The 125,806-nt window shown below is 45.1% G+C and overlaps 1 protein-coding gene and 1 long non-coding RNA gene across 7 annotated transcripts; one reads left to right on the top strand and one right to left on the bottom strand.

The window, feature by feature from the left end:
* Positions 1–16,228: 16,228 nt before the first annotated feature.
* LOC140899746 (uncharacterized) lies at positions 16,229–51,319 on the bottom strand. Its single transcript, XR_012155437.1, has 4 exons — positions 49,390–51,319; positions 23,430–23,534; positions 21,136–21,217; positions 16,229–18,491 (listed from the first exon to the last, which is right to left on the bottom strand). It is a non-coding gene; the product is annotated as an uncharacterized lncRNA (long non-coding RNA).
* On the top strand, positions 50,869–122,641 carry HNF1B (HNF1 homeobox B). 6 transcript variants are annotated; one of them, XM_073315736.1, is made up of 9 exons: positions 50,869–51,719; positions 65,387–65,586; positions 70,877–71,063; positions 72,611–72,849; positions 94,515–94,678; positions 99,245–99,377; positions 100,012–100,203; positions 102,928–103,046; positions 118,916–122,641. In XM_073315736.1, the coding sequence occupies exons 1-9, from the start codon at positions 51,376–51,378 to the stop codon at positions 118,982–118,984; spliced, it is 1,647 nt and encodes a 548-aa protein (XP_073171837.1). In that variant the 5' UTR covers positions 50,869–51,375; the 3' UTR covers positions 118,985–122,641. The 6 variants fall into 6 exon arrangements, with proteins under 6 accessions (XP_073171837.1, XP_073171833.1, XP_073171836.1 ...); XM_073315732.1 differs by having other exon boundaries at positions 50,888–51,719; positions 70,799–71,063; positions 118,916–122,639; XM_073315735.1 differs by having other exon boundaries at positions 50,891–51,719; positions 70,799–71,063; positions 100,012–100,219; positions 118,916–118,976.
* Positions 122,642–125,806: the final 3,165 nt, after the last annotated feature.

Genomic DNA, 125,806 nt, shown 5'->3' with positions numbered 1-125,806 from the left:
AAGCAGCAGATACTCTGCTGCTAGCCACATGCCAGTTTCTGCTGGTCATTTTACATGGACTTACAGGCTATTCCCAAAACATCAGAGCTTGGCCTGAGCCAAAGAGCTTGCTTGCGTAGCTGAACAGTGGGAGTGCTTGAAGCTGTGGGCTTGTCCCATCTTTAAAACAAATAATGTAGATTTGAAAATATCTTGTATTTTGATGTACTGCCTAAAAAAGTTTAATTGGGGTGGGCCAATTGTTCTAAAGAGGAGATGTCAGCATAGTGCCTGAATCGGAGCAGCAGCAAACCACATGAGAGTGTCTTTGATCCTAAATGAGCTCAAAGCGATTTACCAGCGAGGATGCTGATGCAGCACAGGGTTACCTCCACCCAGAGCTCCTTGCTTATATGCATACAGCACTACTCACCTAGGCCCATCTAGAGCGTAGATGTGCTGGGCCTCATGCCAAACTTAAGACAGAAAATACTTGGTTCAAGGCATTTTCACTTTGTGCAGAGAGGCCCAAACATGTCAGAAGAGGCAGACAAGTTGAGTCAATTATTGGTGTTCCAAGTTGCATAGAGGGCTCCTGGAAGCTGTTTGCATCAGCTTTCTTCTTACTGAGTTATTGTGAAGCCACCCAAGGTTCAGCTCCACCACTAACAAAGTCCTGTTGAGACATTCAAGCCATGTTAGCCCCTGGGGAAACCCACAAGGATGCTTTTATAGCCAGCTTTTAATCTGGGGGCCAATCTAAAGGCAGCTCAGAGGAGGCGCCAGACCTGTAACCGCCCCCTAGTTGGGGTTAATAATTTCCATCAGTGACTGTGTCTGTAAGGCAATCTAGAGGGCAGAATAACCCTCCCAGAGCCTTCACAATCATGCACTTCCCTTCTGCAAAGAGAGAACCTGTAACATCAACCACCTGTCCCCAGGCTACCAGGTAAAGGAGAGGCTAATGTGTTATCCTCATCATTAGCAATTTGTCTTGTATCTCTTATCAGCGGGGTCTAGGGCAAACCTCTCCTCTTGTAAAAAGAGCTATAGCATCTTTAATGGCCATATGGGTGCTCTGTTTTTAAGATTGGCTGTGAAGAAATCCACCACCCCTGTAAATGATATGCCCCACAATGTATCTATCTGGAAAAGAAAGTGAGTGCTATGTTGGCAAGGGCTGGGGAGGAACCAGGGCTGGCCTTACCATGAGGTGAACTGAGGCAGCCATCTCAGGTGCCAGACTGTGGGGGGGACCACTAGTACACAGTTTCAAAGGGTGCCAAAATATTGTGGGCCGGCTCTGGGAGGAACTCATGGTGTTGCTTCATAAAACACTCTAGCAATTCCCCTCTGGATGATCTAACCATGGCTACCAGCACTGACTGGCTCTGGAAAGAGCTACAGCTGATTTCCATCAGCCAGAAGGTCAGGGAAGGGGAACAAGGAAAACCAAGAAGCTCCTCTGAGCCCGGAGGCATTGGCCTGCAAAGGGCAGGCAGATTACAGTGGTGTAACTGGGTGGCAAATGTACGCTTTATTGACAAGACTGGTGAATTTTGATGGGCTGACCATGCCCATTGGCCCTCCCTGGCCTGAGAGCAAGCCCCATGCTGGGCGGCTGGCTGGGCTGTCCTGGCTGCAGACACTCCATTGTTGACGCTAGAGAAGATGTCGTGGTGTTATCCTCCGCCGTCTCTTTGTTTTATAGCGGGTACATTGTCCCTGTGCAAGGAATGTAGGAGCTCCCAGGGAGTTGATGGCAAAGGCCTCTGTAAAGCATCTCCAGGTTCCAGGGCGCGCGCACATATCCCTTGCCCCATGGTCTGGAAAAACAAGAGGCATTTAATGGCCAGCAGAAATGTAGTACCCTCCCTACCCTGAATGAGGTTTTATTGTGCTGCCTCTTTATTGTTCTGTTTACAAGCCAGGCTTTTTATAGCTTTTTCTATGAATTGTTTCAAGGAGAGGGTAATTACCTTATCACATGCAGCATGATTTATAGCCAAAGAAGTGGCAAGGGACATTCAAGCTACACATCGGCTCTTTGAAAGGCAATCTACATGTTTTAGCACAGAGCTTGTTTTCTTCTAAGTTCACTAAGTAGATGGAATATAAAAGGCCCTCCGTGTCAATACCTTCTTCCATCCAGCTCTGTGATTAGTTACAGGGCAGGGACTCTTCTATCAAACCTACTGTACCTGTCGGTAATTGGACCAGATACAAGGTGGAAATTAGGGCATGTCTATACTGGGAAATTGACCTGAATATTTATTGCAAAATAGCACCATGTGTGGACGCTCTCATAGCTTATTGCCCAGGAACTATTGTGGTCAGTTTCCCTTTTGTAGACAAGCCCGTATTGACTTTAATATCCAAACCTTGTAACTGATAATGAATGGAGCATGTGGCTAGATAATTGGATTTTTCTACTTGAAGAATCATTTGAGGGTAGTTCACCCCAAAATACAATATCTAGATGGATACTGCCCATGGGCAAAAGTCACTCCAGTGCAACGGGCTATGCACAAGTCCTTGTGTATCACTTAAGGACCAAATGCTGCCCTCATGTATATCCACGCAACCCTCATTGTCATGAGTGGGCAGAACTTGCAAGTGTTCTTTAAGAGCAAGCTCTTGAGACATACTCACCCCTTGTTAATTGGCGGTGGACGTCTTTATATGCACTTACCTGTGTTGTACTGAATGAGGGATTCACTGTGGCTGTACTGGAGATGCCAGCATAGCCAATTTTCTCCCAGTTCTGTACAGATACATTTCCACTGTAAATTAATCTCCTTCTACTTAATGGTGCCATTGTGTCTGCTGAATCCCTTGGCAATTTTATTATATTTAAAAAATCATGATGTGCCAATGATTTGTGACATAGGCACTGAGGTTCATAAAGCAATAAAACTGCCCCATACAACTCCACTCCCGGTGCTGGAACCAAGAACTGACCAAGTAAGAGCAAGATGCAGAAACCACCTTCAGTGGATGATGATCCTGAGCTCTTAGATCAGGAGTTACTCTCTTTTCCTTCCTGGCCTTCAAAATGGCTCTGCCTGCATTGTTACTTGTGTGTTCCTAGTGGCACTAGTATGCAGAGGTGGGGCATGTACAGCATGAATCTGAGGGTTATTTTTAGAGCTGTGCGAAACTCATTGGGTGAAATGTGTTCTCATAAAAACTCACCTGGTTTCAAGTTTTGTTCCAGTCTTGAAACTCAGCCTAGATTTGTTGAACGTTAATGATCCCTCCAGGAGAACCTGGGCCCAGTTTTGAGCCAATCTGGGGAGATCCAGCTATGGTTTTGCAATGGAAACCATGCAAAATTTGGAAAGGGGTGAACAGAAAGCCCGCTGAAACTAGGTTCTGCCACCTGGGTTTAGCTTTAAGTTTTAGAGAGTGTTTGAACCCAAATTCATGCAGGCTGACTCTCTTCTTGGCGCCTAGTCCATAGACAATTGTTTATTAAAATCAATGGGAGTCTTTCCATTAGCTTCAGTGAGTTTTAGATCAGGCCCTAGTACAGCACCATCGATTTCACTGGAGTTGCTCCCAATGCACACAGGCATGAGAGGGACTCAGACCCAGAAAGTGTAGATCTGCAGGGATTGACACCAAAGAAAAGGTCTGCGACAGCCTCTCTGAAGTAAATCAATGGGTAAATATCGCCCCCATTTGAGAGCTGGAAAGGCCACATGTCTTGATTGGACTAAGATGAACTTGAGCCAAAATCCCAGATCTGAACATTCCCAAACTCCAGGGCCAGGCTTTGCAGTGAATGGGACACCAAAGGACTGACTGGGCCTTTTGAAGATGTCTCCTAATCCAGTGGATTAGTTACCCAGCTGACCTTGTGTGGCCTGCATTCACATGTAGTTGTGACTCAGGAAATCTCTCCTTTATAGGACATGCACTCACCTGGCTGAGAAGGAATCCCAAGAGGTTCCAATCCTGACTTGCTACAATCTGCAGCCCTGGATTCGAAGCATTTTTCCTTGGGAGGGAGGCACTTTTTTTCCTTTTTTTTTGTTCCAAGTCAAGCAGTGGAGTGAGTTCAAAGATCAGGTTGCAGCTCAAGTTATAAAGCCGCCTTTATTGCATTACCTAGATAAGTAAATATGCGGTTTCCTGTCTGAAAGGCCGCAGGAGTGCTCTCAAGGCATCTATGCGCTTTCCTAGGAGATTGGGCCAGAACACACTGCACGCATCCATAAGCCAAGCAATGGCAAAAGTAGCTTGTGAAACAATTTAGAAATGGCCCCAAGCCATGTTAATAACACATAAAATGACTGTGATAAACTTCAGTTCACTTTGCACAGAAATCCTCTTTGCAAGACAGTAACAAACTTTATTTCTGCACTAAGCACTCTAGAGAATGAATAATGAGGATGGGAGGAAAGGGAACAAGGAGAGACGGAGAGAGAGAAAGGTCTTGCATTTATACAGCGTCTGTCATCACAAAGGTTCCCATACCATAGTATAGAGATCATTTTGCCTACCAGTGAAATGCAGCTGCCTCTGGGATGTAAGATGACAGTTGTTTAACACGACAAAGTAACACTGGAGAGTGAGGGGGAAAACCTGCATGCATTTGAAATTGCAGGGGCAATTTAGGTAGGTACAGTGCAGCCACTCAAAGTAGAATTGGATTAGGATGTTGGGACTTGACTCACAATCATAACTATTGCAACTACGAAAAACCTGACTGGCTCTGAGACTGTGAAATCACTGCATGGCAAAAATAACAATAAAACGAGAGGGGAATTCTTTGTTCTACTCCCTTCTCCCCCTGCTTCCTAATCCTGGCCAAAGAGAAAAAAATGAAAAATCCAAGAAATTCCATGGGGGCTCCTTTCCCAGATAAGTGCCAAATGAAAGAAGCTTCAGCTTTGCATAGCTAGAGCTCTAATTGCCAAACAAACACAGGGTTAATCTTAGGACAACCAAACCCAATTACACAGATGAATTCATTGTGTGAAATGATCACTGAGCATAGGGAATTTTAGTACCAGTGCAGAGTCCAAGCTCTGTAGGGGTCATAGCAAAATCTGCTGAGCTGAACACATGCAAACCTCTCTGTGCTTTCATCCTTGACTATATTTAAACCATGCTCACCGTGGGCAGCTTCCTGGAGTTACTCTTCGTTTCCAAGAAGGCTCAAGGGGCCAGAAATCGTTTGTGGCTATTGGGTTAGAAAGACCACGCGTTTACCCATCATACCCTTTCTTAGTTAGTTAGTATAGCAGGTCTAATATCCGAAAGCAAATCAATAACAACTAATAGACTGTCAGCACTATTGCAGAGGGTGGTAAATTAAATGTAACTGAACAAATGCACAAGTGACTTCTGCAGTCTCTATAGATATAGGAGCTGCTATTAGCATCCTGCACTGGAATTGCAAGATTGCAATTGCGAGATTGCAATAGCCTGGAAAGCAGCCTCTAGAAATGGAGACGGGGTGAAATGACAGAGATGGGACAGGGGACGAAACTGGGGGTCATAGAGCCATGAATCTAATGGAAGGAAGGAGCTAAATTGGAGGTGGAGAGAGCTGAACAATGAAATGGATCCTCGGAGCTCAGTATGTGGGCCCTGATTGAGAAAAGGTCTAAAGCATGTGCTCAAGAAGTCCCATTGACTTCAGTGGAAGTTAAGCAAGTGCTTCAGGACCAGGTCAGGGCGGTGCGAGGGAGCGGGTATGTATTGTAAATAATGCCTCCATTGTGACAGTGACCATTACAAATAATCCATATTTAGAGTGGATTTGGGCAGCTAGTACCGGCCCCTTTCAGGATCGGATCTCAGACTAGGGAAGGTATGGGGTGGCAAGTCCTATGCCTTGTACAAATACAAATCCAGCAAACTAACTGGATTTGTACACAGCTCAATTCAGCATACGATTGTCCCATTATATCCTGATTTACCTTGGCTTTCTTGCCTAATATTATCAGCTGGGACTTTGGACGCACTTGGCTATACATAGAGTTCTTGCGGAATAGCTCTTCTGTTGTAAATACGCTCTACCTTACTTCAGAATAACTTTCATGTGTAGACGAGCCAAGGCAGTTAGATGCCAGCTCCCATTGAATTTCAGTGGGGTGTGGGCACCAAACTTCCTTTGGCTCTTTTGAGAATGCCAGCCCCAATGTATAATTCAATTGTTACAAGAGTGCTCTGTCTTGCTGCGTAAGTATAAAATTAGTTGATAGAAAAGGCACCAGTACATGGTATCCACGAATATGTAGCCCACCTCTTGGGTTGTGTTGAACCGACAAAACTTGTTGTGCACTACAAATGGCTTCCTTTGTGCATTTCTCCATATCCACTTTTAGGCATAACTTAATAACCACAGAAATGTCAAAAAGACCAACCTGCCTGTAACTTGATTTCCCAGGTTTGGAGATTTTAATTTCCACTCTAAGTGAGCAGGGAATGAAGATGATGACTTATTTTATGAAAGGTAGTTTGTTTCCCTAGTAATGATGGTTGTATGCTCTTGAGATCTTTCATGTCACCGGCTCCAAAACTCATGTAGCTGGTATTCTGCCAGCAGATTTCTAAACCAAACAGCCCTTTTAGAGTGGAGAAGATTTGTGTAGGGCTATAATTCAGGATTTCCGGCTATCGAAGGGAACATCCACACAGCAGGTAGGTCACAGCATGGATAGATGTACGTCCGCTAGCTCTGGTTTGAGCTGTACAGCACGGGCAGCAGGACTGTACATGGGCAGCTAGCCCAAGTGCCATTGCAGTCCCCGTGCCATTGCAGTCCCATTGCTGTTTGTCACAGGTTAGCCCAATCAGAGCTAGAGTGTGTACATCTGCCCACTCTGCGAGTCACACGTCCCGCTGCTCTGTAGACACACCAGCAATATAAGGCCTTTATATTGCTGCCCATCACCGTAGTATCTGAGCAAAAATCAGTAGCAACAGTGAAGTCCCTAGTGGACTTTGTGGAGTCTCTGGCCCTTCAGGGTAAAAAGTCTGCTTGGACGTGGGGGTTTTTGCTTCTGGGTTTTCAGGTTTTATTGACTTCCACGTTTTGGGGAGTGTGATGGGGTGTCCACCTGGGCTCAGAAGGGGCTGCTTGACAGGATAGGCTGCACCTGGGGAAGGTGTGGGCTAGATGGACAGCCCTAACTGAACCTGAAGCCCAGCAGGAAGAGAGGGGACTTGCATACAGCCACCAAGAGGAAGCGCTGCAGCTTGTGGAGTGTGAGCAGGGCTGCGGAATGAGAGGCTGGGACCAGGGATCGGAGAAATTGCAAGCGGAGGCGTCAAACCGGTGCTGAACTAATCCCCAGATGACCCACAAGGAGATGCCATAGCAGTGAGTCGAGCAAACCCATAATAGGGAGGGTTGGTTGGAGAGGAGTTATGGAGGTGTTAGTGTTGTGAGTTTCATGCTTACAATGGAAAGGCTTTTGGAAGAGGAAGGTTTTGCAACATTTCCTTAAGAGGCTCAGACTCTGGGTAAACCTGATCTCCTCCGGGACTTTGTCCCATGGCTGGATCCCCTGGACTGAGAGTGCTTTGTCCCTAGCTCTCACACCTTTCATCCTGGGCTCTGTGACCTGCATGGTCCCAGAGCTGCCCAGCTGTCGTGGGGATTCATAGATGGAAATTCAGTCTTTAATGTACCCGGGGCTTGATCCATTAACTGCTTTGGAAAATCAAGACCAAAGCCTTAAACTGGCATTCTAATTGCTGTAATGTCCAGTGTGCTCCAAGTAAAGAGAAAAGAGTGGGAAAACTTCTGAAGTGTTGGTCAGTGGAACTGCTTGGAGGCAGGCGAGGCGGATGTACTGTGCCAACAAGGCATGGCAAAGCATCAAAACAGGTAGGAGAGAACCTCCCGTCTCTCCGTCTGGCTCTTTGCTTTGATCTTTTATTTCATTCTTCCAGCCTTTCTCATGCAATGAAATTGATTCCTGTAGGCCACTCGCTCTGGTGCTGCTTGTGAGTGCTAAAATTGCACACACACACACACAATCTAGTGGTAACAGCAGCTATTGGAATCAGTGGTTATTGAAACTCGGCCATGTGACAGAGGTCTTAACCTTTTGTAACCCTGACCTGTGACAGGGGCCAGGAAATAAAGTGCAGGCTCGTCACAGCATTCCTCTGGGTCAAACTTTTATTGCACCTGTAGCAGCTGAAATGACACTGGAAATGCCTCTGCGAGTCCCCCATTTTGATTAGTCATGACAGCCGCTGCTACACAGAGATTTAATCTTCTTTCAGCCTGATCTGAATGCCAGCAATGGAGGCTGGAGTCCCCAATGAAAGGTCTGTTCTCTGGAGCCACATCTTACTCTCAGCACCTAGATGGGCTTAGGGTCACAATAACTCTTAAAAGCACTGGAGCATGGCACTCCAGGTTTCAAGGATGTCAAACTTTGCATCTCTTTCGTGTCTGTTTTCTCAGAGTAGAGAGTGGGGCTCCAGGTCTGGGGTTCGGACTGTCAGCATCAGGGCTGGTCAGCCACACACTTGGAGGGCAGCTGTAACAAGGTGTGGCCCTCCCAAGGCTAACTCGAAAAACCTACACAGCCAAAGGTTGCCTTTGCTTCTAACCTGTACAACCCACCTTAATTCCACGAAATTGCAAGGCATGTGAGTGAGAGCACAACCTGGGCCCAGATCGCTTTTGTGCAGCGACTCCTGGGCAGTTGCCACCTTAGCCAATGACAAGTGCGCTAGAATTGTTCCCGAGATATTGCCTGATACATGTCTTCCTCCAGTGTCAACCCAGCCACATCAATGGAATCCCTCCTGAGCTTAAGTGAGCAGAGAACCAGACCTGGTGCTGCTGGGGGAAGAAGGCATCCTGGGAAATTCCCAGCATCCTCAACTCCTACCTCTCAGAAGGGCTTAGCACCTCACAGGTTCAGACCCTCAGTTTGTCAGGAAATGAGTCAAGCCGATGGGGCTGATTATTTTTCTGGAGCCAGTTTCTGCAGCATTTGCTCCTGCTGAAGCCAATGGCATTCTATCTGAGTGGGGTCTCCATAAGGATTTGGTCCAAGATAAGAGGCCCTGCGATTGCAACGCCTCACCCAATGCAATCCCGTCTTGAGAGCAGATGGAGATTCAACTGGACCCCAGTGAGTCAGTAGGTGCGACGGTTTCAGCTTCTGAAGTTGTGCCCGCTTCTCCACAGCTTATCGGGTAGCTAGCAGCCTGGGTTAGCTGTGGCTTACGGTACCACGTGCAAGCTCCCTTCGCTCATTAAGGAGGGATCTGAAAAATATGATCGGATCCAGCATTCCAATTTAGACAAGATAAAGATCCATCCCGCCTGTCTAACCAATCACTGTGCTGTGATAGGCTCCTCAAGTGAAGTAGATACATTTCTCCCCCCGCTCATCCAAGTCATTCTGTCTTTTGATGGGTTTTCTCCCATAACTTGACATTCAGAAGGGATCGCTAGGTATGGAAGGGTAGAAGACGGAGCTGAACTAACAGCATTGGATGGGAATAGTCCTTCTTCGCAGGTGCTGCCCTAACTTGAGCACACCGGGGACCATCCCTTTTACGGCCGCAATTAAGCAAAATTCTTGAGGGCGTTGTTGAATAGGGATGGGCTTTAGCATGCGGGCCCAGTGTTTGAACTGAATTTAAGACTGCGTTTTGGGGCTCAGACTGGCATTTAGGTACTTGAAGTAGACCGCTGGGCAGTAAAATCCCTATAGGAGTGCCCACATGCACACCTCAGTGCTCTTGGTTAAGTGCCCAAGTCTGAAAACTGGACTTTGTCACCTAGGGCACTGCACCGATTTATGAGACTTTTAAGCCCATCTTTACTTTCCATATTCTACATTTGCTAGGACAGGGTAAGAATTTGATTCACCGCTCAGCACTTTTTTGTGCTGAAAGAACAGAATTATGATGCTATGCGCCACCACTAAGCTCTCTTGTCTGTTGGCTAGTAGTATGTTAATCATCTGACAGTTAGTGATTAACTTATTCAGGCTGCAAAAGCTGCTGACCCAAAGTAGCACTGGGGTCAAACAGTGTGTGCGTGGGGGGCGGGGAGAGAAGGTTCTGAACTTTCAAGGTGTCACCTGGATCTCAGCGGGAGCAGATACCATTTGGGGATCTATAGACCCCACTGCCAACCGGTGACATCACCCTGAGAGCATTAATGGGAATGACGTGGTTTCATAATGCTTAGCATAGGAGAATCCAGGCTCCAAAGTGTTGGGATTGAGATAGGCTGACATCTTTCATTCCATTCCTTTGGTACCTCTTTAAAAGACACAGTCAAGTCACTTGAACCCTTAGGGCTTTGTTTGTTTGTTTGTTTGTTTGTTTGAAGATTTACAGAATTTGTTAACAAAGTTTTCTCAAACATTTACAACATTTGAATTAAAACTTTTTCCCCCCGAGGGGGTGGGGAAGGGAGAAATGGACAGAGCTCATTTCCAGACATGCCAGTGCTGAGATAGTTCGGAAGAACCTGTAAATAAAGTGACACTGACTAGAGACAGAAAGCAAAACTGACTAATTTAGTTTCATTGTCCCAGCTGACTGAAGTGCAAAATGTAAATAAACTGCATAGCCAGAATAAGGGACATCAGCACAACTCCAGCATATACAGGGAAAGACTCATTCCACTGGCCAACCTGGTCCTTGTAATTGTCAGACTCCTTTTCTGGGTTAGGGGTTGTGAAATGTACTCACTCTGTTCTGGTCTCCTGCCATAGGAAGTTAGTAGTTACTTGTATCCCATAAGGGAAGACTAAGGCCCATCTATGAGAAAGGTAATCTTACAAGACCCCTTCTAACTCCCTAAAGTGTCTTTAGCCATCCATTCTTAGTCTCTGTGCCATAAATGGCCATTTCACCCAACTGTTGCATAGTTCCAGCAGACCTCAAAGCACTTTACAAAGGCAGCAAGTATGATTATCCCCATTTTACAGAGGGAGAAACTGAGGCACACAGGGGGAATGTTGCCCAGCAGCTCAGTGGTGGAGCTAGGAAGAGAATGCAAGTCTCCTGAGCTCCAGCCCAGCCCCTTTATGCTGGCCCATACAATCTAATAGGCACTAAAACCTAGGGTGTAGTAAAATGTGTTTTGCCACTGTCTTCAATGGGGCCAGGATTTCACCTTTCAGAAAGTCTCCTTTCTCTCTCAGAGTAAGTGCTACCATGGCCCAGGGGGTGAGCCCAAGCTCCACCTCCCGTGTGTGCATGAGACCCAGTAGGTAAAACTGTGCCTCTGAAAATTTGTCTTGATCATCCCTAAATGCTTTATCCTGTTTGCTGCACCATACGGGAGCCGCCTGGGGAGAGAGCTTTCTTATTGTGAACTATCGCTGTATTCTTATAGACGCAAACACTCAGCTTTACAGGCCCCCCCATTGCTGGTTGGCTCTGCAAGGGGAATTTAGTAGGTGAATATTCTGGGCCTGAGTCTCCAATTGCTTAACCCAGTTTTACCCTAGTGTAACTCATTAACTTCACTGGATTGATTCCTGATTCTCACCAGCTCAAGAGGAGCATCAGGCCTTCTCTCTTTCTGGCCCCTCAAACATTCTTGTGTTCCCTACTGGGACAGGTCGTTCCCTCCCACCATTCAAAACCAGAAAGCCATCTAATCCCACCAGGGAAGGAGCGGGATGGAAACCCCAAAGACCTATGATCATAAGTACATATAATCCCATACAGCCTCGGTAAATTACCCTAAAGAATTTCAATGGCCCCAACATAAAACCTTTAAACTAACTTAGCTGGCCTAAATGTGATCCCAGAGAAGAAAAGCACATTTGGTTTGATAAGTAAAGTATGCAACCAATTAAATATCATCGAAAGCCAAGTTCCCTGCAAAGCTACAGCCACCACTGCTTCCGTCTTCCCGTGATTTACAGCAGCACCTTGCTATTACAGAAAAACAAAAAGATGCTTATAAACCACAGTCCCCAATGGACACAGCAGAGAACTGTCCAACTTCTAAATCAAATTATATGGCTGGCGGTGGAAGACTTCGTGAGCGGGGAGTTGAGGAGCTGTGGAATGTGGCATGTGCACAAAGACTTGTCTTGGGGGGTTGTCTTGACTAGGAACAATAGCTGAGTTTAGGTCAGGTTTAGCTAGTGCCTATTCACTAAGCCCAACCTAAACTCAGCATTTTCCCTAGTCAAGACAAGGACTTAAACTTTTGCCCGTCTGGAAGAAAGAAAATGCCATGACCAAACTGGAATGCCTCCTTGTAATCTCTGATTTAGACTGTGAGCTCTCTGAGCCAGGGGCTCCCCGGTGCCATTGCAGCACAAATAATAAATAAACTGGTGGAATTTTCATCCTAATCCCCTACGAAACCAGCGCATAGTCTGACATAATTGAATAAACCTGATCCCTTGGGAGAGCCCTAAGCCTGGAAGAATAGCTGGTACAGCGGATTAAGACTGAGGTACGTTAGCAGAGTAGTGTAGGAGTCTAGCTGCAGACTACCTGGGGTGTGTGGCAGGGTCAGGATGGAGGTGCGCGAGTAGAGCTCTGTGAAGGGACCAGGGTTTGGCACAGCAGGGAGTTGTGCACTTCAGGCCTGAAATGCATTTGTGAAGATGAGTCGGAGAAGTTTGTGGCTCCCCTTTGCACTTCACTAGCCTTGCTGCTGTTTTATTGCATTCACAACAGCTGTCTAGGAGAGTGTGAGTCTTTGTGCCCCCTCTAGTGGCCAATCCACATAGGAGGATAAAAGTCTATTATACCTGCTAGCTAATGGAGTTTCTCCCATAACTCAAATAGTAGAAGCTGTGCCTTTAGCTCAGAATATAATGTCCCAGGTGGAGTTGGTTTTGCCTGTGTTGGTTTTCTCCCATTTGCATGAATGCTAAATTCATCCACAAAGTGAAGACATGCACACACAAATCTCAGGTAACTCAACGTTCCCAGACATTTTTAAGCCTAACTGTAACAAATAATAATTAATAAACATACCTAATGACATAGTTGATAAAAAATTGCCCTGGGTAAAAAGGGAGATGGGCACAGTTAATTACTTCAAAGAACTTTCTGTAACAGTCCAAATATCATCACCCCGAGTAACTCAGTCAAGGGAGGGAGGGGAATTTGTGTAGGTGCAGCAGGAAGTGGCCAGATGGAAGACAATGGTTACCCCAGTTGCATTTCTGGATCCATTTCTTTACAGAACAGTCTCTTCCATTGTTTTGACTGTTACAGGTAGCTCACTGCACCTTGCTGATACTGACTTCACTTGCTATTCTGATCACGTACCCCTGCAGACTGTGCAACAAGCTCTGAACGGAGCATCCACAGTGCAGGTCAGAGAGGAGCCTTTTTTTTTTTTGCCCATGGTCTTTACAGATAATCTTGCGAAACAAAAGTGGAAAAGTGAACAAGCCATTGAAAAATGTACTGAATTCAGTTCTCCCCTCTGCCCCCTCCACATAGATCTACAGTACAAGTATCAGCTAGATTCAGTTCAGTGCATGAATACATACAAACTAACCTTCAAACAATATATCTTTATAGCATCTGGTAAATCCACTGGCAACATCCAGGTTCATAGCTGACACCCAGAATCTGGGACATCAGAAAACTCTGCAGCTGAACAGAACCACACCATGCAGCCCTCACAATGGCATGTTATTACGTTCTGTAATTCATAAACCTTTGCACCAGAATAACAAAGGAGATTTCAGAGTAGCAGCCGCGTCAGTCTGTATCCGCAAAAAGAAAAGGAGGATTTGTGGCACCTTAGAGACTAACAAATTTATTTGAGCATAAGCTTTTGTGAGCTACAGCTCAATTGAGTTCTCACTTAGCCACTAGGTGGCACAACTGCCAAATCATCTGCCTCAAAATGTGGGTTTCTTTATTCCACATGATTGTTCCACTAGTGGAAATGGAATATTTAGCAGCAAATGTAAGAGTGGCAGACAAGACGAGTCTAAATCACTGTGTCTTGTCCAATCGTGTAGCAAAACAGGCCTGGAACTAGGGTAAAAATGTAACCTGCCCACCCAGGGTGTATGTTGTCAAGAACTTGATATTATTACCTACAAACACCATGGGCTCTGAATGGTGCTTGCAGGTTAGAATGCCATAAATTAAAACAGTCTCCAACAGTCATGGTCCAAACCAGCTTTAAGGACGCTGTAGCGTTCGGGAAGCCTTTCTTGTGCAATAGTACAGTTGTTTAAATAAGGATCTGTATGCCAAGGCATGAACATGATGGGCATTTTGGTCAATATAATAAACTCAATTTCTCTTTTCCCGTCGTACTGGTGGGAAGTTATAGTCACGGATTATATCATCTAATCAGCCTCCCATGGGTCTTGAGAACCTGCTATGATCAAAATGGTAGAAACTCCAGGCCAGATTCTCAGCTGCGGTGAATCAACGCAGATCCATTGACTTCAGTGGACCTCTGCCTTCTGAGAATCCAATCCTTTGTTTCAAACCATTATTGTTTGGGGGAAGCTTCCCCTGCTTTTTTTTCATGGTCCTGCACAAAACTCCTGACAGTGAGTTGTCCCTAGGAAGTGCAGATACACCCTTTCTTCTCTAGGCCATGAGTCTGACTCCTGCCCACCCCGGTAGTAACTGCCCATGGAACCTAATTCAAAGCCACTGAAGTCAATAGAAAGACTTAATCAGCTTTGGATCATGCTCTTAGGTACCAAGGTAATGCCATCAGATACCATGAGGGAGCGGATATGGAAATGGAGGCAGTTACCATCTGATGGCTGTCAGGCGGCCCCAGGTGAAAGGAGTTGGCGGCCTCTGTCCAGCTCCCAGCGGACACGTATTTGTAGCACAAAACAAATCAAACACAAATCGCCCCCTTGGCCATCTATCTGGAAAGGCAGAGGATTAATGGGCTGTGAAGAATGAACTCCCCTTTCGTGCTAGAGGGGATCCCTGCAAGTGAGGCCCACTGGCAGGGCAGTGTGTGCACAGGGGTGCACAGCTTGGCACAGCTTCCTCCCTTCCTGTTCCTGCTCTGCTGCTAAAGAGGCCTCCACGGCTTTCAGTCCCGCACACTCTGTGAGAACTATCTTGACTGAATACTGCCTGAGCCAACAGCTGTTAGCTTTGTTCAGCGCAAACTCTCTGGCGTAGGGCCCTTCTCTTTGCACTGTCTGTAAAGAAAGCACCTGACACGATGATAATGGAACGTGGGCTGTGTCCAGGGAGATCAGTAAAAGGAGCAGCAGGTTCAGCATCCCCCTGCGTAGGCACAGTGTCTGGAATGTGACATACTCCTGGTGCTAGCTAGCGCATATTGGGAGAGCCAAATCTCTTGAACTTGACATCTAACGAGCATGACCAAGAGGGAAAAGCACCTTCATATCTCCCCTCCTCGCTCTTTGCCCTCATCCCACCAGCGTGGAATTGTGCCAGGCTTGATCGACAAGGAACCCCGGCTTCTCTTCAGGGAAGGTGGGAATGAATAGGAACGAGACCCCACCCATGAACAGACAGCCGAATTCTAACCCCTACACCGCAACAGAATGACATGAAGCAAACAATAATGACTGGTCTATCTGGGGCCTAGAGAAGGATCAAGATTGCATTGTATTGTAAAGACCTGAGAGAGACCAGTGCTGAGAGCTGCAATAGATTTGCTGATGCTTTCCCTGTCTGCTCCCCCACCACTTTGGTCTAGTGACAGTGTTGAGTTTCTTTTACGAAGTTTGATTAGAAAGAAATCAAAGGAAAAACAATACACTGTGGCATTGAATTCAATTTAACACAGGGGGTTCTCGCAACAATTGTTTTGGTGGCCTCAGAGTGCAGCCATCAACTCTTGCTGGTGACCGCGCTGACATTTTTCCCTAAAATACTTAATTAACTTTAGAAAAAACAAATAAATATGCACATAGACATGTCCAAATCATTGTAATTTATGTAGGGTTTTTTTCAGACTCCGTAATAAAAATAATGTACAGTGGTTTCTATTCTTTACTGGACCTAATCAGAATAGAAACACAAATAAGGTGCTTTGCATGTTCTTGTCTTTGTTGTTTCTTTTGCTTTTTTGGTTGCTTTTTAAAAAAAACTTGCTAGATAGTAAGTCTGCTGCTGTGAAAAGTAATATTTGTATGTTTCTTAATATCACTTATTACAGCAGACCTACACAGCCCCGGCAAGCCCTGGGAGAAATTAAGCCCTGCATGGGGGGTGGGGATGGGCAGGGAGGCCATGGGACCCAGGGACGATGGTGTGGATGGTGAGTCTGGGACCAGAGCCTGTTACCATGTGGATGGAGCCCCAAGCCCCGCAGCTGAAGCATGCCCCTCCCCCCGCCACCCTCGGGAAAGTGGGGAATTTACTAACTGCCTGCACCGCCAGCGTTTGTCTCCCTGGAGGGGGGCAGGGCCCAACTCCTGCTGGTAGCCCTGGCAGAGAGGCCACTGCTCCCCGCCCCCATCACAGCCCAGGAGGCTGTGGCCGCAAGAAAAGCCCCTGGTGGCCACATGTGGTCACAGTGGTAGCATTTGAGAAACGCAGATTTAACAGCACTGGTAACTATGTAGGCAAGTAGGAGCCCAGTATCTGAGCACCTCAATGTTTGATATGTAATTATCGTTACGACTCTCCTGTGAAGTAGGGCAATGCTATTGGCACCCTTTTATACATGGGGAATTGAGGCACAGAGAGATGAAGGGCAATTTTTTTAAAGGCATGTATTGCCCAAGGTCATACAGGATGTTAATGGTAAAGAAGGGAATTAAATCTGGGACTTCTATGTCTAAGAGCACTCTAACCATGAGGCCATCCTTTTCTAACAATGGGTAGATTACACCTCGACGAGATAAATCATTTTCATAGTCATGGACACTTGATTGAGATTTTTAAAAAAATTGGGGTGTAGGTTTAAAAGAGAGAACCAAAGGGAATAAGTCTGAGATTTTTCCCATAAATTATTTGTCCTGGTGTTTCACAGTCAACTCTGCTTATTGATATTCTGAGGATTAGTCTTTCAGCACTAAATAAAAATATGCAAACCCTTCCCAAAAACATGGGATAGATGTTTGTTTAAAAGGTGACCAGCAAAACATGAAAAAATAGCCCCGTTCTCCTGATTTGTAACGTACCAAGAGGACCACCAATGATTTTTTTTAAAGGGATTCTCCCATTTCACCCCTTTGCTTATTTTTCCTGTTAGTTTTCCCTATTTTGCTGGAGGACTCCTTGAAGAAATTGGTAGCCTTCTGACATCACAAGAAGACAACGCATGAGCCATTGAGAGAAGGAAGAATTTTTAGGCAGGCTGTTTAAATCTCTTTAATTTCCCCTTCTCCTCTCCAAACACCTATTTAACTCAAACTGTGGAGAAGCACCTGGGAGAGAAGCTTTTTTTTTTTCCACAAGAGATTCAAACAGCTTTGTCCCCATGTCTGAGCAATTCTCTCATCCTTCAGAGAGCAAACGGAATACAAACCTTGATCTCCCTGATACCCTCTTAAGTCAAACAGGGAGGGGGAAAAATTCTTCATGGTACCTCATAAAGAAGCAAAAAAGGTGCAAACTCAATTCTTACCTACTCTTTGCACCTTAAAGAGGTAATGTACAAGCGACAGTGGCTTTAGTCTGGACACCAGCATATGGTTAGTGAGATCTCAGCTTCTGAATTAGCATGAAACTTGATTTTGAATTTCTCACAAGAAGTTCTTAATAATAAAGAAATAGGGTTGGGGGTGGAAATCACCTTGTTTCTGTCTTAGTACAGGAGCTCCAGTCATGGACCAGGACCCCAGTGTGCTAGGCACTGTACAAACACAGAACAAAAAAGATGGTCCTGGCAAAGCGCTCACAATCTAAGAATAAGACCAGAGACAACAGTTAGATACAGACAGATGTGGGAGTGCCCGTAAACAATGAGCCAACGTTGGCCAGCATGGTAAGCTGTGGTCTTGACATACCAGCAGCCCTGTAAATACAGTCTTGTAAAATGGCCATGAAAATTAACCACACAGTGGATGATGGAGGCAGGTGGAATTACCGGTATTACATTTACCTATCAAAACAAATGAATTGCTGTGGGTGAGTAGAATTTTGTAGTGTCGAATTAGCAGAGGCAGAGGGAAATACCGGTTAGTCATAACACTTCCTTTCTCAGTCTTGTCTGTTGAGATTGTAAGCTCTTTGGGGGCAAGGACTGTCTCTTATCAAGTGTCTCTGGCCAGTATACTGGGGCCTGTGCGTGGCTGGATCTCTAAGTGTTAATGTAATAGTAATAATAGTCAGAGGCGCAGATGTCCTAAAACATGATCCTCTAACTCTAAGCGGAGAACTAACTTGATCAAGTGCAGTTGATGGGGAAACTCAAGCACGAGCCATTTCTATACAGCTGCCAGAGAAAGTGAAGATCCAAACCAAGCTGATGATGATTTGTGTATTGATCTCGGGTCTCAGACTGATGTGGATGTCTATGCAAATTGTGTTCAGCCCTCGGGCACCTTGCATTCTGCCAGCCTCGCCAATCGCCATCACAAAGTTTGTGTCCATTTGTGGTTCCTGAAAGTCTGTTGAGTGATGCCAGAGTTAAAGATCAACTGAGCCTCTCTCAGGGAAACAGCCAAGTGTCAAGTATACCCATAGCTTCTAAGGCTACAAGGGACCATTGTGATCATCTAGCCTGACCTCCTGTATGACACAGACCACAGAACTTCCCCAGAATAATTCGTAGAGCAGATCTTCTAGAAAAAATATCCAATCTTGATTTAAAATTAGCCAGTGATAGTGAATCCATCCCTTGATTAATTGTTCCCATGGTTAATTACTCTCACCATTTAAAAATGTACACCTTATTTCCAGTCTGACTTTGTCTAGCTTCAACTTCCAACCACTGGATGGTGTTAGACCTTTCTCTGCTAGATTGAAGAGCCCATTATTAAATATTTGTTCCCCATATAGATATTTATAGCTTGTAATCAAGTCACCCCTTAACCTTCTCTTTTGTAAGCTAAATAGCTTGAGCTCCTGGAGTCTATCACTCTAAGGCATGTTGTCTAATCCTGTAATCATTCTTGTGGCTCTTCTCTGAACCCTCTCCAATTTATTAACATTCTTCTTGAATTGTGGGCACTAGAACTGGATACTGTAGTCCAGCGGTGGTCACATCAGTGCTAAATAGAGAGGTAAAATAACCTCTCTACTGTTACTCAGGATTCCCCTGTTTCTGCATCCCAGGATCTCAATAGCTCTTTTGGCCACAGCATCACAATGGGAGCTCATGTTCAGCTGATTATCTACTATGACCCCCAAATCTTTTTCAGGATAGAGTTCCCCATCCTGTACATATGGCCTACATTCTTTGTTCCTAGTTGTATATATTTATATTTAGTCCTCTTAAAACACATATCATTTGCTTTTTCCCATTTTACAAACTGAGCCAGATTATTCTATATCAGTGATCTGTCCTCTTCATTATTTACCACTCCACCAGTTTTTGTGTTGTCTGCAAACTTTGAGTTGTGATTTTATGTTTTCCTCCAGGTCACTGATAAAAATGTTAAAGAGGTAGGGTTAAGAACCAATCCCTGTGGCATCCCACTAGAAACACACCTGCTCAATGACGATTTCCCATTTATAATTACATGCTGAGACCTATCATGTAGCCAGTTTTTAATCCATTTAATGTGTACCATGTTAATTTTAATGTCAGTCTAATTTTTAATCAAAGTGTTGTGCAGTATCAAGTCAAACGTCTCACAGAAGGCTATTGTCATAAATATAAAGGGAAGGGTAAACACGTTTAAATCCCTCCTGGCCAGAGGAAAAACCCTTTCACCTGTAAAGGGTTAAGAAGCTAAGACAACCTCGCTGGCACCTGACCAAAATGACCAATGAGGAGACAAGATACTTTCAAAGCTGGAGGGGGGCGAGGGAACAAACGATTCTCTGTCTGTGTTGTCTTTTGCCGGGACCAGAGCAGGAATGCAGGTCAGAACTCCTGTAAAGGGTTAATAAGCAATCTAGTTAGATATGCGTTAGATTCTGTTTTGTTTAAATGGCTGATAAAATAAGTTGTGCTGAATGGAATGTATATTCCTGTTTTTATGTCTTTTTGTAACTTAAGGTTTTGCCTAGAGGGATTTTCTATGTTTTGAATCTGATTACCCTGTAAGGTATTTAACATCCTGATTTTACAGAGGTGATTCTTTTTCTTTAATTAGAATTCTTCTTTTAAGAACCTGATTGCTTTTTCATTGTTCTTAAGATCCAAGGGTTTGGGTCTGTGTTCACCTATGCAAATTGGTGAGGATTTTTATCAAGCCTTCCCCAGGAAAGGGGGTGTAGGACTTGGGGGGGATGTGGGGGGAAAAGACATTTCCAAGTGGGCTCTTTCCCTGTTATATTTGTTAGACGCTTGGTGGTGGCAGCAATAAGGTCCAGGGACAAAAGGTAAAATAGTTTGTACCTTGGGGAAGTTTTAACCTAAGCTGGTAAAAATAAGCTTAGGGGGGTTTCCATGCAGGTCCCCACATCTGTACCCTAGAGTTCAGAGTGGGGAAGGAACCTTGACAGCTATTATGTCAACACTTTTACCTTTATTAACCAAACTTGTAATCTCATCAAAAAAAGAGATGATTAATTTGACAAGATCTCTTTTTAAGTGTATTAATCAAGTCCCATATCAGCTGCTCCATTATCTTGCCCAGGATTGACAGGCACATAATTACCTGGATCATCCCAGTTACAATTTTTAAATTGGCACAACATTAGCTTTCTTCCATTCTTCTGGAACAGTCTTCCAAGCCTTTTATTGAAAATCAACATTAACAGGCCAGCCAGAACCTCAGCCAGCTCTTTTAAAATTCTTGGATACAAGATATCTGGACCCACTGATTTAAAAATGTCTAACTTTAGTAGCTTCTGTTAAAGCTCCAGAAATACTAGAAGAATACAGGAACAAGTAATATGGATCAAATCCAAAGCCCACTGTAGTCTCTCCACTGACTTCAATGGAATTTAAACTAGGCCATAAGCAAGGAAAATGAAAGCAAATCAGTATCAAGTGCTCCAATGGCTGGTAACAGATAAAGTACTACCACACAACCATGTCCACGCACACACAAAAAAGACAGTTCTTCACCTTTAGTTTCCTTCAACTGTTTGGCTGACATAGATGAGTAAAAGAAGCAAAGAATAATCCCTAAAGGATACATTTTACACGGCAGCAGTCACTTGTGATGCTTCCTTCTGCAGTAGACTGATTAGGCCTGGTCCCTATGAGAGAGTTTTCATCCTGTATGCAATGAGAGAGAGTCATCGTGGTTAATATGCTATTGAGCAGCCAACTCACTGCAACTTGGATTCCACCTGAGATGACTCATTAAGCTGTTTTTCTTGCCAATGCCAGTAAGGAGGAGAGATGAGGGCCTTTAAACAGCTACCAGTGGGGCTGTGTTACAGTAATATCATGGTGAGATGCATGGTAATGAGACAGCTTATTCTCCATTATTAGAAAGCGTATGGCCGTATTGTACAGTAAAAGCCTGAAGTACTGTAGTATCACTAGTGTAAACAGCAGGGCTTGGACCTATTACTTCAGATTACTGTAGAACTTCTTTCAGGAGCGCAATGTTGCTCAGTGTACTAGACTAGAGCTCAGGAGACCCAGGTTTTGTTCCTGGGCCTGCAGTTAGTCTGTTGGGTGACTTGGGCAAGTCACTTAACCTTTCTGTGCCTCACATCTCTAAAATCACTATGATAATAGGTGTATTCAGATCAATAGCTCCCATCCCCTGCATTAGAGTTAGCCCTTGTTATAAGGGCTCAGAAGTCATCCTGATCCTCAGGACTTGGCCCGGAAAGCACAGCTGTCTGGAATGAAGGCTGAGGGCCATATTCTTCCTTCAACACTATCACCGCCATTGGCTCCACTGAGAGGAGAAATGAGACTCTCAAAAATAAACTTTCAATGGAAGCTTTCATGGAAAATGGTTCTGGTCTGGAATCTGCCAAATGAGAAGTACGTGGAAAATCTCAAAACATCTCATGAAAACATGTTTTGACCTGCTCAGCTCCAGGGCTCCAATATCAAGCCCCTGCTGCCTTCCACCTTATGTCACCACTTACACTCTGCTAGGGCTAGCCAAAGGCCATGCTACTGTCTTCTCCTTCACATCCCTCCAGCATAGAACCACTCCTGCTTGGACATCTGCAAGAAACCAGCCAGCCAGTGATGGTTCATTTGAACAAAGGGCCCGATTAGTTGGGTTTACGGATTATGCTTAGTTACAACCCTCAAAACTTTCAGGTGATGATTTCAAACCATCCAGCCGTGCAATAGCTACCAATGTAGCTGCAGCTTCTTACAGTCTCACATACACACATTCCCTTCTATTGTTTGTTCTATGCCTTTTATTGAGCCTGGTCTTAAATTAGATTGTCCCTGAAGTGGAGAGATTACCATGTCTGCCTATGAATTAGTTCAGCACCTTAACTGGGGCTTGTGGGTGCTATGGCACCACAAGTACTAATAAATAATTATGTACTTAGCACTGGTGCATATGATATACAAGGTGAAAATCCTGGTACAGAGCTATATAAACACTATGCCAAACTCTGGACTCAGTGGTCAGTTTTTGGTCTCCCTGAAAGAAGTGGCAACATTCCCATTGTAAATGGTGGGGCTGGAATTTGGCCCAGGTTCACCAGTGCAATCCTTCAGCCTTCACAGGTGTTCCACTAGGGTAAAAGAGAGTGACATTTGGGCCACAGTTGCTATTTTACAATGGCCTAATATGTGGTGTAGAGCCTGTGTACCAGAGGATATCTTGTCTTATACTTAGATTGTAAACTCTTGGAGGCAGAGACTGTCTGTATTTGCACAGTGCATAGCGCAATGGGGTCCAGGTCCATGACTGGGACTCCTAGGAGACAAATAATAACAATCCTGTGAAGTCAGGTGATTTTCAATGGCTAGATTGGGCGGAAAGGGCTGAGGTTGGTACACAACTAGATTTTTAAGGAGAATCAGTCAGTGAGTCTGTAGAATTGTCCCTCCTGTGGACTCACTAATCCAGTGATTCCTCCTGTCTGTTCCGCCCCAAGCCCCCACAACCTCCTGTCATTCTTGCTTTCAACAGCATTCTGAGCCAGCCCATTGATTTATTGGATACCAACAGAACCCCAGCTCGCCTGCATGGAGGAGGCAATTACAAGTGAATGTACTTCTGGGATGAGACAGACTCCCTCATCCTGGCAGCAGTTCAAAGCTTTCTTGAGCTCTTCCAAGTATAACAGCCAAGGCAGGGCCCTGCCAGCCCATAAACGGCTGGTGAGCTTAGGGTCCAGTGGTGCCATCTTGCTCATGAAAAGGACAGGCACGAGCTTTGCTGCAAAAGTTTGGTGAACTGAGATAATTCTGAATTTCGCTGGCTCTGCCTCTGACTTGCTCTGTGGCTGTGTGCCGCAGTTTCCCCCATTGATAAACTAGAGGTAATAGTACTCACTGTGTTATGTCCAGCTCAGGGGTGGCTTCACGTATTCTTCTCTGACCACTCGAGGCATCATGCTCAGCTCTCATGGACGGAAATGTCTGGTCCATAAAGACTTGCCTGGGCAATAAAAGAGCAGCGCTGGTGGGGGGGTTCTGAAAGAAGTAGTCCTCATTGGTCATAAGGATGGTGGCTGTGATGTGAGGCCTTGTATGGGGTGGGAAGGACAAGGCTGAGTTCCTGAGGCTCTGACAGGGCTGCAGAGGGCCCCTCCTTCCCCCAAAAGCCATTCTTATAATTAATAATCCAGAATGCTATTCAGGGTCAAAGTGCTGTAAAAACTATTCCCTAGCTAATCCCCACAGCACCCCCAATGAGGTAGGGCACTATTCTCTCTGTTTTACAGACAGGGAAACTGAGGCAGGGAGGAAGTGATTGGGTGAGACCACACCAGTCAGTGGCAGAGCTGGGATTAGGATTTGGGGTTTCTTGACTCCTCACCCAGGAGCATTCTTCTGGGCCAACCCATCTCTATTTAAAGGGGGGAGTGATGAAGATCTAGTAAAGGAGGTTCAGTTTAGCAACATGCAGTTATGAAGCCCCCTTCCCCCCCCGCCAAGGGTTGCCAGGGACAAGGGTCAGTGAGTGGGTCCGTATGGCTGACCACAGCCTAAGCACTAAGATGCTATGAGGAATTCAAATAGGGACCTAGAAAATGAATGCTGAAGTCCTGCAGGCTAGATGTCTAACAGGCATTTCTAAGCACCACCTCTTTTCTCTCCTAAGAATGGCCAGACTGGGTCAGACCGAAGCAAGACAGATCCAATTCAGGATGGTCTGTGGTCAAGGCACTGGATTGAGAGTTAGGAGATCTGGTTCAGTTCCTGGCTCTGCCCCAGACTGCCCCTGTGACTTTGAACCTCTCAGTTCCCTAGGTGTGAAATGGGATAAGACTATTTCCCTACTTCCCAAGCGTCTGGAGAGGATAAATGTATTCGTGCTTGTGAGCTGCTTGACGCCAAAGCTGAAGAGGGCCGTAAAGGTACCAAGGTACTTTCATGGCTGGCTCACGTCTGTTGACTTCTGTGCCTGCTTGCACCCCTTCTGAATTTGGCCAGTAGCCTTTTACCTAACACTGCTTGCCATCAGAAGGTGAAGAAAGCAATAGTCAGATGATCAGGACAACAGACTGGGGTCAGTTCCTTTTTTTTCTGTGTTAAAGCACAGTAAGAAAGTCCAGTCATTTAAAAGAAAAGTGGGAAATCCCATTTTGGGGCACATTTTCTGACAATGACTGAGCCCCTCTTACAAAGGCTTCTAATAAGTGAAGTCTTGTTAAATGATACCATGACTCCAGTGACATTCTACAGTAGGTTATGTTAACCTCACCGTTGTATGAACCCTCCAGTCTGGGGTTTAGAAGTGAGCCATAAAAGTCTGCCTGGGGCTAAAAGCTGATGTAGAAAGTCTCAGGCAAGGAGCAGGTAAACGTTTTATTTTTATGTTTGAGAAAGCCATTCCAGGCTGCCGTAACCCCGCTGGAATCAAGTTACGCCAGGGATGGCTTGAGCCCAACGTGAGTAATAAAAGCGTCAAGTCAAAAATTAGGGCAGGGTGCTCCAATGGGATGTTAGAGACTGCAACATTGTAGCTCTAAGGTCTATTTGCAGCTCTGCCAGTGGCCAGCTGTGTGACTTTGGGCCACCATTTCCTCTCCTACCCTTTATTGGGTTAGACCATGAGATCTTCTGGGCAGGAACTGTCTCTCACACGTGTTTGTACAGCACCTCGCACCCTGGGGCTCTAAGTTGCCACTGTAATAAAGCTGGATATTTTTAAAAGTGGGTTTTTAAAATTATAAGTAAGGCTGCGATTTGGTCACGGATTCCTTGGCTTCCAAAGACCTCCATGACTTCATCCAGCACCGGCTAGGAGCTGCAGGGTCTTCTGCTGCCTGTGGAGGCAGGGAGCTTCAGGGTACCCCTGCTGCCCCAGGTGGCAGGGGGGCCCCAGCAGTTGCCCGCTGCCATGGGCAGCATGGGAGACCCCCGGAGCACCCAGCTACCGCGGGCAGCATGGGGACCCCCACAGATCTCTGCCTCCATGGGCAGTGGGGGAACGCCCTGAGCTCCCAGCAGCTGTGGGAGGCCAGGAGGACACCCGCAGCTCAGAGCCACCAGCACAGGAGGACCCTGGACCTCTGAGCTCCCACAGGTGGTGGGGGGCCCTGGAGTTCTCAGCCCATCTGCAGTTGCACAGGCTCCTTAATTTGTCATGGATATTTTTAGTAAAGGTCAAGGAGAGGTCACAGGCTTCAGTGAATTTTTCATTATTGCCCATGACCTGTCCGTGACTTTTACTAAAAATATCTGTGACAAAATCTTAGCTTTAATTATAAGGGGCTGACTCAGGGGTCCACCTGCATGGAGCTCATTGCAGGATCACGGCCTCGGTCACTGTTGGAGACTCATTTTCCCCTCCTCCTTCACCTGTGAAGCTTGCTTCCCGCCTGGGTGCCTTTCTCCATCCCATTGCAGTGGGGCTGGATAGATATAATTTGCTAAATTCTTTGGGACGCATCTATCTAAGCTATTGACCAGTTGCTTTACCTGCTTGTACTTGGTATTTTTTTTAAATAATAAAACCAAAGTGGGGGCTTTGGATTTAAAAAAATAAAGCTGTCCCAGCAATAGGCAGGATTCAGGGCCTGATCATAGCCCCTTGCCTATAGTCGCTCAGTGCGGCAAGAAAAGAACACCGAGGCCCTGACCCTGCAAAGATAACAAAGTCCCTCAGACTACTGGTGGGCCATCAAGTTATGCACGTGCATAAATCTTTGCAGAACTGGGACCTAAATGTTTAGAGGCTGCATCCAGCACAGCAGTGGTGAGAGTTTCTCTCTGGAGGGGGCTGAGGCCAACTCCCAATGGGAAGGAACGTTCCTATGTGACATGGCTTCTTTAAATGGGGCTTGCTTAAAAAGAGGAAAGGAAGTCATGGCAGGTGACCCCTGAGCTTCCTAGGAGAGCTCTGAGAAACTCCTGGGGAAGAAAAAGGGGCTGGATGGGGTTCAGTAGGAAGTGGCACAACAGGAAGGCTGCAGCAGGCCTTGCTGAAGTGTTATGGTGAAATGAGTTTCATCTGGATCTCATTCTCACCTGCTGCTCTCGCTTTCTTTTCAGAGCATAGCAATGGGAGCTGAGCTCCTCCAGACCTGCCACCAACTCCTCCAGTGCGAGAGGCAGGCAGGAGGCTCCATAGGCAATTGGACAAAATTCTTCAGCACAGGTAACTGGGAGCCACTGGGAAAGATAATGGTCAGTGACCCCAACTTGTTCCCCTTTGCTCCTGTGTGGTGTGGTGGCCTAGTGGTCAGACACCTGGCGTATTCTAACCAGCAATGCTGTCTGCTGGGGAATGCTGTGCTGCCTTGTTTCTTTAGGTGCAAGGTATCTTCATAGAAACAAACACCCTTAAAAAGGGACAAGATAGATCAGTTTTATGTCTGAGTCTCCCAAAAAGGAACCAAGTAGTATTTCATGAGAGCCAGTGGGGAGCCAATGAGCTACAAATGCAGCTGAAAAAAAAAAAGTGATTCTGATGGATAGAGGGTTCTCTGAGTTCACAGTGCATTTGCACCTGAGGGCTGCTTGTGCATTTATTGTTTGGGGAAGGATTTTAATTTTTGTCACTAGCTATTTCTTTCCCCCTTCAGTGGCTGTGATGAAATAACATCATTTGGAGGTTTGAAGAGGTGAAGGGTAGGCCAGACTTTTGAAAGAGTTCGGGGGCAAATTTTCAAGTGTTCAGCGCCCATGTTTGGGGCCAGCTTTTCCATAGTGCTCTGCACACAGCAGATCCCAGATGGCCAGATTTTCAGAAGTGTTCAGTATGCTGGTTATTGATCACCCTTGAATCTAGCTGCTTATTTTGGTGCCTAAATGGGAGCTGAGTTCTTTAGAACATTTGGCCCTGTGAGGAAAAGGAGATGTGCAGCCTACAAATGGATTGAGATTTACACTAATGGCCGGTTAGGTTTCTCTCTAGGAGTGGTGCCAGGTGGCAGTTTCTTATGTGTTTGGGGATCTACAGTCTCTGAACAGTCATGTGCCAGACCCTCAGTGATATGGGTTATCTGATTTGCTGGGGGTATTTTGATGGCATGCGGCGTGTCAGATGGGTCTGGTATTCAGTCTAGACATGGGTTTTGGGTTTTTTTTTTTTTTTTTTTTCTGTGTTTTTGTTTTTTAAGTAAAGGAAATTTCCTTGATGGCACAAAGTTGAAACAAAGATGAGTTCTGCCCATTGGCAGAAGTAAATAGCCAATGAATGACTGCCTCTGTGTTTTATGAGCAGAGAATGAGCTCAGAGGCTACATGTAAATGCTAGTCTGTTTCCCAAATCCCCCCTGCAGTTTCAAGTCGATGTGGTAATTTTCACTTCCTCCCCTATCTATAACTTGTGTCATGCACTGTTGAACACCTAGAGTGTTCCACTCCAGAAGAAGCTGCATTTCTGGGGTGAATGAAGTGCTCCCTGTATGTAGTTTGTATGTCAACTTTACTCTGTAAAACACTTCGGGACCCTTTGGGCTGAAACATGCTATTTATACACCAGTAAACTCATCCACCTTATGGTTCATCTTCGTTTAAAATGACAGACAGGCTTGGGAGACCCTGGTTCAACTCCCTGAGCTGCCATAGATTTGTATTGCCTTGGATGTGTGTTTGTGTCTCCATTCTCCTGTTGTGAAGATAAATCCATTCAAGGATGTGAGGTGGTCAGATCTGACAATGAAGTAGGACATGGCGGTACCGTACGTGGGATCAGACACTATTGTGTTTAGTGCTGTGATTTCTCCTAAGGTTCAGCAGTGCTGCATGTTCCATTATAAAAGGCATAAAGCAGTGGTTCTGAACCTTACCACATAGGATGGTTTATAGTATTGGAATAAGAAGCCATTATTGTGGCATTGATTCCAATAACCAAGGTGGTACACCAAGTACTGAGTTTCTATTATGGTATGCCAGGGCTTAAGGCCTGAGTCGTGAGCTTAATTCCTCAGAGTGAAACACTGATCGAACCTAACCTGCCAGGTTTGGGAATGAGTGGGGATTTTTCAAAACACACTCAATCTTCTCCCACTCTGACCAGCTGCTCTCTTCTCAGAGCCTCAGTATGGACTGTCCAAAGCCCAGAGAGGGAAGTTAGGGCTATTTTGTGTGTAGGGAAGGAATTTCTGCTTTCTACTACAAAGCTTGGCAGTCAGGAGCTTTTGTAGCTTTTAACCTTAACTTTGGCTACGGCCACTTGCTCTTGTTCTCCCCTAGGCCAGCCTGGCCTAGTCCCGGCAGGGTGGAGGAGCTGTTGAGTTGCTGTCTGCTATCTCCTTGGCAGCTGCAGTTAGCTGAGGATGTGGCGTATCACCCCCTTGACCACTGGCTAGTGTGCGGACTCATTCTGTAGAGCATGGGCAGGGAAGATGGACTAGGTGATCTGGAAGATTTCTTCTCCCCTGTAACTTCCATAATCTTGCAAGGCTCCCTTCTGCCCTGAGAGAGAGTGGGGGTGGGGGGGACAAAAACTGGACACTGAAGTCATTAGAAGCAGGGGATAAGTCTGTGTTTAATAATGGGGATCTTGCTCTTCCCTTCCAAACCTTCGTAGGACTGTGGAGACAATGTGCTCATTCCAGCTAGTCTCTGAGCAAAGGGCTGGCTTAGGCTTTGTCTACAGTAGCCCTTTGTTGGCAAAACTTTTGGTCGGGTGTGTGAAAACCAACGAAGAAAAAACCCCAAACCCTGGACAGATACAAGTTTCACTGACAAAAACGCCAGTGTGGACAGTGTTATGTCAGTGGGAGACGCTCTTCCCCCTGACATAGCTACCACCGCTCATTGGGGCGATTTAATTATGCCAGCAGGAGAGCTCTCGCCGGCATAGGGCAGCTACACAGGAGACCTTACAGCAACTCCGCTGCAGCTGAGTAGTGTAGACGTGGCCTTGACTTCGAAGAGCTTTTTGTTCATCACTGAGCTTGCACAGGGAGAGTAAAGGCCACGGGAGGATCAAAATCTAAGCTCTTGCCTGAAGTGTAGGTCCAGGATTAAATTGCTCAGCAGTTGCTTCCTGATGTGACTCCTAAATCTGTCAGAGCAATGGAGAACTCTGTTTCGAATCCTCAGACCACCACCACATGCTCCTGCCCCATAGGGGCTGAGTGTGATGGCTCTGAGATACTCCCATCTTCAAGGAACCTAACGAATGGGTAAATGATCACCATAAAAACTGACCCTCTCCAGTAAAGCTTGTGTGCTCCCTGGGGTCCCCCTGCCTTGGCGCTTCTGACTTGGCTGCAAGTTGAGTCGGGGTGAGGAGCAGCTCCTTCTCCCATTGGCGAGCTGCGACTCATGGAAGGAGGCGTCAGAAACAAAGGCAGCTTTCAGCAAGCGCTGCGTGGCCTGGGGTGGCGTCCGGGTAGCCTGTGACTCTCTGCTCAGAAATGTGTGAAACTTACCTTTTGCTGGGCTTCTTCCTCAAGCGGAACTGTTCTCAGAGAAACATTCCATTTCACAAGCCCTAATGGCTTTCCTCTGTGCGGCTGCATTAATGAGCCCCAGGCCTGGCCTAATCAGAGGGAAGCCATGCAGGTAATTGCCTGAATTTTTAATTCAGGATTATGATAGGGGAATCAAACTCACACTGCAGTTGCTGAGGCTGACTGCTGTTCCAGGCCATTGACTTTTGCAATTTTCTTTGGTTTTGCCCCCCCACCCCGCTCGTCCATCCCTCCCTCTCATTCTCTGTGTCTCTATAAATGGCCTGGTGGAAACCCTGTCTGTTTCAAGGCCTCGGGGCCTCAGCCAAAGACTAAGGGACCTTCCTTCCCCCATCCCCCACCTCCTCCACACCCCAGCTGGTGACACAGTGCCTGGTGCAGCTGGCTGGGTTCTGGGAGAGTGCTTCCACCAGCCCTCTCCGCTGATCGAGTTCTCCCTGCAAAACGACTTGACGACAGCAGGAAATTTGTCCAAGAAAGTGGATCCTCCTTCCAATTTCTTTCGGGTTTCAGAGGCGCTCCCTGGGAGGGTGACTGCTGCCTCCCTGGGAAAGGGAAGGGGCCAAATGACAGGGCTTTAGAGACCTCGTCTCTTGGAAGGGTCACTAGCTGGATGAATGCAGTGACCTATAGCTTGTGGGAAAGGCAGTGACAGGCAACCCAGAGCAGGTCCATGTTCAGCAGCCGTAAAATCAGCGGCTGAGGCTTTATGGAGGCGAAGTCCAGCTTGGTTATATCATCTGCTAAACAGAGCTCTGCTGAGCCACCTCAAGGCGTGGGTGGATGGGCACGGGGCCGGCCTTCTGCTGTCTGTCAACTAGAGCTCCAGGATTCTCCTTCTGGTCAGCTTCATCCTGCTGCTCCCTTCCAGCCTGAACAATTCCCCTCCCTCTTCTAGTTGGACCCGCTGCGACCTTTGTTGATGTCAATGGAAGCCTTTCCCTCTGACTGCAAGGGAAGCTGGATCAGGCCCTGGGTGTTCCTGCCCTTTAGCTATAAGTAAACAGATACCCTAAGCAAGCACACAGGACATGTCTCTACTGCAGCCGGGGTGAAGATGGCAACTGGTGCAGACAAACCTACGTTCTACCTAGCTCATTTAAAAATAGAAGAGAGGATGCCACAGCTCAGGCTGCATCGTACATACCTGGCAGAGGGGGCTATCAGGTGGGTTCATGCAGCCCCAGCTAAAGCCTGCACCGCAGTGTCCTCACCTCTGTTTTTAGTTAGCTAGCTGGAGTATGGCTAGAACGGGTGCGTCTACATGACCTGCTGTTCGCACCTTTGGCTGCTGTGAAGATGGGGCAGGGTCTGTCTCTTCATCCTGTGCATCTACAGTGCTTGACATAATGGGGTCCTGATCCCCGGTTACCACAATGCTACTAATAATGTCTCCATCCAGTTGTCATTTGGGCAAGCAACATGTATTTGAAGCCTTTAGTCTTAGGTCACTTCTCCCATCTAGTCCTGGAATAGTTTGGTACCTGTTCCGTGAATTCCCGCCTGCTTGCCAGCATCTTTCTGATATTAAATGTTTGTAAAGTGCTTCTCACTATAGTATGGGATGGAACTGAAAACGGTAATTCCACTGGGGAGGGAAACAGGTTTCTCTGCCCTCAACTCTCTCAGGAGACGTTGAGGCTGCAGCTGGAAGGTGTAATTCCCCGTTCGGGTGGATATACAATTGCTAGCTCTGCTCAGGCTAGTGCCTAAAATTAGCAATGTGGTGTTGGCCACACAGGCAGCAGCTCAGGCTAGCTACCTGAGTACTTTCCCACCTGACCCCCTGGCTATGGATGCGAGTGGCTAGCCCAGGATGTTGCCATGGCCACGTTGCTACCACGAGGCCTTAGCTTGAGCCGACTTAGCACACCTACATCTAGCCAAGGTGGGAGTTACACCTCCCAGCTGCTGTGTGGAGATACCCAAGTACTGAGATGCCTAGGATTGTACATGATCTTCTAGGTACGGCTCCTATGATGGTGGTGTTACAAGTAACTGCAGCTTGTAGCTTACACCCCTGCTAAGAGAGATGTCGGTGGAGGTCGTTTTTAGCCCCCTCAAAAGAAACCCACCCAGGCTCTGCTATAGGACCCAAACCACGTGTGTTTGGAAACCACGTGTCTTTGATCTCCACCTGACATTGTACAGCAGGAACGTGTGTGCGAAAAAGCCGCTCGGAAAGCCCCTTCACCACGCCAGTGGGACAAGGTGTGCTCTGTGTTTTAAAAAGCTCTTCCAGGAATAACCTCATCTGCATTTAATTGCATCTCGCCTACAGTGTTTTTCTTTTGTTGAGGGTGAATGTTGCTAGAACACTGTCGTCTGCCCACGCCCATTAGTCACTTCCTGCACCCAAAATAAAGACTAGCTCAGCAGGGCCAGTCCAGAACAGAGTGAGTGTCTTAGAACGCAGGGGTGGGAGAGAAGGGTACCTGGAAGTAGGAGAGGCATTTCACGGCGCGGTGGTGGGGGTAGGTGTTGTGCCCCAGGATAATGAGATCTCCTTAAGTGAAAGCAATGAGACTCCATCCTGTGGCACATACCCATCCACTTTGTGACTGTCTGCATTGCAGTGGGTTCCTACCAAAAGTCTTGTTTTGGCCAAGCATGCATTAAGCTTAGTATAAGATGTGGCATGGATTACTGGAGGCAGTGTCTTCTCTGGACTAGCCAGAGGTCTAATGGGAAACTGGAAGGGGGAATCTCTCTAGGATTTCATATTTGCTAGTTCAGTCTACATTATTTTATTATTTTTATTGTGGTAGCACCTAGAAACCCCGAACATGGACCAGGGCCACATTGTGGTAGGTGCTGTACAAACCCAGCACAAAGCCCCTGCCCCAGAGAGCCTACAATCTGAAGGCAGCATTCACAAGCTCTCCATTACAATGTCTGGAACCACTTACAGAGGCAGGAGTTCTTGGAGGGCGTGAGAAGTAGGGTACCTTTGTGATATTGAGCACATTGTAAAGCCATCTGCGGTGGCACAATATGATGTTACTTTTTGTATTGTTTGCAAGAAAACAGAAACACCTGAAAATACTTGCACCAAAGCATCTTTCCTTGCATTTCTCCTTAAAAATTAACAGAAAGTCATCAGACAAATGAGTGCTCAATGGAGCAGAATGGCCTGGACAAAATACATGTCCTGTGCAAGTAACTGGACTCTTCAGAAAGAGACTTAGGAAAGTCTACTGAAGATACATCCTAATCTCTCCTTGTGTCCTAGTATCTCAGGGTTTTGGTAGAGTAGCTCTGTTCTGTCAGCAGCAGGGTCTCTTCTGAATGATCCTTTCAACCAAATGGAAACTAAGCCCTAAAAAATACAAAAGTAATTGAAGCACAAACATTCTGGGTTTGGTTCCCTAAAACTTCTCCTGGCAATGTCTTCTGAATAAACATACAGCCATTCCAGAAGCACATGGTGAACGCGAGAGAATGCTATGTGAAGTTTTTGTAAGCAAGCTTCATGCCATGCAGAGGTCTCCTAGTTTCCTTTCAAACTCAAAGTTTGGACTAAGTTTGCCAATAGGATCGTTAAGATTTAAGTCTTGGTCCATTCTCAAGTGATCCTGGGCTTATTTTGTGTTGGACTCATTGAAATTCATGGTTTTGTGAAATTCATGGTTTTGTGAACTCTGTGGGATTTTTAGGTCCTTCAAACCAAAAATTCAACTAGAGTTGGGAGGTACAATTGCACATGGATTGAAACCTTCAGAGTTTTATATGAGTTCTTTGCACACAAATTCCTATCCCATAGGTCACTAAAACTTCCCTCAGTACTAACAGCTTGCTTGCTTAAAGGTGACATGCTCTGGTTCATGATTCCTTGTTTGGGGTTTTGGTGGGCACTGTGTTCTTTTTTTGCTGTGATTCTTTTGGAGATAGCATTGCGGTGACACTTAAACCCAATGACCACCTGCAAGTGCAGGTTAATTTCTCAAATGTTGATTTCATTTGCATTCATTTCAAGTAACTTCCATCACCCTCACTGTTTTGATACTTATTGTGATCTAACTGAACCTGTTTTCACCTTGTAAGTGAAGCAGGAGGATAAGAAAAACCCAGGCTGGAATTTTCAAAGGAACCATGAGTATAATAATTTTGGAATGGGATTTTCAGTCACCTAAGGGATTTAGGTGCCACATCCTGATTCAATGGAAGTTGGGCATCTAACATCCTTGAGCTCTTTTGACAATCCCAGGCTTAATAAAAAAATGACGGTATCCTTTACAGTATATACACCAATGGCCTAACATCTTTACAAATATAATCCGGTAACGAAAACTCCCTCTAACTCCCTGCTATATTGACAGCTATTCTTAAAGTAGAAGCCTCCTATTACAGAGGTCAGAGTAGGTATATAGATTGGAAAGGTCAGCACAGGCCTTAGATTTTTCTCCTCCTGAACTGTTGGTGTTTTCTCTGCACAAAGAATAACCGCATGGCCCAGGTGGTACCCCAGTCTGCGTGAAGAGCTTTTCTCTCTGTGCAGAGGCATTCACCTAGCAAAGTGAGGAACTTTGAGACTGGAGAAATCCAGATTCTAAAGCAACAGAGCCTGATATGACAAATTGTCGAAGAAAGGTTCGTTTGTGCCTATTCCATAGGTGGAATTGTCTGAGAACACTTTGTCTTGTCCCTTGTATTACACCCTATGATGATTTTGAGCTAACTCTAAGTTTTGAAGCAATGCAAGTAACGATCTCATGATATTGTAGATGCTCAGACTGGATCAGTCTGCAGAAAATAATTCTGGTCAGTTTGTATGACAAAAAATCAGTCCTGAGAATACCAACTTTCATAGAAATTAGAAATGGTGGAGATTGAAATCACCTTATCATGGCAATGTAAGGATTTCCAGATTGGATCAGACTCAAGATCCGTCAAATGCAGCATCCTAACTCGGACAATGGCTGTCACCAGAAGCTTCAGAGGATGGTATAAAACCCCTGCAGTAGCAGATGTGAAATAATAGTTCTCATCCTGCTCTCTAATAGAGTTTGGCTTAAGCCTAGAAGCACAAGGTTTAATATCCCTTCCAAATTTTTTGTTGTCATAATTATGAGAACTCAGGATATTCTTGTTAACTAGATAAATATCCAGTCTCCTTTGAATCTAAATTCTTGGCTTCAGCTTCCTGTGGCAATGAGTTCCACAGTTTAATCACACGTGAAAAAGTATTTCCTTCTAAAATGGCCATTCCGCTGGCCACCATAGGCATGTCCTCTAATTTCTAATAACTTGTACTTCCTGAAGTTTTAGTTTAAACCTGCTTATCGCAATGATGACTTTCCTGTTGGGACCAGTTCCAAATGCCTGACTTAGGCAACACTCTGACTTTTATGTGAGACTTTTATGTGAATGTGGAGTTTAATTTGTTGACCCCAATCCTTGTCAACATGAAATGTAGCCAGATTTGTCTATAGAATCCCATGTTGTTCCCAAACAATACATGTATTTTAAAAAAATCTCTTTTCCCAGGTAATAGAAGAAAACAATTTGCAGCATGTCACCAACCAAACTCATGTCATGTTTTAAATTATACCGAGTGTATCCAATCCTCCTCCTCTTTCCCTGATTATATGATGGTGTAACTCCACTAAGTGTATAAGCTATTTGTATTCTAACAGTGCTTAGAGGCCCCAGTCGTGAATCAGTACTCTGTTGTGCTAAGCACCGCACACACATAAAGATGTAAATCGGGCATTATATGATTAAAACATGCTGCATTATGACAAACACCCGGTACAGGAGTATTAAAGTCTTTGCAAAGGACAAGGAGTTGAAGCTGGATTATGAAGGTGTTTCATTGCTTTGCTTTTGAGAAAGGAAAACTTCAAAGGGGCTATTTATCACTCGACACAGAGTCTCTGGCTATTTGCAAAGTGTGGGAGAAAAGCATTAATTATCTGAGTGACAGTCTAATTCTGCTGCTGTGTGTCCCCTTTCCACAAGTCCTTCCCGCCCCCTAAAATGTGTGCAGAAACAAACTTTCACTGGCAACCCTGCTTTCTATAGGATCTTTAGGGCCAAACTGTCAGACAAACCTGAAGTGGCCTCCATATACAATCTCTTTGCTCCTGTAACTAACTTCTCTGGCTAGGTCGATTGAGTGAACTGGGCAGTTAGGTAACCGTGCTCCCAGCTGCTTGTGTGTTTCTCCATTTCACTGGCTTGCAAGTGCAAAGGGCAGTATGGAAATTTGGCCCATAATGTCCCAGCCTTCTATCACTTCTAACGCTATTATTTACTGTCTACGGCAAGACTGTAAAGCTTTGAGTGGGAAGGATCTCTTCCATCAAACAGCCCACTAGCTCTGTCCACCTACCTTCTGAGCATTTGCTCCCTGTAATGCTGCTTTCCTCCACATGCTCACTGAATGTAACTATGGGGCGGTGGGTAACAGATGTATGATACACTTCTGTGTTTGGAAACTGCACTGGATTTTTAGTATTCTGAGGAGGAAATTATGATTTTCAGTGTGTCCTTCATCTTAAAGGAAAGACTCAAAGATCTTGCCAAGACAAGGGCTGGATCAACCTTTAGCTTTGACAGGTTTCAGAATAGCAGCCGTGTTAGTCTGTATTCGCAAAAAGAAAAGGAGTACTTGTGGCACCTTAGAGACTAACCAATTTATTTGAGCATAAGCTTTCGTGAGCTACAGCTCACTTCATCAGATGCATTCAAATATGCTCAGATAAATTGGTTAGTCTCTAAGGTGCCACAAGTACCCCTTTTCTTTAGCTTTGGGTAAATCTTAGTAATCACCACTGCTAGTATCTGCCATCACAAGTAGGATTGCAAATAGGCTCTTTCCAGCTCTGGTCTCTAGTGAGCCCAACTTCCCTGTAGAAGGATGCATGGGAGCTGCAATGGGCCCTCGCTCCTTAAAGTCTATAGCAGAACTCCCATTGGCCTTTATGGGAGTAGGATTGGGGGCCTGATAGGCACTGCTGTAGAACTGGTGCTGTATGTAGCTCTTCCTTCCGATGGAGTACCTACCCCATGATGTTCCTTCAGAGAATTTTTGAACGATCTACAGTCTGACTGAAACGTATTAAACCCAGTGTCCACGTCCACTACAGATTGGCCACTTCTGCCACTATTCAGTATGATAGGCTCTTGGCTCAGGCTTCTAAGAAGTGAATCTCTTGGGAGGGGGTGTGTGGAAATGGGCTTGTTCGCTGTCATGGCAGATCTGAACCAGTCTGTAATGGAGATTGGTGACCACCTTGGTTATGGTAGACTATAGAATCTCAATACTTACTTAAGACCCCCAAGCTAAGGCCCTTATTCAGTGAAGCACTAAATCACATTCTGAAACATCTTGCTGATTTGGGCCTAAATGCTGGGCTATGCTTGTGAAGCAGGGTATAGGAGATGTGAGTACCACTAGCCTACCATTTGAAAATGAAACTACTTTTGATAGTATTCTAAAGCCAGGAGGCACCATTACGATCATCTAGTCTGACCTCCTGCATAACACAGGCCATATAATTCTATCCCTTGTTTCTTGCATCAAGGCCACATCATGTGGTTGAGTGAGAACTTAATTGGGATGGGAGTAGGGGTAAGACTTAGTTATTCTTAGAAATTCTGCTTGAGATTTGGACCTAGCAAACTTTTAACAGTTAGGACAATTTTTTTTTTCTTTGTTTAAAAGTTCTCTTCCACATCTTGCTTTACTTGTGCAGTGTGTGGGAGGCTAAAATAGCATCAGAATCTTTTGATCGCTTGAGGATTTGTATTCTACACCTGTGACTTACAAGGCACACTTTGTAAATGTTACACTGCATATTAGAAGGGCTCAGATGGAAGTCCTCTCACTGCCATCAACATGAAGCCAGTCGGTTGCCTAACATTAACCAACAAAGGAGATCTGATTCTACGGCACAACATTAAAGAAACACTGTCCGGCATATTCATCCCAAAACTCAGATTTAAAAACAAACAAAACAAAACAATTTTTTTTTAAAAAAAAGTCATTAGGTATTTTTTAAACTCTTTTTTTGTTTCTCTCTGCCATCAAAACACGGCAGAATTATGCTGTGCCGTTTGCGACAACTCAAAGCTGAAACTGACCATTTTAGTTTCACAGTCATCAAACTGTTTACTTTTTGCAAGCCAAACTGCATTAATGGTGAAAAGTAAATTTGGGCTTGTCCCTGTAGGTATATTTATACTGATATAGAAATGGCAGTAAATTATATTGCTATAGTTATACTGGTATAATTCCCCATAGGGCCACTCTTATTGGAAAGAACAGTGTCTTTTTTTTTTTTTTTTTTAGCTTGTGTCACTTGCAAAGCAAAGTAAATCGCAAAAGACCACTGGTAGTCCTAGTAAGAGTGTCCACGCAGGGCCTTATATCAATATAACTATCATAAGGTAGTAACGGCAATAAATTTCTCTCTTTGTAGACAGGCCCAGACATACAAAAAAATTCTAACCTGGTATTTGTAACCCTGGTAAGGATTTTTTAAAAAGAACTTAAAGCTGGCAGCTTAATCTCTTTCACTGCAGTAAATTATGTCCAAGCACACAACGGAACTTTTAGCGCACGGCAGCAGAGTCCACAAGATGAGAGTGTACAATGGGCTCGTCATGTACAATGGGCTCGTTGTGCACGGTAGATTCACACCCCAGCTGGCTGTGCACAACGTCACTGTGTGGCCAAGCCCTCAGTAGAACATTTGTCTGAAAGGGCTGTCCTTAAACAGTTTGCTGGAAGGGGAAGAACACAGCATGGGCCATAGCGTTATTTGTGGTGATCCAGTTTTTAACCAAGTCATGCATCATGCAAAGATTTGAATTTAGTGAATCCTATTCAGTTCTCATCTGCATCTATGGAAGTTCATTGATGTTAATGGAATTGCACTGCTGTAACAAAGGAGACTGGGCTACGTTTCTTTTCAAAGGGGGTCTCCAGGAAGACTCCTTTGGTGAGCTGTTAACTTTGTGCGTGAACTGGGTGTGCACATGCTCTTCCATGCTTGTTTGCCCTTGGAAATGATCAATGTGCAAAGCAAAAAAGGCATTGGTGCTGGATCTGTTTGGGCAGATGGGTTTTTGTGTGTAAACTGTGCACAAAAATCCATGCATAAAAATAATGTGTGTGCACCTTGTTGCATCCACACACAGGCCACACTTTGAAACCTACCCCGGTGTGTGTATATGTAGGTATGTATACATTGCCCTCTCCTAGTGAGGATTGTTATTCCTAATGCAGGATTTCCCCTTCCTCTCATCATGTGCCAGAAAGAGCAGGATGCTGAAAGGGGAGAGTGCCCTCGACTTCCATTAACTTCAGGGATGCTTGAGGGAGTCGAGTACCTTTTCAGAATTAAAATTTTCACCCCCAAGCAAGGGCAGTGTGTCCATTTACCCCCCCTCCCCCCAAAAGCAAAATTCCAACAGCTGCTGCTGCTCCTCGATCCATAAAAGTGCTATTTATTTCATAGTCCCCCTCGGTTGTCACCACCTCTAACACCTCTACATTTGCCACACTTGTGACTGTAAATATTAGGGTTAGAACTTCCCTAATGCATATGTACACCACTCCCTTCACTACCTGTTGACTGAGCCTAGAGCAAAATGGTCAGCGATCCCTTTCATGTCTGATCCTTTCTCAAACCACAGCTTCCCTTCGCCCGAGCGCTGGGATCAAACACGGGTCATATTTAATAAAGGTGGAGATGGGAGAGGGCTTCAAAACATGACGGCACTCCATGCAGCTGAGGTGGGGAAAGAGAGAATGCAAAAATCTGCACGGGGTGGGCGGGACGACTCACTGGGTTTTAATGGCCTTGTTTGCGGAGAAATCTCTCGCCCACTGGCCGAATGGTCAGAGTGTGACACATTGGCATGCGCTGAGGTGTTTAATGACATTTCAAAAATAGACCCCTGTAAAAAATTCGCAAGCATCTCCACTCAAAACATCCCCCCCTGGAGCTGGGTGACTGGAACGGGGTTGGTGTGGGCTCCTAAGGGCTCTGTTGTTGAGTCCAAGGTAAGGTTTACCCTGGCAGAAATGGCATCCCCAGCCTCGTGGGGGAGCAGCTTTGAGTCAGCTACTGCCTGACCCTGTGTTTCAAAAGCCAGGAAGTTCATTCCAGCCTCCAAAATGACTCATCATGACCTAACCAGTGCCGCAGGAAAGGAATGAAATCCCAGTGTGCTCTGGGAGGGTAAGTACAGAACCACACCTCAGTGGGTCCCAGCATCCTCTATCTCCACAGTGTCTCCTTCTGTGTGCTCAGTGAGTGTGGTCTTCCTCACCAACCCAAAACAGTGCCAGACTTACTCAAGTGATACTTATCTTAAGTGCAAGGTTCCCCGTGCTACCCCCTTGCCAATCTGCTTTCAGTTGTGATCTGGAGGGACCACATCTAAACTGATTGCAGTAGAATCCCTATCTTATTAACCGGGGATTTTCAGTTATAGAGCGGTTGTGGCTGGGAGGCCCTCACTATTCAACAATAGCACCTTAAGGGAAGGACCAACATTTATAGCAGCTCCTTGTTCTTGTCTAGGGCTGCTCAAGGTGCTGCTGCACGCCCTGGCTTGAAGTGGTTTCCATCAAATACAGAATTTACAGTTTGGCTCAATGACTCTCAGCACCCCCACTATAGTGTTCCAGCACCCTTGGTCTAGGGCCACAGTAACCATGATCCAATAGATTTGTTTCACTGGTCCCAGCTTTGGTTTCCTCCCAAGGGGTAATCACAGTGTATACGACAAGAATGTAGCCTCATTGTACCCAATGTACAACGTACCTAAACACTGTAGTTCAGGGATCGCTCTCTGCTTCTCAGTTGGCGAATATTGTGCCCCTGTGTGGTTAAACTCTGCCCATGCTAGACTAGTAAACGCACCGCTTAATCATACCATGAGAATTATCACAGGCACACTGAAGCCAACAAAACTTCTCTGGATACCAGTCCTAGCTAATATTCCTCCACCTAACATCTGGTGTCTGGATGCAGCCAACAAACTGATCGTTAAGGTATAGTAAATGCCACACTTGGCAGCGTTGAGGGATCTATGGGATGCACCCTGCCAATGACTGCATAGCAGAAATCTTATCTGGAGATGGCTGCACCTTCTCCATCCAGCTGATGATATCTGCAGTTCAGACAGAACAGGAGAGAGCCACAACCAGGAACTCCTACATCATCACCAAGCTGTATGATGGGGTCCCATTCCACCTCTGAAGCCAGCTTAACAGGTCCACCTGTGGCGTTGTTTGCTGTGCCAAGACCGACCGTGCCTGGGGCATCCAGGACAGCCCACTATGCACCTGTAGTGTTGTGGAGGGTGTGCCACGCATGCTGGATGGTTGCGGTATCCACGTTGGGCTCCCCGGAGGTCGTCTCAAGCTGAACGCTGCTGACTCAGAAAGCATTGACTGGCTCAAGACCATTTAGCTGTTTGGGGGGTTGTTTTTTATAACCTTGCTTTGCTTATCTTGCCCACATGGAAATCAATATATGGGATTGAGGGGTTCATAAAACTGAAAGTTCATAAAATTGATCCCCTCCAAGTGGTCCAGAAGTTGCAGTGTGATGTACTGCATCGCTTTTCCCTTGTCCTTCAAACCACCGCAAACTGACTTCTGCTGCATAGAAGGTATTGGAATGGGAAGGGAAGTCTAGTCCTCATTGACATCACTTCTTTTATGTGATTTTTCTTTTTCTCCCCACCCCCATCAGGGAAAAATGGTTTGCATCACTGGTCATTTGTAAGATTGATGTTCATACAGTCAAGGTTCTCCTGTATGGCCCCAAAAACTCAGAAGTTACCAAGAAGAGCATGAGCACTGGGCTGCTTCTACTGGGTGGGAGGGAATTGCTTCTCTGCTTAAGTAAATGCTGTGGTCAGATTCCCTAAGGCTTCTTCCACTGGTAATGGAGATTCAGCATATGACCATCAAAGTTCATGAGCTATGAGATGGGGTGGCCGCTAGCAGTGATAAGCCCAAGTAAGTCAGGAGTGATTAGAACGCACCTCTTAAAAGGAAATGGTATAGGTTCAGGGTGGGGAAGGGGGGCTCCATGAAAGAGGTAACGAGCGTGGATTCCTTGTTTCTCTGATATCAACATTTGCGATGCCCTGGACAGAGGTTCTGAGAGGCCCAAGCCTGAAGGGTGCAGAATGCCCTGTGCACCTATGGAGGGCACTCAACAAAACTCTTCATAAAGGGGTCCCCAGGGCCTTTACGTCACCAGTATCTATGTAGTGGTAGGACTATCATTATTCCACTATAGCTATACGGGGAAATTTCCCCGTGCAGACAAGCCTGCTGTTTGTGCTCAAGCCATTGGAAGTAGCCAAGCACAATGGCATGAACTCTGACAAGCCGACTGCAACGCATGTTTGAAATTTAAATTGGGATTTAGGAGTGCCAGTGAGAGGTGCTGGCCCTGAAGACTGAAATTCTCTACCCACGGGACAGGCATAGCCTGGCAGCAGCAGGGCAAGCTGCCTGCTGTCCTGGCGGGATGGCCTCTAGGAGGTGTCTTCCAGCCATTCGTTCCAGTTTCTGTACTGAGCCTATCTACGAGGGGCCCAACTAGTGCGTATCATGTTGTGTATTGTGGGGGACATGGGCACTTGTGAACTTGAGTTCCTAGTGGTCTTAATATAAGTTGCTAAATAGCCATGGGAAGAGGACAGCTTTCAGTTACTAGAGCTGGATTTGAACCAGTGCCTTAGAAATGAAGACCTCTGTATTCCATTTCCAGTAACAGTATCCTCATTTAAAGTCCCTAGTGCAAAAGATGGCTGGTGTTTCACAAGTACTGTCTCTAACTTCCCTTCCTGCAGCACTGCTAAAATAGCCACGCTCCTCTTGCCTCCTTCGGGAGAGAATTTCTGAGGCTGGCACTTCTGGGAAACTGCATTCCTCAGCCCTCTGAAGAGCCCATCAGCTTTTCCGAAACATAATGACCATGATCTTCTGCTGAAAAGAATTAATGAGGTGTGCAGGACAACGATGGGAAAAGGCCAATTGCAATATCACTCCTGACACCACGGCTAAGCGAGGGGCAGAGAGGGGGGAAAATAGCATTAGGGTATGAGAGATGGACCAGAAAACAATATCCATTTAATTAGTTGGATGGCTCAAAATGTGTGGAAACAGGCCAAGGTCCAGGTTACTGACTGTGACAGAACATTATTGTAATGCAATGCCATGAAACCTGTCCAAAGGCCAAGTTGAAGCTCACCAGTTCTTTCTTTCAAATGGCTGCCTCTTTAAAACAATGCTCCTCTCTAGGCATTTTATAATACTTACTGAGTCCAAGCAGCATCAGACCTGCGTTCTGTTCCCCAGTACAAATGGAACACTTACAAGAAAGCTCTCATTTTTGCTTTGTCCAGGTTTACAGAATCCTTCCAATAAGACACCAATGGGATAAGTCCAGCCATGCAGAAAATGTCCTGGACAACTTACCAACTCATACAGCAGACTTATTTGCCCACCTTTTACCATGATGACTATTATTTCATAGTGCCTAGAAATGTAGTAGGTGCAGCACAGAAGATGTGTAATCAGACACTGTCCCTGCCCCAAGAAAGTTTACAATTTAGACCTTAAGTGTGAGGACACATCAGAGTAGAGAGGATGGGGGGAGGGATAGAGCTGCATGATCGCATCGTTACTTAGGTTAATTGACTGGATATGTGCATATCTTGCTGGATCTATTCAGTGTTTAAACCTAGCTCTTACATTGTCTTTGAACAGGTTTCAGAGTAACAGCCGTGTTAGTCTGTATTCGCAAAAAGAAAAGGAGTACTTGTGGCACCTTAAAGACTAACCAATTTATTTGAGCATGAGCTTTCGTGAGCTACAGCTCACTTCATCGGTGAAGTGAACCTCACGAAAGCTCATGCTCAAATAAATTGGTTAGTCTCTAAGGTGCCACAAGTCCTCCTTTTCTTTTTGTCTTTGAACAGTAGAGCTCAAAGTACTTGACCAAGGAGGCCAGTATTATTATCTCCATTTTACAGGAATGGAAGTTGAGGTACAGAGCGGTAATGTGACTTGCCCCAGGTCACCCAGCAGGCCACTGGCAGAGCTGGGGGTGTGGGGAACAAGTCTCCTCTGTCCCAGGCCAGTGCCTTATCCACTAGACCCACTGCCTCCAAGTAGAAACAATAAAGATCTGAGAGAGAAAATGTTTCTAACTCCACTGTGTTAGATATCCCGGCAGAAATGAGTTTTCAGAAGGCATTTCAAGGCCTGATCCAGCAGGGTGATGAGCACCTCTCAGGATCAGGCTCGAAGGGTCTTATCCAAAACCCAATGAACTCAGTGGGAGTCTTTCCATCAACTGCAATGGCTTTGGTGATGGTGGTTGGTCTGGAGTAGGGATGGTATTCCATGGTACTGAGAAAACTTGAGGCTTGGTTTACTTGCCCACCAAAAACACATCAGTAAACAAGACCCCTCCCTGGGTGAGTCGTATAGTTGGTAAGGTTGGCTTAGTCCAAATGTTTTAATGTGTATATACTGTAACGTGTTTGACGCCTGCAGAGTAATACTCGCCATTGGCACAATCCATAGCCGTGGTCAAAAGCATGTTTGTGGATTCAGGGAGGATTAGTAATGAGCATGGCAAATGGGTTGTTGACTATGTGGATCCACAGGCCAATACTCGCATGTGATCGTAGGAGCCCTACAAGCATAGATAATGCTACAGCCTGGCTTTGCAGAGATCACGATCCTCTCTTGTGTGTCCTCATTTTTATTTGAACTCATGAGTTGTCCTTTCAATAATCAGGAGGCTCACCCGCACTGCCTAACCTCTTGCCTGTTCTGAATGGAAGAGCTCTTCTTTCCACAGCTGTTTTTTCGAGTGGACTGGTTGTGGGAAGATGGCAGCATGATAGTCAAAGCTGTGGGTCCGTCGCTGAAGAAGTGTTAATTCTGGGCTGTTTTGTGGCAAACGTACATCCTTGATACTGCTGTTGCTCTTACCTAAAAGAGTCACGAGCATCAGTGAAGCATCTCACAAAGTGATGAGCAAATCGAAGAGAAATCATCCAGAAGGCAAGCCTCCAAGCTGTGCATCTTTTGCACATTATTAAACATATGCCTCCCTAAAGATCATGTGTATGGCAGGGGATGTACTAAGACAGCTACAGCTCAGTTCACTCTAAAGAACAGCAGTGAAGAGATCTCTTCCATTCAGTAGATGACATGCCACCATGAACGTTCACTGGGGCATGAAAACACGCCTACATTTTCTCATTCGATAGAATAAACATTTATTTCTATTGCAAATTTTGGGGGGCAAGGTCATGTGTTTGTACAGCACCTTGCACAATGGGGACCTGGTCCATGAGGGGGCTTCTAGGCTCTATGGCAATATATATAATGATAATTAAAATCTAACAGGCAAAATTGTCCTCTTGCAGCTTCACTGCAGATCTCTGATCCACGTGATTCCTTCTGCCATTGCCTGCGCACGTGCCCTAAAAACTTGCTTTCTGAGTTCATGCTAGGAATGTTCATGGGAAGTGAACATGAATGTGGCCAAAGCCCATTCTCTCCAAGGTTCAGCGGAATATCAATGGGAAATTTTTCTGCATTTACCCAGGTCTGCGTTAACTGCTTTTTCATGCCCCCTTAAAGGCCACAGTGGAGCATTTAATAGCCATAGCAAATAGCGTAGGCTGCAATGTTGCAGGTGCTATTCCTGTTCTGCACAGGAAACAGTTGAATGCAACCCTCAGCCAAATGAAAAACCCTTTTCATGAGGGTTTGGCACATTCATGTTGCCACTTCTTCTGGCTTTCCAGAGGTGTCATACTTGGTGCAGGCCTAAGATAATTGAGGGTGTTTTTGTTTTTTCTTTTAGATACTCTTATCACTTAGCCTTTCTTTACAGCACAGCAGACACTTCTCAGACAATGCGCTTTCCTCTAACACTCTGATCATACGCTTTTCTACTAATACACATTCTTACATCCCTTGATTTGCTCCTAAATTCTCTCCCCTCCTCTATTGGTCTCTCTGCCTGCAAAGAGCAATGGGGATTTACAAATGAAATGTTCATGAGCAGGTCTGTCAAATGAATAAGGGAGGGAGAGATCTCTATAGAGACTGGGCCCATAAGAAGTAAATTTTAAGTTACATGGTCCTTTCACTCCTGAAGCCCATTTCTGTATGTAGGACATGATCCTGCAGCCCTACTCTCCTGAGCATATGGGTTGGTCTGCACACAGAAATGAAATTGACTTAATTAAATCAATTTCAAAATCAGTGTAGTTAAATAGATTAATAGATAAGGCCACTGTTGCAATGGGAGTTCATGTTCAGCTGATTGTCTGCCTGCCTGCCTGCCATGTCCCCCAGGTCTGAGTTAACTGCTCCCAGGATAGAGTCCCCTGTCCTGTAAGTGTGTCCTATGTTCTTTGTTCATAGATGTGATTTTTTTTTAAAAGAAATTTCTGGTAGCCATATTAACATGTATATTGCTTGTTTGCACCCAGCTTACCAAATGATCCAGATTGCTGTTTCGGTGACCTGGCCTCTTCTTTATTTACTACTCCCCGACTTTGTGTCATCTGGAAACATTATCACTAATGATGTTTTGTTTTCTTTCAGGTCCTTGATTAAAAATGTTAAACAGTATAGGGCCAAGAACCAATCCTGATGAGACCCCATTGAAAAAGCACCCGCCCCGTGATGATTCCCTATTTACAATTACATTTTTGAGACCCATCAGTTAGCTATTTAATGTGTAATTTTTGTATTCTAGTTTTTTAATCAGAATATTGTGTGGTACCAAATCCAATACCTTGCAGAAGGCTGTGTGTTACATCCACACTATTACCTTTGTCAATCAAACTAGTAATCTGTTTTTGTTTTGTTTTTTTAAAGTTGATTTGACAAGTCAAAGAGGAATCTAGATGCTCTTGAAAATCCCCATGAGGTTCCTGTCTGCATCTTTAAGCGCCTAAATACCTTTTAAAAATCTGACCTCTGATCTTGTGTTTATTGGGAGAATTCTGAACCCCCACTCCTCTGAAAATCAGACCTCTCTTTTAAGGTGTCTCAAGGCAGCGGGGGCAGGGAATCAAAATTGAGGAACCTAAAAATCTTTTCACGTTCTGATTGAAAACCTTGGTCAGAGCTTCATGCCGCAAAATTTGCCCTGCTGTGCTGTAGACCATGGCCTCTCTTCAGTCTGATTGGGGTGTGTGCATCCCTCTATTGATTTGTGTGCGTGGGTGTTGTTTAAAATGACCTTGATTTTTCTTTTTTTGTTTGCTTTGATTTTGCGGGGGGGGGCAAGGTGGGGTGGGGGTTGGCTTTTTTGGAGGGGGGTTGTTTTGTTTTTTGTCTTGTTTGTGGGTGAAAGAGTGTGCCGGTACAGAGCACTGGAGCCTCTCTTGAGTAATTGATCTGTTACCAAAGCTGAAGCATTTCCCCTCACCCAAGCGATTTAGGGCCAGAATTTTCAGAAAGGCTTAGTACTCACAGCCGGGGCCAGATTTTCCAAAGTGCTCAACCCCCCAGCGCCTCCTGTTGTGACATTTAACAGCCCAGGTTTTGCCCCCATTGTGCTAAGCACTAGTGAAAATCTACTCTCTCATTCTGGTGTCTGAATGGGAGCTGAGTTCTTATGAAAATCTGGCCTCAGTTGTGACTGAGCCCTTCTGAAAATTCTGGCTTTAAAGGGCCAGTGCTTTAGTGTTCTTTAGCTAGAGGCATTCCTCCCATCTCCATAGTACACAGGGTCCCTGCGTTGGGGTGTCACTTGGTATCCACATCCACTTTCTGTCCTCTGAGAGGTTTTGAAGCATAAAATCTGATGGTGGAGCCGGCTTTGAGACTTGGCTTGTAAAACCTGGGTCTATTTCCAATGTCCTAGTGCTACTTAATTAGGGAATAGCCTGGATTTTGTATTTTCTAACCCTGCTCCTGGTTTCTACACGGAGAGGGAAAAGGAAGGGAAATAGATCTGGCCACTTCACCATGGAGGGAGATGATTTCATTTGAAATTGACATATCTCTACCCCAATCCCCCAAGTACTTCTGTAACAGGGTCCCAGGGTTAGGATCGTGTGGGGTGGAAATTCCTGAGGAGCACAAACTCCAGAGAACAGCTCACCAGGCCTGCAGAAGGGAGGGATGGTATTGTGGATGGATCTTTTACAGTCTAATTACAATCCCACCAAGGAGTTGAGATTTTCTTGGACTTGGACTTCTCTGGCCCTGGTGCAGCAGTGGGAAGAGAACATTAGCATTAAGAAATGGGGGCGGGATTGCCAGTGAAACGAAACCAATCCCCATTTAGAAAAAGCACTGGGAAAGCCAGGCTAAAAGGCACTGGATGCAAAGAGCAGCAGAAGTTGTAGCAGAAATTGGTTTTACGCGGGGGGGGGGGGCAGATGCTCAGATAATGCTCGAGGAGCTGCAGCCCCTGAGTAAGGGATGTAGTTTTAAGGCGAGTGGTTTGGGTTTTTTTTGTTTTTGCTTTGTGTTTTTTGTTTTTTCCAGTGAAGTGGTTTGCCTCTGCAGTGCTGGGATCCCACAGTCCAAAGCACACCCTGCTTCCTGTTTTTGAGTAGCTACCCACTGGAAAACAAGGAAGAATAAAGAGTCAAACAATTGGCGATCCGTTTCAAAACTTGTTTATTGAGATCCTATTTCACCAGGGCAAATAGCGCGGGGTTGTTTATCATTTTAAGACTCCTTTGGTTGGCGTAAGCTCTGAGGCATTCGGCCCATTGGCTCGCTCCGGTATTGTATACGTAGATCATGCCACAAAACTTAAAATAATACAGGGCGACCAACCATTTGAAAACCAGCGCCGAGTCTAATCGATAGCTAAGGGAAAGGGATCGGTGTGTAATTATGCAGCCTAGAATCCGAGCCTTTCAATTCATCAGCAAACTAGGTAGGGAGCAGACCAGGCTTCAGGAGGGCCCAGAGATGGTGAAATAGAGACGGGAACACGTTGCCATGTTAGGTATAAACGGATCTCGGGCAGGTGGGAAAAGGGCAGGCGTGTTTTATTCATGAAATGTCGCCAGGATCGCCTCTGCCCAGCTGCGTATTTCATAACTGTGCAATCCCAGAAGAAATCCAGGGAACGTGCAGCTTGGGCCAGGAGGCCTCGCTAGACCCCACTGGGGGAGACTAGATCTCCTGGAGGGGGGGGTGTTTTAACAAACCTTTTGAACTTGCTTGTTGCTCGGCTAACTACTCCCTTGCTTCAGGAGATCACAGCCCAATGATCTGTGTGAACGCTGCTGTTTCCACTTAGAACACGCGGCGAGGACCAGATGGATTCGTTGGGTTCCTACTAACGTACCTTAAGCCCAGTCTTTTCTCCCAAATCCTCTGCCACTGGAAAGAAAAGATTTACCCCCGCCCCCAGCGCGCCTTTCTCCTACCTGCTGAACGAACGCGACGAGCTGCGCCCAGTGCAGTTGTATTTGGGCTGAAGGAGGACGGGTAAACTGGACTGCAGGCAAAACAAACCAAATTGTCCTTGTGGATTTAAAACTTCAGTGGATTCTCTAGCTTTTTTCCCTCCCCACCCAGGCTCGAACATTTTTTAAGAGCTCCTTTGCTTCCGGGAGTCCAGAATAAACCGAATTCCTAGTTTGAGTTACTTTTCCATTCCCTCTTTCGATTGTTTCCTATTTCGTATGATTTAATCCTTTTCCGAGATCGTTTTAAAAAATAACCCGAACCGAGTACATTTTACAAATCCCTGGAGGGACCGAGGGAAAAAAGGGAAATGAAAATCTCTTTACCTGGGACGGGAAACTAAACTGAGTTTTCCACCCCCGCCACGAACTGTCGTGAAACAAGAAATCTTAATTCGTTTCAAGATCAATACATTTAAAATCATAGCTCGAAGCGTTGATTTTTGTTTTTAAAATAGCAGTTGGTTAATGCCGGGGGGAAAAAAGCATTTTCTTTACCAGCATTTCTGAGTGCAAAATATTTCCTGCGTTGAAATGCAAAATAAAAACAAAACAAAAAAACAAAAAAAACACCCCACGGATTAAAATAAATACAGCGTTTTTTTTAAATGTCTAAATTAATTCGATCTTTTTAAAAAAAACAAACACAATTTAAACACTAGTTTGCGTTCATTGTTTTATTTTCATATCAACCGTGCTTTTAAAATGTCGGTCTGTTTCAAAATTCTTTTGCAGATACAAACCCCCAAAGGAATGCTCCCCAGATATTTTACCAAATGCCCCTTTTTTATATACAAACCGATTTCTTTGTTTTAGACACACGCAACCTCAGACAAACATCCGATGGCTAGACAGACAGACGGCTACCACTGGACTCATCCTGTGTTTTTTTTCCTCCCCTCTCGGCTTCAGCAACGACACTCGTAATAATCCCAGTGACTAAAATCTGCGCAGGTGAAGACCTAATATACACGAATATAAACCACTCCCTTTGGTTTTTTCTCTTCCTCTGGGTTTTTGAAGTTCTTATTTCTAACCCCTACATTTGATTCCTCTTCCAATATCCCCATGAAAGGACGTGAGAAGGGAAAGTCCTGCTCTGCAGAAGGAGACAGTGGGTTTGGTCTGCTTGCGCTTTTTCTTTTTAATGCAAACGCTTCGATGTTGTTTCTGTTAACAAGCTCCGACCCTCCCTCAGACACCAAATCCACATGAAAATACCAATGAAACCGAAAAGCCAAATGCAATCTTCCCCCTTGATTTTAATGGGTATATTTTGCAGACTCCCTTTCATCTGGGTTTCTTTCACAATCTGACCTGCCACCCCGCACCACGCCACCACTCTCCCATCTCACCTTTCCTGGGGCAGGTAAAGAGCTCAGTTGAGAGGCTGGGGCTTTGGGTTGTTTTAAAGAGCTTTGAGTTGTTTTGATCGAATTTACCTAATTCCTCCTCCTGGCCTCCCAAGCCGCAGCGCTGCTGCAGAAGCCTGGAGCTGGTGCACTTGGGGCTGGCTGCCTCCTTGCCCAACAAGTCCAAAGTTCAGCTAAAGTTTGGCTGATAAAAACAGAACCAATCAAAAGGTTTCAGCCACCCCTATAAACACAACGAACTCCGTCAAACCCAGGCCCAGAGCAGCAGCTCTTCTTTTCTCCCCCCCCCCAAACCTTTTACCCACTAGCCCCCTTTCCATTTGCATCCTGCAGGAATGACTCTCCCTTCCCACTGATTTGCATATCTTATATTGCCTAATGGAGGAGATCATGGCAAGGTAGAGGTCTGCAGAGCCCTCTCAAAGGAGATTCACCAGGGCACGGAGGAGGAGCAGGTGTCTGGGGCTCACGGGGGGAATCCAAGACTTTGGGGTGTTTTTTAACTTACCTTCCCTCCCCCCACCCCACCCCTACCCTACCCCCCCCTTCTCTCTCTCTCTCCCCTCCTGGTAAAATGGTGTCCAAGCTCAGCTCTCTGCAGCAGGAACTTCTGAGCGCTCTTCTCAGCTCCGGAGCCACCAAGGAGGCGTTGATCCAAGCCCTGGACGACATGGTGCCCACCACCAGCTTCGGGGTGAAGCTGGAAAACCTGCCCCTGTCCCCAGGCAGCGGGACGGAGGCGGACAGCAAGCCCGTCTTCCACACCCTCACCAACGGCCACAGCAAGGGCAAGCTGTCCGGGGACGAGGGCTCCGAGGACGGGGACGACTTCGACACCCCGCAGATCCTCCGGGAGTTGCAGGCGCTCAACACGGAGGAGGCCGTAGAGCAAAGAGCGGAGGTGGATCGGATGATCAGGTACAAACGGGGCTCCCTCTTCTTCCCCCCCCCCCATATGCCTGCTGCCAGAGGCCCAGGTGGGCTGTAGTCCCCTTGCATTTCTGCCCCCTCCCCGGACTCTTAAACCCAGGTCACTCCAGCCCCTGGGAACCTGCCCTTCATGGTTCCCCCCCACGCAGGTAACTAGAGAATCGATTTCTAACCGCGTGTAAATGCAGCAGGAGACCCCGCGCCTGCCAGGTCATTTTCTGCCCTCCCCGCCCCGCGCTCCTGGCGTGCTGAGCCCAGGGCTCGGGCCCAGAGAGGGCACGTGTAAATCAGTAAATCGGAGTGGGGCTTTTTTTGTTTTTGTTTTTTTTTTAACGCTGAATTCCACGAAATTCTGCTCCTTTGAACTCCACTTTGTCCGAGCGGCTGTCTGCGCCCATCCGCGGTTGCTGGGCGCCTCAAACTAAACTTTAAAAAGGAAGGAAAATCGACCCGAGGAAGTGGCGATGGGCTTGCTTGTGTTTTAAAAATTGGATTTGAAAGAGTCTCTTAAAAACTCGCTCCCGCTCCTATTTCACACCTCGCTTTGAAACCACACACGAGCAGCCCCATACCGTGCAGCTAACCAGTAAGGTGAGGATCCTGGGATTCTTTTCCTTCCCAGTGGATTCGCGGTGGGGTTGGGAAATTTGAGGATGGAGTTAAATAGAAAATAAAAACGGACTCTGAGCAGATCCGCGCACTTCCGAGCGAGCCCGGCTGGGACGTTGGCTAACAAGGAATAAAACTTTGGAGTAACTTTTCGCGTGGAGAGCCGATTCCTTGCCTGGAACCGGGGGATGCTGATCAAACGCTGCGACGCTTCCCCGACCTCTGTTGCCCTGACAAGGTAGTTAGTTAGTTAGTTACTAATTATCCACGTCGTTCATTGTTTCTTTTTCTTTAGCAAAATATCAACTAACCCCAGCCCCGGCCCTTTACTAACCCCAGGGACTTGAACACACCAGGAAAGTCTCTAGCCGAAGGCTGCAGTGTCTTAGCGTAGAAGCGAACAGAGAAAATACTTTTCAGGCCGCTGGTAACTTTTTTACTCTTTTTATTCTGATGCCTAATTAGTTTAGCATAATTTAGCCCTTGCTAAAAACCAGCGGAAACAGCCAGACCGACCCGTGTAACGAACGAATCACTGGGCACGGGTGGCAGGACGCATTGGCGGCTCGGAGTGGGTTTTAGGGGCTGGTGTGGTTCCGAAGCGGCTTGCTAACTGGAGCAGGGGATTTCTGTGCAAAGCGGGGCTGCTCTGGGAGGGAAGCAGCGAGCGAGCCGGGGCCCCCTTCTCTCTCCGCGGGGCGGGGAGAGTTGGACCCAGCGGCGGCTCCCCACTTCTGGGCCGCGCTGGCGCTTCTTGCCCCGAGAGCTGGCGAGGGGATGAAAGCCGCTTTGGGAGGGCCCGTCCCGGGCGTTACCTGCAACCTATCGCCCGGAGCAACCTGAGAGCCGCCCGCGGGCTGCCCCCTTCCCTCCGCGCGCTCCGGGGCAACCCCAACCGGCCGCACCTGGAGCTGGGGGGGGTATTAATTTATGTCTATAAATCATCAACCGAAAGATACACACGGGGCTGCGCCGGGGCTGCGGGGAGAGGCGGGTTATTCATTGGCGAAGCTGTAAACCTGGGGGGGGGGCAGAGGAAAACCCCAGGCGCGGGTGTTTTGGGTTTTTGTTTTTGGTTTTGGGTTTTTTTTTTTTTTTTTGGCCTTCTCTTATATAAATAAACACGCCCCGGAGCTGCCGGGCGGCTCCTCCAGCGCCGGGCTCGCCTCAAAGGGTGCCCAGGAAAGGAGCGAGCCCGGCCGGGGAGGGCCCGGGCCCTGAGCCCAGCTCCGGCCGCTGCCAGGCGAAGGAAGGGGTGAGAGGGGAAGGGCCGGGTCGGGACTCGCGGGGGGGGGGATCGAGCTGATTTAACCCCCTCCCCCCCCAGCCCTGCAGGCGGTGTCGCTGCCCCAGCCTGGCCGCGGTGCGGGCACCCGGTCCCTGGCGAGCCTGGGGCCAGCGGGGCGCCCCGGGGCCGAGAGTGGGGCGCTGCCCTCTGACTATGGGGACGGGGAGGACATCAAGGCCATGGGGGACCTGGGGCGGGGGTCCTGCCTGCGGGTGGGGGCGGAACCCCCCCGCACAGCCGGGTATCCTCAGCAGAAGCCCGCTGGGACTGAGGCCGTCGGGGACCGGGGAGCGCTGCGGTCCCAGAGCGGGACATGCACTCCCGTAAGGCAGCGAAATCCCCTGCCCCTCCGCCTAAGGGGGGAGAGACGGGGGGGGGGGCGGGGGGAAATGCACGGAGGCTCCCTCCTGTTTGTGTCTAAATCGGGTATTTCTAATGCACCCCGCTGTAGTCCCCAAAACCTACAGATTGCACGTCTAGTTACCTTGATTTAAATAATACAGAGCCTCCAGGAGCCCTAACCCTGAATAACCATACAGCATAACTCCAGCAGCATTCAGTCAATCTATCAGACAGGGATTCACCTACAAAGCTCCTTTGCACCCCTCGGGAAACACCCTCAGCTCTCTCCACACCCTCTATCTATAATGGACTATAATGCTCTGTGTAGGTGTATCTGCACCCCCTTGTTGTTTTGTGGTCCTTTGTGGGGCCTCAGTCTTGGGCCCCTATTGTGCTCGGCACAGGGCTTGTATGTCATCTGCAGACACTTTACAATCTGTACATCTGAGACAATGGGGGTGTGGGGGGGGGGAGAGAAGAAGGCCGATTAGTTTAATAGTTCCTTAAAAATGACTCCGCTTAGACACTGGTGAAGATGCATTGATCAGAACAGAACATTTTTCTGTAGTGTTCAGGGTGTTTTCCAGGAGATTCACATTCCCTATCTTCATTTGCCGTGGTGTGCTCTCCTGCCCTTTGGTCCCTGGGATTCTCTCAGCACTCTGGCTGGAGAGGCCAGGTGTGTGACAGTCCACCCCACACTCCTCTCAGCTGTTCATTACACCTGTCTCTTATGGTGTGCCCTCTTCTGAAGTAGGTGAAGGTCTGAATTCTGCCCCCTTTCCCCAGTGACACCTGTGTAACATCCCTAAAGCTGGTAGGTTTGCTTGGACAATAACTCTGGGCAGAGTTTTGCCCTTTCAGTTCAAAGCTTGCCTCCAGTGCAAACAAGATCCATCACTGTGCAGCAGCAGCCAAAAAGCGAACAAAATGTTGGGAATCGTTAAGAGAGGGATCGAGAATAAGACAGAAAATACCATATTGCCTCTATATAAATCCATGATAGGCCCACATCTTGACTACTGCGTACAGAAGTGGTCGCCCCATTTCAAAAAAGAGATATTGGAATTGGAAAAGGTTTCAGAAAAGGGCAACAAAAATGATTAGGGGTATGGAACGGCTGTCATATGAGGAGAGATTAATAAGACTGGGACTTTTCAGCTTGGAAAAGAGATGACTAAGGGAGAAGATATGATTGAGGTCTATAAAATTATGACTGGTGTGCAGAAAGTATATAAGGAAGTGTTATTTATTCCTTCTCAGAACACAAGAACTAGAGGCTACCAAATGAAATTAATAGGCAGCAGGTTTAAAACAAACAAATCGAAGTATTTTTTCACATAATGCATAGTGAACCTGTGGAACTCCTTGCTAGAGGATGTTGTGAAGGCCAAGACTATAACAGGGTTCAAAAAAGAACTACATAAATTCATGGAGGATAGGTCAATCAATGGCTATTAGCCAGGATGGGCAGGGATGGTGTCCCTAGCCTCTGTTTGCCAGAAGCTGGGAATGGATGACAGGTGATGGATCACTAGATTACCTGTTCTGTTCATTCCCTCTGGAGCACTTGGTATTGGTCACTGTCAGAAGACAGGATACTGGGCTAGAGGGACTTTGGTCTGACCCAGTATGGCTGTTCTTAAGATCAGGCACACTTCCCTGAGGAAGTTCTTTTGCAAAGAACTCCCAGTTTGCTTTAAGCGGAGCCTTTGTGGTCTTGGTCATGTAGGTATCAGTGACATAGGGAAAGATAGCAGAGATGTCCTGGAGGCCAAACTTATGATTTGGTAACAGATTAAAATCCAGGACCTCCATGGTGGCATTCTCCGAAATGCTTCCAGTTCCGCATGCAGGGCCAGTTAGACAGGCAGAATTGCAGGGTCTTGATGTGCGGATGAGATTATGGCATTGGGAGGAGGGATTTAAGTTTATTAGGAACTGGGGAACCTGTTGGGAAAGGAGGAGCCTATACAGGACCTAGATTGCTAGCATGTAAAATTCAAAAGGTTGTAGAGGAGTTTCCAAACTAAGGGCTGGGGGAAAGCCAACAGATGTGGAGGAGCACATGGTTAGGACAAACGCATCCCTTAGTTGGGGACTTATTAAAGGGGAGATTTTATAACCCAGTAAAGAGGAGAGGATAGAAGTTGATAAAGTACAGGTGGGAAATGAAAGGAAACAGTCAAACAAAAAAGAGCCCCAATCAATTACATCACATAAAGGCAGATAACTAAATATTGACACAGTTTGTAAGTGTTTGTATATAAATGCAAGAAGTCTAAATGGGGATATTGTTATAATTAGCATCACAGAAACTTGGTAGAATGATGATAACCAATGGGACATGGTAATACCAGGGTACAAATTATATTGGAATGACTGAATAGGTTGCTTTGGGGGCGGGAGTGGCACTATATGTGAAAGAAAGCCTAGAATCAAATATAGTAAAAATCTTCAAATGAATCACATGGTACCACAGAATCTCTCTGGCTAGAAACGCTTGAATAATAAGAGGAGGAAGCAGTAGAAGTACACTGCCAACCACCTCACCCTCATGGTGACTGTGAAATGCTCAGGGAGATTAGAGGGGCTATAAAAACAAAACCTCCAATATTAATGGGGGATTTCAACTCTCCCAATAGTGACTAGGAACATGTCACCTCAGGATGGGATGCAGAGATTAAGTTTCTAGACACCATTAATGACTGCTTCTTGAAGCACATATACCTGGAACCCAAAAGGGGAGAGGCAATTTTTGATTTAGGCCTAAGTGGTTCACCGGTTCTGCTCCAAGAAGTGAATATAGCTGAACCGCTGTGTAACAACGACCATAATGTAATTGAATTTAACATCCATGTAGGGGGGGGAAATACCAAAGCAACCCATTCCAATGGCATTTAACTTCAAAAAGGGGAACTACATGCAAATGAGGAGGCTGGTTAAATGGAACTTAAAAGGAACAGTCACAAGAGTAAAATGCCTGAAAGCAGCATGGAAACTTTTTTAAAACACCATCATGGAGGCTGAAACAACATACATACCTCTAATAATAATTAACAATAAATATTTAAGTACCTCATGAGCAGGAAGCCCGCCAAACAACCAGTGGGACCACGGGATGATTGCAGGGCTACAGAAGCACTCAAAGGAAGAACTGTCTATTGAAGAGAAGCTAAATGAATTCTTTGATTTGTTCTTCACTGCAGAGGATGTGAGGGAGATTCCCACACATGAGCCATTATGACAAATCTGAGGAACAGTCCCAGTTTTGAGGTGTCAATAGAGGAGGTTTTGGAACAAATTTTTAAATTGAACAGTAGTAAGTCACTGGGACCAAGTGGTATTGACCCAAGAGTGCTGAAGGAATTCTGATATGAAATTGCAGACCTACTAACAGTGTTCTGTAACCTGTCAATTAAATCTGTACCAGATGGCTGGTGGATAACTAATGTAATGCCAATTTTTAAGAAAGGTGATCCTGGCAATTACAGGCTGGCAAGCGTAACTTCAGTACTAAGCATATTGATTCAACCGTAGTAAAGAAGAGAATTATCAGACATTTAGATGAACAGGATATGTTAGGGAAGAGTGACATGGCTTTTTGTAAAGGGAAACCATGCCTCCCCAATCTATTAGAATTCTTTGAGGATGTCAACAAATATGTGGACAAGGGTGTTTCAGTGGATACAGCATACTTGGACTTCCAGAAAGCCTTTGGCAAAGTTCCTCAGCAAATGCTTTGAAGCAAAGTAAAGAGGGATGGATCAGTAACTGGTTAAAAGACAGAAAACAAAGGGTAGGAGTAAATGGTTAGTTTTCACAGTGGATAGAGATAAATAGTAGGTATCTGTACTGGGACCAGTGCTGTTCAACATATTCATAAATGATCTGGAGAAAAAATTAAACAGGTGGCAAATTTTTTGAAGATATGAAATTACTGAAGATAAGTCCAAAGCAAACTGCAAAAAGTTATGAAGGGATCTCACAAAACTGGGTGATTGAATTTCATCTGCCAGTTTGTTGCCCAATGTTGATAAATGCAAAGTAATGCACACTGGAAAACCATAATCCTAACTATACATACAAAATGACGGGGTCTAAATTAGCTGTTACCACTCAAGAAAGAGATCTTGGAGTCACTGTGGATAGTTCTCTGAAAACATCTGCTCGATGTGCAGCAGCAATCAAAAAGCGAACAGAACGTTAGGAACCATCAGGAAAGAGATAAATAAGACAGTAAATGTAATGCCACTATATAAATCCATGGTACCCCACACCTTGAATACTGAGTGCACTTCTGGTTCCCCCAACTCAAAAAAGATAGATTAGAAATTGGGAAAGGTACAGAGAAGGGCAACAAAAATGATTCTGGGTGTGGAACAGCTTCCATGTGAGGCGACATTAAAAAGACTGGGCCGTTCAGCTTGAAAAAGAGACAACGGGGGGGACAGACATGAGAGAGGTCTATAAAATCATGAGCAGTGTGGAGAAAACGAATACAGAAGAGTGTTGTTCACCCCTTCACATAGCACAAGAACCAGGAGTCACCCAATGAAATGAATAGGCAGCAGGTTTAAAGCGAACAAAAGGAAGTACTTCACACAGTGCACCACCTGTGAAACTCATTCCCAAGGGATGTTGTGAAGGCCAAAAGTATAACTGGGTTCAAAACTGAACTAGCTGAGTTCATGGAGGACAGGTCTATCAATAACTATTCGCCAAGATGGTCATGGATGCAGCCCCATGCTCTATGTGTCCCTGAGCCTCTGACTGCCAGAAGCTGGGACTGGAAGACAGGAGATGGATCACTCGATAGATTGCCCTGTTCTTTTCATTCCCTTTGAAGCATCTGGCACCAGCCACTGCTGGAAGGACACTGGGCTACATTGGTCTGACCCAGTATGGCTGCTCATACGTACTGGGAGAGGGAGCTGGGGTATAAGAATAAGTAACCATTTCAGTTATGCTGAACTAAATCCATCTCTGCTGTGATTCCATTGACTTCCATTGGGTTTTGCCTAAGGCGTTGTAGTAGTCACCCTGCCACCTCTGGTCAGAAAATAATAGTTTCTGGCACAATCCCCACTGTGCCTTCTTCTGTGTGGCCCCTTCTGGATAGTGCAGCCACATCTACCAGGCTCCTATTCTATCCAAATGTAAATCCTCTTAAAGACCCACTTCTTCCATGCTGCTTACAGTGACTTTGGCTTACCCATATCTAAATTGCCTTTTGCTGTTTGACTTCCCTTGTCTTCGGCCTACTTGTCCACTTGTGATTGTGAGCTCTGTGGAGCAGAGATTGTCCTTGAGAGTTGGGATGGTGCACAGCACATGGCTGGGGCTATCCTCAGTAAATAATCATAATTAATAATGATGACTGTTGAATGACTCTGGCTAAGAGGGACATGTGACTGCTACATGCAAACAATAGGAATTTGCTCTGTGCACGAGGTGCGCAAAAATCCCCCTATAACTGGAAGGTGAGGCGAGAAATGGCTGGCGAAATATCTGCTGGTGTAGAGGTAGCCTTTCGATGTAGTATAAAGAAGTCTGTTTAAAATAAAAGGGTAAGGGTTGACTGAACATCACACACCTTAGGAGCTTTTAAGCCTTTGCGTGTGTACCAAGAGATACAGATTAGATAGACGGTCTATGCAGAGAGCCTGGTTTATAATCCAAGAGTATAAATTCTTGGCATATTTCTCTGAGGATGTTGTCAAGAGATTTATTTACCTCTTTTCAAGGCTGGAGTGGGGGAGCGGGGGTGAGAGAGGGAGGGAATCCTTGGAAAGAAGCTTCATGTGACCTCAACAATGCAACTTAGCTATGAACAGGCAACCTCCGCTCAGAAGACTAGGCATGGTTTTTAGAAAATCCCTGGTTTGGGTCATACATTCACAGACAAATTATTGTTAGTTATTTTTACTTAGGGATGAACTTCCAGTGACGTCAATAGGAGGAGTTGGATGGACAAGGAACGCAGGATCAGGCCCATTATCTGCTTTGAGAAAACCATGGAATGCTACGCATGTGGAGGGAGTTAAGGTCCAGATTCATGGTGGGGGGTCAAGATGTTCCATTCACACCAGCTGAAGATCGGGCTCCGAAAATCTAGCTTAATTTAGTATGAAGTTAACCAGTTTCTCTTAGAAATGCTGAGTTACTCTATTTTAGTAACTTTATTGTTCAGTAATTTTATAAAATCATTCATCTGAGATAAGCCAATGACAGCCAAAGAAAATCCGTATACAGATTGGAAGCAGTGTGGTCTGTCTAGTGGGTAGAGCACTGGATTGGGACTCAGGAGATCTGGGTTCCTATTCCTGGCTCTGGCCTTTTGTGTGACCATGGGCAAATCACTTCCCCGCCCTGTGTTTGTTTCCCCTTTTGTAAGATGGGAATAGTGATACTGCCCTCCTTTTATAAAGCAGCTTGAGATGGAAGGATAAAAAGTGTAATATAAGAGTGTATATATGAGTCACCTCCTGCTCTCTTCGTCATCTTCCCAGGTAACAGGAAAGCAATGAAGCTTTCTTGCCTCTTACAGTAGCCGTGGCTTTTATAGGTAATTCTCTGTATAATCTTGAATGCTCTTCCCCTTTGGTAAATAGAACCCAGCTCTTAAAATGATGAGCTCTTTAAGAATCTTTAAATAAATATGTGCGATAAAATGATTCCTCTAGAGGAACACAGAAGCAAGGAAGGGCAAGTCTTGTGAGCCAGACGTTCAATTTCCAGCAAGGGCCAGCCACATCAAGAATAGAGGCTGTGACCAGAGTAGTTTACAGTTTTTCTGGATCTCTGTGTACCTGTAATCCCCGTGCAGAGTGGGAAAGACCTGGCTAGATTAATGTGGATTTGCAACCAAGACAGACTGCTGCTGGATCACCTTGATCATACAGGGAGAGAGGTGACCCATAACAAAGGAATAAATTGGGGAGAGCCAGCACTATCTGAACTTTGATAATAGGAACCCTTCGGGATTCAGTCTTCCCATAGCTAGGGGTAGTTGCGATGACAGCACAGAGCCAGGTAGAACTGCACAATAATCTGTAGGGAATAATTGACTGAATAGATTTCTTTCTCTTCATAAGAGATTCCCCCCCTCCCCCGATGTATTCACCATTCCAAATTCTTCACTGAACACTTTCCACAAATGATCCTTGGTTGGTAGGGTGTTTTTTGTTTGTTTGCTTGCTCGTTTGTTTGTTTTGCAAGCATTTCATTTAGGGTGTTCAACATTTGAGATATTTTGGCTAGTGCTGACTGGAGGCAGGTCATGTAGCATTGTTTCTGTTCACTGGCTGGATTAGTGTAACCCTTAAAATCCAGTCTGTGGTGGTGGTAAAGTTCCAAACTCACTTTCTGAAAAAAGTCTCTAGTACTGGCTTAAAGCTTACTGCTTAGGTGAATATTTCCGCCAGTCTACTCGCTTGCTACACTATAAATGGAACGTGATGTAGACACAGCTGGGGCAAGCCAGTTATTATCATCTTTAATTCAAGTGTCTATTCCTGTAAGAGATTTGGGGGGAATGTGTCATCTCTGTTGATGAAGTATAAGAAATGTGAGGATGTCACCCAAATTAGGGACGATAAGCGCAGGACAAATACCTCTGTAGGAGGAGGATGGGAGGCATTCCTGGTCCTGATTGTCTTTCCCACTGATTTCATTGGCTCCACTTGCAGATAATACAAATCAGATTTGACTCTACAATTTTTATGTTGGGGGAATGGGGCAGCTCGGTTTTCTCACCATGAATGAAGATTTCCCCAGATGGTCTGGATCTGGAAGTCTGTCACAACCCTAATGTAACGGTGTTTGCTACAGTTAAGTGTTTGCAGGATTGACCCTGTAAGCACATGAATAACTCAACTTATGGGAATAGTTCAATTGAACAGTGCTTCCCTGCTCAGGTTTTTACAGGTTTGAGGACATGGCATGAAATATAGAGCAGCAGTTTCAACCGGGGGTCTGGGGCTCCCTGGGGGGGCCATGAGCAGGTTTCAGGGGGTCTGCCAAGCAGGGGTGGCATTAGACTTAATGGAACCCAGGGCAGAAAGTTCAAGCCCTGCCATGTAAGCCTGGGTCCCTGAGCCCCACTAGCTGGGGCTGAAGCTGAAGCCTGAGCACTTAGCTTTGTGGGGCTCCCTATGGCATGGGGCCCCAGGCAATTGCCCTGCTTGCTACCCCCTGATGCTGGCTCTGGCTTTTAATCTACTGGATATACAGAAAAACAGTTGTTGTGGCATCAGGGGGTCATGAAGTTTTTATAGCATGTTGGCAGGAGGGAGGGGGGGAGGACTCAGAAAGAAAAAGGACCCCCGATGTAGAGCAAAGTCAGTAAGTTCTGAAAACTCACAATTACGGTAATTACAGTTGCTGGTCAATGAGACACCACTCTCAAGCCACCTTATATATGTTCTGGGTCTTTCTGTATTTCTATACATGAGTCTTTCGATATTTCACTGATGTGTGGATTGTCTCCGTCCAGTTCTGTTTAAATAGACTTTGAAAATCATTTACAATCATATAATTTAATTTTGACGCTGTTTGTAACAAACCCTTAGAAACCAATGTTTTCCTCCATCATATGTGCGCACACGTTTGGTATTGAGGAGGGCTGTCCTTAAGCGCTAGGTTATGGCAGCGTATCTCTTGGGGACGGGGCCCACCTTTTTGCTCTCTGTTTGGACAGCGCCTAGACAGGGACTCCTAAGCACTGGTGCAATAATAACAATGTGTAAGTATGTATCATACATACCATGATGTCATATGAATGAATGAATATGTAGGGAAAAAGTCACTGACATACTCCTTTTGAAAAAGTCACCAAAATAATTTGAGGAACTTCATTAATGGCTGGAGCAAAATTAAGGGGTAGGGTGTCAAATTTTGAGTCTGCTATACTGTGTTGGATCCTGCATTCCATAATCAATACACCCCAAACTCCTATTATTATTATTATTTGATTTAATTATTTATTATTTTGTTATTTTTATTACAATAGCATCTAGGAGCCCCAGTTATGAGCCAAGACCCCATTGTGCTAGGTGCTGTACAAACACAGAACAACCACTGGGAATTTTCAGTACTTTGAGAAAGCAGGATTGGGCGTTATTGTTAAATAAAATAGTTATTGTTTTAGAGGGGAAATGAGGGAAAAGTGCACTATTATAACAAAATTTTTCCGAACTCACTTTCACATTGTTTACCAGTAGCTTTGTTTATAAGCTGCTTTCAGGACAAAAGGTAAGAAATCTATGGGATTTTTTTTTCCTTGACAAGTTGAAGGATCCAAAATAACAAATAAATTTAAAAATGCAGTTGGATGGTTATTCCAAGTAAAATATTAGAATATCTCATTATTTTAGTGCACAACTGTGACCAAGTTCATGATCAAAAATGGTTTTTCAGCATAAACCACTTCCTTGTAATTCACCGTCCTTGTCTATAAAAATCCAATCATCTTAAATAATTGAAATGTATTTTTGGGTATTAACCTGTCTTTACAATAACTGCCCTTAGCAGATTTAACAGTATTTACCATGTAATGTATTTATTTAGAATGATATGCACCCCAAAAAAGAATGATTGGCCAGACACTGGAGGTGCCCTGGAAATAATTTAAAAATACATTAAAATCAGGTCCTGATCTTGCAAATACCGATACACATGCAGCCTTGCAAAGCCCAAGCATTAAAATCATGAGACGTGGCTCAAAAATAATCAGATTTTAAAAAATAATAAATTTGTCTTCTGGTTTTTAAATTAACAGTGTATTGGGCTCATGTTTTCGGGCTTTCTGCTGGCTACCATGAGGGCTGAAAATATGACTTTTGTAAATGAAAGCTGAGATTCTCACATAACCACTTACTCCAGGAGCTGAGAATTTAAGGGAAGAAAACAAGAAATGTTTGTGATAAAATCCGTAACAGCTGGCAACACTGCTTACACACTGAGTACCCTGGTTGACTGCAAGGGAACTATTGAGAGTGTATAAGGTTACGCATGTGCCCGAATCCACTGGAGAATTTGGGGTCTTCATATTCAACCATAATTACAGTGCAGCACTACAATCCAATATAACCTTCCACGGATGGAACTCAGAAGCTCAAATCACCTTCTCCCTCCTACAGTTCTCCAGGCTTATAATTTCTCTCATCCTGGTTTTAAAAGCCTGGGGGGAAACGTGAGCTTTGCAACATGCCCTGAAGGTCCTCAGAATTGGGCTTTTCAGACCCAAGTCCAAATGTCTGCTCTGACTTGAAACAAACTTTCACAAGCTCTGCCCTGTCTTGGCCTGCTAGAGCCCAGAGTTGTGAAGCATCTGCTGAGCTATCTCTTTACTCAGGTTTTGGAGAAGGCAGCAGGATCATAGGAGGGCTTAGGAGTAAGGTGTGAGTCTCGCTAGTAATGAAGGGCGAAAATACTTACCATTTTAAAGCTATTGTTGGATGTAATTTGTAACGCACCTTAAAGCTGCAAAGGTCTGGGTCTCAACAAAGGCAGTGTTCTGTGCTGTCACACTCCCAATGATCTTCAGTTCTTTTGGGGATCACTCATTAATGCCGTGTGAAAGGGCATAGAACAGAGGCTAGGTAAAAAGAAAAATGTCCAATTTTCACAAAATTAGAAGTCTTCGCTATCCGCTGTGTTTATGGAGGGAACTCCCATTATGGAACCTGGAGCTCCCCGTTGTTCCTACATATCAAGGAGAGGGATTATTATTACCATTACTACTACTCAGACTTAATGCTTCTGTTGGATCTTTTGTTCAAGGATGATGGATCTCAAAATGCTTCATTAAGCCTTGCAACACCCCTGTGAAGCAAGCAAGTTTTATTTCTATTTTACCTATGAGTAAACTGAGCCACAGACCAAGATTAGGTGGCTAGACAGAGGTGTGAAGCTGGGAATGGAACCTAGAGCTCCGACTCTGTCCCTTGCTTTAACCACTGGACAACATTATCAAATTTACTTTTCATCCAGCTGAGGTTATTCCTGCTGGAAGCGGGATGTGACCGGAAGGCGTAAATTTGTGGATCAAATACTAGAGGGTCAGATTGAGATTAAGGGACTGATCCTGCCCCCTTTGGAGTGAAGGGTCTTCCAGGGCAACAGGGTGGGATCTGTCCTTGTGCAGGGCTCATGGATAGAGTGATTTTTAAGGAGGCCGACCCATCATCAGTGAAACTGCCCAACTTGGGCAATTGCAAGGAAATCCTGTTGTGGGGTTTGGGATGCCCACCTGTAATGGATTCTGGCTTCCCTCGTGCATTCAAAAGGCCTAATGCTGCCATCCTACTGGTAATAGATTCTTAGCCATCAGCCTGAGGTTTTTGTCATTGGAATAAGCTCACCCTGGGCACCCCCCCTCCCAGACCAAACTCACTGTTTGTTTCCCCTGTAGTGAGGACCCCTGGCGGGCGGCGAAAATGATCAAAGGTTACATGCAGCAGCACAACATCCCCCAGAGGGAGGTGGTGGACGTCACAGGCCTGAATCAGTCTCACCTCTCCCAGCACCTCAACAAGGGGACACCTATGAAAACGCAGAAGCGGGCAGCCCTCTACACCTGGTACGTCCGGAAGCAGAGGGAGATTCTCAGACGTAAGTAGTCTGCTTACTTACAGACTAAGTTCCTTCTGGCCTGGGCGCCGCGGCTCGTTACCATGCAGATCTGCTCTGAAAAGTTCCGTATAGTGGGGCTTCGTGTTTCTATTGATACCTCGGTCCAGTCATGCACACGTTTGGCTTTAAACCCCTGATTTAACAGGGCCACATGGTTCAAGTCAAGCACGTGCGTAGTGATTTGCTGCATAGGCATGGATTTACATGCTTAAAATTAACCAAGTGATGAAAATGCTTTGTTGAATCAGGGCTTGAGTCTCTCGGTGGTTTCTGTATCAGATGTTCTCAGTCCATCAATGAAATGAAGCAGGTAGAAAATGAATAATCCCCCCCTTTTTTCATGCTCAAATCATAGCTTATTGTCTTACTGAGACATTTCATGCCTTGAAGCATGCATAACGTCCTGATTTAGCTGTCCATGTGATCACCACAGCTCCTTGGTAGTGCCATTACTCAAAGGATTATACTGCATTTTTGGTGCTTTGTTTGAAATTTTACTGCATAAAATTTAAAAAAAAAGAGATGCATCTTAAGTACATGTTTTTTGAAAAAGCCCATAAGAAATACAGTGAAGCCCAATGAGCAGCAACGTTCAACTTCCATATAGCCCCCATTAAAATCACTTTGAATTGCCCCATGTATGTGTTACAATTAGAACCAGACAAATCATTCATAAGGAACACCTGATTTAGATGACTTTTGCCTCTCTGTCCGCAGCTTCTCACATTTATTCATTTTTCACAAATATGTGGGAAATATTTTCTTCAAAATATTTTCTTCAAATAATCCTTGGTCCTTGGCTTGTTTCTGAACAGTTTGTTGGGAGGATTCTAAACTCAAGCTGATTTGATTGGACACATAAGTCATCTGATATTATTTCTGTTCCCGGATTGCAAGGGTATGACTCTTAGAATCAAATTTCTGGGGGAGAATACTTGTGCTCTTTGGCCCCAGCTGAGCCTAACTCAGATACCGTGAAGGGTCCCAGCCGCTTCAGTGGGGTTAGTCATGTGCTTCGTTAGGCACATGCATAAGTATCTTTCTGAATTAGGGCCTCGGAATATTTTTATAACGCTTGCTTAAAACTTGCTGTTGCCCTGGATGTTCCAATCAGTGAACTTATTTGCGGCAGTATTTGTGGGAAATGAACCCTTAAAAAGGGGGATGTGAACACAGCAGAAAAAAATCTGTTTTTTCAGAGATGTGACTACTTGAGGAAATCTTTTTGGGGCAATATTTTCCAGTACTCTAGCTTATTTTCTCTAGCAATATTTTCCAGTACTCCAGTACTTATCATGTTTGCCAGGCTGTTAGGAATCTTCCCCTGGATTCTTAAAGTGGCAATGACAAATGCCTTGGACAAAAATTGTAGTTTTAATATATTGATAGAAATATAGTTGTCAATTTAAAAAAAATAATTGAAATCAGCTGGGTTTTTTTGCCTGAATATAAACATGCCTCTGCAGTGTTTTACAAACCACTGGTTGGTTACAGCCTTGTGCTAATGCATGAAAATCAGAAAGTTTAATATATTGGATAATGGAACAAAGAGCAATAATGAGTGTAGGTTTATATGGTGAGACTCACGCTCATGCAGAAGTGCAATTGAGCACACCTTAAGCTTAGGGTTTGTGGGACTTTAAATGGTGCTGAAACTGATGAATTTCACCCACAAAGACTAGGCCTTGCCAGAGAAACTGGTTACTTCGTGATAGAATTAGTCAGCAGGTGATGGGAGCTCAGTGAACATGACATATTTGGATCTTAGTAAAGCATTTGCTACAGCATCTGTGAGAGGCCAGGAACAAAAAATAGAAGCAGGATCGACTGATGAAGTCTGATTCTGATCCCATTGGTGGGATTTGTCATTGAATTCAGTGCGAATGGGAACAGATCCTAGAAGTAAATACGCATAACTTTTAAGTGATCAGTAAGTTGGGGCACATGAATTTGCACATGTTTGAAGGAGGGAGATGATTTTGGGGGTAGCTTGGGGTGATGGGCTGAAATTAAGAAAGAGAACTTTCCTGCGTGGACAGGGCAAGGGACTCAGTGACCTCGTTCTTGACTAGTCTGATGTCCCTGTCGAAATGAAATGAAGTACAAACTAAATGAAGCAAGCAGCCAGCCCAAGTGGTGGAAAGTTAATTAGAATTTTAAAATTCTTTGCTTTAATGATCTAAGGCCAAGTTTGTAGCTGTATATGGAAGGACAATAGTGTTTCCTCCATCATTCCTTTTAAAGGAGTATGGCCCCTTTTAAAACAAAAATCCCTAAAATTCCTGGGTGCTGCATTTCCATGTTTCCTGCAGTGATTCTTAGGCAATGAAGAATGCAGAAAGGTTTCAGGTTGTTCCTGTGGCCTTCTTTAACAATCCCAATCTCGCTTGTGCCATCGAGTTGAATGGCCCCACAGACCTCGACTTTACTCATGTAATTAGTCCTTACTTCTGCAATTCATCTCATTGAATCCAACGGGGGCTATCCACGTGAGTCAAGGTTTGCCGGGGTTGAGCCCTAAACTGTGTCTTAACAAGTAGTTCAAAACTTGTCCTCCCAACGGGATGGAGTATCGGTCTATTTCAGGAAGATACGGAGTCCAGAAAGTCTTTCAAACTGAATGTCATTGCTTTGAAAATCCACCTAGAGGGAAAAAATACCAACCTCCTGCTCCAACCTTGGCCTCTGTTTTCTGCTTCTCTTGTTGTTGTCCCAAGGGAAAAGCTATTATAAAAAGAGGGAGAATTTCCCTGCAAAACCGAGAATAATAAAACCGGCCATCAATCTCCCTTTACTGCTGCGCTGACAGGCCCCAGCTCTGTGGCAGGCAGGCATGGAAGGTCACCCGTTCTCCTCATGCCTCTGCTGAGCTGCATTGCCCAAGGTGTTCGGTTTTGGAAATGGCGATCCCGCTGCATACATGGGTTGATTTAAGCTTCCTTACTGCTGTAGGAGTGTGTGTGTGTTTCCCATTAATTTGAAATGGAGCTGTATCAAAGGAGGGGAGTTCTTTAGGAACAAAGAGAGGCAGAATTCGGGGGGGATCTTTGAAGTCTGACTGCCTAACTCATAATGTATTAGTCTAAGTTCACAGAATCCCCCACCCCCGAACAAGTACACGGCAGGCACAGAAAGCCAGGCCATGAATATGTATGGCCTGCATATGACTTCTCATTAAGGGAGCTGCCACACAGCTCAGTGAGGCTCATACATATCCATAATAATTTTAGAACATGCATCTGCGGCTGTGTCTTGGCATAGGCATGGGAAGGCATTTCGCAGATTAGCTGCAGTCGCAAGATGGAGAGGTGAAGCTCAGAGAAAAGCCACATATTCGGGAAAGCTGGACCTTTGCCCTATGGAACCTTCTCTGAACTGCCAAAAATTCTGAACTTCCCACCCGCAGTCGTTGGTCATTGTCTTGGGACTCTGCACTTCCAGGTCCCAGCTTGGTGCAGAGGGGAGAGAACCTGGTCTCATAAGATTTCCAGCCTGGCTTTGCAAACTTAAGAGATTTGCACAGAGAATCTTCCAAATCCTTGGATGCGTTCTCTGAACTTTGAATGGAACAACTGACCCTTTCAGATTAGCCCATGGCTACTTGATTATTACTGCATACTTGTAGCATCTTGAGGCCTTGACGTGGGGCTGGTCTACACAATGTTAGGTCGGCCTAACTACATTGCTCAGAGCAGTGAAAAATGTCACACGCTGTGCGATGTAATTAAACTGAGCTATGCTTCAGTGTAGACACTGCTGGGTAGACTGAAGAATTCTTCCATCCACCTAGCTACTGCTTCTCGGAGGGGTGGATTTACTACAACAATGGAAGAACCCCTACACCTAGTAAGAGACAGTCCCTGCCCTGGAGAGCTCACCCTCAAGACAGACAAATGGTGGGCGCTGGGGGAACTGAGGCACAGAGAAACTGAGTGACTTATCCAAGGTTGCCCTTGGCACCTTTCTCTCGAGTTGATATCTGCTCCATTTTGAGAAGTTGGCTATTTATTTTTTATGCAACTGAGCCCCTCTGAAACATTACTGAACAGATTCACAGCACCCTGCTGAGAGAAGAAACTGAGGCACAGATAAGGGGAGTGACTAGCCCAATTGCCAGCCTTCCTTGAATGTGTCCTAACCACAAGCCATTCCCTATCTCCCCCTTCCCACCAGGGTAATAATCTGTAAAGTGCACTGATGGCTCTATATAAAACATTGAAATTAGGGGTTACGTTTAGTGCTCAGCTACATTCGTGTCAATCCAGAGCAAACCCACTGAAGCCGGTAGCTATTCTGGATTGGCACTGGTGCTGCTGAGTGCGGGATGGGGTGTGGAGACTGGAACTCTGGGGAAGCCCGTTGGAAGGGTAACGTAAACCAGTCTAAAAAGCATCAAAGATGCAAACAGCTCACCCAAGAGAGGGTCCATTAAAAGGTGTCGGGGTTGCCCTAAAGGGCCAGCCTTGGTCTTAGTACATGGTTTTGTGCAAGGGCTGTTCACAAGTCTGTATTTCATGTTTTTCATTGCTAGGGAGTGGGTGGGTTTGGGAAAGGCAGGGAGAAGTGGGTTCCCTCTCTGATCCTGCTGGTATCCAGATTGCTGCCTGCAAGTAAATTGCCTATTGTTTCAAACTGCAGTCCTGCTAAGGCTCTTTAGGAGAAGAGATCAATGGCACAGACTGAAGTGATTAGCCAGCCCCAGTCTCACACATCCAAGGATAACTTTATTGACCTTTCAGTTGATGGCAGTGGTGTTTGGCTGGTGTGTACTGTGCTGGGTCTCAAAATTGTTCATGTGACTTTGCTAACAAACAAAGCAAAGAAATTGGCGTCAATGCAGCAATCACTGGGTGATAGTCTCTGGCCCGTTTTATGCAGGAGGCCGGACGAGATGGTTCCTCCTTATCTTAAAATCTACTGTTATTTTTATTTATTATTTATTTGTATTGTGGTGGTGGCCAAGAGCCCCATCCACTGACCAGGGCCCCCTGGTGGTAGGTGCTGTACAAACAAAAAGATAGTCCCTGCCTGAAAGAGCTTAAAATTTCAGTATAAAACAGACAGCAAGTGGATACAGGGAGGCAGATGGGGGAGCACAAGGAAACAATGTGACGATATGAATATGAATGCAGGTTATTTTCTGAGTGGCAGTGGCTACAGGCCAGATCAAATCTGCTCCTTTCTCTTTCAGAATTCAACCAGACAGTCCAGGGTTCTGGAAATATGACAGACAAAAGCAGTCAGGATCAGCTGCTGTTTCTCTTTCCAGAGTTCAATCAGCAGAACCAGGGCACGGGCCAGCTCGAGGACACCTGCTCTGAAACCCCCAGCAAGAAGATGCGACGGAATCGATTCAAATGGGGGCCTGCCTCGCAGCAAATCTTGTACCAAGCCTACGACCGGCAAAAGAACCCTAGCAAGGAGGAAAGGGAAGCCTTAGTGGAGGAATGTAACAGGTAAAATGGCACTGAGTTGGCTCAAGAGAATATTACTCTCCCCCCAGCTCCATTGTCTCTCAATTAGCTGGAAAGCCTTTGTTTAAAAAAACAATCAAACGAAGGAAGCCCCAAATCCCTATGGTCCTAGGCTTCTAGTTGGTGCTGTTGGAGAGAGGGAATCTGCTATACTTAATAGGAGCCTGGCTCCACGGATAAATGACAATCGAATCCTGGAAAATATGTTCCATCACTTCCCTTCTGCACAATTCTTCAGTGAAGGCGCCTGTCAGCATAGTTAATTCACCTCCACGAGAGGTGGTAGCTGTATGGATGGGAAAAGCCTTCCCAGCAACGTAGCGTTGTCTACACCAGGGGTTTGGTCGGTATAACTGAGTCAGTCGGGGTGGGAGGGGATTTCACCCCCTGTGAGTGACACTGTTATACCGAGGTACATTTCCAGTGCAGACCTGGCCTGAGCATAAATTCTTTCCTTCCCCAAAAGAAGATGCGATGGGCCTGAGTTCAAGGTTTGGCTCAGACATTCCCCAAGGCTTCTGTGCATGTGCGTGTATTTCTGTTGATTGAAGCTCTGATCCAGAAGAGCAGCCAAACATGTACATAACATGAACATGAGCAACACCACTGCAATCAAGGGGACTATTCAAGTGTTTGCCATTGAACTAGGCGCTTACGGCCTCTGCTGGATCAGGGCCCTGTACAGGCCACAGAGTTTGGATCCGAATCCCAGCTCTTTCCAAGTTCAGTGGTATCCACACACAGGGTTAGGGTTTGGGTTTGTGCCCATCCCGAATACCAAGTTTAGCCTTGTTTAGGGAGGGGTGGAAAAATCAGAACCACGCCCCCCACCAGCCCAACCCTTTGCCCATTTTTACACCCAGCACAAAATCAAACCACTCCTTGGGGTTCTCAGATGCTGAGAATTACTTTTATTTTATTAACTTTTTTAAATGCTGCTTTGGACTAATAGATCTTGGCCACGATTGGAACTGCAGCTGCAAGGTGCAAGCAAGGGCAAGGAGAGGAAGGGTCAACCAGTGCCTTAGACTGGGATTTGGGTTACAGGGGTTCAATTCCCTGTTCTTCCCCCACCCAGAATTCCTGGGTGACCTCGGGCAGGTCACGTCGTCTCTCTGTGCCTCAGTTCCCCATCGTAAAATAGGGCAGTGCCATAATCCCATTTCACCGGGGTTTAGTGAGGATAAATACCAAGAGGTGATGGACCAGATAAGTACCCTCCATGGACGGGTGATCTTATAAACACCTACAAAAAATGTCTTGCGAAAGAGTGTGATCTAGCTGATGTGCTGCTGTTTCACCGTGTGGCCTTGGGCAAGTCACCCTTCCCCATTCTGCCTCGGTTTCCCCACCTGTAAAATAGGGGTTTTGCTTCATCACCTACTGTGCAGAGATGTCACGGGGATGCACTCGCTATTGTCCTTATAGTGCTTTGAACCAGTAAAGGGCCATGGAAATGCGATGTATCATTATGGACTTCATAGCAGCAAGTGACCCATTCCAAAGTGTTCTCTTCATTCCCCACCTAGGGCGGAATGTCTCCAGCGAGGAGTGTCCCCCTCCAAAGCGCACGGGCTGGGATCCAACTTGGTGACGGAGGTTCGCGTCTACAACTGGTTCGCAAACCGACGGAAAGAGGAGGCTTTCCGCCAGAAGCTGGCCATGGATGCCTACAGCACGAGCCAGCCACACAGCATGAACCTCCTGCTGTCCCACAACTCACCCCATCACACGCAGCCCAGCTCTTCGCCCCCCAGCAAAATGGCAGGTAAGTGAGAACCTAACTGTGTGCAAAGGGGAGTAGGAATCGTTTCTTCAAACCGCTTCTTAGTGTATGTGGGGAGGGAAGAGTGATCTTGTGGGAAGCAGGAATCTGGAGATCTAGCTCTGTTGTCTCTGTGAGCTGGAGTGATTTTAGTCTGTTTCCCTTGTCTGTAAAATAGGGCTAGATTCCCTAAGTGACAGGGTGGTGGTGATGTGGCTTGATGCAATATTGTCTGTGAAGAAGAAGGATGAGCTTGTTGTGAAGGCACCAGACTGGGTCTCGGGAGGCGTGGCTTCCATTCTTGGTTCTGTGACAGATTCTCTTTGTGACCTTGGGCAAGTCCCTTTGCACCTCTGTGCATCAATTCCCTGTTTGTACAATGCAGGGGTGTGGTACTTTGCTTTTCCAAACCTGGACCTGGGGTAGAGTTTAAGGCTTTAATCTGTCTGGTCTATTTAAACTCCTTGAGACAGGGACTGTCTCTCTTAATATGTGTATGTAAAACACCTGATACAATGGGACTCTGATCTTAGCTGGCCCCTCTGGGTGCTACCGTAATACAAACGTGAAGGTGTTGGAGAAGAGCAGTAGATGATGATTACTGATGTTATGTATTGATTGCAAGTTGGATTTCAACAAGGTGGAGCCTCTTTTGATTTTTGCTGGTTTTATGACATTGATTCGATTCCTTACACTAGCCAGAACCAGAAAAGAAGTGTGTGGCTTTCACTGCTTTGGGCATTCACTGGGTGTGCAAGTGAGTTTACTGGGGGAAGAAAGGGTGCGGCAGGAAAAGCAACTAAGAAGGATTTGATTGTAAGCTCTTTGGGGCAGGGCCCATCTTTTTGTTCTGTGTTTGTACAGCGCCTAGCACCATGATGCTACTAGGGTGCTACCACAATGCAAATAAATAGTAGTAGTAATAAGAAGGGTGAAAGATAAAGCAGCCATGTAGTTCCACTTTCAAAACACAGCCCTGTCCTCCACACTGGGGAGCATAAGCAGATGCAACATTTATGGCGGGGTAGAACGTAGTCCCCATGCAATAGCAAATTGGTGTAAGTCACTCATTTTGCACACCCACTGAACACGAACTGGAGCAAGTTTACATGCTTTCTACCCCTTCGGCCCAATATGTAACTTGCATCCCATTTATTTCATGCCTGAATGTGACCCTAAGAATCATTCCTCTGACCTGTAATGTGAAATCAGTGGGGTTGCATGAGCGTAGTTGGGAGCAAAATTTGTCTCCCTGTTACGTGAAGTATCCCCTGTAATTCTCCTTCAAACTGCTGCTAAGTCACTCTTTCTGAAATGAGCACTGTCCAAACTTCCGCTGCAGAACCCCCATGCCATGCAAAACTCCCCTGCTTTCGGGCTTTACTTACAAATCCAAGTTTTGACTCACTGAAAGTACTGCTAAGATTCACAAACCCGCGTTGAGTGGAGCCTCCAGGTCTCCACTAAGCTGAGGAGCGAGTTACAATAGTGCATTGGAACTAGGTGAAACTTGGCCAATTTGACTTGAACTTTTTGCACTGAGATTTTGCATTTGCTTCAGGCCTATGCAGGAGGGTTGAGCTAATCCATGAGAGTCTAAACCCCCTGTCACCGCACATGTCTACAAACCCCCACGAGAGAACACTCAAGGATGGGATCTGAGTGGGGTTTGAAAGAGTGGATTGATCAGATACTCAGAAAACAGCAGGATAAGCCACTCAATGTCCGTTCAGCCACCTCAGCATAACAGATCATGAGACGGGGTTGCAATGCGCAGAGGCCCTGCTCTTTTCCCCCTGCATCCTGCCCTCCCCCAAACCCAGCAGTCATCTCCCAACCCCATCCAGTGAAGAGCCGTTGACTCCTTTCCCATGGCCAGCAGAGGGGTTGGCTGTGCTTTTTTGACACCCAGGCCACCATGATTGCAGATCGAGGCTCTAGAAGACCTCCTCTGCCTCACTAGCATATCACTCCACCTCGGGGTATCGACGCTTCACCCCCAAAAAGGTGCCTGTCTCTGTCCTTGTCAGGAGGAGACGATGGTCTTGTGGTGAAGATCCCTGGGCTGGGAGTCTGGGAAACCTGGGTTCTTCCCCTTGGTCTCCCTTTGTGACCTTGGGCAAGTCACTTCACTACTCTGTGCCCTGTTTTTCCTCAGCTGGCGTTCACAAACGCTTCTCCTCGCACATGTCCTCGTGAGTTTACGGGCTGGAAGGCACAGGGAGCACATAGGAGAAAATGCAGAATATGGTGATGCAGATACTGTGGGTACAAACCGTGGTGTGTGTGGCTGCTGTGCTGTCAACCAGCCGCACCCCAGACGGAGGCGCATGGGAAGAGATTTTTAAGTCCAGATCTGCTCTCTTGGCAGGCTTGCCAACTTGCTGGCGCAGTTTGGCCCTTTGACAGCGGGGCAGAGCACTGTGCTGGGCTGTGTTGGAATAATGCAGGGGACTGCCTGTGGTGGGAGCTAGTTGGCATAGGCCCACCCCACTGCCTTTCAGAATAGCCCATCCTATGAAAGCTGCGCCTGGAATTTAATGTGTGGTGCGCTTTGTTTCGCTCGAGAGGGCAGGGTGTTACCAGGTGCATGGCTGTTCAGCTCTTCCCTATAGGGTAGCCTCTGCTGAGCTTGCACAATCCGCTGGCATGCTGAAGACTTGGGTGAGGAGCTGTGGCAGGAAGGGATGGTTTGGTCTCCACTCTGGTGTCTGGGTGACAACTTACTTGCAAGGCACAGAATTGTCTTCCTCCTCCCCACACCAGCCAGAAAAAACAACAGTGTTTTATGGTCTTTTGGTCTGAGCCAGGCTGGCTTGAGGAACTGGGAACTGAGAACTGATTCCACCATGAAATATCAGTGTAGATGTCTGCATGTGCCCTATTCCTCTGTCCCACACATCTCAGTTAAACTCACTGAAGAGACAGAACTTCTCTCTGTCCAGGTGATTTGTCTGGGATAAAGGCCTCGCTCCATTCTTTCCCCTTTCACAGTTGGATTCATTTCCATGTTCTTGTTCTTTAATTCATCTGAGATTTGCAACAATGGGGAAGGACCGAAAGCAAATGGACAGAAAATTCTAAATAGATTTAAACCAGAGACAGCATCACTGTGGAGCAGGGAGGGAGGGAGGGGACTCAGAAAAGAACTAGGCTAGAAGAGAGTGGAGGCTAATCAGAGAAGTCCCTAACTTGAGTGAGTGGTGTGGGGCAAGAGGCATTGTTGGGAAAACAATCCCCATTGTCCTTGTACCTGTAATCTACACACCAAAGTCAGCAAGCTCAAGAGGCAAACAAAAGAGGGCAGCTTTCTGACAAGCGCTAGGGTCGCGTGGGGGTCAGTGAGGGGTCAGCGGCTCTCACTGTTGGGTCTTTCTGATGGTTCACTGAACAATACAGCATCCTCCTCTTTTGCTATAAAGAGACAATCAGAGCAATCCCTCCTACCTAAAATCCATGGGGCAGGGGATAAGAGCTGTCAGTGTCTTGGAAATCCCTCCTTAGGTACTGAGTGCTGTGTTATTTATTGTATAGCATCACAGATATACCTGTTGCTTTACAAAGACTAACAAAGACAATCCCTGCCAGAAGAGCTGCCAGTCTAAGGGAAGACAAGAGGAGGATGAGGTCAAAGAAGTGCTTACTTTGTGCCAGAGCTTGCTAGGGCTTGAGCCCTGGCACTTCTAGGCTTGGCAGTGCATAGCCCTGGCACCTCTGGGCTTGCCACATCAGTTATGAATGTAAAAATATCGCTTGAGCCCCAGCATTGAATTGCTTGAGCTCTGGCACCTCTTTTAGTACAAATTAAGCACTGGGGCAAAGAGAAAAGAACAATGCTTTCTGTCCAGGTTACTTGTTATACCCATTCTTGAGACATGGTCCCTGACCTTACGGAGCTTACAGTCTAACTTGGATAACTTCACTTTTGAATAAGAACTGTCTCTCTAGCAAGGGAATGAACAAATGGGGCATATTTTCCCACACACCCACCCCCATCCACTGGAGCCCCATTGCTGACCTGCAGACAAAGCTACTTAACTCCTGGCGACAGGGGGAGGTAAGATTTGGCACATGCTTGTAGTACTGATAAGGGTGGCAGTCTTGGATGGTCTCACCCTTCCATGCTACTCAGAGCAGCATCATGCGGGATTTTCTGCTTTTCCTGAGCCCAGCCACAACCCTCCAGATGAGTGGTTGCTCAGCTGGAGGGACTTCCATGGGCTTGGTGGGGAAAGAGGAGAAGCTGGATTCATGGGCTCCCTCCATCCACTGTATGGGTTTTCTTTATTTTCTTTCCAGAACACGCAGCCTTGTTTTCTATTCCTGTTCTCTGCATCACTCTTTGCAGGGACCCTAGGCCTGTTCTCTGCATCACTGTTTGCAGGGACCCTAGGCCTCGTGCTTGCATGAATTGATGCTGGTTAACTATGTGGAATGTCCACTTTTTGTGCTGAGCCGCCTGTGATGTGTTCCCAGGAGTCCACGGACATGGAAGTGGGTTACCCGTGGAACTTTAACCTATGCTACAAATTAACATGTTGTTATCAGGTCAGTCGCTTCAGTCAGACAGCAGGTGATCACTTTGGGCATCAGTATTAACATGAGTGAGCGACTGGTTTTAATGCCACATTTGCGCATCTCTGCTGGGATGCTGCAATTAATCATCTGGACTTGAGAGAGTCAGCAAGGGAACAAAAAGTCAGAGAGGGCTGGGGGAAGACAGAAGGCAAATCTCACAGAGGGGCTAAGGTGGGATGTTTGAACTAGGAAATCACAGGGCCTGTTTGGGCCCCTCCTGTTAAATGCTCAATAACGCAGCTCCCTGATGTATCTCTTTGGTACCTATCACTTAACGATCTGCCCTCATTCAGAGCAGGCACCTAGGGTAATGAACAAGAGGATATTTTTTTCTGTGCAGTCCATCCAAGATCTCAGCGTGGTTTTCAGACATCGGAGAATTTAGTCCCATGATCCCCCTTGGAAATATGTCTTTTTCTTGCCTGCATTACGGTGAGGGGTAAATAATTATTTTACAGTATATATTTCTCACTTTGCATTTACCATTGCACCCTCACCTGGAGCTCTGGCTGCATTACAAGCATCAAATAGTAACACACACGAATTAGGACATTGAGATCCTCCCAAAGACTCTGCAACCACACAAGCCATACTGCAACCAAGGCCTACTCTTATTTACACCAGTGTAAATCCAGGGTGACTCCACCGAAGCAAAAGGAGTCCATTTGGATTTATGCTGGTTTAGCACAGCGTGGCCTGTGGGATATATTTCAGAACATAAATGTAAGGCACTTCTGAATGGGTGCTGAAGGTATTATGGTAATGTCATTATAAAAGCAGGCTTATGTGGGGGGAGTCTATTTGCCATCAGTAAGGAAAGCTTTAGGATTGCTACTCATCCAGCGGCCATGCATCCATTCCACATACAGCAAGTACATGATGACCAAAATGTGACCCTAACCCTGGAATGTCCCCCACAATAGGGGTGGCAGGGAAGAAGTTTGCCCTTCTGTCATAGGCTGATTGCTTACAAGGTGCCCTACAAGCACATTGTCAGCAAAATCAGCTGTTTTCAGTGTTCTCCTCCTGGCTTTACAATAATACACCAGCATGCAGCCCTGCGTTGTCATGGCATTGTCCCCCTGATGCATGCTTAATTGACAATTAAGCTGGGGCTTTGAACAAGCTTTGTTGCCTTTGATGTGTCCTCATCCTTCCACTGCGTATTGGGTCGCTCCATGACATCCTTTGTCTTCTTCTATTAGGGGGACTGCAATTGCTGTAACCATGTTCATTTATCTTGAGGCTGGAAGGCCGTTAAGCTTAGGCCTTTATTTTCCTAGCACTAGACTCAGCCAGCAGGAGCTGTCCCGGGATATAGGCCCCAGTGACAGCCTATTCTGAGGCTTCTTTTGAGCAGGCCAGGAGTGATGGCTGCCTCCCTGATCTAGTTACTCAATTGGAGAAAGGCCCCTTTGGAAAGGTCAGAAGGGGTTGGCTGTGGGAACTGATTGAATTTGCTGGAGACTGGTGCTCATATTGATTGGATTCCTCAAAGAAGGAGGAAATTGGCACAGGATATGAGTAAGGCTGGCCTTGGATCTCGGGCGCATGTGTGACTGGCAGCTTTCTGGCTATGCTGAAGGGCACTGCTGTCTGCAAAGGGCAAGCCGGTTTCTTCAGAGAGCAGGATTCTTGCCATATTTTCATACCTACTCCCAAGAACAGAGCAGCCTAGAAGAGCAGAGAGATCCAGTATATGATCTCGAGATGGGGATGGTGGGGTGCCTGGCATAGGGAGTAGGATTTTAACACTGCTTTTGGAGAGTGAGGAGGGGGTTGGAGTGGGGAAAGGGCCTTTGGTAATAAGGAGAATATTTTCGTCTATAGAGGGATCTTTGGGGTGTGAGAAGAGGGTCTATTGAAGCATCCAGATCCATGTTTCTGAGGCTTTCCCCTTGACTAGCGCTGGTAACTGATTGGGTGGGGGGCTTTTAAGGAGGGCACAGCACCGTCCAGACATGCTGGTCCTAGAGGCAGACCTGTGTGGATTTAGATTAGGGTTAGGGTTTGAGGCTGAATTGAGGTCAGAGTTCCAGCTTGGATACAACAGTATAAAACCCTCCTGAGTTGCTTTCATGTGATTTTTTTTCATTTATTAATTTTTTAAATTTTTTTTTGGCCCCGAATGGCAGAAATCTCTCAACTCCCTAATTTTAGGAGATTCTGCCATCTTGGAACACTTCAGAATTGGATCCTGATGAGGGGTCCCTTTCCACTGTTGATCCAACATTGTCTGCATAATCCCAGGGTCAGGTTCAGATCCAGGGGCTCCAATCAAACAGTATCTTTCCCCTCCCGCCCCCTCCAGAAATGTGCAGGGTGCTCAGATTCAGGGCTCCAGTTCAGATCTCATTGCTAACTCCTACCCGTAGGTTGTAAGGAGCCCTCAGATTGCTGGTTAGTGACTTCTTCCCCAAGCATTTTTAATCAGGGCGGAGTAATGCCTGCAAGAAAGCAGCAAGATGCAATTGGCTGGCAGCTCCCCCTACCAGCTGTTTCACCGACCTCAACTCTGGTTGTCCATGCTGGGATTTGAACTGTCCTTGCACCATGTGTGCGGCTGTCTGGAGCACTAAATGCCTTAACAGCTTAATGGCATGCCTGACTGCAGCAGCACCCACTTCCTATCCCCCCCTCCTCCAGCCTCCCTCTCCAAATGACTTCTATGGCCTGGAAATAATGGGATTTGAATGTATGGGGCAGTGGCAAAATCGTTCCTATGTTTAACATCTTTGGTTAAAAAGAGAGAATGTGTATTCTTCAATGAAGGGAGTGTGAGTACCATGGTTAGTGCCTAGAGGGCCTTTATTTAAAAACAAATCAAAATAAATACACGTGAAATCCTCTGGGGGTATCCATTCATCTAATCCTTAACCCTAGTTTTTAATTATTCAGAGATGGATATTTTACAGCCTATTTAAGTGGCACAACTACTATCATAAGGGGAACTTGTGGCACCTTAGAGACTAACAAATTTATTTGAGCATGAGCTTTCGTGAGCTACAGCTCACTTCATCGGATGCATGCAGTGGAAGTGAATGCATCCGATGAAGTGAGCTCCAGCTCACGAAAGCTTATGCTCAGATAAATTGGTTAGTCTCTAAGGTGCCACAAGTACTCCTTTTCTTTTTGCGGATACAGACTAACATGGCTGCTACTCTGAAACCTATCATAAGGGGCTTTTTCTAATTCCTGAACTTGTCCCTTCCTATAGCGCATTTATCAGTGTTCTCCATTGTCTGTTTGATTTGAAGGTCAGGCTGTTTTATCTTGTGCCCTTCCCACAGACGCTGGGTTTATACCATTTTTATCTTCAGGAGTCCTGAAAACAATCAGAATATTGACGAGATTAACCAGCATAAAGCTCAAAGCATTCTGCTGTCAATTTCCACATGATAACCTAGTCAGACTCTAGGGTTTGCATACAAAGAAGCCAGGCAAGAGTTGGTTTTGTGGGTGTGTCTACTCACAAATGAGGCAACTGTGTGTCACTGGGTCCCATTCAGGCTGGCACCTGGAAGCAGCCAGAATAGGCACACACAGTATGTCCCAAATACAGCCTGGGGCCTGTGCAGAGCTAGTTCATACAGTCAGGAACAGAGAATAGTCTGCGTGGGTGCAGTGCATGGAAGCCAATGTAGGGTCATGGAGCGAACACTCATAAACATTAGCCCCCCAGCATCTGTGCTACAGCCTGAAATACCACCTGAAACAGGAGCAAATATTGGTTCTTCGGGAGAACAGAGCCTCTGTTATCCAGCTCAATGTTAACTCTACAGTTGATCTCTTATCCCACTTGCAGTGAGAGTCATCAGATCACACAGAGCCAGTGATTAAACCAGAGTGTAAGGAGAGAGAGGCCCTGAAAATAGTCATGCTGTGCCTTGGACACAACTACTATCATAAGGGGAACTTATGGCACCTTAGAGACTATCAAATTTATTTGAGCATAAGCTTTCGTGAGCTACAGCTGACAAGTTCCTGTTAACAGTGGGTCTGCTCCAAAGCTTCCTGACATCCATGGGAGTCTTTTTCATTGGCTGGCTTAGGATCAGGCTCTGTAAGAATGGCACCGCAATCTTACTGAAACCTCCTCTCCTGGACCCAGGGTCAGGACTGAGTGAACAAGTAAAGAGTGAGCAATAACCTATTCCTTGTCAGCTCTTCCTGCTTGAATCTCGTACACATAACTAATGTGGGCATGGTTTGGTGCCTGGTGAGCCAGTCATCTAGGCCAGGGAGGTGTATTTGCAGTTCAACTCAGCCAGCTTAAGCAAGCTACAGAGAAAACCATCCGTCTCCAAACAGCAGGGAGTATTGTCAAGGCCAGATCATTAGGTGGTGTAACTAGACATATGCCATTAAAATCCAGTGCGGCTAGACTAGCTCAGGAGCTAGCCCTGTATCCTCGAATGTGTCAAACTGAGAGGCATCGCGATAAAAATATATTTGTAGCATACCCTTGAATTCCTTTTGATACAAGTGAGGATCACAGTATCTGGACGCAAAACGCGGTTCGTACTTGTTCTCTAAAGGCCTATCGGTACAAAGTTGGTTCTGATCATTTCAGTTTAGATGAGTATCTTACAGGGTTGTTCTTTTTAGCCTAGGGTTACTTCCATTGGTTCCGATTCTAGATTTTAATGCTAGAGGTATACAACTGGCATTGCCCAGCAATTGCAATATTTTACTGTTCTGTTCATTGTCCTGTTAGGTCAGTACAGTGTGCTGTTAGAGCCTTTCTGGTTTTATTGGGGGTAATTAGAACTTTATGACACCAGCAGAATGGGAGGGTCTTGTCCCCATAAACAGGTTTATAATGGATATAAACTATGCACCCTATAACTTAGCGAAATTAACACTTTCAAGACAATTTGAGTGGCAGCCCAAAAAGCAAATAATGTTTCACTCAATTCACTTTTGAGCTGGAAATCTGAAAGGGAGGAAGGCTTTTTCCCCTTTTGCCCTCTAGCCCAAAGTGCAACTGAAAGCAGGGCCACTGGCTAAGATACAACCATTTGAAAAGCAAACCAATCCTTTTCATTTAGCTGGTCCTGTTTCGGTAGCTACTTCACTATTTGAAATGTTTGCAAACTGTTTTGTCCACGATGATCAAGGTAGCTCCACCACAGAAACAGCACAGATCGTATTAGTTTGTCCATTGAGGGCCGATCAAATCGGATGTTAGGTTTGGGGTCCAGACACCGCTTGTAGTTCATGGGGTGTTTTTGTTATGAAGCCAGTGAAGCTTCAGACAAAAGTGCCTTCTAGTGGTGTCAGCATTTGCATTGTCAACCTTTGTTTTCAGGGTGCTATAAGCAGTCCATAAAAAATTCACCCACAACTGAAACTGGCCATATATTAATTCCCCAGCCCAGGAGACTAAAAAGACATCAAGTACGCTAAATTTTCAAGCAAATAATATCCATCTGGTTCCTAAATTGTAAGAGAACCAGCATTCCTGCTCCCCAAAACAATTAGGGGTTGCACTTACTCTTTTTGTGCTCTTTCCTCCAACTCCAAAATCCTATTTTGAGCGGGATACATTTTTCTGATCCCTATTCAGTAATTTTTTTCTCACCCCACATAAGTGGGCTGCATATTAAAAAATCTTTCAAACAGTCTCTGGCTATTACCAGTCACAAGCCCCACAGAAATTCATTCTGCACCACTACCAATAAATCCCCTCCCAGATACACACACACACAGCAGAAACCCGGCTCAAATAAACAAATCTAGCACTGTATCCCAAAAGCCATAAACCTCAGGGTCAGATGGGACCACAAGAGGGAGTGAGTGCTGGGCTTGAGGGAGCCCTTCACAGACTAACCTGCAAGAGGATTCTGGTACCATGCAACTACTGTGATGGGGCATGGGGGGGGGGTGTTGGAGGGAGACCGATCAGACCTTTTAAAGTGAGCTGATAATGATCAAAATTAATCCAGCAGCTGGGTGGGGGCTTTGATCAAGTGGTTCTATATTAGATAAGGGTTCCTATAGTGAAACCAAGGAAGAGCAATGAACCAGTATCTGAAAAACACGGTCTGACTGATTTAAGGAGGTACTCTCATAAAGCCTGTACCTATTCACTCTCTGCACTATTCAGACCAGAAGCCCAGCTCTCACTGATATTTATTCAGGCTTCCTCTCCCCTATTGCTGCACTGTATCTTGCAAGATCAGTACCTTAATGCGTGATCCAACTCCCATGGAAGCGGACGTACGTCAGTGGGACTGAATGAGGCTCTTGGTGCAGATCTAATGTACATGGCAGTGCTTGTGGCTATATCAGTACACATGAGGTCTGGAGCCTCCATTCTATTTAAAATAGCGGCCTGTGTACCTGAGAGGTCACGCAGAAGGCGACTGTGTGGCGTGTACTCTGCGTGGCACACGGGAGGGCTGCCTTCAGGCCTGGTGTACATGAAATGTAACAAAGGGACTCAGGCCAGGAGAGCAGAGGTGGGCTGCCTTTCTCTGCTCCTGGGCTTTCTTTAAAGGGAGTTGAGGTGGGCCACAGAGAGTGGGATTCCTGTGATGCCTGAGGAACTTATCTCTGTGGGTGTTATCCTGTTGCTATTTCAAGGCCCTGGCTCCAGGAAGGAGAGACAGACCGGGGCTTCCTTGCTTCTGAGACACGAGCAGAGTTTTACAGCTTGTAGGGCTAAATCCTGGCCCTGAGCAAGTGAGCCGTATGTGAGGGACCTTACTGCCGCCTTAAGGGTGTTGTAGGGTTCTTATTGCTGCAGGCCTCCCTGTAGGGGACTGGCTTGGCTGGCAAGTCCACACAGGTACTGATCCAGAAGCTCTGCCCTTCAGCCCTTAGCCCCTCTGATTGCCAGGATGGGAAGAAAGTCCACAGTGCACAGCTCCACGTTGCACATAAGATACAGACTCCCTCCTGCTAGCTCCATTGCACATCAGAACCACCCCAGTTCTGCTGCCTCCAAGGTCTCCAATGCCTGCAAGAGGTTGGGAAGGGAAGCAAGATTTACCCCTTGTGCTGGCGGCAGATACTTTTATTTCTTCTTCACCTGGGACAGGAAAGCACAGGATCAACCAGAGAGTAATAATCATCTGATCATCACTGACAGTAATCTGTGTGATTATAGCTCTCTTCCTCTGATCAGTAAGAATAACTGCTCTCCTCTTGGGACCTGAAACGCACTGCTGGAGCCAGGTGGAATATTCACAAGCCAAGTGAAACTCACCATCTCAAGCCAAGTGAATCTCAAGCCAAATGAAACTCACCAACTTCCATTGCAAACCCAGGTTCCACCCCTAAACTCCCCAAGGCCCATGAAGCTCCAGGGTTCTAAGTGACATGAGCGCTGAGTAAAATGAATCACCTAAGCAAAACGGAGACAGGAAAATTCCCCACCTCAGGGTTCAACTCAGTCCTATGACCCTGGGTGTGGACTCCAGCATCCCCCAAATCCTTGCCCCAACCTATGTCTCGTAAACAGCATCTGATGGCCGCCTTTACTTAAATCTTCAGCAGTGGAAAGCTTCTTGCCTATGCTGGGCTCCTCCTCGTAGGTCATTTAATTGGCTGTTTATCCTGAGTCAAACCTAGCGCTGGAGGAATCTGCCTCTTAAGCCCCGGCCTTAGTCTAACAAAACCCTGTGGCTAAAGGCCATCAGGAGCTGAAGTTTTCATGGCTGGGCTGGAGCTGATGCTGGGCTAGTTGCCCTCGAAAACATGGAAAAGCCAATAAAAAATTTCCCAGGCTCTACAAGTTGGTGGCCAAACAATAGCCAGGTCCAATAAACAGACTTTTATATTAGGGTGATAGCACTACAAAAAGCACAAGCCCATTGACAGTGCTTCTTATGCAGGCTCCTATCAGCGCAGGCTGCAGTGGGGTGGTGGGCAGGGAAGACGGGGGAGAAATAAAATCTCTTTACACTGGAGCTACTTCAAGGGGGGGAGAGGGAACAATGGATCCAACTTTACAAAAGATGTCCGACCTTTCCGTAAACCATGAACTCTGACTACATTAGGAAGATCTCTGAGGGCCTTCTCTGTCCCAAGTCTTTGCAAGAGGAAAGCATTATATTCTGGGGCAGAAAACAGCTGCTGTGTTTGCAAGATAGCTTATGATTTTTCTAGCTGATGGCAAAGATCAAGGATTTCCAAAAGATCACTGGCAATCAGCACCATACCAAACACAAGGACAGGTTAGAGAAATATATGCCAGGGATGGTCTAGGCCAGGGTTCTCAAACTGGGTGTTGTGATCCCTCAGGAGGTCACAAGATTATTACATGGGGGGTTGTGAGCTGTCAGCCACCACCCTCAAACCCCACTTCACCTCCATCATTTATAATAGTGTTAAATATAAAAAAAGGTGTTTTTAATTTATAAGGGGGGTCACACTCAGAGGCTTGCTGTGTAAAAGGGTCACCAGTACAAAAGTTTGAGAAGCACTGGTCTAGGCATACTTAATTCTACCAGAGCATGAGGGATAGATTAGATGACCTATTAAGGTCCCTTCCAGCCCTATGTTTCTAGGATTCTAATGGATCATGTGTCCTTTGAACACCTGCAAAGGGCTCAGTATAGGACAGTGGGCAGTCCCTGTTTCAAATCGTTTACTGGCTAGAAGGAGAATTTTTCAAAAAGGGGATTAATGATTGTGGATGTCTCCATTTTTGGGTGCCCAATCCGAGACACTTAAAAGCCTTGATTTTTCAGGAAGTGCTGAGCACCCACGCTCTGAAAATCAGGCCCCTTTAAGGGATCTCAGACTCCATAGCCACTCAGAAAACATTTAATCCGGATGCACTGGGCAACCCTTGGGTGGGGAGGACTGAGCATAGATTTGTGTTTCCTGTTTGTACAAACTATGTTACAAACTCGCTTCTTGTGGGGCATTGTGAAAACCCTTCAATAAGCATGTGAGGAGAAAAGAGTGAGCGGGTGAATGGGTGTGGGAGGCACCTTATGAGCATGGAGGCTGCCTGGGCAAAGCCTAAAATATGACATCTTCTACTAGGCTTCTTATACGAACATAGCTAAGAACGTTCTGCTCTGTGTTGTGTTCTGTTCTGTGTTCTGCTCTAAAACTACTGAGTGCTCTTGGGTGCTAAAAGCCAATCAAGATATTTAGGGGACACTGTTAATAATAATAATTAATCATTAATAAGTTAATAATCATCCCAGCATTTTTCAGTGTTTTACGGACATTACATATTTAATCCACCCACGTAAGTGAAAGTATCTGCCTGGCATTAGTGCTGTATCACTGATAGTAATGACCCCCATTGAGTGGAAGGGGAAATTCAAGGCAGAATAATTGAGTGGCTTAATGTCAGAGCCAAGAGAAGAACTGAGTTAGTCCCATGCTTAGACCACCTGGCTGCACAATACGCTTTATTTCAGTGGTGTAGGACCCACCTAAAAGCTAAGGGTATGATTGTCCTTATCACATGCGCGTACTAGCTCTCAGCAAGCTAGTTTGAGTATAAATAGTGTAGCCATTCTGGGTAGTGGCAGCGGAGGCATGGCTGAGCTGTCCCAAGTACATACCCTCCAGTTTCAGGTGGATTTTTACATGCTCAGGCAGGCTTCTGCTCCCCAGCCAGTGCTCCTGCAGCTATCCTGATGTTTATACTCATGCTCGCTCTCAGCGAGCTACCACAAGTATGTGTATATATACGAGCAAGGGAATCACATCCTAACTCGTCGTGTAGACATGACCCTAGTGCAATGTTAGCAATTATTCGCTTCCTCACCATGTAGATACTTCCCACACAGCTAAAGCTGCTGTTTCTCTGAAATTGACCAAGCTGTACAATCTCTTTCTCCCTTGAACCTATCTAAAAAATTCCACTTAGCACGAATGTCAAGACTGCCATCTTTCTTACCACCCGTGGATGCAGTGTAGCCAGCTCTCATTATTTTATTATGTCTTGCAATATTTGGTGTTTTTTCTTAAAGCCCCAGCACCTGGAGTCATGTGATTATGTGAAAATCTCAGTTTTTTTGTTTTTTACTTAAAACAAAACTTCTTACTCTCACAGGGGCAGAAGAAAGCTTGAAAATATAAATTCTAAAGGCTCAAAAACCAGAAGGCAAATAAAAAGAACCCCAAATGCATCATTTTAAAAGAATATAATGTTTAAGCCAATCACATTATTGGCCGGGGGGAGCAGGAAGGGGCTAACTCATGATTTTTGAGACCCAGGGTTGGAAATATTGTGATTTTTGTGTTTGTAACAGAATCAGTCCTTGTGGAAAAACCCTACTATATTTAATAGAGATTGAAACAACTGTCTAGGATTTAACAGAGTATAACATCCCTAGTGCAGAATTTTATAGTATTGCTTAAACCTCTAGAAAGACACTCCTTCTCTATAAAATACTACCGGTTTTTCGAGTAATTTCTATAGAATCCTATTACATTTCTATAAAACATTATTGGTTTGTTCCGTAATAAGTTAGATAGGGCTTTTCCATCAGGAACCAAATCATATTTTTGCTTCCTACTAAAGAAAACAGGAGCTGTCTATCATTTATAGATTTTTTTTTAAAAAAAAATATCACTTTCCCCCCTTCTTGGTTTTATCTCCCCTCCCATTGTTTAAATAATTTGTCAGATTTTCTGACCCAACAGCAGTTGGAACACACTTTGCATGTGGTTAGGAATACAGGACAAGAATGTGTGTGACAGTGATTTAGTTGAGTAATGTTTACCCTGTTCGTGGCTGGGACAGTCACTCAGACTGGCACATGTCTACCTGCCAAAGAACATTCTTCCATTATCAGGGATGGGAGAGTTGCTGGGGAAAAACCAGGAGCCAAAGTCATCACAGGAGGATTCCTAACTGTTCAACATGTTTAACCAGCTGAAAATCTAAAGAAAAAGATTGAGAGAGGCCTTTTCATGTTCATTCTGGACTCGTTTGTTGGGCAGTGTGTGAAGAATCATACAGATTCTCTCCAGAGGTGGTTGCATTTCGGTGGTGGGTGGGTGCATATGTGTCAGTTCGGTGCTTCCTCAGTGGGTGGTGATGGAACTAGATGACCTCTAGAGTTGACTTCCAACTCTACGTTTCTATGCTAATTTTTAAAGGAGGAAAAATGTCATGTCAGATCATTCTAATCCACCATCATTCATTTTTCTTTCACCACCATTGATTGATAGGGTTTTAAGGCCAGAAGGAACCATTAACGATCATTTAGTTCTTAAACTTTTACCCACTGATTTCTGCATCAAGCCCACCAACTTGTGGTTGAACTAACCCATATTATGACCCTTGGGCCTTTCTCCCCTTGGCTGAAATAATGACCAAAGTGAAACTTCGCCCAAACTTTTTCAAATTTCTTGTGACATTTGTGTAAGTTCCTTTGTCCTCTCCAACCACCCCATTATCTTTCATTTTTGCTACCTCTGTACTGCTCGGTTCTGTCCAGAAGCAGGCGTATCAGAAGGCTCTCAAAGAAATCCACTAAGTTTCCAGGCTAGGTTTGTAGCCCCAGGCAGCTCAACTAGTGCAGAGCTGCACATAAGCCACCTGATGCATCTCCAAGTTGAACGTTTTAGTTGCCTTCCACGTGGACTGTAGGGAATCTTATTTTTCTCGTTTATACGGGGCTGCCACTAAGTTGCCCTAAATGCTTAGGACAGTTGTGATTTCCTTGGGTCCTTCTCACATGAAGAGCCTGATATTTTCACAGCTCCTTGTCACTTCAATATCTGTGAAATTCAGGATTTGCGATGTTGTGTAGCCATCATACAATGCTGGGACATGTCATGTCAAAGCTGCAATCAGCTCTTCTACAATTCGTCCATAGCTCCCAATCACAGCCCTTGTGGTGCAGGTCATTAAGAAAGGAAGGTAGGTAGGTAGGTTAGTGGGGGGACAGGATGGTAATGAGGCTTGCAGTAGAGCTGTACAAATAACTGATGTTTGTTTGTTTGTTTGTTTTTTGGTTGGCTGGCCATTCTGAAAAATTGAGGGCAAAATATTTAGTGTTAACCAAACATGAATTTTTGTTGTTGTTGAAATTTTCAGTGAAACAAAACACTCAAAAAAAAAAAAGTTACAGAGCAAATGATACATTTTGTTCGACCAAAAAACAAAATGTTTTGTTTGTTTTTTTGAGCTTTTTAAAGCATTTTTAAAATGAAATTGAAGTGCATTACCAAACAAAGTCTTTTCAAATTGCAAAATCAAAATGGTTCATCTTGAAAATGTCGAAATAAAATGTTTCAATGTCTTGGGAGTTGGGGGGGGAGGTTATTATCAACGGAGATGATTTTGGTGAATTTGACATGAATTTGCAAAATATTGCAGCTGCCCTGAATCTGGATTTTATTTTATTTTATTTTATTGGTGGGGGGGGAATGTTTGGCTGAAAAATTTCATCTAGCTTTAACTTGGAGCCTTTCAAAGATGTTTGTAAAACCCTGTTGGATTCTCGGCAATGACAGACGCTACGTTGTCAATATTCGTCACATCTCAAAGCTTTGCGGTGGCCTGTGTGAGTGAGTTGGTGGTCTCACTCCAGTTTCTTACTGGACAGGACTCTGCATCTCCGCTGGGGCTAACTAGCATTCTTACTGGGGTCTCAGCATAGAGGTTAAGGATGGAATGGGCCCTGGAGACTGAACCCTTTTCAGACCCTTTTGAGGTGGTGTCCCTCTCCGTCAGGGCTGAGGCACAATGGCGAGGCAATTGCATCTCTGCTGCCCATGCTGTATCTGTTCTGTGAATAGACAGAGGCAATCAAGCTCCAGGGCTGCCAGTCCTGTACCTATCATAACCAGTCAGTTCAATCTCCCCAGAGAGTGTATTAAACCTGCTTGTTGTATGTAGCGCTTGACTGTTTATAATAAATGGCTTTTATGCTGCATTTGCCAAGGTGGCCTCGTAAAAGCAGCTTTTGTTTCCAGTGGGTTTCCTCAGTTAATTATTTGTGATCAGCTGTAGATGCCTTCCAATGGCACACTACAGGTCCTATGGTTATCAATGCAGGGGATTTTTTAGCCAAATTAAATATATTTATACTGAAGCATTGTGCTAATTCCAGACTGGATTGTTGGTGCATGTAGACTTTGATGGGCTGAGATGTCCTCTTCCCTTTGGAGCTGTCATTCTTTTATTTCCCTGACACGATCTGTTACTCATAAGTGTCTCAAGACTGAGTCAGGAGGGGAAACGTGATTCATAAAGGCCTGAAAGGGAAGTCAGAACCAGACTGCACTTGGCTGCTAGGAAAACTTTTTGATAGCTGAGAGAATCAGGAGCTGAAGGCCGGAGGAGGGGGAATAGTCATCTCATGGGACACAGATTCACTCACCTCACTGTCCAAACCAGTACATGACAGGAGTGTGCAGCTGTATCTATAGCTATTACTGTGGGTATGTCTATGCTGCAGTCATGGGACCTGAGCTACTTTTAACGTTGCTAGCTTGGGTACTGGAGCCATGAAGCCATAACCGCACAGGCTTAAGCATGGCCCGTCCAGAACCCTGGGGAATTACTCGCTGGCTAGCCCATGCTGAAGCATGCGTTGCTGTGGCTTTGCTGCTCAGGGGCCCAGGCTAGCTAGCTCAGGGATGTCAACTCAAGTTGCAGTCATGATCGCAGCGTAGACTCTTGGTTTTTACTGGTTTTCACCCAAATTTTAGACCATTTAAGTACATGAAAATACTGATTATGGTAAGAAAATCCAGTACGTAACATTAGGTAATGTGGTCATAATAAGTTAGTCAAAGCGTAAATGCAAGGCCGTCTGCTAAAGTAAAGCAATGTGGTGGGAAATACATACACGTGCGTGCATGGTACATATGTGTACATACTGTTAATATATGTAAACTATACATTCAACTGCTTTGACTTTCAATACTCTTATTTTTCTCTTATTTGATGCTTTTTTCTGTCCTCCTGTTCCCCAGTATTAACCCTGATATTTACCAGGAACACTGAAGTTAATTTTTGGCCCTGATTGTCCCCCATTTTTTAAATGTTGTCATAAACACTTACAAGTTCCTGAGTACGTTACCTTGTTTGCAGTTGTAGCCTAGTTGAGGGGAGGGGTTCCTTTCCTGTTACAGTGGGGAGAGTGTCCATGTCATTAGAAACATCATCACAAGTAATTCTCTTTGGCACGTTGGGTTGTCTCAGCAGAGAGGCCCAGATACCAGGGTGAAGGGTACGCTGCAACTGGCTTCCCAGTGGGTGGACCCTTGCACCCACGCAGACCCCATTGAAGCCAGTGGTGCTCTTGGATGTTGCTGGGGTACATCTGCACAGATCTCACCTCAGGATCAGGGTCCAAGATAGCAAGGCCAAGAACTGAATTGACATGAAATGCCCTCTTGCCCAGAGAGATGGCCCAGCCACAAGGAGAGGGGCGGTCGCAGGTGGAACAAGGTGGTGAATCTTGCTCGGCTAGTCTCCATTGTGCAGTTAAATAGAGGCCTTGAGTCACCACGGCGCCAGTCTGGCATCTTGCACCAGGACTAAAATTAAAAACATTTCTAGTGACATAAGTACTGGGTTCAGGGGAATCTGGGAAGTGAGTGCTGGTGTTCTTCCTGTGTGAGTCCCCATGCCTGCTGTCAAGTCTGCAGTTAAATAACAGCAGCTGGGACTAGATCAGAGGTGACATCGTTTTTCCATGTGCTTTCCTGCAAGTCCTTGACTAGCTTTGGCCTTCTCCGCTTAGGTTGTCTTTACAACCCATTTTGGGACAGAACTTTGACTGACAGTAAAATAAACGCTGGGCCTTTGACTCCTGGATGCATGCCAGCTTGTCAGCACACATTGTGTACTTTCTCTCTTGTTGGCTTTCTAGCTTTTACTGTTTCGGGGGGAGGGGGGGTTGTAAACATCTGTGGAAAGGTGGCTCTTGCACAAAAGCTCTCCATCAAGGGTTTTACAGCCCTGAAACGCCTCTCAGCCCAGCAACAAATACATGTTGCATAAAGTGCAATTAGACAGGCTTAAACAGTGCTGTGCATATTCTGAGCACTCTCGTTCTGCCTGTCACTGGTCCAATGCAATAGATGGCGTGACTGCAGAGTAGTGGGTAACCTGTCTAAAAGAACAAGTGGTGTAAAAGCAAATCCCAATGCAACAAGGGCAACATATTTTAAACCAACGTGGTTTACAGTTGCCTTCTGAGTTTTGGTTGCTGGCTTTTTTGCATGCAAAATGCTGCATTTGCACATAGGAATCGCACTTGCATGCACAAATTGTGGGTGGCAAGACATCCAACTGTCTGATTTACACAAGTAAATAATCATGAAAACCAAATTGCAGGTGCAATTATTGAGACCTGGCTGAGGGCACCTTGGAAACTTTGCCCTAACCTGAATTCTGGAAGAGAGGGGAGAAATATTCCCCAATTCTGGCTAGCAAAGCACCTAGCACTGGATTCCGTGCATCACCGATTTGCTTGGACTCTTTTTAACATGGTCATGAAATAACTCTTTGCTAGAAGGAAGAGCATTATGGATAACTGCATGTGATTGAGCAGCCCGAACACTCCTGCCGTTACTTCAGAATTCCTACATCTGTGCCATCAAAACGAGAGATTTAAAAGCAAATGCAAAGCAAACTAAATTGATTCAAACCAGGTCTGAGAAAGTAAGTGCAAAACAAATCAAAACCACTCTGAGACCCGGATTCTAAGTGATACAGAAGACACAACTGAGCAGAGCTAAGGCGCAAAAGATTTCAAGCCCTTTGCCCAATGTCTTGTTCTCACTGCTTTTGTCGTCAGTGATTAGAGAGATGAAGCAAACCCAAAACTTACCCCCAACTTTCCACCTGCCCAAACATTGTGGGTTCATATACAATTTTTCTCATCTCTTGTGGTGCAGGGATAGGAGTTCTACTGTTCTCAATCAGCGTAGAAGATTAAAAACAGGCCCAAAGCAAATCTCTGGCTCTGAAGAGCTCTATCTCATGAGTTTTTGGAGTGTTAGGAATCGAGGTCCCGGTTGAGCCCATCTCGTGTGTTCCTTGTAAGAAAACAACACCAGTAATGAGGCCTGGTGTTTTTGCAAGCACACATGTAAGACTAGTAACAAAGGCACAGAGCAACAAGATCATGAACTATCGTGGCTGCCTTGGTAACGGATGTACAGATGTCTCTGTCTATGCGGTATCAGAAGAGTTTTATCCCTGGTGTCTTTTATTATTATTGTTATTGTTTATTTTAAATAAAAGCCATGAAAAATGTCCTTTTTTCTCCCCAGAAATGTCACCATCTCATGCTGACTTGTTGTTTGCTGCTGTTTTAACCTGTCGTATATACTGAAAATGCTTTATGACTAGAGTTGCCAACCCTCCCGGATTGGCTGGGAGTCTCCCAGAATCGGAATCAATCTCCCGGTGGCTACTGAAACCAATCTGGGAGATTTTAATAGGTTGCTAAAAGTTTGGTCAGCAGTGCAGAGAGGCTAAGGCAGGCTCCCTACCTGCCCTGGCTCCGCATGGTTCCCAGAAGCGACCAGCATATCCCTCTGGCTCCTAGATGCAGGGATGTCCACGGGGGCTCTGCACGCTGCTCCCGCCCTGAGTGCCGACTCTGCAGCTCCCATTGGCTGGGAACTGCGGCCAATGAGAGCTGCAGGGGCGGTGCCTGCAGGCAGGGGCAGCACGCAGAGCCACCTGGCTGTCCCTGGGCGTAGGTGCTGACATGCTGGTCTTTCCCGGGAGTCACCCGGGGTAAGCACCACCTGCTTGGAGACTGCACTCCCTCCTGCCCCCCAACTCCCTCCCTCAGCTCCCTCCTGCACTCAAACTCCCTCCCAGAGCCTGTACCCCACAGCCCTTGTGCATCCCAACCCCCTGCCCCAGGCTCAGCCTGGAGCCCCCCTCCCACACTCTGAACCCCCTCAGCTCCAGCCCAGCCCAGTGAAAGTGAGTGAGAGTGGGGGAGAGAGAGCGATGGAGGGAGGAGGGATGAAATGAGTGGGGGGGGGGGCCTCCGAGAAGGGGCAGGGCCTCCAAGAAGGGGCGGGGCAAGGGTTTTTCGGTTTGTGCAATTAAACAGTTGGCAACCCTATTTATGACTGTCTGGCTGATGGGGGTTGTTAATACACTGCACTTGGCCTTGTTTTTGCAGGAGTCCGATACAGCCAGCAGGGGAACAATGAGGTCACTTCCTCTTCGACAATCAGTCACCACGGCAACAACGCCATGGTGACCACCAGCCAGTCCGTCCTACAGCAGGTTTCTCCAGCAGGGTTGGACCCGGGCCACAATTTACTCTCACCTGATGGTAAAATGGTGAGTACACCTGGCCTATTGTAGTTCCAAAGCTGATAAGATAAGAGGGCCCAGCAGGCAAAACAAACAAGACTTTTTTTTTTCTTTTTTTTTTTAAAGTTTCACACAAGGCCCACGTTAAACAATGAAGCATTGTAGGGCTGGGGGGCGGGGTAAAATAAATCCCAGCTGCCATGAGTCAAAGGCAGCGCTTGGACCAGAGCTTTCCCCGCCAGGTAGTGGTGTACGTTCTGAACCCAGCCAATAAACCTGACACAGGACCGTTCTCATTTTATTGATTGAATGCCTTGTAAAGTAGCACAGAGGGTGGATCACTGTTTGTTTTTTGCTGACGCTGACATTCGTGTTGATAAAATGCTCATTCATTTTTTTTTTCTCCTTAAGCCCTCCAAAGTTCTAAGTTTCACCAGGGAAGCAGTTCCTTTACAAGCAAGCCCCTTCCCCTCTCTGACCCCAACACACACACACGGACACACACACACAGACGCATCCCGGGTAACACCTACACTCGTAACCTGCTGCTCGATGTGTGTTACTGGTCCTCCTCCGCACCTGGTTCACAGAGGATGGGAATCTGTTACCGCTCAAGCTGAGCGGAATAGTTTTGGCCAAAGCTTTTTCTTTTTCATTTTTTTCTTCATTTTTTCCAGGGGGTTGGGGGGGCAAAAAATACAGATTTGGTGACACCAAAACATTTTGCCAATTCATGTCGATTTCACCTAATTGTCTGAAAATTTTTAAAAAATTGAAATGTTTTTCCTTTTTTCAGTTTGAAAGGGCCTTTTTTATATCAGAATCATCTCTCTTTTTTTAAGACATTCAAAAACAATTCGGAACGGTGGATAGCTAAACAAAATGTTTCAATTGACCCAAAATGAAAATGTTTTTCAACTTCAATTTCCCAAAAAATTTCAAAAAAACCTCTGGCTTTGGTCTGACCCAATTTTATTTTTAACATTTTGAAAATGCCAAGCTCTAATTACAGACCCAGTAAACAAGGCTCTGTAGTTCAAGCTGTAGCAGCTTATGCATTTAACTCTGGAGGTCCCCATTCAACTCCCCAATGTATTAATTAGATGGTGACCTGCAGTGTTGTCTTGGTCCCATGGTATTCGAGAGACAAGATGGGTGAGGTAATCTCTCTTATTGAACTAGCTTCTGTTGGTGAGAGAGACAAGATGGTGGCCCACACGCAGGCTTTTGAAATATAAATGAGTCCTGGTCATAATATAGATTAGGACAATGGGAACTGGCTTCAAGTACTTCCCTAATGAGAGCCTTGAAAAAAGGTATGGGGCAATGGTAATAAATATCAGTGGGCCCAAGCTACAGAATTTGAATCCAGATTCCTAACAACTTCCTACAGTGAAGCCTTTGAATCCGAATGTTAGGTTTGACTCTCACTGCAAAGAGAGATCTGGATTTTTCAAATGACCCCCTATGTTCAGATTTCACATGCCCCAAAAATTTGGGAGATGCATTTCTAAGCAGATCACGAATAATAATAAAAAATAATCCAGAAGAATAGATGACACATCAGGCATTAAAAATCAATGGATAAAATGACTGATAAGGCATTGTGAGCCTTTCCTTTTAAAACTCAGGAGAGTATTCTGAAGTAGTAGCCCAAACACCTTATTTATTTTATTGTATTGCAGTAACAGCTAGGAACCCCAGTCACAGAGAGGAACTACGTGGTGATAGGCGCTGTACAAACAGAATAAAGACTGTCCGTGCCCCCAAAGAGTTTACAGTCTCCGTATAAGACAAGAAACCACAGGCGCCGACTTTTTCCGGCGCTGGTGGGTGCTTGCCCCCCCCACCGGCCCTGCCCCGTCCCCATTCCAACTCCTTCCCCAAAGTCCCCACCCCAACTCCGCCCCCTCCATGCCCCTATTGGACCCCTCCCCAAATCCCAGCCCCGCCTCCTCCCCGAGCATGCCGTGTTCACCCTCCTCTCCCCCCGCCCTCCCAACACTTGCTGTTGCAAAATGGCTGTTTTGCGGCGCAAGTGCTGGGAGCCTGGGGGAGAAGCAGGACTCAGTGGCGGGCTCAGGGGAGAAGGCAGAGGCATAGGTGAGCTGGGGTGGGGCAGGGGCACCAATTTTTCCCCATGGGTGCTCCAGCCCCGGAGCACCCACAGAGTCAGCGCCTATGCAAGAGACCGCAGGTGCATAGACAGACAGACAGATGGAGGAAGCACAATTAGATGAGATTGGTCAGCATGATGATAGCCAGTGGTCTCTGCACTCTAGCTGCCTAACTGTTAACAAGGTTTCTGTAGCCCATCACAGCCAAGGAGAGCTTTCTGGAAGGATTTGGAGGAGGACAATGAGGTCGTTTTGCAGATGTTTACAGGCAGCTCCTCCCAAGTGTGAGGGGCAGCATGGGAAAAAGCACGCCGGTGCTTGTTTGAAATTGAACAAGTTACAGCAGAAATGGAACCAATTTTAACCATCACAGAAACATGCACAGCAGTAAAAGCTTTTACCCAGCTTGACACAGTGCTCAACCAGCCCCTTTAAGTGTAGGATGTACAGCACTATCAACAACATTTATGGTCCTCCATTCGTATGGAGCTGTTATCTAGTTTATGTCTGATCTCCTCCACAGAGCTAGCTAGTGCTTGCAAGTTATTTAACACAAATATGCTGTGGGCTGTCGTTTCCAGTGTGTAAACATGTTTCTCTAATATCTCATATCAAATTAACAACAGCCAAGGAAGTCATTGCGGCTTAAAATAATGTTGTTGTTTGAGGCACATGCTATTGAACCTATAAGGAGTTTGGGCTTGTCATTGTTTTATGACAGTGGAAGGTTGTTTTAATGATGTGGTTTGAATACTTTCTTGGTCACGTGATCTCTAGCGGTTTCTTTTGGTTCAAGTTTTTGGTCCTAATCTCAAGTTTGAAATTAGCCCAAACTGCAAGAGACTTCCATGGTTTTGTGACTGATTGTTTGACTTGCACACCTGCTGTGGTGTAAGCTGGCCTTGAGGAACTTTTTGAAGAGGGAAAATATCGGATAAGAAAATCTGACTCATTCTCATGTTCTGAAATCCACTGATATATTTGTTTCAATTAAAGGTAGGCCCATCTCAAGCTCACATGTGCAAGATACACTCGTAAACTGAGGCCAAAAATTTCACACCGGGGACCCCGAAGTGTCTCCTAAATCCATACTGAGGTATCTAAATAAAAGTGGACTGATTTTTCAAAGGGATGAGCACCTGCGACTCCCATCATCATCAGTGGAATTTGTGGATGTTCAGCACTTCTGATAATCAGACTGGTTTTGTTTAGGTACCTGAATCCTTGCCTGCATCAGGGACCCCAATTTCAGCCACTGGTGCAAACCCTCACCATTGCAGACAAGGAAAGCCACAATATGCACTGGGAAAGCTTATTGTGATGTCAAGCAGTTGGCCTTGTCTGCACCAGGGTTTGCAATAGTGCAGTTATAGTGATGGCTGTAAGTGGGACATATCTCCCCTCCAGACCAGGCCTAAACAACCTCATTTCAGGCACCCATGTATAAGCAGTTGGGTTGCTGTCTGAAACATCAAGACCTCGATTCAGCAAGACATTCACATAAGCATGTGTCGTAACTTTGAGCACATGAGCAGTCCCCTTGAAGTCCATGAGACAAGTCACACACTTAAAGTTGGGCATTTACTTAAGTCCCTTGCTGAACTGGATCCTAAACCTAACCAGAGTCACTTAACTAGCATTCCTCCACCATATAGCCTGTTTCAGTATTGCCAGCTGCAGCAGTTCAAAAATCATGAGTCTAGCCCCCTAAAATGATGAAACTGGCTTAAAAGTTCATGAAATTTTTAAAAATAATACATGTGGGGTCTGTTCTTTGCCTTCTGTATTTTTAACCTTTATTATTCAAATTTTTCACCTTTCCTTTGTAACCAGAGAGCTAGAAAGTTATTGGGTTTTTTGTGCTTTATTTTATTTTTTTTTTAATGAAACCTCTGACTCTCCCATAATCACATGACTCCAGGATCTGAGGCTTTAAGAATAAAACACTAAATACCAAGAAAATTGCAATGAACTCTCAAGAATTGGCGACATTGCTGTTTACTCAGAAAAGGCCTGGGCAAAAAGATGAGTTTTTGCAGTGTGACTTGAGGATCCAAAATTTAGGATCTGGTAGACTGATGGGAGCAGTGGAAGCAGGTTTCCTGAAATGCCTCTCTCTGTTGCTGTTGTGGTTTATTTAACTATTTGTGCTGCAGTAGCACCTACGAGCCCCAGTCATGGATCAGGACCTCATCGTGCTAGGCACTGTACAAACATAGAACAAAAAGAGAGTTCCTGTCCCAGAGAGCTTCCAACTGATGTAAACTGTGGAGTCCCCCCCGACTGACTGGATCACTTTCCATGAGATGATTTTGCTTGTCTTTTCTGTGAAACGGCCTCATCATGCATGAAGGGAGTCATTTCTGTATGGCTGGCCCTAGCCAAAGTCACTTTTGTTTGTCTAGGAGCTGTTTGGTCACCCAGCTCCTGTCCATTGCACCTCTGACGTCTGTTGTCCCTTTTGGTTTCTTGACAGATCTCTGTTTCGGGAGGTGGGCTGCCCCCTGTAAGTACCCTGACCAATATCCACAGCTTGCCCCATCACAACCCACAACAGTCCCAGAACCTCATCATGACACCGCTCTCCGGCGTCATGGCAATCGCGCAAAGTAAGTGCCTCGCCACTCTCTAGTTTCAGTACACTCCTGTTGATGGGGCTTTTATCCCCTTGGCTGGTATGTTTAGAAGCAGTATGTGAGTAACTTCCGTTCTGCAGCTCTGAATCCCCCCTCCTCTGTGGTTCCAGTCGGGTACAGTAATGTTCTTCATTCCAGCACTGGTGCACTTTGTGGTGTTGCCGCATGCTATGGTGTTTCGCCACCAAGTTCAGAGGGGAAGGGAAGCAGTGGCTCTGTGTCATGAGTGAAATCCTGGCCCTGTGGAAGACAATGGGAGTTTTGCCATCAAATTCAGTGGGTCCAGGATTTCACCCAGTGTGTTCAAGACCTGATCTGACCAGCTGCTCTAGGCATAAACTATGAGGAACTCCATTGAAAGCTGTGAAAACAGATGTATTTGAGAGGGGGATAAAACCCTTTGATTTTCCTTTACTAGGGTTTACTGCACACCCTGCTGTACTGCAGAGAGAAGCAGACAGCATACAGCACAACCCTAGTGGGTATCTCCAATGTACGAAGATAACATTCATCTCAATTTTTATTCCACTGCAGCAGCTGTCTCTGTTTCTGATTCCACCTGCACTGAAATCTTGACATGTTGTTTCGTTCTCTTCTGTTCTCATAGGTCTAAATACTTCCCAGGCACAGAGCGTCCCTGTTATCAACAGTGTTGCCGGAAGTCTGGCAGCTTTACAACCCGTCCAGTTTTCCCAGCAGCTACACAGTCCTCATCAACAGCCACTCATGCAGCAGTCGCCCAGCCATATGACACAGCAGCCTTTTATGGCCACAGTGACGCAGCTGCAGAATTCACACAGTAAGGATCTTGTCAGGTATTTGTTGAGGCCTGAAGGGAAGGATTTAGCTGCATTATAACTGCCAATTGTCATAAATACATTTTGAATTAACTTTGCTTTCTCCCCTCCCTGCCCTCTCCACCCCTCCAGTTCGTTGGTTCGAACTCATGACTGGGGTCATCTTCTCCTGCAGGTGTTAGGACATTCCCTTTCCAAAGTAGAATGATTCAGGGGGGAATCTCAGACTCTCCAGCCCTAAAACAGTCAGATAAAAAGGCTGCACTATGGAAGAATTTTTAATCCCAGAGAGCACAGGGGAATGAAAACACCAGAACTTCACCTTTCAGGACTATGTGAGAACCCAAAGAGGAAATTACTCAGTTTTCATCAGAGGGAACCAACACAGGGCAATTAATGCTGTCCACTCCCTATTGTTACATCCCTCCCGTCTCACCCTTCCATAGTACATGTATTTGCTCCTCTTTTAGAATACAGAGTGCACCTTCCCTCTGCATAAACTTATTCCTCATCCCCAGTCTGCAAATCCAGGAGCCAAATTCTGCTCTCGTTCACGGGCATAAATTCAGAATAATGTCAGCGGAGTTATTCTGGATTTACACCAGAGCAGAATTTGTTTGAGGATCTTCTGTTTGTGTCCCCATAGCGCCTGTGCTTGCCTGTAGTGTGCTATCCAAGGAAATTTTGAGTTCTTCTCTAACTGCAATTGATAGGACCACCCTTTTAAGGTACACTCAACATGATTATTGGAGTTAGGGGGCCAGGCAGGTGTTGAAAAATAAACAGGTTTAGCTCTGTGGACATTTGGGCAGGCGACAGATGATAACTTTTTCCATATGGCTGTATTTATTGGCATGGGCTTTCAAAGAGAGTCAGTAAAAATCCATAAGATTTAGGTGCCTAACTCCCTTAGTCTCCTTGACAATCCCAACCATTTCCTTTTACTTCTTATGGTCTTTGCACTTCGGGGAGGAAGTTAGAACATCGGTATGTGGGGGAGGATGAACTACCTGTATGTTCTTCAAATGATGCCTTTGTTTTTATGTCTGTTGATGTTTTTTTAGTTGAGTTTTTCTCATATTATAGTTCTATGAACAAAAATTTTCAGATTGTGTCCAATACATTTACACTCTCATGATCATTTAAAAAAAACAACAACTTTATGACCTAGATTAGAGTAAGAAATCTTTTGTGTCCAGGGTTTCCTTCCCCAAATTATTGGGGAATCATGTTCTGCAAGATGCTTAAATGTACAATGCGGTTGAGATGCCTAATTGCATAATATAAGTGAATTGCAATTTTACTATTTTCCAAGACCCCAGTCTAATTGTAAACTAGTGTATGCTCCCGTTATGTTTATTGCATTTTCAGGTGTAGTTTACCTGTAGCATATTCTCAGGCTTAAGAACAAATTTTTTAAAACATCCTTGCCTTGGTGATAAAAAGGCAGTAAGCAGGCTGGCCTGGTCCTTGTGACTAACAAGGTGTTTTGCCAAATGGAATACATGGCCTTTATACCTGGCTTTTAGTTTTTCCAGGCAGCCAGGGGCCTCATTTAACTAAAGAATAAGCCTTTGGCCAACTGAGGAGTAGCAGAGACTGTGAGGGGAAGACTCTTCCAATTCTTCTTGGCCAGCCAGTTGGTGAATATAACATAGGTCCTCGAACTGAGGTTTGACAGCAGCAGCAGATGGAGTATCTTGCGAAACACTAAAGCTGGTCAGAAAAGGAGGTGGGGTGTATGTATGTTTTCCACAGAAAATTTGGATTTTGTGCAAAATATTTTGTCCAAAAACTAAAATAGTTAGATTGTGAAATACCACTGTGGTGCCTCATGGGAGTTGTAGTTCAGGAACCTCATGCATCCATTCTTCTCTCCACTAGGGTCCCTGGTTAGACTACATCTCCCAAGATGCATCATTGTCTCATCTTGATGAGAGGAGGTAGTACCTCATGGCAGTTATATGGTAGTAGTGCACCATGGGATATGAAGTTTGTCTGGGGAGACCAGCCATAGAGAAGAATTAAAGCATGAGGAACATGAACTACATTTCTCATGAGGCACTGCAGCAGCATTTCATAACTGAAATATTTCAGTTTTGGGGAATTCCATTATTTGATAAAAAATCCAAAATTTCTTCAGAAAGCAGACATTTTTTTGCAAAAAAAACCAATTTTCTATCGAACGGTTTTTGACAAGCCCTTCAAAACAACCAACCAGAGTTAAGAATTATTTTTACCTTTTTCCTGTCTGAGGAGAACAGGATGGGAAGTTGCTTCACACTTTTCAGCTGGACAAAGAGCTTGCTTCTTAATGATCATGAGGCATTCCGATTCCCGGTCAGCCTGGTAAACAAAACTCCCACTGACTTCATCTAGGATATTTTCCTGCACTGCCTCCAATGCTCTTGTCCAGCACTCCTTCTCATTGTCTGGCTTGTACATTTGGTTCTCCAGCAGAATGGCCTCCCAGAAAGTGGTTTGAGGGTCTACAGCTGTTGGATCAAACCAGGCCATTTTAATCTTTAATCTCTCCGCATGCTGCTGCAGAGAAATCAGGTGGATTCTCCAGACCTCTAAGGAGGATGCAGAGAACTCCTTCTTATTTGTTTTTCCAAAAAAAGCCCCCACAAATGTGTTGAAAACCTTTTGGCTTGACTGCTTTGCATCTGCATGAAGACTGTAGACATTTATATGATTGCTGTCTGTCCTCTTCATTTTCATAGTGTATGCACACAAGCAGGAGCCTCCCCAGTATTCCCACACTTCCCGGTTTCCATCAGCCATGGTGGTCACAGATACCAGCAGCATCAGTACATTAACCAATATGTCTTCCAATAAACAGGTAATGGCGCATACTGGGAAAGTGGGATAGGATTCTCTCAGTGTGAACGGTTCAGGGTGTACTTCCCTGGTACGCCTGCTACTGCTAATGGGAGTTTAATCCAATACATCTGGTGGTGAATAAACCCCAGTGTCTGCTTCTCAGTTCCACTGTTCTAAGAGTGATATTCAGGGACCACATCAGAATTCACAAAAGCTGATCCAAAGGCCTGTGTGTTGCTGTTTGTGGATAGTGTTGGATATTCAGCCCTAAATACCAGGATGACCGGTGCATAATATAAATCACAGCAGCTGAATGTTTTGCGTGGAAATTAATGGGTGGTCTCAGGATTGTTCATAGTGCACAAGTGTCCATGTTGGTAACTGGCATTCTTAATGGCAGACTCAAAGGAGAGGGCCCAGCGTGAATGGGCTGTGGAGAGTGAGCTATTCACCTACCTCTATATGTGATCCCAGAGCAGAGTTAAGGCATGTTGGCAGATCTGTTTAGGGGAAAGCTTGTCCTCGCATGGCTTGGGCTGTGCCTATTCAGTGTATATATGGAGGACTTCACTCCAGTCTCCAGAGCTCTCAGCCCAACACCTGTCACCCATTGTGAATCCAGTTCATTTTCTTCTTAAAACCTGGCCCCAAAAATGGCTAGCATGAAGATGTAACACCAAGCTGTGTTGATTTATTATGACTCGTTTTAAAAAGCAAAAGGTAGGTGTCAAGGTTCCTTCTCCACTCTGAACTCTAGGGTACAGATGTGGGGATCTGCATGAAAGACCCCCTAAGCTTATTCTTACCAGCTTAGGTTAAAAACTTCCTCAAGGTACAAACTTTGCCTTGTCCTTGAATCCTATGCTGCCACCACCAAGCGTGTTAAACAAAGAACAGGGAAAGAGCCCACTTGGAGACGTCTTCCCCCCAAAATATCCCCTCAAGCCCTACACCCCCTTTCCTGGGGAAGGCTTGATAAAAATCCTCACCAATTTGCATAGGTGAACACAGACCCAAACCCTTGGATCTTAAGAACAATGAAAAAGCAATCAGGATCTTAAAAGAAGAATTTTAATTAAAGAAAAAGTAAAAGAATCACCTCTGTAAAATCAGAATGGTAAATACCTTACAGGGTAATCAGATTCAAAACATAGAGAATCCCTCTAGGCAAAACCTTAAAGACCCCAAAACAGGAATATACATTCCATTCAGCACAGCTATTTTACCAGCCATTAAACAAAAGGAAATCTAATGCATTTCTAGTTAGATTGCTTACTAACTTTTTACAGCAGTTCTGAAGAGCATTCCTGATCTGTTCCCAGCAAAAGCATCACACAGACGGACAGACCCTTTGTTCCCGCTCCCCCCCCCAGCTTTGAAAGTATCTTGTCTCCTCATTGGTCATTTTGGTCAGGTGCCAGCAAGGTTATCCTATCTTCTTAACCCTTTACAGGTGAAAGGGTTTTGCCTCTGGCCAGGACGGATTTTATAGCACTGTGGACAGAAAGGTGGTTACCCTTCCCTTTATATTTATGACAGTAGGTAAGGGTAATACCTTTTTATTGGACCAACTTCTGGTGGTGAAAGAGCTACACAGAGTTCTTCTTCAGGTCTGGGAAAGATACTCAGAGTGTCACACCAGCTAAATATAAGATGGAACAGATTGTTTAGCATAAGTAGTTAACACACAGATTCTAAGACAATGTAAGATGAAGTGGCCCATTAACACCCCTGTCGTCATAGGATAAAGAGGGAGATTAGTGGGTTAGAGATTGTTGTAATAAATCATAAATCCTGTGTCTTTATGAAGACCATGATTTTTAGTGTCTAGCAAAGTTATGAATTCAAGCTCCCAGGCTTGTCTTTTGAAGGTGGTATGCAGAGCCTTTGATAAGTGCAGCAAAGTCAATGGACAAGTTCATCTCTGGCATAACTCCATCAAAGTCAATTTAACTTCCTTGAATCAAAATGATTTTTTGCTGTTTTGTTGTCATTCAAGGCTTACTGAAAATGACAATGAATGATCATATTGAGAGACCGGCTCTAAACTGTAAGCGAGACAAGGTAGTGTAACTGTCAGAGTCATTGGAGTTACACTAAATGTACATGAGTGGAAATGAGATCAGAATCTGGGGCCAGATCCTCAGCTTGTGTGTATCAGCATTGAAATTATTGGGCCAAATCCCCAGCTGGTAAAAACTGTCACAGCTCCATTGAAGTCAATAGAGCTATGCTGATTTATACCAGCTGTGAATCTGGTCCCTAGTCCCCAAACTTTTATTGGAATCACACCAGATTTATACCAGTGAAGGTGAATCAGGCCCTACCTTTTTAGTGTCCAGATCAGACAATAGCCCCTTTCAAAAAAAAAAAAAAAAAAAAAGTGCTCTGGGGACTGTGGGAAATATGTGGCCCTTATTGATTACTAGATAAATAGGAGACAACCTTGAACTTGTATTCAGATAAACTTCTTTTTGCTAAGCTCTAACGGTGGGAAGAGAAAAATCTTTGCAACAAATGCGCAGCAAATAATGTTTGGAATTGCTGCATCATCTTCATTGATGCCCTTAAAGTTTCCATGCAAGGATGGCAGAGGGAAGGATCTGCCACTATTAAAAATGAGAAGAAACAGGGTTGTGTAAGACCAACCCAAGACAATGACCCAGACGCACAGCTGGTGTAAACTGATGCAACTCCATTGGAGTCAGTGGGCCAGATCCCCAGTGGGTGTGATTTGGCGGCATTTCTTTGAAGTCAAGGGAGATACACTTATGCCAGCTGACGATCTGGCCCCGGGTGTGGGACCCGCCACAGAACCTTTCTCTCACAAAATGGAAGGTGAAAGTGTAATTCCAAATCCCACTGCCCCTGCAACTCCTGTCAGGTTTCCCACTCTTTGTAGTGTGCAGGGAAAACATTTATCTGTGCCCACAAATCTCAATCAGTCGGGCAATCAGGCGCATCAGCACTCCTAGGGAATACCATTTCCTTTGAAAGGCTTTATCAATCCATCTGGTGTGCGCTCAGCCCTAACTTCTCTCTTGATTAATTATCCTGGCTTACCCCTAGTTGACTTTGATGCTTGCCTGTTGAAACAAGCCCTCTGAATACAGGAAATGTTCTTTTAATCAAAATAGCGCACGATGCTACCCGCTAGGCCTGTCATGGAGCCTAATGACGGCTTATGCCCTTCGTTGGAGAGAATGATCAGCTACCTTGAAGCATGGCTGGCCAAGATAATCAAGCCACTCTTTTCCCCTCCCTCCCCCCCACTATTTTACTTGAATTTTTTTAATGTACTCTTGTTTTATCCCATGCAAACAAGCGCTGAGCATAATAAGCAAATACCATGTTACTCAACCATAGCACCTGATCATGCAAATTGTACTGAGCATAGAATGAAATTTCTCCATGGGCACAGGCCTGGCACCAGGCAAGTGAACCACTTAAGACCCATTTTAAGTCCACAAGAGTAGGGCTAGAGTGGGAGTTGAGTGATGCAAGGGTCTGTGCATTGGAATAAATTTCACCCTCAGCAGTCCCAAAGCTCATTATTAAGTGTCCCGGTCCAAGTATGCATAGATGGGCCTGCTTTTCTATAATCCATTCTGCAGGCACCATTTGACCTTTAGGGGCAAAGGCAAGAAATAATTTTCATCTTAAATATCATTGATTTTTTTTTTCATTGCAACCTACTGCTTTTAGCAAGAGGTGAGCAGAATTCTGAAGAGAAGACATTAAGGGACTATTTAAAACCCAGGGAAGTCAGTGGGAGCCTTTCCCTAGATGGGGGCTTTGGATCAGCCCCTAGGGCATCAGCTGATCATTTAACTGATTTATGCTCTATTTTGAGAGGACAAAAAAAGAGTCAAAAGGCTTTGTTTAATAAAAAGGTTTTTGTTTCCTGATCTCATACGTGTCTTCACAGGGATCCTTTAACCCCCATCCTCAAACTGGTTGCTAACTAGAGTTTTGCTCTGAGTGTTCAGAAGGACATGAGTGCTGATGTTGAAAGCATAATGCTAGTGGTTCCAATGGTAAAGTTCTGTGCCAAGCCATGTGCAGGTAGACACACTCACCTTAAATGCACAAGGCCCAGGGCTAAAATAGCTTTGTATCCAGCCACAGCTGAATGCATAAGACAGCATGGCCACTTAGTCATTGCACATATACAGCGATGAGCATTAAAATCAGACCCTTCATCTCCAAGACGTACATCTCCTTGGGTTGAGGCCTGTTGCTAGAACAGTCAGTAGGAGGAACCTTATGCACTTGAGCAGATTGACCATCCCAGCTAATAGTGGAGAGTGGCACATACAAGCGGTGGCTTAAATAGGTCAAAGTAGGAGGAGGACCCTACCATTTTCTTGGAAACTACTGTTGTGGTGGTGGTGTGTGGTGAAGAAGGGCATTATAATATCTTATGAGGATGGGCTGCTGCAGGAGGAAGAGAATGGGTACAAAAGAAGAAATGTATCTGGAAGGCGTTCAGTGTGTGTGTGGAGGAGGGCGAGAAGAGGGTATGCCTCAGATGGTCTCCACTCCCATTCCTAAATAGGTAAATGCCACTGTTTAGACTTGGTCAGGATGGGAAATCTGTATTGATTGACAGACCAATAAAAATGGGGGGCCAGGGTGCTCCTTCCTCAGGAAAGTCTGAAATGTCCAATGCAAATTCCTGTATGTATAAGATTTTGAGACATTTCGAAGGAGAGATTTCATGCGAAGCCTATCCGGGATTCATCTTCCCTCTCCTAGCCTTTCACAGGATCCTTCCGGCAGACCAAAAGTGGATGGGGCTTATCTATGTAGCTTGGTGGTAGGCTTTGCTCTCTGACCTATACGGTGGCTCTCCCGCTCCTGCCCTATGGACCAGTCGCAGTGCTCTATCCCCATCCTGCTGGGAGGCAGGAAGAGGAGCACAGCCGGTGTCTCTGGCTCAACAGTGAAGAATGCTGCCTTAAGTGGTTAAGCCGCCCCTTTGGGCTGGGCTCACCAGCACCACATGGCTGATCACCACATTGCTGATCTCTTATCAGATGGTTGTTTAGACTTGGAAGGGGTAAATAACTCCCAGTTCCTTTGACAACACTTAAGGCTGAGCCACCATTTTATTGCATTAGCAAACATCAGATAGTTGTGAGGCCCATCTCTAATGACATGTCATAGAGGCCTCCTGGTGGCTCCTTATCTCCCAGTTATGATGTTTATTGTTGTTCACTGAATCTACAAGGTCACCCCAGGCTTTCTCATTCTCCACCTAAAATCTGAAAATTGAAGAACTGAGTAGGCGAGATGGGAGGGGGTGGAGAGTGAAGGATCATGGAACCTTCAGGTGGAAAATAATTGACCAATGAGGGACACCAAGGGCTCATCTCTGTCCCTCCTGCCCTTGTTCAAGTGGTTCTCAGTGTATGCTCTCACCTCTCTCCCTCCTTTGGAGCCTCTGTTGAAATGCCACATGCACCTTGTCAGGAGTGGGGCTGGGGAGGTGAGGCAGGAAGAGAGAGGATGAACCGAGCAGACGAGAAAAGAAATGCAGAGGGGCATGTTGTTCTCTAGTCAGTGCTGGTGAGACTGGAGTCCTCTGTGTAGCCATCACACAGCAGAAGCAGCTGCAAGGCAAGCATCTCCTATGCTCCCCAGTAGTCAATATGCCTCAACTCTCATCTGGAGGGGCCACCTCTAGGTGCAAGAAGTGAGTCCCATTTTCTGCTGAGTGCTAGCAAGGCAGCACCAGTTGCGTGGATGATGTGAAGTGGACACCTACCTTGTAGGCATGGAGGCCCAGCAAGCTAGGAGCCTAAATACTTGTGTGGATCTGGGATTGAGATCCTCAACTCATTTTACATAGGTCACGAAAAAGCCATCAGAGGGTCATAACTCCTGGCCTGTATGTAACATGAGCTTCCCCCACCCCCACCCCCAGCAACTTTTAACTCGTGTGACTGCATTTACTCAGCAGATCTCCATACGCTTGGCTGATCTTGGCAGCATTGAAAAGGCGAATGAACTGATCTTGGAACAATTTCTCCCATAGGCTGGGCACACACAGGCCCTTTTTTTGCAACATCTGGCGTGAAAACTATTTTCCCACTGTGTTCCCCATTGCAACTCTTGAGACCTTGGGCATGATCCAACACCCATTGACTTCAGTGGGAGTTGGATTGGGCCCCGATGAGTGTCCTTAACTACCAAGTCAGCTGACAGGATTGGACCCAGTGTACTGGTTGCATAAAAATCTTCTAAGAGCTATCGGCCCAATCTGCAACCTTGGAGTATTTCCCTTTGAATTCATTGGGGCTAATGGGAATTAGTATAAACAGGACTGATCTCGATGATCCAGAGCCTTTAGGGGACTAACTCTCATTCATTCCAAGGGGAGTTAGGTCCCTGAATACTTTTGAGGATCTTAGCACAATAAACGGACCTACTGGGATGTGTAGAATACTAGCAGAAATCCGTGGCGCTGAGGCTGCTTGGCACATTGGAGCCCTGGTTCAGGACAGAATGTTCTGCTCCTGTAATATTATGGAAGGAAAGGCAGCATACGAATTACTGTCTGTATCACTCTGAACGTTTTATGAACACCTGAATGGTCCTGGAAGCTCAATCCCGAGTGTCATAAAATCATCCAGGTCCCATGACTCCACCTCTGCACATTGCAACATTTTTTTCTGTTCGCTCTCTAACTCATGCATCCTGCTTGTTCCCTCCCAGTGTCCCCTGCAAGCCTGGTGATGTTCCACACCTCACTTATTCTGCACCTAGCAACAGGAACTTATTTTCCACAACATCACGCCGGTAACCAACGAAGTCCGAGGCGTGTTGCCATAGCGAAGCTCAGCCAGCTTGTCTAGTGCCATAGCGAGAAGCCCATTAACCTGAAAAAGACTGGCGCTTCAAGACTAATTGCCACCCTTCTGTGACTTGACAGGACCGAAGTGCCTACGCCCAGAGACTGTGCTTTTCCATTTCCTTCATGCAGTATTTCCAAGAGATGTCTTGAGGATTTAAGTATTTGCCTTTGAGAGGGCATTGGCTCTCATGAGAAAATAAGAACAAAATGTACTGATGACTGACAGAAGAGGAAGACAAAGATCAAAACTATTTAAGTTATATTCCTTCACCAAATGGACTGATGAGACTTGGAGCAGTTACGTGGAGTTTGGAAGAAGGAATCGCATGTGCTGTTGAACTGAGCCAATTAAACTGTAAATATAGATAAACTTCTCTCCGATCCTTCCATCTCCATCTATACATAGAGAGTTATATTAAAGAAGTAAATTTTGTCCAATGGATGTAAACTACTGTAATTAAGTGCAATTTCCCCACCTGTATATATTGCCAACATTTTTCTTATTTCTCTTTTTGTAAAGGTCAGAACTGAAGGTCTTTCTTTCTTTTTCTTTCTTTAAATGAACAAAATCGTGAGGAAACACCTGGGCCTAGTAAATTGTGAGGACAGACATAAGCTCATCCTTTGTACAGCTGTTACTAAAGGCTGACAAATCGTGGTTTGGTCAATAGTCCAGGCAAATATGAACCCAAATTTAGTGAAGGACCAGGAATGAAATACATAACCCAACCTCTGGCTACCCAGCAACCATGAAATGCACCATCCATCTGGTGGCTACTGCCAATATGCAAGAGCTCAAAAATTTCTGATATTCCCTGACATGTAGGCATTTTGAGTGAGAATGTTTAGGGGCAAGGGAAGAGGGAATTAAAACATGTGGACTGCTTTGGGAGTTTTCAGCTTACAGATGTGGGCAGTTTTCAAATGAGCCTGTAGCATTTGCTGCTATGTACCTGAATGGGCTGGTAACAATACTTTTTAGTGAGAACTTTCTACACCTCTGAAGGGGTTTGGAGAAATCCTGATCTTCTTTGGAGCTGGGGGGAAGAGTGAGAAGTGAAATTCCAATATCACCTCCGGAAGTGGGAAGGGGTTTGTTGCCTAATATCACCTGGTCTCCTGCCCAATAAAATCTATTAATATAAGCCAATTATCTTACATTCAAGCCTTGTTAACTTTCCCTTTACAATTAACAAGCCAAGGCCATAGTTCTGATGCTACTTCCTAGCCTGTTGCTGGCTTTCCCTCCTCTGCAATTGGATACAATATCTCTAGTGCCAGGAGTGGGAGTGTTTCATGCTGACAGCCAGATACCCATTGCCACAAAGAGCCTCATTGTCATACCATGACTCAGACTGAATAGTGTCTTGCTCAGCAAGTAATGCCTTTGAATTCAGTAGGACTACGCATAGTGTGAGGTACTACTTAGTCCAGTATGGATAAAGGTATCACAACCTGGCCCTAAACCGGAAAAGTACATGCTGGAAAATGACCATAAAGGGGCTGTGATGGCTTTGAGTGCATATCTCCATTGCCACCCATTGATGCACTGGCAGAACTGCTGTATTGGGCTGTTCTTTACTTGTTGGCTGTAGAGGTATTTGAGAAAGTTATTTCCTGGAAGAGGGGAGAATTATTAAGCTAAAGGCCCATTTGGGAGGGGTGTGTAGCTAACAAATTTTTTATCTCTTCCCATTCCAACTTCATTTCAACAGAAGACTGGAGTCTAATCCTGCTTCCTTTGAAATCCATAACGAAACTTTCCTTAACATTGGAGGGACCAGAATTAAGGCCTTTGGCAAGGAGACCAAGTGATCAACTAGTAGCCAGCAGGGGAGCGCACAAATAACAAATTCCTCTGGGTCCTCCTCCAAACTTGGAGCGAGATACTGGAACTTTTCTCCATCCTGCTAACCGCTCTAGAATGTAAATCAGACAGCTAGCATCTCCCCAGCTTGTAGCTACTATAGGAAAAAAGGGATACTGGGCCAGACCCTCAGCTGATTGTAAATCAGCATACTTCTATTGAAGTCAGTGGAGTGACACTGATTTACACTAGCTAAGGATCTGGTGTAAAATTTTCAAAAGTGCCTAAATCCCATTTTCAAAGGGACTTAGGGACCTGCATCTTGTTTACTTGCAATGATACGTAGGTTCCTAAATGCCTAAGTCACTTGAAAATTGGACAGGCTCCTAAACCATTTAGACACTTCTGAAAAGTTTTTTACCAGGTGCCTTAATTCCAAACTCCATGAGCAATTAAAAAGGGTAAACCTCATTAGAGTCTTCCTGTGAACAGAATGATCAATACTAAATATAAAAGAAGCAGATTCTCTTTTGGGGGCAGGGACCATCTTTTACTTTTGTGTTTGTACAATGCCTAGCACAACGGGGTCCCAATCCTCATTGGGATTAGTAAGAATTACTGGATGACAAATAATAAATCATTATGAACTGGAAAGCCATCTTTGGAATGAAATTTATTTTGATGCATACTATAATTAAATACCATTTCTTCTGGCTCACTGTCGGTGTGTGATGTATATCTGAGGCACAGGTAATATTGCATTAATATCCTCATCCCTTCATTGACAAAAACAAGATGAATTTAAATGTTTGCAAAGTAATTCTAGGGTAGACCTGTCATAAGCACAAGGTGAGTGCTTGTAACTGCCATACTACAGATGTTGATTCAACAGGCTGTGTGGAAAGCAGAATGAGTTTTCTCATCAAAGAATAAAGCTAAATGTTTCCCTCGCTCTTGAAACATTGATCTTGATTTCCAGTTGGCCAGATTTAATAAATCAAATATTTCATATTACTATCGCAGATTTAATCTGAAAAAGAAATGGGCTCCAGAAAAAACGTTTTATTCTGGCTTGCCAGCAGCCCAAAGTTTGGGGGTGTTTATATCTGGGATTTGGACTCACTCCATTATAAAGACAGGGGCCATTTACAAAGTCCAGTTCAGAATTCAAAATTAGAGCACCTTTGTCTGAAATTTTGGGGCCATATCTCTAGTGGATTGAACCTGGAGCTGAAAGTCAGGGAACTAAAGTTTAATACCAGCTATGGCACTAACGGTGTTGACATTATTCTACCAAGGCTTGGACCTCAGCCATCAACTGACTGTGACACCTAACTATAATCATTAAGTAAGTCACTTAGGATGTAACATTCAAAAGGGTAGACAAAGAGCTCCCATCCGGATAATCTCTCTGTGACTCATTTACCCCATCTATAAAACGGGGGTGAAGGACGCTTACCTTTGTAAAATTCTTTGAGGTCTTTGATTGCAAAGTGCTAGATAGGTGCAGAGTATTGCTGGTTTATTAAATCCTGCTCTTTGTCAAATGAACAACTACAAGACTATTAAAGCACAAAAAGGAGGAGCTTCAGGCCCAGATCCTCAAAGGTGTATTAAAGGCTCCTAATTTCCTAATTCTGGGCCTAACCAACTTTGCGGATCTGGGCTTCAATGTTTTGGGTTAATCTGCATCGGTGTCTTAGTTTGGGCACTTATCTGAAATTTGTCTGTCTGAACCTGTTTGTTCAAGAATATCCGGCTTAGAATCTTGGGGCAATGGCTTTCTTGGGAGATTTCGGGTGTCCCTTGGTTCTCGCTGGAGCAGAAACACCGCTATAAGGAGAACTTTTCTTGTGAAGTGTCTGTATTTCTGCATCCTCTCCAGCCAGTAGTTGGAAGCATAAAGCTGAAAGCAATTAACAAGCATCAAAACTATAAGAGTCTAAATGACAATGATCAAATAGTTCTTTAATTAATAAAGCTTTTGGGAAAAGATTCAGCTCAGTTTAAGTGCAGCTGTTTGCAGTTCCCTGGGGACCAATCCCTCTCCCTTCAGCTGAACTGAATTCGACAATGAATTTTTGACAGTTTCATGCTATGTACTGAAAAGAAAAGGAGGACTTGTGGCACCTTAGAGACTAACCAATTTATTTGAGCATAAGCTTTCGTGAGCTACAGCTCACTTCCGATGAAGTGAGCTGTAGCTCACGAAACCTTAAGCTCAAATAAATTGGTTAGTCTCTAAGGTGCATCCGATGAAGTAAGCTGTAGCTCACGAAAGCTTATGCTCAAATAAATTGGTTAGTCTCTAAGGTGCATCCGATGAAGTGAGCTGTAGCTCACGAAAGCTTATGCTCAAATAAATTGGTTAGTCTCTAAGGTGCCACAAGTACTCCTTTTCTTTTTGCGAATACAGACTAACATGGCTGCTACTCTGAAACATGCTATGTACTGCTGATGAAACAGTCTGAACTTTACTCTTAAATATTGGCAATTTCACAATGCATTGGGCTTAGCTGCAGACAAAAGACCACGTTCAGATCCTGTTATTAATGCTGACTAGTATCTTACTCCGTGAGTGTCCCCACTGAAGTTTATAGGCCAGATCCCTGGGGCTGGGGTGTAAATCAACATGGTTCCACTGAAGTCATTGGAATTATGCCAGTTTATACCATTTAAACCAGCTGAGGCTATGGCTTAATGGTACTCCACATGGAGTGAGATACTACCCAGCATTAGTAGTAAGAGAATCTGGCCCTAAATAACTTGCTATGTCTTATCGATGCTTTGGGCAGAATGCTACTTTTTGTTTTGCATCCCATGTGGTCTCACTTCTGAACCATCTTTAAAACGGTCATAAAATGATGATTTTTTTAAAAAAAAGAATAAATTTTGTTTTTCAAATACACTGTTATTTGAAGTGCCCATTTCCTACTTCTTTCCCCAAATGAAAACCATACCCTAGAGAAAGGGGAAGAACAGAGGGCAAATGAGAATCTCTATGACAGACGCCTGGCAAGATGGAGATTACTAGATGTGAGGACCTCAGAAACATAATAAATACTACAAGGCAGATAAGAAAGTGAAAGGACACAAGGGTGAGAAGATGTGGGTGGAAAATGCAGTCAAGCCAGGGAAACATTTATATCAGAGCCAAACATTTACCAGCCTCTCTGGAAAGGGGAAAACCAAGATGGTGGCTGAAAATTCAAATAACTCAGCATTTAATGGAGGCAACAGTAAGCAATACCATACAAGATACAGGCCGTGAACCTGCATGCAGGCAGACCTCGGCACCATGCAGAGCCCCACTAAAGTCAATGGGGCATTGTGTGGGTGCAAGAATGAACTTGGGCACAGCCACTGGCAGAATTAAAGCCTTCTGATATTGATGTAGCAGAAGTGGTAAGAGACAGAAAATCCGAATTTAGATCAGAGCTGGTTCTGAGTTCCTGTGCGTCAGCAAGTCTAGGAAACATCAGCAAGACAGAAGCCTCAGTTGAGCGACGAGTCTCATCTCTTTCATTTGCTAGAAAGACACAGCATTATGCAGCCTTGGGACTCTTCTCCCACCCTATGTCTGTCTTGTCTGTTGTTCCTGTAAGCTCTTCTGAGCAAGGGCTGTCTCTTACGTGTTTTTACAGCACCTAGGGGTCTTGGCTGAGGCCCGAGGTTCTGCAGTAATACAAATAATAACCAGCTATGGAATTTCATGAAAGATTATTTACTTCCTGGCATATATTTATGAAGGCTGCAACTATAATAGTTCTGACTTATTTAGATTATTAATATGGTGAACACTATTGTTAAGATTAAGAACTAAAACATTTCCCATCTTCATGAAATGATTCAAGAGGCTTCTCCACCCTAGAAACGTTCATTGGCTAATCTATCTCCTTTTACAGAGTCATTCTGTATAACATACCATCGCTTGCAGCCCACACAGTCTGTGGTTGCATGGGGGACCGGGGGGCGGAGAGCCGAAGATCATGAAGTGAACGGGAGTCTTTCCATTGACTTCAGTGAGGGCATTGGATCAGACCCCAGGCCTCATGTGCCTAAGTGCTTTCCTGAATCGGGGCTTAAGTGAAACTGAATTCTGCTCTGTCACAAAAGACTCACTGAGCTCATTCATGCAGCTGGTTTAGACATACTGGGTCTGCAATCACTTAATGAGCAAATATGAGGATTCTCAGGTTGCATCTACAGGAATGAGATTGTACTTTTTTGTGATTACTAGTGCTATAGGTACCACATCCCAAAAGGCTACCAGCCACCCGGACTACCTTGTAGGCACTGAACTCATCTATGATGGACAAAATTTACATGGGTGCAACTCATCACAGAATTTGTGCCATTCTTTCTAATGTGACCATTTTATTAATTATTCCTAAATAACAGTAAGTGAGGGCAGCGGAAGGAGAACAAACCTAAAATACACAAGATACTACAGTACCAAAACGAATAATGCAAAAGCAACCCATGTCACTTTTCGGTCACTGTTTAGCTTGTTCAGGATGAAATGCAATCTGTTTGCTTTACAAAATTGAGCATGAACTGAAAGGGATTTTTATTTTGTCTGATGTGCCCCCCCAAAAAAGGAAAACAGTGTTATCTTTCATTTTAGAAGTAATCCTGTATTAACTGCTCCTAATAAAACCAGTATTTTTTAAAAAGTGTATAGCTCTACTATGTATTTTTGTCACACAACTGTGGTAATGGGTATGTACAGATGCTAGAACAACAGGGCCCCAATCTCAAGTGAGACCTCCAGGTGTTCTCATAACACACACAGTAATATGCATGGTAAATGTGCCATCAAATTTTTAAGAGAGATGCAGTTTTCATAATGTTCAAGGACCCTCTTCTCTGACTTCCTTTCCTGGGGGTGTTTAGGTTTTTGTGTGTGTTAGTGATGGAATTGTTGTGAAGAGAAGAGTGACAAATGCTGGTTACATGACAAAGTTCATCTATGAGCAATAGAATTTTACAAGGCAAGATAATTATTTTACAGTTCAAAACTTTAACAAGGGAATTCCTTGTGAATGGAGATCCGTACATGGCTGCAAGATAAATTTTTATAGATCACTTCTTTATATTAGTAACAACCCGCATTCTGACTCGCTACAAAACAAAGGGCCACCACTTTACATTCGCGATTACTGCCACCTATAAGAATAATAAAGCAAATCATTAGCAGCTGACTTTTCCATGACACCCAGTGGGGCAATAATGCCATTATTACATGACAATAGATGGTTAGGAGCACAGCAGGTCAAAAGACCCATAATTATGTTCTAATTCGCCTTTACAGTGAATATGTAGAGTTGGATTAAAAAAAGAAACCCTAAGAATTCTTATTATAATCAACCAAATAAAAGTCATAACAACACCCCTGAATCTGCTCTAACTCACACTGGGGTGGGCAGTACCTTGAACCACCTGACAATATGGGGCCTAAAAAGGTGGCTTAAAGCCACCTTCCCCTCCCCCAAATCATTCCATCCTGTCCTAAATGAAAGGATGGGAAAATTGGTCTCGATGACACACTGCACCAGCCCTGTGCATTCAAAGATCATGAACCCCAAAATAATGAGATTGAGATTGTAAAAAATAATAAATGTTCTGTTCTTATGTCTTGTGGTTCCTGAGCCTTTAGGAGTCTAAAACCCGAAGCTTTTCCTCTGCAACAGTGAGGGCTAGAAACATCTTTCTGACCCTACCCTCAGTGAGAGCTGAAATTCTCACGTAATCTGTGACCCTAGGAGCTGGGGCTTTACAGAAAAGACCAAATACCATGAACTCTGTGATCAGATCATGAGAGTTGCCACCCTGGGCTTGATGTGGTCCTTTGGAATCACGAGAAAGCACCACCAAATTACAAACACCAGATTCCCTGCTGCAGCATTTAGATGGATAGCTCTCCCAGGGACACGCTGAAGGTAATGGGAGGTTTCTGGGCATTGATACTGAAGGATCTGGCCCACGTTTAATTATTGTTTTAAAAACAGAACCATGTAGGAATAAAGTACAAAGGGCAAATTTTCTCTCTCTCTCTCTCTTCCATTTTGCCCTCAAATGGATATCAATTACTGTACAAAAGTAGCTTTGTGGTCCACTTCTGGCCTCTGGCCAGCACAGTAGTGTTCACAGAACAGCTGTCCAGCTGTGTGTATGTATTACTCCTGCCGGGAGAATGAATAATAAGGGAAGGTGTTTTGTGGCTGGGCTCTAACATGCAACAGTGTTGGGGGCAGTTTACACATATTTCACAGGGGGGAACCTAAGGCATGGAGTGGAGAAGTGACTTGCCCAGTGTCACACAGCCAGTCAGTGGCAGAACTGGAACCCAGGAGTCCTGCATCCCACCCTCCACTACGCTAACCTCTAGTACCAATCTCCAGGGCCTCCTTCTGCAAAGTGGCATGAGCCTAGAGAACTTGCTCAGCAGAAAATGCTGCTACAATCCTTCCACAATGGCCTGATAACAAACTGGTTTCTGTTCCACGTTCTGTTTGCTTTCTCCTGATCAGATGGCTCTCGGGACGAAACCAACAGGCATTCCCATTGGCTCTGGGGCAGTGTGCGGCAAAGAGCTTCTCAAAAGTTTGGTGGTGAGCCTCTGTAGCTGCAAGTCTGACAAGAGGGGCGGGAGGCGGCATGACCCCTTTGTTACCCCCCAGAAGAAAGTGAGGCAAGGCTGACACCTGTTCAGACAAGTCAATCCCATTTACCAATTGTCTTGTATTTGCTCTGAAGGAGCACTGGTGATACTGCAGGCTAAGCTGAGTCAAAATCAGGTTACCGCCTCCTTTGGCACCACTTGCATTAGAGCCGTGATAGTGTGGCTCTGGTTTTGGATTTTATCTGAGAGCAGCTGCACGGGGTTTTCCCCCCATCAGTGAGTGAATAATAATTGGCATTTAGAACACTTATAATCCTTAGATCTTGTTTTATAGACAGGGGAACTGAGGCACAGAGCGGTGACGTGACTTGCCTGACGCGGCACAGCAGGTGGGCCAAAGGATTCTGGCCTCTTGACTCCCACTCTGGTGCCCCGTGTGCAGGAACTTGTTGTGGAGTTTCAGCCATTCCCTCGTGCTTGTTGGAACACCTCTGTCTGTGACCCACTGATCTTCTCTCCTCTGCGTGTGGCCCAACAGAAAGGCGGTACAGTTGCAGTGAACTCCTCTTCTATCCCCGTATCATTGTTTCATTTCAGACATCCCATCGTGCCGTAAAGACAAGTGGGACTGGTCCGGAACTTGTGCAAATCCGCATCATGCACTAAGGAGTCTGGTCCTGGGCTGAACTCTAGGACTGATGTTGTGCTGACTCACACAAGCTGAGGACCTGATCCAACCAGGTTTGGATTTGAAACACCCGTCGAGAGGTGAAAGGATCCATACCCATTGCCAATCCCTGAACCATCTCGTCCCTTTAGATTTTCATCCCAATTTAATTGTCCGTTTTTCATCCTCAGAGTTTCTTTGGGAACTTTCTTCTCGAAAACTACAGCAATCCACTCTGAGTTCTCAAGCAGATGCCAAAGACAAGAAGGAATAATGCCAGCTTATGTTCTGCTCTAACCATTAGGGATCTAGCTTTCAACTGACAGCTCCTCTATATTTAGCTATTTCAGCAACTCCAAAAATGTTTGGCACAGATAGATGTAAACTTAATAGTCCAGTTAAACAACAGCAAACTACTCTGGAACACGTAACTTTTCAAATCTTGTTCTACCAGTTCAGCTGGTTAGCCAAGAACTAAAGGCCCAATTCTTCTGGCATACTGAAGTCAATGGAGAATGCTGACATTTCAGTAACAGCAGGATTGGACCCTGTGGTAATATGTGGCTCTTCACTATGCATAAAGAAATACAGTGAGTTCCTTTCCATCTTGCTCCCAGAATGCTTTGCAGAAAAGCATCATGCATCGCTTGCAAACACTTTCTATCACATGTTTTTAGGCAAGCCCTTCTGTCAGCATTGTTAATATGTGCTATCAGAGATACTTTATTATGAGATGGGTCAAAAGGGAAAGCATTGTTTCTCCTCTGTGGACAGCAAATATGCTCCGCTCTTTGAAGTCTTTGAGAAGATTTGCTTAGACTGATGTCAGAGTTTGACTGGTACACAGAAAGGAATTCAGAAATTGATTACATTTGTAGGCCCGTATGTTAGTACACATTGTTAGCTCCCATCTATCTGTATTGTGTTTGTGTCTCAAGATCAGATATGCGGCGACTGTAGAAGTCTTTACATTAGGCTGGTGGTGTCGCTTTTGAACCTATGCATTGTTTGTATATACTGTGTTCTGTGATTTATCTCATGCATTGACCAGACAGATGTCTTTGCAATAGTGTGGCAGCCTCAAAAACCTTGAGACGTGGCAGGACATGAATGAAAAAATGTTTGTAATCATAACGACAGTAATGAATTGAGAATATTTATACTAACATCTTACTTTTATATGGCACCATATTCATACCTAAGAACCTCAAAGTGCTCTACAGATGAATGAATACAGAATACTTCATCCACCAGTGAAATGCAGCCACCTCTGGGGAGAAATGTGACAATCATTTGAAAACACACAGCCATTTAGGGTTTAATTTAAATTGAAAATAAAAGGGGAATTCAGGTAGAAAAAGTTAATTAGAAGAGCTGAAATATAGCCAGGAAACCAGGTTTACCACCCTTCCTCTCCCTAAAAGACTGTTGCATGACTGCAAGTGATTAGGAATGAGGTTTTATATCGAACCCAGCAGTACAGAGCCCCCAACACCAACTAAACTGTATTGGTTTAGTACAGACATAGAGGGTAGAGTGGACTAAAGAAAAGCACTTCCTATGGAACCTAGTAAAGAAAGAGGTGCTGAGGCTCAAGTAATTAGTTGCTGGGGCTCAAGCAATTTTTTTATATTTATAACTGACATGCCAAGCCCAGAGGTGCCGGGGTTATGAACTGCCAAGCCTAGAGGGGCCGGGGCTCAGCGCTGGTGAGCCTTGGCGGTGGACCCAACTATTATTAATAATTGGAGATCTCCCATCCCATCCACATGCAATATGACAGGATCGCAGCACACACGTTATATGGCTGTCGAATACATCCAATTGTACTAAATGGCATACAACATTTTTCCTGGCAGAGGTTCCCTTTGAATTCCCCCAGGGCTGGCTGTTGGCACAAACAAAGCAAGATGCCACAGGGAGCCCTGCTCCAAGGGACCCCAAGATTCCATGCTAATTCTGCAACTCGGGGCTTGTCAACCTCCCTCTCTGAAGGCATAACTAAAGTAGCAGATGACTCAAGGCTCCTTCCAGGATCTTCAAGGCCCACAAATTTTAAGACTGGCTCTGGATCCCCCCCTCAGGTTTCAGTAAGCCTTGACCCCTCCTCCCCCATCACCCACTGGTCAACATTTGAAATACTTCTTGTCAGCCTCCCCGCAATAATTAAAAGCATAGCTGAATATATTGTTTGCTTCTATAGTTACAGTCTCTGGTGCAATCGTGTCTCCTTCCCAACCACTGTTAAAATTGCTGTATTGTGTAGCTAATCACTGTGGAGTCCTGCTGGGTAAACCTTGTAAACCTTCCCTTGCTGGTGCTCGCTGTTTGCTCGGCAAAGACTCCTTGATTTACTCCCATGCAGCCACTTAAGATCCCTTGCTTACCTTCTCACCGGTGAACCATAGGAGATCCCCAACACAGATTAGACAGACAAGACAACGCTCTGTCTGCTTTAGGAGACAAACTGACAGAAGCTTCTTGAATTGAAACTGGTTTAATTGCGTATGTTCAAAATCAATGTTTGACAACATGAAGTGAGGCACCCGCTACATTACACAGGAGTTGGAGTTGGACTATTTACTACTGGGGCAAATAGATAAACAAGTAAATAAAATCCACTGCTGAAGTGTCCAAAGATAAAGACCCATTGGGAGGCTCTGGGCTTCATCTATTCAAATGATACCCAGAGTCTGGTTGACCTCTGCTTTGTACCTTGTGTATTCATTTACTCCTATGCAAAGGGAGGGATATATTATTATTATTATTCATGTTTATTATAGTAGCGCCTAAGGACCAACCAAGAACAGGGCCCCCATTGTGCTAGGTATTGTACAAATACACAGTCGTAGAGAGTCCCTGCCCTGAAGAGGTTACAGACAAAATGGTAGTGTAACTTATGGCCACGCCGCGCAAGGGAAAATGACTAAGGGGCAAGGGAGTGGAGAATCAGGCCCAAATTCACCACACATTCCCCTCAGTGAAATGCATTCCAAGGACAATTTGATAGTTATGCAAAAAGAGAGCGGCGGTGACCAACAGGAGTAAAGAAAGCAAGAAAGGGAAGAGCATAAGCAAGTGTTGTGGATTCCCTTCTTCAGAATATTTTGAAATCCTGGACAAACAGGGTGCACGGGTGTGATAAATGAAGGCAGGGCAGCTCCCTTTTATGGACACCTAGCTAGCCAGTTAGCTGTAAAATCCCTCTCGGTAGCTGTTCTCTGCTTTCTTTACCTGTAAGGGGTTAAAAAGCCTCCCTGCATAGGTACAAAAAAGAAAAAGAAAAAAAGGGGAGTGAGCACCTGACCAAAAGAGCCAATGGGAGGGCTAGAACTTTTTAAAATTGGAAAAAAACTTCCCTTTGTTGTCCGTTGTTCTCTCTGGGCTGCAGGGACACGGAGCAGCAATGCTATAAGCAGGAATGCTGTGTAAGGTTTGAACCAGGTATGAAAAATCATCTTCCATACCTAGAAGAATTCATTGAGACAGGGAATGTTTAGATAGACGTGATCAGGTTTATTTTGGCTTGTGGATCACCTCTGTGCTAACCCCAGATGCTTTTGTTTGCTTTTAACCTTTAAGCTGAACCCCAAGAAAGCTATTTTGGGTGCTTAATTTTTGGAATTGCTCTTTTAAAATCTAGCAAAAGCCTACATTCCAGATGTATTTTCTTTCTTTTTGTTTTAATAAAATTTACCTTTTTTAAGAACAGGATTTGGATTTTTGCATCCTAAGAGGTTTGTGCATATGCTGTTTGATTAGCTGGTGGCAACAGCTAATTTCCTTTGTTTTCTTTCGCAGCTCTTCCCCAGAGCAGGGTGAAAGGGCTTGAGGGTACCCCACAGGAAGGAATTCCCAAGTGCTCCTTCCTGGGTTCACAAGGGTTTTTTTGCATTTGGGTGGTGGCAGCGTTTACCAAGCCAAGGTCAGAGAAAAGCTGTAACCTTGGGAGTTTAATACCAAGGAGTGGCCAGTATTCATTTTTAGAATCTTTGCAGGCCCCCACCTTCTGCACTTGAAGTGCCAGAGTGGGGATTCAGCCTTCACAACAGGTTGCAACTGCCACCCAGCTGCTTTATTTGCCACTGTCATCAGCACTTACGCAGCAGATTCCTTGGGATCTCAGTGAACTGGGAAGCATTGCAGGGCTCTCACATTATTAAACAACTAAACAATCACACTGCCCTTAGGTGGGACGCTGTCTGGCAGTATAGGGAAAAAGATGTGCAAGTTAGGTAGTTTATAATAATCAGCCAAATCCTGTAGCCCAGACGCTCACAAAGCTCTAACTCATTCCCCACTCCAGCAAGGTACCAAAGCTTTTGTGTAGTTGTAGGCATGCAGATAGTCCCACAGATGTCAATAGGATACTAACATGCTTCAGGTTAGACACAAGCTTAGGCATCTTGCTGAATCAGGGACTATGTTAATTGAGCTGATCCTACAAAGTGCTGAGCATCTTCAGCTCCCATTGGTCCATCCTAAAAGTTGGAGGTGCTCAGTGCAGGTGCCAGGAGGGTCTCTATGTGTGGAGCAGCTTCCAGGATTGGGGCCTTCACTAAGGGCTTATCTACATTTACCGCGGGGGGGGGGGGGGAGAGATTGACGTGTGGCAATCGTTGCATCGCTACTATAGATTTAGACGGTCTAGTGAACACCCGCTAAATCGACAGTAGATCCCGTCGACTCCTGTACTCCACCTGAAGCACAAGGGGAGTCGACGGGAGAGCATCTCCCATCAACATAGGGTAGTGTGGATCCCGTGGTAAGTAAATCTAAGTACATCAACTTCAGCTGCATTATTCATGTAACTGAAGTTGCATAACTTAGATTGATCTCCACCCGTAGCGTAGACAAGCCCTAAGAATTTTACAGAAGGTCTGAGGACCTGATTCAGCAAAATATCCTTATGCAGCAAAGCACTTACTCAAGACTTAATCTGAGATCTTCAGAGGCCATTGGGATTAGGGTTGAGAGAGCTCTGTGGTGGTTTGAATCCCTATTACTAAGTATTATTGTTATACTTACTAATTATTTGTATTACCATAGCACTTAGGTGCCCTGGTCATGGACTAGGAGTAGTTTGAGGTTTCATTTGATCTTTTTTTAAATGTTAATTAGTTTTTCACCATTAATTTAAGGAAACTGTCAGATATAAAAAACAAATAAATTATTCCTAATAAAGATATGGCCAAACTCAAGAACTTGGCTCTAAATCCAGGCTGAGATCTGAATTCACAGCTTGAACCCATCTCTGTATTAGCATACCAGATCCAAAGATGCGGAAGTTTAGCAAAATCAACATCTGAAATTCAAACACCACAGTTTGGAAGTGTGAGAAACTGAGGTTTTGATTCTGCCCATTCACAGAATTATGACTGCAGTAGAAAGGTATAACAAAGAGTTGATGCACAAACAGGAAGAAATATTCTTATGGAGAGATTATGAGAAGAAACTTTAAAAAAACAAAGACTGAAAAAACCAAAGTAATAGCAGTTTGATGGAGAAATGATGGAGGGAAGGAGACAAAGTGTAGTGTGGCTCTAAATTGTGATTTTGATACCATGGTAATGGATAATTTAGAAAGGCCTAGAATAGATGGAAATTTGGTTGTGAATCCAGATCCTGAGTTTGGATTGAGGTGTTGGTTCAGACCCACCACTAATTCCTAATGAAATGGAAGCCTGTGCTGTGCAAACAGTAAAGGTCCTTGTCTGAAATAAAGTCTTGTCCTGCTTCTGGGAAGAACAAGGAAACCATTTTTTTAAAGAAACATGCAACAGCCCAGAATTCATGTTTATCCAGATCCACACAAAACTTGAACCACAAAAGTTTTGCATTCTGCTATATACCAATAAAATTTTATTTTCAGGTGCTTTTAAATTTGGCAAAATTAGTTCTCCCCTTCTTAATTTAGATGTTCCAAAAATGGATCCTTATTAAAACTGAACCCCAATTACCCAACGGTTCCTCTTTTCAAGTAATAACAGGGATCATTTGTCTTCGTCAACTGAACAGAGACCAGCTATCACCTACTGTCTCCCCCTTAAGAAGAATGCATTTGCCTTAGAAAGCAGGCGATGTCCTTAAAAACTTTTCAAGGGCTTCTTGAATAGGGGATCAAAGGTCCCACAGGGCTGGAAGCTGTTTTTGCTGAGCAAAATGTGGGTTAAAAAGAAAAGTAAAAGTTTTTCTGCAGTGATGGGGATTACAACACCCTTGGGAAGGATAGGAACGTGAGGTCAAGAAGTTGTGACCAGGTTAGCAACACAGGGAACAGAAGGAGAAGACAAAAGCACAGAAAGTGGAAATGGACAGATGAATGCAGAAGCATGTTTCCTTGCTGAAAGAGAATAGGTACTACATCAATTCATACTGAGAGCTAAAGGACTGAGTGCCTGTTAATGGATCGGGTGACACAGCGGGGATCAGAGGTCATGAGTGCACTCAGATAGGCTAATTGGCTGTTATGTGCATATTAGCAATAATAATTTAGTATGATACTAAGGGGGAAACTGATAGTTAAGAGGTTTACTTACAAAAATAGTAACATTACTCACATCATATAACAACTAAAACTGTGTAAATAATAATAATAATTCTTTGAACTTATCCAGAACCTTTCATCTGAGGATCGCAAAGTGCTTTACAGAAATATTGTCCCCACTGTATAGATGATGAAGTAGAATTAAGATCCTTTATTTGTCCTTTAAATCCTATCTATATTTCTATAGTTAGCTGCTACATATGAGAATATAGGGCCTGAGCCAAAGCCCATCAAAGTCAGTGAACCACTTCCCATTGACTTGGTGGGCTTTGGA

This window comes from Lepidochelys kempii, chromosome 17, assembly GCF_965140265.1.
Source record: "Lepidochelys kempii isolate rLepKem1 chromosome 17, rLepKem1.hap2, whole genome shotgun sequence".
NCBI classification, from domain to species: Eukaryota; Metazoa; Chordata; order Testudines; family Cheloniidae; genus Lepidochelys; species Lepidochelys kempii.
The sequence above is the reverse complement of the archived record's forward strand: the minus strand, read 5'-3'. Positions and strand labels throughout refer to the sequence as shown.

What these genes read in the sequence shown, in the direction of transcription:
- HNF1B (XM_073315732.1), top strand. Translation starts at nt 51,376, where the DNA reads ATGGTGTCCAAGCTCAGCTCTCTGCAGCAGGAACTTCTGAGCGCTCTT. An exon ending in GAGGTGGATCGGATGATCAG is followed by an intron (nt 51,720 to 65,386) that starts GTACAAACGGGG and finishes TTTCCCCTGTAG; the next exon opens with TGAGGACCCCTGGCGGGCGG. An exon ending in GCCCCCCAGCAAAATGGCAG is followed by an intron (nt 72,850 to 94,514) that starts GTAAGTGAGAAC and finishes TTGTTTTTGCAG; the next exon opens with GAGTCCGATACAGCCAGCAG.